Source organism: Neopelma chrysocephalum, unplaced genomic scaffold (assembly GCF_003984885.1).
Source record: "Neopelma chrysocephalum unplaced genomic scaffold, ASM398488v2 Primary Assembly neopelma1_84, whole genome shotgun sequence".
Classification (NCBI taxonomy): Eukaryota; Metazoa; Chordata; class Aves; order Passeriformes; family Pipridae; genus Neopelma; species Neopelma chrysocephalum.
In genome coordinates this window covers 4,320,397-4,459,413 of record NW_020897746.1, presented here as the reverse complement: position 1 = coordinate 4,459,413, position 139,017 = coordinate 4,320,397, and the positions used below count along the sequence as shown (strand labels likewise).

General features: G+C 49.9%; 5 protein-coding genes across 12 annotated transcripts in view; 3 read left to right on the top strand and 2 right to left on the bottom strand.

The window, feature by feature from the left end:
• JMJD6 (jumonji domain containing 6, arginine demethylase and lysine hydroxylase) overlaps positions 1-707 on the bottom strand; it is a 9,315-nt gene extending 8,608 nt beyond the window's left edge. For both annotated transcript variants that reach the window (XM_027691325.1, XM_027691327.1), the window contains exon 1: positions 444-707. In XM_027691325.1, coding sequence (XP_027547126.1) covers positions 444-572 — 129 coding nt within the window. In that variant the 5' untranslated portion in view covers positions 573-707. The remainder of the gene's footprint in view (positions 1-443) is intronic.
• A 276-nt stretch (positions 708-983) lies between these two features.
• Positions 984-2,819, top strand: METTL23 (methyltransferase like 23). Its single transcript, XM_027691328.1, has 5 exons — positions 984-1,242; positions 1,344-1,448; positions 1,524-1,761; positions 2,089-2,173; positions 2,496-2,819. The coding sequence occupies exons 1-5, from the start codon at positions 1,042-1,044 to the stop codon at positions 2,695-2,697; spliced, it is 831 nt and encodes a 276-aa protein (XP_027547129.1). The 5' UTR covers positions 984-1,041; the 3' UTR covers positions 2,698-2,819.
• A 298-nt stretch (positions 2,820-3,117) lies between these two features.
• On the bottom strand, positions 3,118-7,959 carry SRSF2 (serine and arginine rich splicing factor 2). 6 transcript variants are annotated; one of them, XR_003535550.1, is made up of 6 exons: positions 7,174-7,959; positions 6,604-7,012; positions 5,777-6,087; positions 5,321-5,424; positions 4,552-4,661; positions 3,118-4,038 (listed from the first exon to the last, which is right to left on the bottom strand). XR_003535550.1 is itself a non-coding variant. In XM_027691329.1 (4 exons), the coding sequence occupies exons 2-3, from the start codon at positions 6,963-6,965 to the stop codon at positions 5,784-5,786; spliced, it is 666 nt and encodes a 221-aa protein (XP_027547130.1). In that variant the 5' UTR covers positions 6,966-7,012; positions 7,174-7,959; the 3' UTR covers positions 3,118-5,424; positions 5,777-5,783. The 6 variants fall into 6 exon arrangements, 2 of the variants coding, with proteins under 2 accessions (XP_027547130.1, XP_027547131.1); XR_003535548.1 differs by having other exon boundaries at positions 3,118-4,661; XR_003535549.1 differs by lacking the exon at positions 5,321-5,424 and having other exon boundaries at positions 7,174-7,348.
• A 1,977-nt stretch (positions 7,960-9,936) lies between these two features.
• On the top strand, positions 9,937-27,721 carry MFSD11 (major facilitator superfamily domain containing 11). Its single transcript, XM_027691641.1, has 14 exons — positions 9,937-10,174; positions 10,389-10,559; positions 12,067-12,122; positions 13,142-13,249; positions 13,665-13,744; positions 13,843-13,939; positions 14,875-14,933; positions 17,200-17,341; positions 18,160-18,200; positions 19,341-19,406; positions 21,210-21,335; positions 22,269-22,443; positions 23,412-23,547; positions 24,044-27,721. Exons 2-14 carry the CDS (start codon positions 10,464-10,466, stop codon positions 24,209-24,211), a joined length of 1,350 nt encoding a protein of 449 aa, XP_027547442.1. The 5' UTR covers positions 9,937-10,174; positions 10,389-10,463; the 3' UTR covers positions 24,212-27,721.
• Positions 27,722-50,404: 22,683 nt separating this feature from the next.
• MGAT5B (alpha-1,6-mannosylglycoprotein 6-beta-N-acetylglucosaminyltransferase B) lies at positions 50,405-114,509 on the top strand. Of its 2 annotated transcripts, XM_027691670.1 has the most exons (18): positions 50,405-50,567; positions 56,930-57,042; positions 73,621-73,765; positions 85,056-85,168; positions 86,138-86,211; positions 87,683-87,853; positions 88,679-88,843; positions 89,502-89,671; positions 98,713-98,844; positions 99,729-99,862; positions 100,558-100,688; positions 101,303-101,308; positions 102,908-103,063; positions 103,693-103,839; positions 105,394-105,510; positions 111,964-112,038; positions 112,482-112,756; positions 113,896-114,509. In XM_027691670.1, the coding sequence occupies exons 1-18, from the start codon at positions 50,500-50,502 to the stop codon at positions 114,092-114,094; spliced, it is 2,391 nt and encodes a 796-aa protein (XP_027547471.1). In that variant the 5' UTR covers positions 50,405-50,499; the 3' UTR covers positions 114,095-114,509. The 2 variants fall into 2 exon arrangements, with proteins under 2 accessions (XP_027547471.1, XP_027547472.1); XM_027691671.1 differs by lacking the exon at positions 101,303-101,308.
• Positions 114,510-139,017: the final 24,508 nt, after the last annotated feature.

The window sequence follows — 139,017 nt, the reverse complement described above, 5'->3', positions numbered from 1 at the left end:
TGCCCATCCCACCCCGGCGGGCCCGCACCTCTCCGCACCCCTCGCCACGTGGAGGGAGGAAAAAACGCGGGTGCTGCTTGTCCTCCCCCTCCCGAACCTCTCCCTCACAGCGGAGAGCCCCGCCAGCTCCAGGGCAACCCCGGCCTCGGAAAAGGGCCCCTTCCCTTCAGACTCTCCCTTCAGGCAACTCCAACCCCTTCATCCCCTCCTCCCCTCTGACCCTCGTTCTTTTCAGGCCACCCAGTCTCCCCTCAGGAGGGTCATTTCCCCTTCCCGTTCCCTTAGGACCTCCTTATTCCCCTCAGGACTTCCTCCAATTCCCTCACTCATGTCCCCCCCCCCAAGTCTCTTAGGCCCCCTCCGTTCCCTTCAGGACTCCTCCAGTCGCACTCCCCTTCCCATTCTCCCCCATCCTATTCCCACCGCTCTCTCTCCCCTCAGACCTTGCAGGCGGCGGGGTTCAGGGGGAAGGTCTCGCAGTAGTTGTGGCGGGTCCAGTCCAGCGAGTCCTTCAGCTCGGGGCGGGCGCTGCGCTTCGCCTCGCGGATCCGCTTCTTGCTCTTGTGGTTCATGACGACGACGGCGGCGGCGGTGCTGGGGGCCGTCACCGCCCGCCGTCACCTTCCCCGGATCCCGATCCCGGTGCCGGCCCCGCTCCGGCCGCACCTTCCAGAAATTTCACCCGGTGCCGCCGCTGTGACCGCGGCCCCGCCCCCACCGCTCTCCCATTGGCTGGTTGTGCCGCGATTTCCGCCACGCCCCGGCGTTGATTGGCCGGGGCAGCGGCGCCCCCGCGCCGCCATGTTGAGGAAGGGCAGCGCGGAGGGAGCGCGGGCGCCCTTGGCAGCCCCGGGGATCCCCCGCCGCCGCCGCTCCCCGTGCCGCGGCGGGCCCGCGCTCCGCGCTTGCTGCTCTGCTGACAGCGGCGGGCCGGCCGCGCATCACCCGGCTTCCTCCGCTCTCCCGGCCCCGGCCCGCGGAGGCGCCCGCAGCGTCCCGGCGGGGCGGCGGCGCGGGCGGGCGCGGCCCGGTGTGCCAGCGATGCCCGGGGCAGGCGCCGCCATCGGCGCCCGCAGCGGCGCTCCGCGTGACGTCACGGCGAAAGGAGGCGCCGATTGGCCGGCGCGGCCCGGCGCCCTCACGCGTCCGCCCGCCATTGGTTTCATGGCGGAGCCGCGGCGGCGCGCGCGGCGGTACCGCTTCGAGGAGGGTCCGGCGGCGCTGGTCGTGCGTGTGCCCGAGGTACCGGGGACAGCCGGGGCACGCCGGGAATGCCGGAGATTCCCGGGAATAGCGAGGATACCTGGGAACACCGGCCCAGCGCCCCGCCCTGTGTGTTGCAGGTGCTGGACTCGCAGTACGGGCTGTACGCGTGGCCCAGCGCCGTGGTCCTGGCGCAGTACGTGTGGGCGCAGCGGCGGAGCCTGCCCGGCAGGCGAGTGCTGGAGGTACGGCCCTGCCCGCACCCCTGACACCTCGCGGGTGCCCGCGGGCCCGACCCCACGGACGCGCTGTGGTTGCAGATCGGAGCCGGTGTGAGCCTGCCGGGCGTGGTGGCCGCCCGGTGCGGCGCGCAGGTGACCCTGTCGGACAGCGAGGAGCTGCCCCGCTGCCTGCAGAGCTGCCGCCGCAGCTGCCTCAGCAACCGCCTGCCAGACGTGCCCGTCGTCGGGCTCACCTGGGGCCGCGTCTCGCCAGAGCTCCTCTCTCTTGCTCCTGTAGACATTATTTTAGGCTCAGATGTCTTTTTTGACCCCAAAGGTATGTTAATGCTCTCTCAGGTATCTTTGGTTTGTGACAAGCAGCGAGGAGATGGTGGCCAAGTAATGCTGGGATCAGTGTGGAGGGATCAGGTGACACTGTGCTACTGACCTTGTTATTCTAGTCTGAGCTGTCAGAAATACAACCGAGGGGGAATAGAAAATGAAGTAATAACTAAGTGCTTCAGACCCTGTATCTCACTTCTCTCATAGAGATGTAATCTGCCTATTTAGATTTTTAATTCCCATTTCATAGAACCAGACAGATTTCTCTATACCTGGAATCCGGAGACTAACCCAGACTGCTTTATCTCCCCAAACTGCGCAGACTTTGAAGATATTTTAACTACAATTTACTTCTTGCTGGAGAAGAATCCACATGCTCAGTTCTGGACTACTTATCAAGTCCGAAGGTAAAATCTTTTCCATATTTAGGACTCAAACCTTAATTCCTGTCTCAGCTTTTGACGAGTGTTAACTTCTCAGAGGCACCACTGCTCTGACTCAGAAAAGCTCCTTACTGTGCATGAGGCTGCTATTAGCCCAGTAAATCCTGGGGGTAGCAGGCAAAAGCAGCCAAACCTGAAGGTAATCCAAGAACCCTCAATTTGCTGTTGCCTAGAAAACTCTTACAAACCCATCTGTGCTGTACTGAAGTTTGGTAACAGCCTGTTAGTTACTGCAGCAGTTGTAACTTTGGGTTATATTTTCACATGCTTTATATCCTCCCCTCAGTGCTGACTGGTCTATCGAGGCTCTGCTCTGCAAGTGGAACCTGAGGAGCATCCACATTCCCCTACACTCCTTTGGTGCAGACAAGGAGCACTTGGCCAGCTCGTCTCTCCCAGGAAGGCACACAATCGAAATGATGATCATCTCACTGGCACAGTCAGAGGGCACTTCAGTTTATTCCACTTTAGGTTCCAGTACAAGGTGATACTCAGCTGTTCTGATCTGCAGAAAACAGTCCTGTTTACAGCAAACCTCGTGTATATTTCTGGGAAGCAGTTAATTCTTAAAACATGCATTGTAAAAATAAAGCTGTTTGGTTTTTTTCCAGCTATGGCTTATGAGAAATTTGTGCTCTTCCCCAAAGCCCATGAAATAGTTCAGAGACTCAATTCCATGGTGTCAAGCCACTACACAACACAGCTTGACCTGGAAATCCGTAAGATCCAACCTAAATCCACAACTTCAGCAATGGAAAGGTAACTGCACTCTTTCAGATTAAAAAATAGCCCCATAAGATCAGTTTCCCAGGACTGGGAATCCTGGGATCCATATACAAAAGCCAGCCCCCTTGTTTGTAAATGAGCGTGTGTAGACTGTGCTAACCTGGAACATACAAACTCCCCAGTTTGTAGAAAAGTACTTTTAATCCTCAACAAAAGCCATACTGCCAGTGTTCAGATGTTTCCATTCCCATTTAACATACATGCGTAAAATTAACAAGGCATTACAATAACCCTTGACACAGGATGGTTGAAGTTACAATTCATTTGTACCAAATCAAGAAAAATCATCACTGTAAGATCAGCCCCCATCAAGCAGCAGCCTGGGCAAGCACACAGCAATGCAATTAGTACTGCTCAGTGTGGACCTTCCACAACACCCCAGGACCTGGCTGGGTCAGTGTTCACAGCCTGGTTGTGCAACACTTGCCACACAACATTGGGTTAGTCACAATACTAATTGAGTTTGCCCACAGTAATTTAAAAGCAACCCCGGTGGATAAAATTTATAAGCAGTAGAATGCGTTCAGTTACTATATAGAAGTTAAACATAGACAGTATAATTGCAGAAATCTTTTCAAGCTAAAAATAAGCTGACCCAAGACATTAAGTTGAGAAAAGTTAACACAGAAAAATGTTTAATATTAACTACAGAGACAGTGGGTATAGTACAGAATGTCTTAAGCAAAAGATACACCAATCAGTACTTACAAAGGAATGAACCATTTCTGTTCTTAACATTACATTTCTCATATGCAAGTTCATATATGTAGGTTGGTAAGTTTTACCATTCTGGAAATAATAAGGTGTGTATATCATCAGCTAGATGTGCTCACTGTATGCTCCATATTTTTTACGCAAGGCCCGGGTGACTGGAAGTGCAGTTGTCAGGCATTTTAATTAACTGGACAGCCATTTGTTTCTGCACGACAAGGCATCGTTACACAGGAGCAATCAGGAGACAACAGGAAACAGCCAAGCACTCTGCACTGCAACACGCCACCTTAACAGCTAACCAGCATTACTCAACTGCTACACAACTGCGCCTAGTGCACAAAAATACATAAGAGAAGAGATTAGAATTGAGTCTGATAAAACAATCCTTTCAAATATCAACTGTCACCTGAAAAGATTTCTACCAATTTTGAATTTGAAGATGCTATTTTAATGCAAAGTTGTTTTTTCTTTGAGAAAAAAAAGCATTTACAGTTAAGTTTCAAATTGAAGTTCCTGTAGAATTTTAAGGAATGAAAACAAAATTAAGAATACTTTCTGACAGTTAGCTACTCGGCATATAATGGCTGCATGATTCCTCAGTATGAAACTGGAGGCAGCAAGTTACCATCAGTTTTAATTTCCAATAGAAGTCAGCACTATATAAACAAAAATGAAGTTTTACCTCAAATATCCAAGCCAATAATGAAATCGGTAGTCGTTCACTTCACTAAATTACAAGAAATTTGAATAACAGCAACAAAATGGCACATAAAAATGTAAAATCTGCCACTTGAGGCGCAACTTAAACAAGTAAAAAGTTAGACAAAATGTTACAAAATAACCTTTTCAACAGCTGGTTGCTCGGCCAGGGTCTCTCCAATGGGCTGAAGACTCAAGCGATCTTTTCCCCCCAAAGGCGTCCTTTATGTGGGTTCTCATTTAGCTGAAGCATCTAGGTTTGAAGAAAAAAAAGTTCAGCCAGGTTTCTACCTTGTCTGTTTTGGGTGTGGATGACTTCAGGGATACTTCTAGTTGTGTTTCAACTGGCTTTGCCTAAGTTAATTAAGTTTTAGGAATTTCCACAGTGTTCCACCTCCCCCCCCTTGTGTCGCTTTACTTCAGAGGCCAAATGTAAGGTTCTGTCAGAGTATTTAGTTACAAAGGAGAACAAGCACCAGGCTGTAGATCAAGCCACCATTAACTTCAATTCAGCCTGTTCAACAATCGATTATTAAAAGCTATATAAAAGTTAACAAAGCTAATACTTCTTCATGAAGACTTAACTAAACTCTAAGTAGCATTCAAAACAGAAAACGTGACTAGTTTTGCTACAATTATCTAACTCCAGAGCTAGCTTAGGCCCTTTCCTTTTAAAAAACAGGACCAAACAGTTTGAAGGGTTAAAGACACACTATCCTTTCCCCACCCGGTGTATCCTTAGATGCCTCTTCCAAGATGTCGACTTGAGGAAAAACTAGTTTCCGTGGTTTTCTTGTTGCCAAGGAATTTGCCCCTTTTCTAGGACACTTATTACCTCCAGTCAGTACAACGGCCACTGAACCGATCTTCCGTTCTAAAAGGATAGTGTATCTTTAACAGTGTAAGACAAACCTGCTCCAACACACGCCCACAGAAACTGGTCCCTGGAGGATCAGCCAAATCAGTTAAAATCTGCAATACTGGCCAATATTCTTTTAGCAAACAGGAGACCGCAGCTTTAAAGGGGAAAATGCAGATGTTGGATAAATACAGTAAGAAATAGTCATTTGCATCATAGGTTGCGTCTCATACAATATTTTAATAAAACCAAGGCATTAATCTCGCAATAAAACATTTTCTCTGTAGAAAAAAAAAAATTTCTGTAGAAAACCCTTCAGTAATAACTTCCCTAAACCAATAACCAAAAAGCACTGCTCAGGAAAAAAAAAACCAAAACCAACAACTAACAGTGTGCCCCGTTAGGATTCACTTGGTTCAGGCTATTAATGCTCTAAGAACTACCCAACACCCCACCTAAGTGCTCTAATAAAGTAACATGCAACATGTGCCAATCCCGAGGTACATTACCATGTTCCTAGGAGGATACAGCTCCCTCTTCTTCCGGAGACTTGGGAGGGCTCTTAGACCTGGATCTAGAGTTGGATTCCCTCTTTGAAGCAGGGGGAGGGCTTCTAGATCTGGACCGGGATCTTGACCTGGACCGAGATCTGGAGACAGACGAGGACTTTGACTTGGATCTCCTGGCAGACCTGGACTTGGAGGTGGAACGAGACCGAGAGCGTGTACGAGACCGGGATTTGGATCGGCTGTAGCGGGACCGACTGCGGGATCTAGAACGGCTCCTGCTTCTAGATCGGCTGCGACGGCGTCTTCTAGGGCTAAACCAGGAAGGGGGGGGGGGAAAGACGCGTTAGAAGTTGCTCACGGGCGGCGCAGAATCCAGTGAGTGCCGCGGGACAGGGAGGGCGGGACAGGACGCACGTGGGCAAGAAAACGAGCGTTACGAGGGCGCCATTGTTCAGAGCGAGTGGCCGGGGGCTAAATTTACTACAGGGCAAAAACCTTCCACTCCGAGGGGACCACACGTGCCTTCGCTACTAAGCCCCTACTCCCCCGCCCAACCCCGCCGGGAAATTCATTGGGAAAAGGCTACAGAATCACAGAAGCGGTCAGGTTGGCAGGGACCGCAGAGGGTCATCTGGTCTACACCCCCTGCTTAAGCAGGGTCATCCCAGAGCACATGATTATGTCGTGTACTCAGCTGCCCGAGTATCCCCAATGCGGGAGACTCCACCACCTCTCTAGGCAACCAATACACAACCACGCGGCCCCTGGTACGCCCGCCGGGACCTAAGCCTCATCCCCCCATCTACTGCCGTAAGTTCGGTGCTCACCTGCGGCTGCGGCGGCCGTAGCCGCTGCTGCTGTACCGGCGGGGCGGCGGCCCGCGGCGGCTGTGGTGTGAGTCGGGCGGGCGGCCGTACCGGGCCATCTGCACGCGGAGCTCCCGCCCGTCCAGCACCGCCCCGTCCATCGCGTCCATCGCGTCCTCCGCGTCCCGCTTGTCGTGGAAGCGCACGAAGGCGAAGCCGCGGCTCTCCTTGGTGTAGCGGTCCCGCGGGATGTAGACGTCGCCCACCCGGCCGTACTTCTCGAAGACCCTCCGCAGGGTGTCCGGAGAGGTGCGGTAGGTCAGGTTGTCCACCTTGAGGGACGTCATGCCCTCCACGTCGGGCGGCGGGCGGCCGTAACTCATGGCGGGCTGGAGCCCCTGAGGGGCGGCGGCGGCCGACGAGAATAAACCTGAGGGCGATGAGGGGGGTCAGCAGCCGGCGCGGCCCTGAGAGCGACGCGCCTCACGCCGCGGGGCGAGCGCCGAGGCGGCGGCGCGGCAGAGCCCAGAAACGAGGAGAATCGCAGCGCATAGGGAAAAGCCCGCGGGGCCCGCAAGGAGCAGCACCAACCTCAGGGTCCGAGGGGCGGCCCGAGGCCGGAGGGAAGCGCCAGGAGCGGCCGCCCCGTCCCGTCCGCCGCGGCGAGGAAATGAGGGGGAACCGCCCGCGCGCGCGGCTTAACGCCACAAAATGGCCGGCGGGACCCCGGAAGGGAAACGCGGAGCCGCCCCGCCCGCGGCACCGTCGCCCCGACCCCAGAGCCCTTTTTACCCCTTTTCCCCGAGGTGGTCCCGCGGAGAGCGCGGGGAATCCGCCCTTAAATTAACAATTCGCTCCTGCGTTGGAAAGCGGCCGTTAAAACGGGCACCGCTGTGACCCGGAAGAGCTCGGGGGAGGCGGGGAATTTTTTTTTGAACAATGTGTGTTGAAAACCGTAAGAAAAACAATAATAAAAAAAAAAGGAAATAAGAGCAGGGCTGTGCGCGTGTGGTGAGGGGGCAGAGAGGTGGGAAACCGCCGCAACGGGAAAAAAAAAAGCGATGGTGAAGGGAGTCGGTTGTGGCGCGGGCGGGAGGGGACGGTTTAAAATGGCGGACGGGGAGAGCTGTGAGGGCAGACTGATGAGGGGCGACGGCGGGTCGGGGCTCGGCTTCATGACAGGAGTCGGTTCAGGGCGCTTGTCCGGCGCTCTGTGAGGGCAGTTTTCCCGGGACAGCAGCTGTGGGAGCTCCGTGCCCTTCCTGCTCCCGCTCCGCTGTGCTCCGGTGGCCGCCGTGAGGGACCGGGCGGCCCGGTGCGAGCTCTCCGCGGGCTCTTCTTCACCTCCTGCGGGCAGCGGTGCCCGGTGAAGCCTCCTCGGTCCCTCCAGCTCTCGATGTGCCTCGATGGATACGCAGCTTATCGGTGCCTGTGGGAGCGAGCGAGGAAACATTAAAATCCTCCGTACCCCAGCCTGCTCTGCAAACTCGTGCTGTGGCAGCATGTGCTGGAATTGGAGCAAAGGAGAAGACTTGCACACCCCTTGTGTAAGGATGACAAGCAGGTCCCCAGAGTTTTGCCCGGGGAATTCTGTGAAAGCTGTTCCCCTGCCTCAAAAGTTGTTGCTATGTCACTTCAGGCACTGAATAAAATACCCAAATCCCATGTATGAACTGTAATACCTAGTTCTCATCGCACAACAGTGTTAAAAGTTTCTAGCCTTCTGTTTCATGATACTATGTTAAAAAAAGAGTAAAGAAACGACCGTTTCCTTCTGATTTGTTCAGTCACAGTATTGATATGAGAAAGCAATTTCAGTATTAGAATTTAAAGTCTTAGTCTTACTGTAACTGTGTTTAATCTTTTTTTGCACTGAAGAAGTATAAAAGTAAGCAGTGACATTGATAAAAAAACAGAAACAGCTGTTTGTTTCCTGCTCAAATGACTTAAGAAATCAAATAAATTAGTTTTAGTTTCACATTTTGTATTGCTTCATGCTTGTCCCCTTTTTTCCCCCAGAGACTTCTGCTTAAAAACCTTGTGATTCATCTGCTGAAACCCTTTTTCAAATGAGAAATTTGAAATTTACCTTTACAGTAATTGCCTTATAATGACAGCGGAAGTTTCCTGTGTCCCTTTCTCCAAGTTCTTGTACCCCCTCGGCACTGCTGAGGCAGGGACAGCTCGCTGTCCACCAGGACCCCCCACTCCATCTCCACAGAGCTGCTTTTCCAGCCGGTCAGCCCCGGCCTGTGCTGGAGTCTGGGGTTATTCCTTCCCAGGTGCAGGACCCTGCACTTGCCTTTGTTGAACTTCAGACAGTTCTTCTCTGCCCACCTATCCCACCTGTCAAGGCGTCCCCTTTCAAATTTTCAAGTTTAAAGCTCTCCCAATGAGCCCTGCTAACTCCTGGGCTAAGATCCCTTTTCCCTTTCGAGACCCCTGTTTGTTTAAACCTTTTACTGCAGACAGCAGAGGTAAAATGTGGTGATTTGTCATTTGCTTCAGTCAATTCTGCGTTTCCCTCCCTGTCTTTTTGGCCAGCACTAAAGTGGAGCTGATTTAGCTGAATGCTCCAATCCTGACCTGGAGGCCCCACAGAATGGACGGGAGACCTTAAGAGGAAAAAGCAGCCATTCAGTTGGTCTGATCCTCTGCCAGTTTAGCTGATGTGCTAACAGAGGTCGTCACAACCTAAAGATCAATTGATCTTAAATTTATTGTTTAGAAATACTGTGAAGCAAAAGATTAAGGGTATCACTTCCATCCCTGCAATTGTTCAAGGCCAGGTTGGATGGGGGTTGGAACAACCTGATCTAGTGGAAGGTGTTCCTGCCCCATGGCAGGGGGATGGAACAAGATGGGCTTTAAGGTCCCTTTGAACTCAAACCAGTCTGTGATTCCATGATTCTATAATTCTATGTAATTGCTAAACCCAAAAGCTTTTCCTTGAGACAAAACAGGGAAAGATTATGAAGACTCTCTCCTCTCCTGAGTCACTGAGACAAGAAAAGGCAGAAGCAACAGCACCGAGTGCGTGTGTTGGTGGCACTGAAGTCCGTAGTTTCTCCAAGGTGGGATTCATTTGCCCTTTGGAAGTGACTTTGTGTGTTTGAGTTCAGCTAAATAAAGTTTTCTTAGACGACTTTCTAAGCCCTTTTTTTTTTTACTTTCAAATCTTGCCAGATCTTATTTACTGGATAGAGATCACAATTCTTAAAAACGTAGTGCAAATCTTTTTATTTCAAGGAATGGGAGATTTTCACCATTTTAAGTAGGGGGAAAAAAAAGGTGCTTTCATAAAACTGCATTTCCCATAGTGCACAAGGGCTCTCAGGGCCGGGTCAGCTGATCGAGAGGGTGAAATGTGCCTTATTTCCTGTCCAGTGCATGGAAATGACTCGTGTGTGCCAATGGCTCATCTTTCCTTCGTCAGGTGATTGAAGGGCCGTGGACCAGGTTCTGCTTTCAACAATGGCAAGAAGCTGAGCTGATTAACCTGCTCGATATTGGGAAAACTGCTTCGCGTGTGGGAAGATGATGTCATGAAATAACACGGCTGCAGGCAGCTCTGTTAACTTAATGGGAACAGGTAGAGGGAATCTTGGTCTTTACATTTTGTACTAGACCTTTCTATTTTTTTTCCCAAGTCACCAATTTTGCTGTACACTATTGAAGTTACTAGATTTCTTAATTAATTGAAGGTTATTTTCTAGCAGCTAAGAAGTAGTCCTAAGTAATCATAATTTTCAAAGCTTTTTTTTAATTCTTTTTGCCCTTTTTGTTTTGTTTTGTTTTTTTAACAGAGGTTAAGAGGAAACTTTTAAAAGAAAAAAAAGTTTTTCCAGACTGAAGCTGAGGACTTGGCGAGAAAACACAAAATGTCTTCTGAAGGAAAAAAACTTTTCAACATCATTATTTTGGGAGTCTCGTTTATGTTTATATTCACTGCTTTCCAGACATGTGGAAATATTGCGGTAGGTGTGAATTTCTAAATGTGCCATGTTTCTTACAGTTATGTATCTTGTCTTGTCTTTTGTCTACTGTAATGTTGTTTTATTTGTGATTTTCTAACGTGCAAGATACTTTGGCATTTTGTCTTCCTTTGGTTTAGTATTAAGTAGATTAACTTGGTTAACCAAATAATTAAGCAGCTTTTTTCTTTAAGATAGCATAGCTACACATATAACTGTGCCAGAGTGCTTGGAAAACAGAAAATTAATCTTATCAAATGTTTGAACTTTAAAATAGTGTCTGCTTTGACACTTGCAATATTGAACAGTTGAATTACATTGAATCTTCCGTAGTCTATATTCCATATTCTGTATAGTCCCTTTCAAGATATTTGCCCAAGTTATTATTAACCACACAATTATCAACTGTTTTTTCCTAATTTAACATATTTTTCTGTTCTGACAAATTTGATATTGAGGGGGAGTATGGGGATAACACCTGACAAATAGTCAGACTTGCACAATTGCTAAACTGCCGAGTCACCTTCCAGCTCAAGAAGTTATTTACTGCTTTAGTATCGTGTATCTTTGTCTGCAGAAGCAAAATTGAGCGTAACATAATCCAAATTTACTGTTACTACTTACATTTTTAGACTCCTGCTACTAAGAGACATAGCCCTTTAACTTCCTGAGTGTTGACATAGCTTTCAGTTCTGTGCCTGAAGGCAGATAGATTTCAACATCCTTCTTGAGCCTGCAGGTCTTACAGCTCTTTTCTTGAGTGGAAGAAGAATCCTTTCTGGGTTCAGACACATAAATGTCCTTCACTACAATATAAATAACTACTTGGGATAGTTTGGGTAAGTCATAGTGCAGTGTGGTGCTGTATGTGAGCACATAAGTACAGCCCAGTGATCTTAGAAGTTCTGTGATGAATTCAACACCTCACTGAATTGGACTTTGTGATCATGCAATCATGTAGCTTATTGTCCTAAAAGTCTTTAGAAGTTACTCTCAACCAGATCTGCCTGCCAGTCCAGCTAATTACGTGGTCTCATGATCACTAAAGCTGATTCAAGGGGAAAAAAAAGGAACAGAGAAATAACGTGAAGCCAGAAAGAATGGAAACTCTGACTAGAATTCATAGTTAGGTCAAGTTAAGAGTATTTTGAAACTTCTCCTTTTCCCCTCCACTTATTTAAATTAAGATAGTCATACATACCTGCCTAAGAGAGGTCTTTAGTAAAACAACAGTTTTGTGAAGTATTTTAAGGTCTCTGGTGAAATAATGATTTAATAGTAAAGTACTAATTACTGCTTCACACATAGATGTTTCCCTGCCAAATATCTCCTGCATCTTTGTTGTGGAGGTGGTGTGAGTTGTAGTTAACATTTTAAATTATTTTAAGTACTTTTTAGAGTCTGTTAATGGTTAAGTCTGACATTTGTTACTGACTTCAAACTGATGCAAGTGTTCTCAAACTACAAGACAGATTCTGACATATTACAGTGTATGGTTTTCTCCTCACAGCAAACTGTTATCACAAATTTAAACAACACGGACTTCCATGGCAGTGGCTACACAAGGTAATTTACACAGATTGTAAATTATTACTTATTACTTTGCTCCTTGCAGGGTGAAGCTGGTTACAGTTTCATCCAGTAGAGAGACACTCTCGAGAGATTGGAGTGTTCTGCTGACTTCACAATTTATTGACATACTTAAAGCACTTTAAATAAAACAGGCTTCTCACAACCCCACTCTGAATTATTTCTAGCTGAACTACATATCTGGTTTGCATGTTTTCTTTGTAGAGAGAAAAACCACCATCATCTCATTCTCAGCATTTTGTCTTAGGAGACGAAGAAGCTGGAAGTTTAAAAATAGAAAAACCTGCTAACTCAGGCCTTGGTTGTTTGCCCTTGTACACCTCTGTGTGTTTGTGTAGAGCAGGTTGTGTGGATCAGCTCCCAGGAAACACTGCAATGTAAATGTGGAAGGAGCAGTCAGAGAGACAGAAGCAAAGCCACAAAAAGCCATTCTCTTTGTTGCACTGGCACAGCCAAACTTGCCAAGCATGATCAGGAGCCTCTTGTATGCCAAATTAATTCTGTCATGTAGAAAAACCTGACTGCTGCTTTGAAGGGTTTGCTGTCTTAGTTTAAACTGAAAATACAGCTGGCTCAAAATATAGCTGTAGAATTTCTGTGGTGTATTTGGCAGAAAATGAAAACCTCACTCCTGGACAAATGAGGCTCTGGAACATTCTCCTCTAGAAGTACAGGGTACAAAATACAGTAACTGTTGTTAAGGCAGTTTGACAAATGCATGTTTTAAATTACCAGACATGCTTGCCTGCAATAGTTTGGGACTCTACTCAGCAATCCAGGAAACACTGTGCACTCCTGTATTCCCATATGGAGTACAGTGGGTGAAGGGAACAGAGGAAAGGGAGGAAATGTTTGACCATGGAAGTTTTATGGAGTTACTTGAGTTGTGTATGTGCTTAACTGGATATTTTGAAATCCACTGATCACTCTTAAATCAGTTGCAGTGATACCCTATATTTTAAGTACTTAATCATCTTTGTTGTTTATTTATGCAGCATGTCCATTATTTATGGAGTATTATCTGCATCAAATCTTATATCACCTTCAGTGGTTGCAATAGTAGGACCTCAGTTCTGCATGGTTGTTAGTGGCATATTTTATAGGTAAGTATTAATTTTGAATTTTTAGCTGCTTCCTTTGAAATATTTAATTTTTTTCTCACACCTAGGGCTACTGTGCCATACATGAAATTGTACTGGCTAAGAAAAGCATCTCACAGAGATACTGTAGATCTGTAACTGCAGAGTACTTCAGCCTACTGGAAACAGCACATTTTCTTCCACAGCACTTCCAGACTTTGCAGACTGTGGAGTTCAGGTTGTGGTCTCAGATTAATGACTATATAAAAAAACCTCTGTGTGCTTAGTAGGGTAAGATTTTTCACATACAACCTAACCTGTATTCCAGTGTCTCTTAGGAGAGAGTGGTTGATTTAGAAGCAGCTCAGTGAGATGTCTGATTGTTAAAGTGCACTGTCCACTTTGTCTGTATTCAATAAACTGATTTGTTCTATTTTAGCCTATACATTGCAGTCTTTATCCAACCTACTACATGGGCTTTCTACACTGCTTCTGTTTTTATTGGCATTGCAGCTGCTGGTAAGCACTGTTCTTATTCTGCTGACTATTTTTTATTATATTTGAATATACCTCTAAAATATTTTTATTTCCTGAGCAATACATTCTGTCTGTTCCAGTCCTCTGGACAGCACAGGGAAATTGCTTGACTGTAAATTCTGATGAAAACACCATTGGAAGGAACAGTGGAGTGTTTTGGGCACTTCTACAGTTCAGGTAAGGTTTATTTGTTAATCTTATTTTTTTTGGTTGTGTACACATTCTACTTTTTACATCTTTTTGTAAGTGGGAGACTGCATCCAGAAATACTCCAGTGGTACCTTGCAGTCAGTGAACTGAGCACTTCTGTTGCTATTGTGCATTACAGAGCAGTGAATGAAAGCTGGATATTGGAAGTCTCTGCTCTTGAGGTGCTAAAAAGATCCCTTTCTGTTAGGAGAGCATTTGACATCTGTAACAGCAGCCTTGTTGATTGTGGAGAGCTGTGTTAATTTAATTTGTGTCAGGTTCTGGAGTTCACTAATGAGCCCTAATGGCCCTGAGCAGCCTCACCTGGCACCTCCACCACACCCTTCCCATGGGCTCAGGAGCCCTATTTAAACTCAGCCTTGGGGCTTTGGCTCTTCTGGAGCTGGGATGGATGAGTGGGGGTCCAGCTCAGTTGTAATCAAGCCTTGGTCAGACTAAAGAGGATGGGTTTGAAACAGATGAAATGCTTCTTTGTGCAATGGGTGATTAAACTTCTGGAGCTGGCTGCCCCAGGAGGGTGTAGAGTTGGGTGGTGTCAGCAAGATCAAAAAGGAATCAAGCAAATTCATGGGACACAGGTCCACAAGTGGTTCCTGAAGAGGGATCCCTTTTACCAACCCCACTGTGATACAGCAGTTCTGGATATTGGGGAGTAACAAGGGGAATGAATTGCAGGAATGCTTAGGCTGGTGAGCCTGCACTAGGCATTGCTAATGCTGCTGTGGGCACAGAATCCTGGATTGTAAAACATCAGCCTGAACCAGTGGCATGCTGGTTCTGTTCCTCAAGCTTTCTCTTCCAGAGTTAACATATTGGTATGTTATCAGAGTAGCAATTTCCACAAACCCAACCTTAATCTTACTACAGAAAATGCACCTCTTGGTTGTTCTTTTTGTTCACAGCTTGTTTTTTGGAAACCTCTATATATACTTTGCCTGGCAAGGAAAAACTCACATATCAGGTGAGTACTGCTTGTTGATGTGGGAAGCCATCCTTCAAAATATGGTGGCATGAATAAACAGATGAAATGATGATCTAGAAAGTGGCACAAAGCTTATACAATAGCAGACATTTCTTTCCCTCAGTTTATAGTTAGATAGTCTCTTTTTGGAGTATGATTTTGATTCAGTGTTTCTTGGCACTCACAGCCCTTGTGCTACGTATGTTGTTTTCCTGCCTGAAATGCACTTTGAGTATGTTCTTTTAGGGTATTGTGTATGGAATTCTTCAGAAGGCAAGTTGAGAATAAGATTTTGCACAATAGCCATTCTGGGATTTTCCCTGTGCAGGCACACTTAGGCCAAAACACACCTATTTGGGAGGAAAGCTATTCTGGCTGTATGTTTAATATTATACATACTACCATACTATCCTATTCTAAAGGAAGTTCCTTGTGTAGGCTGTCCTTCTAAATCATATTTGAGATAGATTAACCTGTGAAATAAAGGCAAACCATCCCAGTTTGCTTCATTGTGCTGGCACAAAGCAGTGAGGGAAGACAGAGGCTGAGATGTGCAGCCGGGCTGAGAAGGGGCTGCTGCTGTCTAAACTGGCAGCATTGCTGGCAAAGGGAATAAAGAACTCTCTCTTCCTTTCTTGGCTTAGTTTATGAAGACTGACTTCCTAGTGGGATTGTAATTAATACTCTAGTTTTCCCATTTGTTATTGTGCTAGACTGGTAAAGAGCAATAACTGGGGAACAGAGGTCTTAAGTAACACTGTTAAGAAGCTGGACAGTGGTTGAGACTCAGTGTTTTTAAAGCAGAGATCTGGCAACTGTTAAAGCCAGGCAAGGTATGTGTGGGTATTCACTAAGAAAATTGCAGTGGTGAAAAGAGCAAAGGCTAAGATTTTAATTACCAAAGATGAGCACTTCTAGGAAAACAGTGTTCTGTAAACAAAGAAGTTTGATTGTCCTGTTCTATAATGACTGAGAATTTTTCTTATTGTAGTCCTAAAGTAAAATATCTACTAGAATGGTCAATTCTTTTAACCTTTAACAGATGAGGATGCTTCTGCTCTAGTCAATCATCAAAGTATTGGCTTTAAAATTATGTTTATTAGGCTTCAGAAATACCGCCCTGTTGAGATGAACAGTCCACTTCTTTCTTATGTTAGATCCATCTTTTCAGGTTCTCCTGAAAAGTAACACAGTAGCGCAGCAAAGGTTAATTTTACAGGTCATTTTCTGCATTCCTTCACCTTTAGGACAAAGGTTTAAGTGTTATTGAAAGTATTGGAAACACTTTGAACCTGGAGGCCCTGAAATTCTGTGCATTCTAAATTCCATTGCTCTTGCTGACCACAGAATAGGGTAATTAACTACAAGGCAGTTCTGCTGTTACATTTTCCTCCATCTTTAAATGTCTAGAGATTCCTCTTTATTGAAAAAATTGATATCACAAGTTTTAATAGCATTTAAAAATCAATTCTTCCTTTTACTACCTATATACAAATACTACAGACTGTTCAAGGTGTGAAGCACTTCCTCTTTTTGATCTGTAATCACACACAAGTTATTTTTTGATCAATTTTGCATTTGCCCCTAAGGTAAAGGGGAAATAAATACAAGCACAGGCACTACCTTCAGAGCCATATAGTAGTTAAATCACAAGTATTTGCTGTTTCTTGGCTTTTTTGCCCCTGCTTAATATTGGTAAATGGGAGTAGCTTCTGTATTAAATGTATCTGTGCCAAACAAGTTGGTTGGTGCAGCAGAGCTGGTGCACAGGGCAGCAGTTGCCTCCCTGCAGCTGCTGTGGCAGTTACTGAGGTTTTGGTGGCTTTTAGGCCTTTGTAGTTTCCAAGCCCACCAGTCTGTGATGTCACGGTGCTGCTATTTCTGATGCTGGTAAAGAGCTTCTTTTGAGAGATCTGAAGGGCTTTAGGTTGTTTATGTCCACTCTGAATTCTGTAAGTCTTCAAAGATGTGCTTTCTTCTGCTAATAATTGATGCAGTTCCTTTAATTGGCTCCTGCCTGGTCATAGCCTTTGCGTGGCAGAAAATGCGAGGGACACTTTAATATGCTGATGCTTTATTAGCATCATAAAACTGAGACAGGCATTTACCAGCAGCTGGGTACCTTTTGCTGCATGTTGAAGGTAAGTTAGAAAATGGGTGTGTGTTAAACACTGTAGTATGTCTGTATTAGTTGTTTGAAAGTAGTTGAATTGGTTTGATTTGCTTTCTGCACATCTGGTTACGACTCTTGTTTGTTTTCCCACAGAGAGCGATCGCAGAACTGTCTTCATTGCTCTGACTGTTATCAGTCTTGTGGGCACAGTTCTGTTCTTTCTGATTAGGAAACAAGAGGACACAAAAGCTCCAGGGGATGAAGATTCTACTAATGAAATCCTGGGGGAGAGCTCGTAAGTGCTTACGGCAATAACATGTTGTCACATCTCCTTGTTTGTGCTCCTGCTCCTCAGTGGAACGCTGTGCAATGACTTCCCCCTCTGTGCTGGAGACATGAATGTTATCAACAACCTGTAGAATGTACAGATTTATTAGAAAAGTGTCTGTTCTTTAACAAGTGAGAATTATTGTTCTTTAGATGGCATATTCTCAAGGGTGGAGCGCAGTACTGCACATTAAGTTTTTCCTTTAATAAGTAAGTGCCTTGGGAAAGATACCTTTCACTTCTCAACTGATTGTTATTAAACATTTATTTGCCTTTCATAGTTTGTTTTGCCCTCATCAGTCCATTTTAAAGTCTGGAATAAACAGAAATTATTCCTTTTTTTATGGGTTCCTTGACAAACTGGAACATGTTTTTCCTGTCTTCTCTAAATATATGCATGCCAGCCTAATAAATACATTAAAAATGACAAGTACACTGACAGATCCTGTGGAGTTTTGCCTGAGGCATCAGCTTAAATATTTTGCTTTATTTAAAGAACAAGGCAAAAGTTAGAAAACATCAATAAGTCTGCCCATGGAAGAAAATGTTGGAAGCTAAAAATGCTCAGAAGGAAGATTCTGTTAAGCAGGCATTCAGTAGTGCAGAAAGCAAATAAATTTTGTGGTTAGTAGTTTAGATCTCAGACACTTTTAAGGATATATTGGTATATTCCAGTGCTGGGCTAGAAAATGTACAGAAGGTTTAAAAAAATGAAGGTGCCTTCCAGCATAGAAGTACAGTGTGGTTATTCTTTTTCCATTTTGACCAAGTCATTTGTTTACCCAGGTCTGCACGAAACAAAATGATGAGAGCAGTGGCTGCCTTCAGTAAGTACATTTCTGCATAAAATACTGGCATATCCCTCCCAGCTGTCCATGGTTCTGCTGATAATGTGGTCATGGACAAATCACTTGGAACAAAAATTTGTGAACAAGTAACGTTTTGAGAGTGTATTTCAGTTATTCTACTTTGAATATGGACCTTCAGGGATGGTCTGCTTGGAAAAAGGACTCTCGGATGGCAGTGGGTTCCAGCCCAGGGATGACAGGTCACACAGGGACACAGGGCTGAGTTCTGAGCCTGACAGAAATTCAGATGTCTGTGTGAGCATCTTGTGAATTTGAACCTATCCAAAATGGAGGTTGGAAGTGGAAAAGCTTGGGAATCACTGAACTAAAGTGTGGGCAAATTAGTGTGGGCGTGGGGTTGGTGTGAGCTGGCTCCCTGCACTTCATCAAAGCTCCTTTCAGGTGACCATGTGACAAAAAAAGCTTGACTGAAAGCAAAAAAAGTGAGGTGACTTCACTTCAATCATGTACTGGTACAGTCCAGGAAAGATCTGAAGTGTTCCTTTGATGCAGTTTCAGATCCAAGCTACTTTTCAACAGCTTCCCTCTATAGACAAACACAAAAAGAACAGATCACCACGGGGAAAACCACTGTGTGAAAGATTAAAAAATAAAAACCAACAAACATAACAAGATAAAAAGTTACAGGTTGTTTTATTTTGTCACCGATTGAGACCAGTTAACAATTTAGAACTCGAGCATCTGTAGTTTCCTTTGAAGTTTGATGTGTTCTGCCTGTGACTGTTGAGTTTGTTTGGGGAATGTGGGGATGTTCATTGAGGATTTATTTCAGGAGACAGTTGCTGTGAGCTCAGAGAGAATACAAAAATACAATGAGCAGAAAATTGCCTGTTAATTGGAAACTGCCTTCTCTTTAATGTTTCCCCAATTGCATTTCTTACAAAAATGACTTTTGGAGGACACATTTCCTCTAGATGGCATGTCAGGGTTGGCTTATTTAGCACTCTCATTACTGTAATAAACAGTAAATAAAATTATAATGTACAGCTTATATAATTCTAACCTATTTTTGTTTTAAACAAAGAGCAAAAGAAAGTGTAGATTATCTTAGTAGTATTATCAGAAGTTAATCTAATTTCCATTATTGTTTCTTTACAGAGAAATCTATTACACTGAGCTTCACCAAAGAGATGATGCTTCTCAGTGTCACAACAGCCTACACAGGTATGAAGCCATCAGTGTATCATGGTTGGAATTTCAGGGAAAATTTACATAGCTGGCTTTTATGTGATTTGATATTACACTACCAATAGTTCATAGATTGTTTAATACAATTGTATTAAAATAATGTTTGTACATCACACCTTCATTGAGATGTGGGAGATTGCTGATGGCCTTCATTTTAGTCTTGGTTTTATTGGGAACAAGCTTAGCCATTTTCAGCCATTTTTGTCATTAGTATTTGCTGTGGCAAGGGTTTTCCTTCTTTTTAGCAACTTTTAGTTAAACTTGGTCTGCTGTTATTAGACCAAGGTATGAGTTGTAAATGAAAAATGAAGTTATTTTTGCTATAAACTAAAGCAATTCTTCTGCAAAAAAACCATCAAATGTTCCAAAATGTTTCTGAGATCCTTGAATTGATTTTTGTGGGGTTTTTTGCTCCTTATTTAGCTTCAGGTATAGTTTTGTTCACGATAAAATTAAGTTTTTAGAGGAATAAATGCGTTTTCAGAACCTCATCTCTGAGTCACCATTATGAAAAATTGTCAGGTCTTGTAGGTGAAAAGAAAAACTTAGATGTGAACAAACTATAAACAGTGCCCAAACATCTGCTGAAGTTTCCAGTCAGCTCCTGGAGGAGAAATATAAACAGCAGCTCTGGAGTTGGGTTGCTCCAGTCACTGATCTGAGTTACAGGTTACTTCACACAGTTGTGTTAAGCCAGATTAACTCACCTGAATTCCTCTTGGGTGTTTAGTGCAGTGGGAATGTGGAGCAGGATGACAAGGGAAGGGAGTCAGTGAGGTTTTCCTGGAGTATTCTGCAATTCAGTTCTACAGGTGGCATAAAAATAAATCACTCCAGATTGGGGAAAAAATGGCTGCTGCCATCTGGTGGCTCAATATTGCCAATATTGCCACTTTTTTGTAGCAAAATAGAAAATCCCATAAGGCCAACAAAGGCTTTTATTCCAGAATTGATGGTTGGGTTCAGACTGCTGCAAGTCCACCCGAATTTTGAAGCCGTGCAGTTCATCTGCTGCGTTGGGTGGCCTGGAAATGCAGACCAGGAGATGCTGGGCCATCATTTTGCTGTAGCAAAAGGCAAAGGAGATAAATGAGAAACAGTTTTATTTTGAGCAGAACACTTTGCATTGTTTTAAATACACTTCTTTTATTAAGGAGCTGGTATTTTTATACTGATGGTTGCTTATAGTCATGTTGTAGTTGGACTCTGCTATGTCACCTTCCCTCACATTAATAACAGTAGAAAGAAGAAAGGATTTTAAACAAATAGCAGTAGTTCTTTCTCAGTTTAAATTCATTATGTATGTGTAGAAAAGTCAATTTTAAGAATCTTAGCATCTTGTTAGTTTTTGGGGATGCAGGGTCTTTCTTAGAAATGTCATAACTTGGGGGGGGGGAATCTTACACTGAAATTGTGCTTTATCTCTTCAGTTACCTGAAGTGTTATTTCACATGGCACTTCTCATTTGGATGAAATTCCAAAGTTCTTGAAAAATAGAAATATAAACTGTTTATAGGGATTGTGTCAACAGCTCTGGGTACTGAACCTGAGTGACACCAATTAGTGCAACTGTTTTTTCTAATGTGGTTTTTGTGAGCTGACATTGGAGAATATAATAATCACATAGTTTAAAATTCCATGTTTGCTTCTATTACACAGACTTCATTTAAGTTTATTATTTGAAAGATACCTGAGGGGAAAAGAGCCTTTAGACATAAAGAATTTTTTCATGACTTTCATAATAGTTCATCTGTCAATTCTGCTTGGTTTCCTTCAAAGGTTTGGAATTAACATTCTTTTCTGGAGTGTATGGAACATGCATTGGTGCTGTGAATAGGTTTGGCAGTGAAGAGAAAAGCCTAATTGGTCTCTCTGGTATTTTTATCGGTGTTGGAGAAATCTTGGGTGAGTCTAAATTTGCTACCTTTTGACAAAAAAAAGAATTAGAGTGATGTAATTGTTCAAAATGGTTTTTTTTGTATTTAACTGAATAGTGTATTTCAAGCTTCCAGCAATGATTATGTGAACAAAAAATGAAATGTAATTGGCAATGTGGTTCTTTATTGCACTGTGAATTATACCTTGCATTGTGTAAAGTGGGTGTAGACCAGCATGTGAAATACTGCTGCCCATGAATCCTAACATTCTGCATTCTATTTGGATTAGTGTGGAGAAATACACAAGACTCAAAATGCAAGAAACAATAGGCTGCAGTGTTATTAGGGAGTTGACACCATTTTGCTATTTAAATGTTGTTTTTAAATAGTATTATGTTTACATTTTTATTACTTGAGTGATATAGTAACTTCTAATTTTTTTAATAAAAATTTCTTTGTTTTAAAAAAATGAACTTACATTAAATAAGATGCGATATTTAATAAAATTGGATACAGGGAAGGTTCATTAAGTAAATATTTCTCTTTTTTTTCTGTAAACTCAAGAACTATGGTGTTTAATAAAAAACCCACTGTCTGTTCATCAGCAGCTTAGGTCCAGAGAGTTGCAGGCTTTTGCAATTAGGAGCTAAGCACAAGGTTGTCCATTTTCACTTAGTACTGTTGCAGTACTGGAGTAAAGTACTTGTTAAAAGGTGAAGTGTTTTCCTCAGCAACCATCTGATAAATCTCCTGCCCCTGTTTCTCAGACACCTGTAACAACCCTGAGCTCATCTCATGTGGCAAACGGGGCTGGGAGATCCTTGGGGCTGTTTTCATGTTTGATCTTTCAGTTATCCAGTATGGGCATATTTATAATTCAAGCTGCCAGTATTGAAAGTTTTGTTCTGTTCTTTAAATCTTCAGTTCTGATTCAGTTATCCAATCTTTTCTGCTCCTGCAGGTGGAGGAATCTTTGGTTTGCTGAGCAAGAACAGTCGCTTTGGCAGGAACCCAGTGGTGATGCTGGGCATTCTTGTCCACTTCATAGCCTTTTATTTAATTTTTTTCAACATGCCAAATGATGCCCCTATTGCTCCCATGGAAGGAACAGATCAAGTTGCTTATATGATTCCAAGGTATGTGAGCTTTCTCCTTTGGCTGGTTGTATATAAACAGCTTGTTTCTCCACAGAAAATCCCTTGAAGTTGTTTTTCCGTGGAGTGACTAACTCCACAGAAAAAGCTTTCAGGAAATTGGCTTTTATTAAAGATAGGCATTCTACCAGTCTGCACCCTATTTAGGAACTTAAATAGCATAAGAATAAAAAGCCTGAGGATTACTGGCAGCAGTTCTGTCACTCAACAGCTGATGTTTGACATGTAGCACAATAGTGAGACCAGCAACTATTGCAGTAGGTGTTAAGAAGTCAGTCTATCTTGGGCTCAGTTCTACTACATCAGGGAGCCCCAGCCTTGCACTGTTGCATCCATTTCCAAAGTCTTTCAATGCTTATTACCAAATTCTTATTGAACTAACTGAAGCCATGCCATGCCTGTCTGTTATAATAATTGGAGAAGAATATGGGGAACTTTATTATCTCACCATTGTAACTGTCTCTTGGGGTTTATTCTGGCCAATTTGTGTGAAAATATGTTTTCAGTTTGTGCAGACCCAGTGACTAAATTGGAATTCTAAGCATTTGTGCCTGTGCAGGTGACTGGTCTTAACTGGGGTATTTTTCTGCAAAATGAGTTGGTATTTCTCTAATATTCCTGCAGCTCAAGAATTCATGATGTGTCTCAGCTTTTAATCACTGCTGTGTGGGGTTTGTGGCTCCAAGCACCAAAATGAGTTCTTTTCCTGATTCTCATTCAGTGTGAATTGACTGCAGGTAACAGTAACAGAAGTCTTAGCATTCCAGAAAGTAAAAGCTGATGAAACTATTCTTTTTGCCAAGCCAGGCATTCCCAGTTCTTTTCCAGTGAAATTAAAAGTTTGATACCTTTCCATTCTCAAGTTCCAAATAAATCTGCCAAAAATAGTTTTTAGATGTGTGAGCTGTTTGAACAAATGGCTTTTAAACTGGATTCACTTTCTCCTTCAGCAAAGAGGTGGCCATGCTCTGCAGCTTCCTGCTGGGGCTGGGGGACAGCTGCTTCAACACCCAGCTCCTCAGTATTTTAGGATTCCTGTATTCAGAAGACAGTGCTCCTGCCTTTGCCATCTTTAAGTTTGTTCAGGTAATAATTAACAATCTTTCGAAATGTTTCGAACTGTTGGGATGTTACTGAAATGCTGGGTTGGCCTTTTTAATGAGCTGAGAAAAATGATGTCTCTGCAAATTATTTCATCCTGAATTTTGGTGTAAAGCAGTTTGTGATGCTGGAAACAGTTTCCTGGACTGTGATCTTAAAGCTTTGGCTGTGTTGTTTCTAGACAAACTGGTTTGAAATACCAGAGAACTGCACTTGCAATGCTCCAAACACTTTTGAGTTTGGTGTTCATTTTCTACAGTGAACACTGTTTAAATAACAAGTGAAAACTAAATCTGTTGTGTATCACATCAAGGCATATGTTGAGGTATAATGAAGCCTTAAGATTGCCCATCTCCTACAGCAGGATTCTACTGAGAGCTGCATATTAAACTCCTGTCAGTTTGATAATCCTCGTGTAGTAACATCAGCCTGGAAATCTCCACTGATAATCTTTTTTACTTGGTGTTTTTTTTTCTCTCAGTCCATCTGTGCTGCAGTTGCCTATTTCTACAGCAACTACTTCCTTCTGCAGTGGCAGCTCCTGATCATGGTGATCGTGGGATTCTTTGGAACAATTACCTTCTTCACAGTGGAGTGGGAAGCAGCAGCAGCCCTGGCTGCCCGTGGCTCAGACTACAGCAGCATTTGATCCTATCACCATGGCTGGTCTGATTTAAGGAACAGCACAGGCATGTTTTTTGGGAAGTGATGTGAAAAGGTGGAAAAGGTCAAGCTGCTGCAGAGATTGAGATGGAGGAAGCTGCTACTAAATCGCCATCAGTCCAACTGGATGTGAAACAGGAGGAAAAAAATGCCAAATTTGAAAGGCTTTTTTTTTTTTTTTACTTGCTTTACTCAACCAAGCATGGTATAAGTGTTCTTAAAAACCTGATATTAGCATTGGAAGATGTATAGATCTGTGTATTGAACTATTCTGCTCTGAGATGTACCTTTCAGAATGTAATTGCCTGATTTCACTCTACCATGCACTACAGGATTAGTTTTGTTTTTTGCCCCATAAATTATTTTTCCTATACACTAGTTCTGCAGACACATGAGTTCTGGTATTGAATGAGTGATGTTTTTATAAGGTAGATTATATCACAGATTGTCTGCACAACTGAGAAATCAATTTGGCATTGACTTTTTCAACAATTAGATACGCTCAAGTATTTCCGTGGGAAATGTTGCCTTATTTTGTATCACTCAGCTTCTTGTTTCCCAACAAATTGTTTATTAATCTGTTTCATGTGCCTAAGTTTTCAGATCCGTGGGGGTTTTTGTTTGTTTGTTTTTTCTTTTGTTTCATGCTTTTCTGGTTTTTGGGTTTTTTTGGTAAGAAAATGAATCAGGTTATAGTGTGACATGAAAGATTTTTACAAGAATTTAAAGATATTACTTTTAGCCATCTTAAGGATGGGATCCCAAGGCCTGTGAATTATTGATAACTGAAAACAGCCTCGTGGCTCAGTATCTCAGACTTGAACTGTGTTGGGAAAGGTGCTGAAACTTCCTCAGGGCTGTGCAATATGAAGGACCACAATCCATGACTTCCCTCACAGACTCCCAAATAGTTCTTTTGACTTCAGTGGAGTTTTTATCATAAAATGATGAAAATCTGTGATGGGAGCATTGTCTGAGGTAACTTTAAAAAGTACAAATAGACTCAGAATGTGAATGGTCAGAATAATCTTGCAGTGTTTATTCTACTGCATAGGCTGAAAACACCTGAAATGTTTGTCCTAAGTTGCTTTATTCAGTGTATTTTGGGAAGATTGTACTGTAATCTTACTCCACCAAATATGAAAACAAGGTTACTAGCATAGTAACTAAATTTTAATCCAAAACTGTTATAGATGATAAAACAGGCAGTGAATGCAGCTCACCTTGACTTTGCCTGGCTCTGTAGTACTTGCAGTGATGTTTCTGTCTGGTGGGCAACAAGATGCACCTGAGAGCAGGGATGGAACACTGAGAAGGTGTTTTTAGACACTCCACGTAGCTATTTTTAGAAAAGTACCACTCACCAACCCTTTTTTTATGCACAGTCAGGATGTTAATGTCTTTAAAGACAAGTTAAAGTCGACTCATTGTGTGTCATAACTAGGTAGCTCCCGTGTGTCATAACTAGGTAGGTGTACCCAAGGTTAAACTTGGTGAGGGAGGGTGGCATCTCCTGTGACATTTGCTGTCAACTTTTGCTCTCAAAGAGCAGTGACACAACTCCTGTGAAGCACAGAGTTGTGAAGCACAGCAAAACAGCCCAGGGGCATCATTTTACAGGGCTACAGAAAGGGATTTTTAAATTCACTGCAGGTTTTTTGCTGTGAGATCAGTAAGGTGTTAATGGGAGGACGAGAGGGCACCTGAACATCCAGCAAGCAAAAGGAATCTTTGAGGCCAGGCAGGAGAGAAAGCCTTTGTGTATTCCTGGGAGATTTAATGAATGATGTAAAAGAGAATGAGACAGAACACACATTGGAGAGGGGTTGCTGAACCCATTCCAATTTGTCAGGCAAACTGAAAAGGCATTCAGGATTGAATCAATATCTGATTAATGTGACCAGCAGCACGGTGAAGCCTCTCTCTCACCCACTCCTGTTATCCTGTAACTTGAAGTGTGCTATTTTTAATATACTGAGCACTATAAAGGTATAGATGATAGGATGCTGCCAGTGATTAAAATTCTCTTGTTGCTACACATTTATATTTTCTCCAAAGTACCAAACAGGATAAATAGGGTCTTTTTCAGATAGGGAATTACTGACTTTTTTTTTCCCTCCAAATGCTTTCTGGGACCTGTTTTTCCTTGTATATCAATGAGAGCAGAAAGACTTGAAAGTTCACAAGGGGAAGTTTTGTCTTACAGTATATTTGGGGAAAAAATGATTCTTGGGTCTTGTGGTGATGAGTAATTAAATGCTTTTAGAACAATGTCATTTAACTGTAAGTAGGTTATGGCTCTCATGAGGTTGCTTTTCGAATGATTTCTTTTAATTATGAACTTCTGTGATGCTCATTTGCCATATAAATTATATGGACTATTTTATTAGAAATTTAAAAATTGCTAAGTTTATGTGGTTTCAAAAACCATTTTGAAGTCAAAGGGATAGTAATGAACCAGGAATGTGGGTTTTTAGTACTTTTGTGAATCTGATGCTTTACTTTTTTTTCCCCCTATTCTTTTTCTCCTTTCTGGCCTGACTCAGTATCAGGCAATGTTGGAAAGCTGCTCAGAAGTATTTATTGGGTCATTAAAGGGAAGTATTGTTTTGTGACAAGTTTTACAAGAAATCATGAAATTCTCAAAACTGTATCATGGATAACTATTCTTTTTTACTGTTAACTTTATTGCTTTTGACATTTGATCTGAAGAGACAGGTTTCAGTTATTCAAGCTGCTGCTGCTGTGACTGCTTTTCACTTATTCATATTTCTTTGATTTGTCAAGAGGTGAAAAATCCTCTCAGATATACACAGTTGTTAGCTTGGTTGAAATCTTCGGTGCAGCAATATAAAGAACAGGAATGCTGACATCCATTTCTGATTCCATCTCTGAATCTGTTTATCAGCATTTACCAACCATGAGGCTGCACCCCCTTCATTTCACCTCAGTGGCCTTTTAATGTTAATCTGAATTGGGAGCTTACTGTTAAATTAAGTGGGATTTGAAAATAGTTTTTTTTCCTGTATCTGTGGTATTGTGGATTTGTTTTATATTAGTGATTTTATCTTTTTAAGCAAAATGACACATTTGTTTGGGTTTACTAAAAAGACCTCTTTCCTCCCCCCCATTCTTTTGGGTTGTTACTAAGGTTTAATATCTTGACATATATCACACCCACAAGTTTTACAAACAAATGCTAAAGAGGAAATGAAAACTGATATTCTTGACATTGAGTGCCAAAGAAGCTGCTAAAAAATTAGTCTTTCATTAATGTCATATAAACATATCTATATTTTTGTTTTGCCAGTTGAGTTTCATTTTTGATACATGAATGTATGGAAAGAGAATTTCTACAACTGTAGACCTTCTGTGTGTTAATTTCATTAGGTACAATCAATGTTGTCAAGTTGAGATAAGGAAGAGAACAATGTCATTTATAAATAATTCTAGTCTATAATTTTTGTGCAGATTGTGCTAAACTCCACAGGTATATTAAAAAACCCCCAAACCTACAGAACAACCAAAACCCCCCGCAAAACCCCTAAGTTTTACCAAGGTCCCTATCTTAGCAGAAACCCTTCTGTTATTAAAAACTCTTAAAAATCCTTCTGCTGGTAAGTTTGTAGAATTTTTGTGATCATTTTAAAGTATACTGGAGAGAGAACCTCCTGGTGGTGTTTGGTGTAACTTTATGAAAAAATAAGTGTAGAAACCCATAAATCAGTTAACCAGACAGATGAAGTCCCACTAGACTTTCTTTTAATTCCACAAGTTTGCTTCAGATGGGGAATGTGGTTCCCTGGAGTCCATCCTCAGTGACAGAGGTGCCCCAGCAGCTGGCTCCTGAGGAGTAGGGGTGTATAAAGAGAACCCCAAAGTTTGTGTTTTAGGACAAAGATTGTTTGCTGTTAGTATAAACAGGAAACATGATGCTCAACATCATGCCAGGAGACACAATATCCAACTTGGACTCAATTTGTGCAAGTGTGTTAGTTAAGACAGGACTTTACAATCACAACCATTAATTTTTCTAGCAAAACATGTTTTCAGGGACTTTGTCCACAGCACTATTTTCCTTGGAAGTCTTCCAGCCCCACTAATGCAAATTGAATGTCAGCAGCAGTTAGTACCATGTTTTCCTTGATCCCTGGCTAACATGCAGGTAGAAATATTAAAAGATGGGGAAATTTAGATGGAGCTGAAGTTGGGAAGTTTGCTGCTTAACAAGGTCCTTGCCCTTCTGACATGACCCGGCTGGTTCAGAAGGGTTGAGACTCTTGTAGTTTTCATGGATAAATTCAGAAAGGTGCCTTGATAAATTTAACTCCTGAGGTTGTACCACAGAGAAGCACTAATGGGAGAGGGGGGAAAATATCCTTGAAGTGCAGTAGAGAGCAAATCTGGAAGTGAGAATTAGTCTCAGTGGGCACATGAAGAGGGTGCTTTGCTCAACTGAGTTTGGGCAGTGGCTCAATTTCTATTTAGTTCATAGTGTCTCTGTTAAGTTGGTTATTTCAGCTGGTGAGTGTGTTCCCCCAAGCCCTCCTTTTGTTTACATTTTGACACTGGCTAGAAATCCAAAAGATTGAAACTTTTTACCTTAATCAAAGGTGTCTTTGGGTTCGAATTAGTGGTAATGGAGAGCAGGGTCACACAACGATTATCCCTAATGAAAACGCTGTTTTTAGCTGCGTGTACTGACTGTTTCTTTTCATGGTCACAGCCATGCAAATAAAAGTGAATTACGCACATTGTTTTTGTTAATAGGCTTGTTAAGCTGTCGGAATTGCTCCTGTCACTGTTTTAAACAGTTATGCCAGAGGCTTTGGAAAAGGGAGTCAGAGTCTGAACTGATGGCTCTTGTTAGTGCTTTATAAGGGCCTGCTTAGGAAAAGGGAAATGTTCGGTTTAGTGCTAAGTAGCCCTTAGGAACCGCTTAATTCTAGTCGTGGTGTAGACTAATTAAGTGTCTCAGGGAAATCAGAGTGGCTGCTTCAGCCTGTTTTCTTTCTCTGTTTGAAAGCCTATCTTAAGAAAACTGATGCTGCTGTTGAGAATGTTTCTAATCTTAGTTTAGGATTTTTGGGGGGTTTCTTTTCCAGTATCCTTTCCCATGATTTCGGTTATTCTTTTCTTAACTCAAGAGTTTTATGTCTGAAAGACTCCACAATATGAATCAGAGTCGTGGAGAGCTTGGGTCCTGTTTGTCTAAAATTAAATGTAGATGTGGAGGGCCATTGTCCAGGCAGACACTGCGAGGCTAAAAGTCAGGATTCAGTCCAGGCTTTATCCTATGATTGAAGGGCATGGAGGGAGCAGCAGGGAACAGCTTTGCTGCCTCTCCTTTGTCTGGATAATACATGAAAGAATGCGATTGCAGAGGTGAGAATGCTGAGGGAAGGTAACAAGGGGGCCAGTACAGACTAATTCTTCTTGCCGCACTTTTTCCCTCGGGATTCAGTAATTTGCAGATTTGTCAAATTCCACTGTGGTTCTGCTGGTGTGATCTTTGGATGGCCTTGGCATTTTGATTTCTGAGAGAAAGAATCTGTATTCAATACCTGACTGTACAGTCCTTTATGTGAACAAATAGAAAAGAACCTTGCAGGTTAACTTTTGCTGCACACAGCCCTTTAAATCTTGGATAAAAGGACATTTAGGAGTTTGCACTTCAAAGTTATTCATGAAGGGGGAAAAAAATAGAAGGTTTATGCCTTAAATGAAAAAAAAAATTAGTCATTCTGTCATATAAAAGGGAAATTGCTATTTAAGGTCACGTAGTGAAATTAGCTTCAATTAAGCATCTTTAGTAAATGTAGTGGTGACTGCTTATTGTCAGAGCCACTCATCTTGTAATGCCTGACCTGCAGAGTTTATGATTATTAATCTGTGTAAAAAACGCAAAACACCTAAAAGTCAACAGCCAATTACACAGATAATAACCTGTTTAAAAGAGCTTCACCACCATACATCATTATTTGTTTTGTGCTCACAAAAGTGAGCATTTGTTTCACAGCTCCAGAGCTGAGTGATGGTGCTAAGGAAGTATTTCCTCTGCAGCAGGATCTGTGCTGAGCTCCTCTGCCATGGCACTGAGTGTTGGGTGCTGAAGGCAGGGGCAGTGGAAAGAATCAGAAGCTGCTGGAGTGTCTTTGCTCTGTTCCCAAAGCGTGACTGATGGAGGGAAACACAGGTGGAGGACAGCAGGGAGTGCTCAGCCTTTTCCCTTGCTGAGATTTCTATAAATGCTCATCTAAAACTTGCAGGCCAAACTTCTAAAATTGCCTTTCTTTCCCACTGTGTGTATTTCTGTAAGATAGGAAATAAAATATCCCACCTATATAGGGTATAAATGACCACTGTCATGTATTCCTGTGCTCAGCTTGACACAGGGCAAACCCAACACTGTGCTTCCCTTTTGGTGTGTTCTCTGTGTGCAGGTGACCCAGCCATGGAAATATCTCCTCTTCCTCCCCTCAGGGCTGGGATTCAACAGCCACTTGTGCTGTAATTGGAAGTTCTGGCGAAAATAGGGCATGAGTGAGCCTGAAAAATGAGTGTTCCAGCGTTCACATTCATCTGCTGCCCTTACCTCATTGCAGAGTGAAATAGAGCAGCAATCACAGGCACATCTCGATGACATTTATGAATAATTATAATAATTATACTTTGTAAGAGCTTAATTCTGTGAAGTCTCAGATGTGTTGGTAAGACACAAAGTGCTGCCCTTCCGCAGAGGGTGGCAGAGGACAGGGCTCAGCACCCCGTGGGTGTTCATCAGGCTCAGTGTGGGGCAGCACTTTGCCCAGGCTCTGTGCTTTCATCCCAATGCTGCTGTGATTTGATACATTAAAAAAAATTGACTGTAGGGGAAGAAAAAGGGCATTATGCACACCGGCTTTCATTTCACGCAGACAGCAATTGGATTTAGAGTTTGCTAGCGGGTAAAAAAATATTTATGTTGTTCTGCAGCAAACAAACCACCAATTGCAGGGACTGGGAGGGAAGGAGGGTTTGAAATGCTGCTTCATGTCGAAGATTTCATGCTTCTGGGATAAAACACCTTTGTGCTGGGGGAGGTCGTGGCATATTGTGTAATGCTGTTACTAAAGGTCCTTGTCTGGGTACTGTGCCCTTGCTGGGGATGGCACTGCTTTGCCTTGCAGGATTGTCACTTCTGCTGCTCCCGGACATTGAGCAGCTCAGCCTGCCTTGATAACCAGTGGGTCTGCTATGGATGGAGCTCCAGGCTCAGGGGTGCATTCCTGGGGCTGTCACAAGGCCATGGACAACCAGACCTTGATTTTTACCCACTATGAGCATTTTCCTTTCAGCAGGCAGGGGAAGTATTGTTTGGCTTTCATGACTGGGCTGGGGAAAGGGTTCCCAGGGCATAAACTGCTTCTGCTTGGGCAGTTTTAGATACCCCACCCCAAACTCTGGGGAACAAATACGTATTATATGGATCTCACTTTGCTTTCCAACACCAGCTCATCCCCACTGTGGGTCTGGATTCCCTGAAGGATCAAAGCCAAAGATTTCAGCTTGTGAGGGAGCCAAAGGCTGTAGCAACATGTGGCCAGGTGGGAAGCAGAGGTGAGAGATTAAATATGCTGAAGGAAAACAGGGGATTATTTTTCATATTCAAGCAACTGGGAGTTTCAGTATGATGATGTGTTGATAGGCAGCAAGGGACCAGCAAAGCTCAGGTTCTGCTTGTCTGTGAAGATGAACCTGTGAGCCAGCCTTGTGCAGAGCACAGAAGGAGCTCTCTGTGTCTCTTCTCTGGCTTTTGAACTCACAGCATGTCGTGGTGTGGTTTGGTTTTGCTCTGTGTGAACATGTGTCACTTCATTTTAAGGGGAAAGAAAGGTCACGCTGCTCCATTAAAAATTAAACTTCTTTTCAGATGGTGATGAAGCCTTAAGGTGGCAGGTGCTTAGGCTGGGGAATAAAGGAGTGTGAATACCCTGGTTAGTTCTAAACAGCTGAAAGTGCAGTTTCGTGGTCAATATTTTCCTGAGGGGCCATATTTAGCAAGAATGATAATGTTCCTGAGTCACTGACCGAAACCCTCAAGTGTACTTGTTTTGTTTCTGGTGGAATTAAAGGCTTAGGATATCGATAATACTTAGATGTGGAAACTGGTCAATATTTTCTACTGGGAAGTACTGCTGTAGAATATTTGATTTGTTTTTCCCTCTATTAATATATTCTTCCTCTCCAAAAAACTTCATGCAGGAGATAAATATTGCAAAACAGGAGAATTTCAGAAGCGGAAAGCCTAAGGCAGCAGGCAGCCTCAGTGGAGGAGCTGAGATTAGCTGCTGGTTGCTCCCAGCTAATCCAGTTTGCAAATCCCCGGTCGGCACCGCTTTCCTGAGGGAGCTGCTTGTAGCTGTAAACAGCCCCGGGCTCTCCAACCCAAACCCTCTCCACATCCAGGCTCTGGCTGTCCTTGATGTGGCTGCAGAGGGTGCTCTCTGCTCGCCTGGTGCCTGTTCCGTCCTCTTCTGCCTCCCCAAAGTGCCCTTTGGATCTTGTTCCCACCACCAGCAACTGGCTTTCAATTAAATCCAGCTCAGGTCAGCTTTTGACAAGCAGCCTCCCTTGTAACTCGAGGAGGTCACCAGCCAGCAGATTCTTGAAACGCATCTTAAAAAGACAAAGGCTTGGGCTGGGAGCCAAGATCATTTTCTTTCTTTCTTTTTCTTTCTCTGCCTTCCTTCTCTGTAGCAAGTCCTTTGGCAGAGCTGTGGCTCGGCTGGGAGGTCGTGCAGACCAAGAGCATAATGTTAATTAGGTGTTGTACCTGCAGCACTTCCAGCTTGTAAAACGCTGATAGAGACCCAGTTGTCATAATTAATGACCACAGGAATAGCAGAAGGGCTCTCAGACCTTGTGCTGGGGGATTTGAGCCAATTTCTAAGTACTAGAAACCAGGAAAAGACCTGAGTGAAGGCAAGTTGTCCTATGTATTTGCAAAGGGTGTCTTGCATCCACCTGAAGCTGCCAGAACATGATGCTTTGTGGTTCAGGATGTGGGGTAGAGCTGCTCTGATGGTGTTTCTGCATTTACCCCCGTGTCAATAATTATAACTGTTCTTCATTAAGGAGTTGTTTGATGTGCTACAGCACAGATGGGACATGGTTTTAGTTTATAATTGAGTTCTCTGTAGCATCTTTTGTACAGAGCAAACGGAAAGGAATGAAGTGATGCTGTTTGCTTTGAGGCACTAAATGTGAGCAGCCCCATTGCCCTGCTGTCACAGGACATAAACCAGGAATTGCTGATGGGGTGGGACAGGTCCCCTGTGATGAGCAAACCAGCAAGTGTAGCTGCATCAGGTGTAAAGGTAACTCCTTGCTCCAGCCAAGAGTCAGCAGGAGCCACTGTCCCTGCTTGATGGCTGCAGGGTCAGCTCCAGTGGGAAATCAAGGGAGGAACTGGGAGAAGTGTGGGGCTGACCTCCTCTCCACTGGGAAGGGCTGGATTTTGGAGCAAATGCTTGTATCTGTGGAGGAGGGAGTCTTGGAGGGGGGAAGTGTAAGAAGAACACAGGAAAGGAGGGGGAGATGATGTGGCACTGGTGGGAAATTCACAGCCAGCTGGTGGACAGGATACTGGTCTGGTCAGGCATTTGAGGATGAGGCTTATCCTGGGAAATTCCTCTGTTCTTTGTGCTGTGGCAGCTTCATCCTGTTGGTTCAGGAAGGTAAGAGCCTCCAAGTATTATCCTCTGAGGATATTGTGTGGAATGGGAGGCACCCTGTGATGGTTTTGCAGTTAAGGGAATCATCAGAAGCCTCCTGGGGCGGGTGTTGTGTGGGACCTCCACAGCCCCTTCACTCTCCAGTGTGATGGCACAGCCAGCCTTGGAGCAAAGGGGTTACAGGGTCTGTGCTGGGCTTGGATGCAGGAGGTGAGATCCCACCTACCTGCCCTGCTTTGGGGATGTGTCACAGCTGGGAGATGGGAATTAATCCTGTCCCTGTGGCTGCTGGCTGACCACGGACACAGCACCTCTGGGATCTCCTGACCTCTTTTGCAAAGCCCCTGCAGCTGAGTGGGTGGGAATAAACAGCTATAAAGAGCCCGAGGGGAGTGGAGAAGCCTCTTCTCACTGGCTACAGCTGGCAATAAAGTCCTGAGCGTGGCAGCATCTCCTCCCCAAGGCATCGTATTCCACCCACCAGGCAGGACCTGCAGCTGGGGCAGCCCTGGCTGGGGTTTAGCTGAGCACTCAGCACTCATGTCATCCCTGCTGGGCTGGCTTGTAGCAGTTCATTCCTCTGTTGGGCACGTCCAGCTCCTGACCTGCATTTGGTTCCCTCTTATGTGGAGGAGAGGCAATTCCAGCCTCTGTAATTAATGGCTCTGTTCTTCCAGGGTCTTGGGTGAAGCACAGACACAGGAAATTGGACAGGCTAAGTGGTGCCTGTGCTTGAATTCTGGCTGCAAAGGCAGAGCTCAGCCAGCTGAGATGAATTGTGGCTGAGTTGCTGAATTCATTTTTCATCTTTGGGTCTAAAGGCAGACACAACAATAGCTCCTGTGCAGCCTGGGCTGTAACTTACCATAGTCCTCTGGCCGTGGCCTCATTTGTTGCAAATATCCCACGTGCTGATGGACAGCCAAGGCTTGTTGGGCTGTATCCCTGGGGATTATCTGTGCTGGGGTGTTGTAATGGCATTCAGGGACCAGACAGTCCGACACCACTCCCCAGGGAGACAGGGTTACGAGATAAGGGGTTAATTCTCATGGAGCAGCACAACTGCTCTGCTCTGGCACTTGTTTATCCCACAGCTCACCGTGGACATTGGTTCTGAGGTGCTGTCAGGCTCCCAGGCACAGTGATGGTGTGCACTGCATCCATCCTTTTAGAAAAAGGCAATTTATTTCACTTGTAGTGAAGCATAAGATGAACCACGCAGCAGGGAGACTCCTGTTCCTCTACCCCTGTGCTCACTTAGCTCCCTGCTTTCCTCTCTCTCCTTTACTTTCCCTGCTTCTTGTCTGCCTCCCCTTTCGCTGCATCTCATTTCTCCTCACTCCCCCCTTCCCCTGTAGCTCCTGCTTGCTAGGGAGCTGTGGTCACCTCTGTCTCCAAGGTTCAGCAGTGTCATCTCAGGCCACGTCCATGTGTGATACAGGTCAGGCAGTCTAGTGAGCTGAGCTTTGGATTTCTAATCCTGGCTCCTTTGCTGGCCTTAGACAGGTGCCTTAGGGCAGGTCTTGGCTTCCTCACCTGCAGGATGGGATTGTTGCTAAAACAGCCCACATCTGGGGCAGCATGAAGTGTTCTTGGTGGATCAGGTCCAAGGGGAAGCAGGTGAAAATGAATTACTCAGACTTGCTGGCCAGCAACACGTTGCTTCAGTTCGCTCTCCCCTGGGCTGGGAGCCATCCCTGCAGGAACAGCCCTGCTTTGGGCTGTACATGGGCACAATGGGGGCCAGGTAGGGCTTCCAGATGTGACACCTGGCTTTAGGAAGCCCAAATAAGCTGCCTTGCACCCAGGAGGGGAGTGTGTGTCTATGTCCCCTCTGCCTGAAGGACAGCTGGGAGCAGGTGGTGCTGCTGGGAGCACTCAGTTCTTTTTGGAGGCTGTAAGGTAAGCAAGGATCATCCACCTCTTCTGCAGAAGCTGAGCCAAGAGACTGGCCTGCCAGTCAGATCCAGCTCTCCAGTACCTCCCTGCGGGTGTTTAAACCAACCTTTCACCTTACCAGGACAGCTGCCTGTTCCCCAGCCTTGGGAAGAGCTGGGGGCTGTGCCCTGTTGTAAGAGCAACCAAAATGAGTTTGGCCCTGGGGAAAGGCTGTGGTGCTGTGAGGGAAGGAGCAGATCTGCTGGAGTTCCCTGAGGAGGAAGGATGCTGAGTGCTTTCAGACGAGGTGGGTTTAAGCCTGTGCACATGTGAGAGGGAAAGTGCATTTTTCAGGAGTCACTTTTCCTGGCGTTGCAGTTCATCTTGTTAATAAATCTCCTGTAACACCTCCCTGCAGAGCCCCTCAAGGAACTGGCTAAGCAGGAGAAAGTGGAGATCCAAGAAAAGCCTCCTAATCCATTATCAGCAAATGCAATCAGACTCTCCATCTGCTATCACAGGCCCCTGCAGCCCCACAACTGGGAGCCACAGCCGCCCACTGCCTCCTGCACAGATGCTTGGTCACCACGTGCCTTCACTGCCTCTCTCTGGATTCAGCCTGGTGTCATCTCAGATTAGTGGGTTTGTGTTCAGAGTCTGTGTCTGCTCTCGAGAAGAGCCAGGTAAAGCTGACAGGATGAAGCAAGCACACACACCTTGGCTGAAAAGCAAGCACTGAGTGGTTTACAGAGCCACGTTAAATTGAGTGCTGTGTGCTCTGGTATGGAAATAAGAGCCCTGTCATGGCCAGGATTGCTCTGGAGAGTGTCTGCAGGTGGAGGAGAAAGAGAGAAGCTCTTGTGATGAGTATTTATTAATGACATGAGTGGGAGTGCTTTGTTTCCCTCCCCCTCCCTCTGTGTGAATCATGGAATCACAGAATGGTTTGGTTTGGAAAGGACCTTAAAGATCATCTCGTTCCAACCCCCTGCCACAGGCAGGGACACCTTCCTCTAGACCAGGTTGTTCAGGGCCCCATCCAACCTGGCCTTGAACATGTTGACCTCAGACCTGTTCAGAGCTGGAACACTGTCAGTGTCTGGGGAGCCCTGGGATGTGTGGCTCCAGCATGTCAGGTCTGCAGATGGTCCCTAAGGGGACAGTCCTGCCTTGGAAGAACTCACGGCCTAAGCTGAGGACCCTGTTTTGCAGGGAGGGCACAAAGATGTGACCTCACTTCTTGGTGGCACTTGAGATTTGCAGGCAGGGCTGTGCTATGGTCCTACAGGACCACCTTTTCCTACTCTCCTGCTCCTCAGGTTGGTCACCAGAGAATCCCCGAGTGCCTGAGGGTGGAAGGGACCTCTGGATGTCATCTGGTCCAACCCCCTGCTCAAGCAGGACCACCAGGCTGACCAGGTCTATTCCAGTTGGCTTTTGGATATCTCCAAGGGTGAAAACCCACCACCTCCCTCCTCCTCAGGGGATGAGCACACTCCATGAACAGCACAGCTGGCTCAGAGGGCTGACCCATGTTTGTGCCCCAGCTGGTGACCCTCCTTTGCCTTGGTGGCAGTGCTGGAGCAGCAGTGGGATGGTGTGATGGAGACCTGTCAGCACAGCACCAGGTGTGCAGCCACGTGCCCACATCCCAGTCTGTTCCAACCCTGCTGTGTTTTCCCCACCAGCCACACGTTAATGTTTGGGGACCCACTAGCAGTTCCTACTTTTCTTCTTTTCTCCTGTTTCCCTTGAAATACTCATTATCCAGGATAAAAATCTGTCCCAGGTAATTTCAGGATTCAACTGCACAAAAATGAGAAAAAGAGCCAAAGTAACAGCGGGTAAAGAATGGTTTAATTTAGTAACTAATTTTCTATAAAGTAATTATTTCTTTAAAAACCCAGGATTTGCTCAAGGTATCCCAATTACTTTTTTCATTATGAGTACAGAATGAAGTGCTCGTTTAATTAGTAAACATTTGGCATGCCTTTAAATACGTTTTTAATTACATTAAGGGGACACTGTCAAGGTGTCTTTCATCAATTTTAATAGACCTGGATTTCTTTTTTCCCCTCGCAGTCGGATTCAACTCTTTGGGTTTGATTGGCTGCTCTAGACAAAAACTGGAGAAGCCATTTCCATGGAAAAGATTAAAAAGAGAGGCTCATTTGTAGGTTTGGAGCTGAGCTGTGGTGTCCCTGCCTCCTGTTTCTCAACTTGCTGGCAGCAGGGCTTGTAGCCTCCTTTGCAGCTCTCCTGCCCCGAGGGTGACCCTGTGCTACAAACCCAGTGCCAAACCAGCAGCTTTTGCCCCAGAAATCCCCCTGTGTTGCTCCCAAGCCCTCCCTGGTGCAGCAGATTCCTGTCCTACAGCCTTACAGCTCACAGCTGCTCCCAGGAGTAGCTTTCCTAATAAATCACTCCTGCTCTAACTGAGCTTGATGCAAACTCCTGGAGGAAATTTGGTTCTGGGTGAGTCCCCAGGTACCTCCTTGCCTTCGGATCCACAGCGTGCTCCTTCCCTGGGCTGTGGGATGCTGCTGGCAGAGGCCAAACTTGATTAACCTGCCAGTGATGGGGTGCTGCTCGTCCCCTGCCCAGCGAGCTGGACATGCCCGTGGGGTCAGTAGATGATGAATGAGGCTCAGAGCAGCAGCCCAAGCGTGGCAGAGGCTGTTTGTCTGTGTCCCCCCCTTTCTGCCTCGCAGGGGCTGGAGTTTCTGGTCCCTTTTCAGGGAAGATTCTCTAATTGAAATGGATGGACGTTGCTGCAGGCAGAGGCAGCCAGGCTTGAGCAAAAGCTTCCCCGGGGGGTCCCCAAAGGGAAAGAAAACAGCAAAACCCAGAGTGTGGTGGTGTGTGACACAGGGGCCAGTCCGTTCTGCCCCCTCTGAGCCGTGTCTCTGCTCTGCTCCCCAAACCTTTTACAGGCTGAACAAGCAGACTGAGGCACCTCTTGTTTAATTTCTGCTTGCGTTTCAGACATCCTCGCTCTCCTCTGAGGAGAGGGAACTGCAGGGAATGAAAATATCCAGTGTCTTATCTTTAATATCGTTGACTTTCTGCTCTGCTGGGTGCTGGCAGGCTTCCCTGTGGCCACATCCTCCTCCAGTATGCTCTGAGCACCTCTTCTTGGTTTCCTCCAATATTCCCCTTACTCCCATCTTTTCTCCTCCACCCTATCCACCACCTGCCCCTTCCTCCTTCTGCTCTGTTGTCTCCCCACAGTCCTTTGCCTTTCCTGCAGTGACCATCACCCCTTCCCTCTGTGGCTTTGAGTCAAGGCACTGAGTCTTCCTGACCCTAAAACAGATAGAGATGTGGAGCAAGGGGGAGGTGTGGGGGTGGCTCGTGTCCCTCCACAGCCTCGGGGAGCACCAGGAAGGAAGGATCCTGCCTGGCACACCTTGAGCTGTGCAGCAGAGGAGCCATGGTCTTTCATCCAACCCCCTTGCTGGAAGGAATTCCTGCACAGCTTGTCCACCCACCTTCCCTAAAGGGAAGCAATGTCCCTTCCTGCATCCCACCTCTGCTCCAGTTTCCAGGGAGACAGCCACTGGGAAAGCAGTGGAAGTGCTGGAGCTGGCAGGAATGCACAGCCCACCACCAGGTAGTGGGTACCTCAAGCATCCTCTCTGCCCCAGCCTGTATCCCACCCATCAGGGGACAGAGGGACCCCTGGGACCAGCTCCTGCATTCCTGTGGGATAACTTTCTGCGCAGAGGGGATGGTGCTGTGGGAGCTGAGCCTGTCCCAGGTCCCTCCCTGGGGCCATTGACCCTCTTTAAAGGCTTTGCGAGATGAAGGCTGGGCAGTGCTGTGAGGTGCTGGGTGCAGGAGCAGGGTCATGGTGGGAGTCAGTGTCCCCTGGAGGTACTGGGGGGATGGATGCTGAAATGGAGGAGCACAACCCAGCCTTGGGAACGTTGCTGCCCTGATGCAGCTCCACACCCTGTCCCCAGTGCCATGGAGAGCTGAGGCCCCCGAGGTGTAACTTGCCCTCCAGCTTCCCACACCCACCACCGATGGAGATTTCTGGAAGGGAGTGAATTGTGAATAACCACGATCACAGCTTTGCAAGACTTCCATAAAATATGAATGCACGAGAGTATCTGCATAAATTATTCAAGACACTCAGCACGGGGGATATTTCCCCGGCAATTTCATGTGGGCTCCTGGAGCTTGATTGTCCCACCCGCGGGGTGTGTGCAACCCCCCCCGGCAGCAGAAAGGGAAGGTCCTGAGCACCCCAGGTCTCCCAGCTCCTCCCCTCGCTCTCCTCAGATTGCCCACTGCTCTCCCTCCTGCCTCGACGTGCTTTCCCCCAGCTCCCAGCGCTATTAACACCTCTAATTAGAGCTGCTTATTGATGTACTGCTGTTTATCTAAGTGCAGCTGATCAAGGCAGGGAAGCCTCCGAGCCGAAGTGAAATCGCACCTCCCTGCAGCCTGCACGCCCAGCACGGCGCTTCCCGGGTCTGAGGGAACAAGGAGAAAAGCATCCAGATAGGAAAAAACCGTGCAGAACAAGCGTGTGCTGCCTGCCAGGTCTCTGTGCAAGGGACTCCAGGTGCTGGCGTTTTCCTCTCTGGTCCTCACGTGAATGTGCTGTGTGCACAGCACCCCTCGGGAGAAGGGTGTCCCTTGTGTTCTCTGGTCAGTGTTGCCTTATCAGGAATGCCTTGTGTCAGGAAAACCCCAATGGAACAGTGGGTGATCCAAGGAGGAGACGTTTTCTTCTTCTGGAACACCCTCCCAGTGGGGTCACCCAGAGAGTGGACTCAGCATCTGTGGAGGGAGGGAGGGATAAGTGGGTGGGTGGGTTTGTGCTTGCTGCAGGACACCCACAAGCACAGGGAGTGTGTGGGTTCGAGCACTGGGGCAGGACCCAAACCCCTGAAATCAGCTGGACACAAGGTTTTACCCCCAAAACTGGGGTGCTGGGGGCCATGATCCTGCTCTCTCCTCCCAGTGCAGGTACTTGGAGGGGCCTGTGTGTTTGAATTCCATAATGCCACCCCCTCTTTGAAAGCAATTCCTTCTGCCAAGGATGTTGCTGCTACTGGTGTAAGGAGAAAAAGGAAGGATTAACACAGCACTGTGAAAACACATGCTTGGGCTCTGCCTCCTGCCAGCGGCTGGGCAAGAGGCTGTGCAGTGACCTGTGTGTGCTGAGGGGGCTGTCCTGATCTCTTCACCTTGTTTTGAACCCAGCAGCTCCTCCTGGACCACAGGAACTGACACTTGGCTGCAGGACCAAGCACCTGGGGGCTGAAGGAGTCAGGATGTTGGCTCTGCCTAAGCCCCCTGGCACCTCCAACCATCAGAGGTTCCATCCCAGGGACAAGGTAGAGAGGGTGATGTGCTCCAGAAGTGTTTCCCTTCCCCCTTGCCATTGGGTTTTATTAATTCCTCACTTGGTGAAGTCTCTATTAATAATGGCTCTAGGATATGGCTGGGAAGCTGGGTAATGAGATTCTCTACCTGCTGTTCCTGGGCTGCTGTGATTGTGTTTGGAGGACAAAATTCTAGGTGGATTAATTAAAATGGAAAACAAAAGGAAAGAAAAAAAAGAGAGTTGTTTGAATTATTTACTAGTTTCCAGGAGACAAAGCAGTAATTGCAAGTGTCTTATTGCAGGTGTTCGGAGGGGGGATGCTCCCTCCTCCAGGCAAGGAGCAAAGTCTGGTTATTTACTGGTGTTGGAAGAGATTTATCAATCCTCAGGAAGGCCAAGTGCAGCTCTGATTGCTCCTCAGTTTGCTAATTCTGATTTTCTCCTCTTCACTTTGGAAACTCAGAAGAGAAGGGCTCCAAGACAGCTTTGATGTGGGTAAATGTGGGAACAAGCTCTGCCAGCAGTGTGCTCTTCCCTCCTGAGTAAGGAAATGGAGAGATAAAAACATAAACCCTTCTGCCCTGAGGAACTGCCTGTTCTTGTTTGACTTTCCATCCCTGCCAGGGCCCCTCTGGATCACACGAATGCCTTGTGGTGTCACTTCTTGGATGCTTATCATTCCAGGGGGATGCTGAGCCTGAGGCAAGGGCAGGACAGGGACAAGTGCCCTCTGAGGCTGGCTGAGGTCTCGTCCTTAATGGACACATTTGTCCCTAATCCACGGCTGGATCTGACCCCAGGGAAACCCCCCATGTGCTGTGTCACAGCTGTCCCACCTTTTGGGACCCTGTGGTCCAGCCATGCTCTGGGAAGAAGGGTTGGTATAAAATCAGCTGTTAAAAATCCTGTCTTCCTTCACAGACCCTCTTAGCTGATGGATCAGCAGCATTTTAGGGAATTGCTCCGTGCTTTTACTGTTCTTTTACTCAAGTGCTTCTACCCTTGATTGCCTCCGTCTGTCTCCTTTCATCCAAGGGCCTTGGGAGTCACCTAATTGATTTCAAAGGGAACAGGACTTACTTAAAATTGAGTTTTGCATTCCTCTCTTTCTCTGTGACAGAGCACCTGGTGGCTCCATCCCCACCTCCTGCAGCAGTTCACCTTCACTGGCTTGTCTGTGGGAGAAGAACAATAGAAAAAAAAGAAAAATGAAGGAAAAAGGTACAAAAAATTCTGTTCAGCATTATAGGGTGTGATCAATATTCCTTTGTCTCCATACTCAAATCCTATTCAGATCCTGCTGAGGAGAAACAAGCGGAGCTGTCTCATTGGAGATGGGAAATTAATCTCCAAAACCAGTAAAGATTTAGGGCAGCGTAATTGCTTTAAGGTTTGCTACTTAAGACTATTCAGACTTCAAATTTTTAACCCAAGGACCTCAATCCTTGGCAATGGAGACGATGTGAGATGAGGAGCAGTGACACCTTGTCATCCTGGGGATAACCCGTGGTGACAGGGTGTGCCCTGGGATGGGGACCCTCAGGGTCCCTCACGGCCCAGTGGTGGTGGGGGATGTGAGAGAGCTGGATGCTGCCTGTCCCCAGGGGCATCAGCAGCGAGTAGAGCAGGTGAAAAAGGGTAGGATGGGACGAGTAGGTGCTCTCCAGGAGATGGGGACGGGCCCTAATGTTGGCAAACACCTTTGCAAAACCCCTTTCCCTTCCCTGCTGGATGGAGGTCAGAATTAAATCCCAATCTTTTCCACTGTTGTGGTTTTACAGTGTTTATATGGGAAGGGAGCACATTAGTGGTGAGGTAGATCATTATGTGCTTATATTATCAGCAGTAAAGCAAAGTTGCTTTGAATTCCTAATTCCACCATTGTCTGACACATTGCTTTGTGAGTTTCCTATTCATCTGTATTTTTTTTTCCCTGGGTCTCCACTAATAGAAATTGCTTTGTTGTTAAACTCAATTTCACTCTTGACTGGATTGAAATATGCTTATTTCCCTTCTAAAATAATAATAATAAAAATCTAAAATTATTTCCACTCATTGTATGTGAAAAGCAAACATTTTTCTTCATCTGGCCTCTCAGGTCTGAATGTCTGAGGGTTTCAGAGGTTTATTTTTTAACAGTCTAATTGCATGATCTCAACCCATAGCTGGGAGGGTTTCCATTTGTTGTTTCATGAATTTGGATAAGTCAGGACAATATATGATTTCCTGGGTGATTTCTGAAGTCTTTTGGCGGAGGTGGGGCTGCAAAATGAGCCTACAGAGCCCTGGCTGCCAGCTGGTCTGTGCCACCTCTCAGTTATGATGAGGTGGGCTCTGTACCCTCCCTGGCTCCTTCCCTGGGGAAGCCAAGGTGAGAGGAATGGGAGCTGCCATGGGGCATCCCAGCATTGCATTCCCTCAGCCAAGGCAGCGCTGGTGGAGAGCTGGAGCTTTGCTAGACAAGGACCAGGAGAAGGAGTAGGATGGGTTTGTGGAGCGTGAGATGAAGATGTGTGGCTCCCCTCTGCCTGGGGTACGTCAGAGTTTGGGGGGAGCTGAGAGAAATTCTCTCCCCTCTGATGGGATGCAAGGGATGGGGTGGGGAACACACAGACCCTCAGCTCCCCTTGGGCTGTGGCTGCTGGCTCAGGGACACCCTGCACGTGGGGCTGAGGCAGCAAACTCCTTACAGACCCCACCAGGAAGGGCTGTGAGCGCCGTGCAACAGAGGCGACTCTCCTGCAGTAATTAAAAGGCTGGGGAGTTCTTGCTCTTCTGACCCCTGACATGATTTTCTTTAATTACAGCTGAAGCTTGACATGTCTTCTCCCTCTTAATTTGGCTAATGGTGGTGCAAGCCTTCCTCCAGCATCCCACTGCTGACTGTGGTGACTCCCAGCTCTGGTGCTTCCCAGGGGTCATAAATGTCCTGCCAGGCTCACTTTGGGATGCTCATATGAGCCCTGTGCCCCGTGTGCATGTGGGAGCCTGTCAGGGGGGTTATAACCTCTCCCTTCTTCCCAGTCCTGTGGTGCAGCACTTTTCATCTTGAGCTCAAACACGTCTCCACACCGTGCACGGTGATGCCACCAGGTCAGTGAGCTTGTTCAGCTGAGGGACACGGGGGATATAAAACCCATCCAGTGGGGTGGATGGGGGAGCACCTGGACACTCCCGGTCTGGGGAGGCAGCACTTGCTGCAGGAGCTCAGGATAACGTGCTAACAAGCCTGGGAAGCTCCTCCAGCCAGATTTTCTTGCCCTTTCAATGCTAATTCAATGGCTGAGCAACGGAGTGTCCTCCTGGGACTGCGCCAGGCTGGGAACTGCTGCTCAGCTGAGTGTGACAGCGAGGCAGAGAGGGAGGTAAACCTGAACTGGCAGCTCTGAGAAGTCTGCCCGGCAAAGGGACAGATCCAGCCCTTGGAGCTGACTCCTTCCCTGATTTTTTTCCCGCTGCCCTTCCCTGTGGGGGCTCGCTGGGGGCTTAGCCTCAAATAACCTCACCCAGAGGGAGGAAGGATGCTCTCTTCCCTTCGGGAGGAATGGCTCAGCATCTCCCACCCTGCCCTTTACCCCAGGCTTGGTCCCTTCTTTGTTCCCTCTTCCCTGCCTGGATTGAGCTGGGCAGAGCTGCCCACGGAGGGAGCTGTTATCCCCGAGGGGGTCAGGAGTTCCCCCCCTTAATGCACTGCAGCAATACAAGTGCATCTCCATTCTCTGCTGCACAGATCTTCCTCTCTCTTTAATTTTTAATTGCTGCTCTTGTTTCCTCTGAGCATCTCCCTTTGCAGCAGGGCAGCCAGGAGCCCTTTCTGACTGATAAAGCTGGTTCAGGCTCTCCTTTCACCTTTTGTGTTTTCTTCTTGGTGAAGCCAGGGTGGTCAGTGGGTTTAATTAACACGGTAAGAAAAATGCATTAGTTTCTTTAACCAAGAAGAGAAAGGGAAATTCAGCTTCCTCGCTGCTCTCAAAACACATCATCCCATTGGGAGCTGAGGAGTGATCTTCACCTCGATTATTTTCCGTTGCTCTAAGTGAATTAGCAGCTAATGGAAGTGAAGGATTCACAGTGCTGACAGGCTTGCAAGGGCAAGAGCTTCCCAATTCCCCATGAGAGGCTGTGCTGACACAGCCCTGTGCTGACAGGAGCTGTAGAGTCCCATGTTTGACACCTGACCTGGCTGTGCACCTCCTGCAGGTACCTGAGCACTGGAACTGTGTGTCCTGTGCTGTGCTGCAGCACCATGGGCTGCAGCATCTGTGGTGATCCGAGGGCTGGAACACTCCTCCTGCTCCCCAAGTGCCACGGACAATCTGGTGAGCTCAGAGAATCCTGCCTGGCTTCTGAGGGCTGCAACCAGCCTCTAACCCTGTACCCGGGGGATGCTGCTGGCTCTGACCTTCAGGCAGTGCAGAAGTGCTGTACATCACCACTGGCCTCCCAGCTGCTGTCCCAGGGAAGGAGGGGGCAGAGATCTGTTCTGCTTGGGGTTACCTTGCACCCTGCTGACACCTCAGCCATGCAGACAGCCCTGGGGACTAGGGAACAGCCCCAGGGACCAGAAAACAGCCCCAGGGACCAGAGAATTGCCCTGGGGATCCTCACAGTGGGTAAAACACTCCTCAGTGTAGTGCCAAGTGCCCTCTCACCACTGTCTTTTAGCATCTTCTGGAGGCTGCAGTCGCAGGGACTCTCAGCCCATGGATGAGTCTTCACTACCTGCTGGTTCAGTGCTCTGGCAGCAGCAAGGCCATTTGTCTGCTTGCTGCTGGAGATGTCCCATCAGCCACAGTCCCCCTGGTTTCTCTTGGTCCCTTTCTGCAGTCTTGGAGAGCTCCTGATTATCCCGTGCATAGGGGTGCAAAGGTGGCTTCAGGACACTGCCACCCCCTCCCTGCCCTTTGCTCGGTGCTCTCTCCAAACACCAACCTATGAGCAAATTTAGGGCTGGTTTTGCTGCCCCTGGGAACAGGCAGAAAGCAGGGGTGGAGCAGGGCTGCCTGTACCAGCCCTCCAGTGCCTGTGGGAGCCCCCAGCACAGCCAAAAGTGGTTGGTGATGCTCAGCAGTGAGGGAGGTCAGTACCAGGCTTGGAGCTTTTCTGCCTCGTTGCTACAGAGATGGGCAGAGGCGTGAATGCAGTAATTGAGGGACAGCCAGTGACGGAGAGAAGTTGCTCTATATCAATAAAGAGCTCCTTGTCCCCAGCGATGTCGCTCGAGGGGCACGGAGAAGTTGTGGTGACTAAGTGATCTTATGCCCAGAGCATTTGGGCATTGCAGCTCCTGCAATCAAATTATATCTCTTATCTCAAGGGCAAGATTGTGTGCGAGGAGAACTTAAGGAAGTGGCTTGTTGTAGCACATTACAGTTGGTGGTTTGCTGTGATTCTCCCCCTCCGGGATCATTATTTTTCCGTGAAGACCAAGTACCTTGAGGCTTGAGAGGAGGCTCCAAGAAGAAACTTGGGCAGATCCATCCCCCAGGCTTTGGAAAGCACTGAAGAAGGGTCCCAGGCTGGAGTGGGGAGTCTCTGGAAGGTCCTGGGGTGACTTTGGAGCCCTGGTACATTGGCATCGCTCACCAAAAGCCAACATAAATCCTGTCAGTGTGGTTTGTCTGGAGGTGCCCACAGCTGAGCAGTGATGAGTATCTGTCTGTGCCCTTTGCCGGACTATGATATTTTAAGCTGTATTTCTGATGGGTTACAGCCCACCCTGTATTCATAACCTCTTTTCTCCAGCTGTGGTGATCTAAACCTTCGTGTTCTGCCCAGCGATGTCTCCTTAGGGAGCTTTGGGACTCATGGTAACACGGCTACTCAAGATCAGTTGAAAATTTCCCCAGGTCTTCTGCTGGGCCAGTGGTGCAGGATGAGTCCTGGCTGCCAGTGGGTGCTCTGGTGTCAGAGCTGGAACTCTGGCCTGCCCCAGTTACAGGCAGTGTTGTGGAGTGGCTGCCTGGAGCCCGCACTGGAGATGCTCCAGGTCTACCTCTGGCTGGGCAGGGGCTCTAACTGGTGGAACACTGGTTTCTTTTGTACCAGCTGGCTGCTGAGCTGGTTCTCTCCATTCCCTGCTGCTGCTGAATTTGGAATAACAAACATGCGTGTGTGTGTGTTGTGTGTGTGTGTTGTGTGTGTGTATGTGCGTGTAGTATAACTTCAGCATATTGATTTTTGGGGCCATTGCTTCTCAGCTGCTGAAAAAGATAATTCACTGCTTTATTACCAGCCTTGGATTTCAGATTTATCCCTCTAAACAGACAGTGAGCTGGTAGTTAATTAAGCTTTTGTTTCAGGCAGCAGCACAGGGAAAGGACTGTCTGCTGCAGTGCTTCTCCTCAGGGACGAGGGCCCTGGGGGTGCGGTAAATGCCACATTCCCGTCCATGGGTGATGGATCCTGCATGGATGATTCTGGCAGGAGTCGGGAGCAGCAGAGGTAACTCTGCCTGGCTCCCTGGCCAGCATTGCAAGTGCCATTGCTCCCTGCTGGCCCCAGCACTCTGCCAGGATGTGCCTGGAGGTTGCCAAGAGCATATTTCTGTATTTTACTTTTTTTTTTTAATGTTATGTTGTGTTATTTTATTTGATATTGTTTCCTGGCTGATGCTGCAGGAGGCACCTGGAGGAAGCCAAGGTAGCTGACATGCTTTCTGCTGTCCAAGAAACAGCCCTCAGGGGGCCATTTCCAGCCCAGGATCAGCCCTAGAGGGAGGAATGGGGAGACACCATTTCCTCCATGGTCCCTTCTCCCCCTCAATATCACTCACCCCTAAATCTTAAAAAATCTGTGTGTAGTACTTGCCATAGCCCAGCCTTTTCCTGCAATTGGCCTTGGGGAAGAGCTGCTGCTTGGCACAATCCAGAACCTGTGGGATGCACAGAAGGACCTTGGCATTATCCTTAAGGAGGTGAGTGGGGGGATCTCACCCCACAGAATTCATCCTGTGCTGGAACTCTGGTAGCCCCCTGCTCTGCATTCTCTGGGATGGGATGATATCTTTTCCTCCCAGCCTCTTGGGAAGGTGGAGCTGGCTCCTGGCACACTGGAGGAAGCGATTTGGCTGCTCCATTGACCACTCCATGCAGTGTGTTTATGTGCATTTGGAAGGTTTCCAGCCCCATTGAGCTGAGCTGATCTCAGAATGAAGGGCTCTGCCTCCTGCTGCCAGCTGGAGCTGGGCTCTTGAGGGCAGCAAGTAAGGAAACACCAGGTTTTAGGTGATTTACAGCTCAGATGGGAACTAACAGTGTCCTGTCAGAGCAGCAGGAGCTGGAAAGCAGGGAAGCAGTCAAGAGCAAGGAGAGCAGGGGTGGAAGGATACCCACAGCCCTTCATCAGCCTGCTGCTCCTCTCCTTGCCCAATGACCAGGTGAAGAAAACCAGGTGGTTTTTGCAGAGAAGGCCAGATGCTCCCAACTGCACCTAAATTGGCAAGGACTGAGCACACCAGCCGGATCTGTCCATGCAGTGGTCGCATCCATTAGGTCCACACAGGATGGGCTTCAGAGAAGGATGTCCTTGCCTAGATGTTGGGCTGCCTGTATTGAAGCTCAGGGAGAGCTGACCTGAGGGTTTGGATTTGGCTGGCTGCTGTTCCTGAGCCACACTTCCTGCCAGTCCTCAGCCTGTCTGCCTCAGCCCACTATTATCCTGCTCAGACCCAGTGTGGCAATGACTCCTTCCCTGTGGGGGAACACAAAAATCCTTCTGTATTTGTGAAGCCCTAAAGAATACAGTTTTGCTTCTCACTTCTGCTTGAAAAAAATTTGCTGTTTCATGGGGAGAAAGTGCTGTTTCGTGGTAGATTTCCAGCTGTGGCTGATGATGTTGAAGCATACGCTCCCCGGAGCCCTGATGACCGAAGCCCCCCTGGTTTCCATCAGGGAGAAGGAAGCAGTGTGAGTGTCTGGGATCCCTATGGAAATCAGAGCATGATGGCAGCATTTCCTCTTCGTCAGCCTCATGGGAAAACACTGGGATTGTGCACAAGCAAGGGAGACCATGGTTAGTTTACATGGAGGGGATTGTTGGAGATGGGAGGGTGTTGAAACTGCTCAGCACTTGGGGGGTAGATTGCTGAGCCATTCCAGGCAGGTGGGGCTGGAGGAATGTTTCCTGCCCTGGAAAGAATGGATGGAGAAGTGCTGGGAAAGACCATGGGAGGAGAGTGTCCGCAATAGGGAAGGCAAAGGGGCAGCTTTCCCTCAGTGTCAGCCTGTGCTTTGTGGTGGTGGGCAGAGAGGGACAGCCAGCCATGGGGTCAGCATGGCATGAGGGGGCCCTGTTGGCACCACAGCCCCTCCCAGACCACAGCCTTCCCCCCTGTCCTGTCCTGGAGTGTGGCCAGATGAGCACACCAGGAACTGTGTCCTCCTCCCAGCTTTCTGCAATCCTGTGCTCCCCCCAGGGTGCTGCATCCCCTCCCTCACCCCTGGTGAGGGGGATGTCTCTATAGCTCTGGGCACATTCGGCTCCTTTAAGTCCCAAGCTTTGGGAGATTTTTTGTGCCTGTCACCTTTCACAGGAGAGCTGGGAACACCTCTGCTGAGCTCAGCAGCTGCTCCTCCCGCCTCAGCTCTCACGGCCCCTTTGTCTTTCCCAAGGACACCACCCTGGTCCTTTTGGCAGCAGCCAGGAGTGTCTGGGGACTTTGGGAAGCCACATCATGGACTGTGACTGTTGCCCCCCGGAAAGAAAAAGAGGGTGATGGGGCTGCAAAGCCGCAGGCTGATGCTGTCAGAGCCAGAGTCCAGACCACATATTCCTAAGAAAAGCGGTTTGCCCTGCTCTTAAAGCCTACAAAAGCAAACAGGACCCGCGGGAGTGGCATTTCTGGGTTGACTCCCCTACCCCGTTTTGCCAAAAAGGGCCATCCCCACCTCCCGAGGTCCCCACGCCGGGGGTCAGCCGCACCGGGATGCGGCCGCGCTCCCCGCCGAAAACCGGCCATCCTCCCCCCAAAACGCCATCCCCTCTCCTCGGGGGGCTGCCGCACCCCCTCCCCGGGCACCCCCCCGGCCCGGGCACCCCCTCCGCGGGGCCGGGTTGCCGCTAGATGGCACGCGGCGCCCGGCGGAGGCTCCGCGGGGCGGTGCGGGGCGGAGCGGAGCCGCTGCGCGGGGCTGCGCGGAGCGGAGCGGCCCGGCCATGGGCTCGGCCGGCCCCGGGCAGGGGCAGGGGTAGGGGTAGGGGTAGGGGTAGGGCGGGGAGGTGCCCCCCACCCGCACCCCGCCATGCGCCCCCGCGGAGCCCCGCGCTCCGCCCGCTGAGCCCCTCGGAGCGTGTCGGGGGGGTGCGGGGGCCGCCCTCCGCTCCCCGCAACTTTGAACGATGATCACAGTCAACGCGGATGGGAAGATAATGGTCAGAAGATGCCTCGTCACCTTGAGACCCTTTAGGTAAAGTTGGTGTGTTTCCTTCTCTCCCTCGCTCCCGCCTCGCCCGGCTTCCTGCGGGTGGGAAGCGGGTGGCGGAGCGTGGGGGGCTGCGGCTGGACGGGGGGTGTTTGGGTGGGTTGGGCGCAGAGGAGGATGTCAGAGATCCAGGCGGGTTTGCCCGCGGGTCAGCCTGCGGGTCCTGCAGCTCTCGCAGGCTGGCGGCCCCCGGTTCACCCCTCCCGCCGGTGTCTTTGGGGTTATCACCAGGCTGTTCGCCGCTGCCTTCTTTGATACCGTCCTCAGAGATGTTGGCGCTCGGGGGGGTTCGGTTCCTCTGATTTAAACCTGCTGGTGCCGATGAGGACTTTGAAAGCCACCCTGAACGGGCAGCGGGGCTGGGGTCGATATCCAGACCTGAAACCCTCCGGCTCCAGCACACCCGTACCGACCCATTGCTTTTTTCCCCTTGGTGTAACTCCTCGTGTTTGCCGTCATGCATTCGCTTCCCCTCTCCAGTCCTTGCTCTCCAGCTTTCTTGCTTCACTGTAGGTGCTCTTGGGTTACTCCCAGGTTGGAGACACATGGGAGACGGTGGTAGTTGTTTGGTTTTTCTGTGGGGAGAGGCACCAAAAACCCACAGAGGGGCTGGTGCCGTGGGACGAAGCTCAAGGTGGGGTCAGCCCAGCCCATCGGTTGCCGGCGCTCCCCGCTGTGTTTGAAGGTCTGGGATCACCGGAGGGATCTGGTCGCTGCCTTTTTCTTTAGCCCAGGCTACTGCCCGGAGCTGGCAGGGAGGACAGGCTGTGCCTCTCTCTTGCTCTCTGGAGGTGCTGACTGCCTCTCCCCGGGAGCTGCCTGGCTCTGCAGTGCTTGCCTGGAGGGATTCCTGCTGCTGGATCCCGCAGCAGTGCCCTGGGACTGGGGAACTTGGGCAAGGGGATGTCAGAAAGTGATGGCAGAGGCATGAGGGTCCCCACGGCTCAGGTTTGCTCTGAGTGTGGAGTGGGGAGGGATTGTGAGAGAGATGGGAAGGACACGCGTGCCCAGGGCTCTTCACTTGGCTATTTGCTTTCTTAACTGGGTTTGAAGTCCATAATGAAGAAGTGACTGGCCCTAAGCATCCCTGTCCCCTGGACATCACCCCTGGAGCAGGGGAACCCATCTTCAGCAGAGACCTGGAATCAGGATGGGGGAGCACAGGGAGCATGTCGCAGGGTGATCAGAAGGTCCCATTGGAGATGAGGATGTGTGTGGATGAGGGCTCTGTGGTGGCTGGAGGGTCCCTGGTGTCCGTAGCAGTGTGGAGGACCTGCACCATCCTGTCTGTGGGCCCTGGGCCAGCTTCTACTCTCAAACCAGTACAGACCAGTATCGGTTCCATGGGAACCAGCAGGGTTGCCTTTGTTAACAATCAGGCTTTCCCTGTGTAAGAGGAGAAATTCTCAGGACCATCTCTTAGCTGTCCCACAATGTCCAGGACCTCTGCACCTCCTCCACGCTGCTGTCATGCTGAGTGTGACCCCCCCATGCCACAGTCCTGTGTCACCTTGCTCCCAGCCCAGCGTGGGTAAGTGTTGGCACTGCCCCGCTCCAGCAGTAACCTGGCACAAGTCAGCACCCCCTGCCCTAAAATCAGCACCCACATTCTCAGCCGATGTGGATCACCTACAGGAGTGGGAGTAGATTGTGACAATCAGGATGTGAATCGGTTCCTTGTTGCAGGCTGGGCAAAGCCTCGCTGCTCCAGGGAATCCCGGGGTGCGATCCACCTGTGGACTCCTGGCAGCCCTGCTGTCGTCAAACAGCGAACAGGAAACCTGATCCTTTGCACCAAAACATTTCATTAACCACCCTCCAGACATGCTTAGCAAAGCAGTGCAAAGCCCTGAGCTGCTAGAGCTCCTGCAGCAAAGGGGAAGAGAGAGCACATCTCTCCGTGCGTGTTTCGTGGTGCCAGATTTAGTAATGAATGCACTGTGGAGCACTGGTCCAGCTCGCCCAGCTCTTGGTTTTGTAGAACTTGGGGAGTTTAGGCAAGTTTGCCAGCTGGAAACAAAAGCTGGGCTTTCCATGTGATATAACATTGGTCAGTAAGAGAGTTCACTCTGGTCCCCTTTGTAGAAGACGATGCCCATGGCTGAGCGTCAGTTCAGCAGTGCAGTGACGGTGTTGGGCTCTGAGCAAAAAAGGTTTGCAGGAGAAGGATCATCTTTTATTAACTTGACTGCTGCTGCTTGTAGGAATGGTGGCTCAGCCTCTGGGCTTAAGAGACTTGGGTGTTGAAAACTTGTTTAATAAAAGATGTTACCTGTTCTCAGTAGCCCTTTTTTTCCCCTGTGCATCTGTGTAATATTCTTCCTGTGGGTCCCAGCAGGGTGATGCAGCACTGTGGACACAGTCCCAGTGTCACAGCCCCATCCTGCTGGATTCTGCTGGCCTTCCTCCCTCCACTGCCTCCCAACTCAGCACTCAGACCCTCCTGGTCACATCCAGCTTTCAGTTCCATGGGCCAGAATCTACCACGACTGGGCATCACTTCCAATTTTCACTAAAGGCTCAGGGAATTTGGCTTCCTTCTCTTTTGGCACCAAGCCAGAGCCCAGAACTGTGAACATTTCAGTTTGGGGAGGATGTGGAGAGGGACTTGGCACCAGAACTGTGCCTGGGAGATGAATTAAACGTGACGTGGGATGACAGGCAAAGCCAGCATGCAGGATAGATGTTACTTGTTCATTGGAGCTCCATAGTCTTCAGGGAGTCAGACTTGATTTTGGGGCAGAGGACCCAGTATTTTTGGACAATTTGGAATATCTGGGGACTGGTATGTTTTACCTGCTTCATGGTATTTGTTTTCTGCATATAGAGACTGCTCAGATAAGGCTCGGCCAAGCATTTTTAGTCATCTGGAGAAGATCAACAGAAGTAAAAGAGATGGGGTCCTGAGGCTGAGAGCCCATCTCTGCACCCTCCCTGCTCCCTGGAGTGCTGCTGCTGGGCTCGATCCACTTCTCTCCCAAACACAGCAATTCCAGTTAGGCTCTTATCCCTCTTTTTTTCTTTTCTAGGGAGAAAGCATCTTGCATTTCCCCTACTCTCTGTGTAATCCAGTCAAAATGAAAAAGGTTTTGTTTCCTAGTGAGACAGTAGAGCACCTTTATACCTTTTTCCTCCCTTCCCCTTTTTGTTTTCTGCCTCTTTTGCTTCCCTTCCCCTCTTTCTTTCTGCTTGGTGTTTAACCATCACTCCTTGCCAGAGTATAATTACGAAGATTAAAAAGCGTAAACAAGGTCTTGCATAATGATGAAGATATTGTCAGTAGGAGGGGTGAGAGCAAAGAACAAGATCAGATCAGAGCACTTAGTCAGGTGATGCTATGTTAAAATGTCCCTTGGGGGAGGGGGCAGCTGGCAGCAGGACGGGGCCTTGGGTGGGTTTTGTGCCATGATGTGCTCCCAGGGAGGACCCTGGGTCACAGGGCATTGCTGGGCTTTGACCTCCTTCAGCTTGCTGCTTCTCCACTGTGCTGTTGTCCTGTCCTGCCAGGGAAGTGCCATGGCAGACAGTGGCCCCCCTCTGCTTCTCTAAGGACAAATTCAACCCTCCAAAGCCAAGCTGGGTGCTGCAAACCCCTCCACTGTGTTCCTGAGAGCCTTTTCCAGACCCAGCACTGTGCTATGTGGCTGAGAACAGGGTGTGATAACGGGGATGCACTAATGTCCCCAGATCACCCCCTCTCCAAGCTATTTATGGGACACCACGTTGCTTTGCAGCATCAGGGATGCTCTGCTGCCTCCACAATCACCTCCGTGCTGGAGCTGGACCACGGCTCTCTGGAAACCCTGCTCTGAGGTCTGCTTTGGGATCGGGACTGGGGTCCATGGGCATCTCTGTGTGCAGATGCTGCAGCTCGATGGTTTATCAGCATCAGCTGGGGAGGGGATGGCTGTGCTCCACTAGTTACTGCTTGTAGGGCACTCCAGCCATGCCTGTAGCCAGGCCTGTAGGGATGGGAATCAGGATTAGCAGAGACTTAGGTAGCTTGTTTAAACTGCTTTCCACCCTTCCAGGGCAGGCTCATTCAGAAATGAAAGGGACCTGAGCTGCTTCACTCCTTGAGTGTCTGCACAGGGGTGTCAGGCAGTTTTAGTGATGCCCTTGAGCATCCCCTCTCCCAGGTGGGTCAGATCTCCTGGCCTGGCTGTCAGGGAGTGTTTGTGCTGGTGCTGAGTGTGCTGCTGTCAGAGCTTGTTAATGCTGACGAGCCCAGGGTGTTGCTTTTTCTCCTGGTTAGGTGAGAGGTGAGAAGGGGGTGTGGAGCTGCACAGTGCTGCTCCCCCAGAGCCGTGGCCAGGTGCCCCTGATCTGCTGGGGATGGGGCAGGGCTGGTCCATGGGAGCAGGGGGATGGACCAGGGTTAGATGCCTGTCTGCTGTGAGCAAGGCTGATCCTGCTCAGAGCAGGCAGAGGAAACCCTTTGTTCTTGCACTGCAACTTGCAACTGTGTGTGTTGTCTGTGCAACAGCAGCGTCGGAGCTGGTGGGATGGAGGTGGGGAGCTCATGGGGTCCTGTGGGGGTGCCATGTCCTGCCCAGGAGTCTTTCCAGGCAAGGAAAGCCTGGCAATGCTGTGCTGGGACAGTAGGGAGCTGCCCTGGGAGCTCCTCCAGTAGATCTCCCTGAGGAAGCCCAGTCCTTCTTGAGCTGCTTGACCCTGTACTTCAGCTCTTCACAACATCTCCTGTCGCTAACAAGGGCTTTGAAGAAGGTCACTTTATTTGCCAGCCCTTTTCAGCGGCAGATAATTGCCATGCTGGTGCGTTGTAGCTCAGAGTTGGTGGCTGGTTCCTAATCCTCTGCCTTTTAACTATGTAGTAATGCTTAGATGGGGGGCTCCTTTGCAAGCCTTTCTCTGGAAAAGCCTGGTTTGGATGTTGAGTGGCTGTGCTGTGGGTCTGTGTGCACAGCTCCCGAGCCCTGTGGATAATGCTGCGAGCTTGTAAAGGAGAGTTGCTGGTTCCTGTCCTCCGTGGTTTGCTTCCCTTTGGCTCAGGGATGCTGGGAGGAAGCAATGCCAGTAACCACCCCTAAGGTCTTCCTCAGCTCCCTGTTCCACATATCATTTATTTATCAGATGACAAACCTGTTGTTTCACAAGGTTGCCTGGCAGATGTCTTTTTTCCTTCACCTTCTTAAAATTTCCCCTGGGTTTGGTGGGATCCCTGGTACACCATGGCTCTGGAGGCTGTTGTACATGGCACCTGGCAGTGGCTCTGCCAGGGCTTTTCCCGTGTGTCCATTGGAGGATCCTGCACCTCCACGGAGTCTCGGAGATGACGGCAGCATCTCTGAGCAGTGGAAGGAGGTCAGGCATCCATCCCTTGGCACAGTGCGCTCTGCTTTATGCTCCCTGGTGCACAATAACCCTCCTGCTGGCACACAGCTGTTGCCTTCAGCCTTTTCACTCCCCCAAAAAGTTACTGGCCTGAATTTGGCCTGAGCAGGAGTGGTGTTGAGAGCTCCTGCTTCTCGTGCAGCTGGAGGTGACCGCGAGCTCAGATGGGAGTGATGTGCAGGGTGACATCCTGCCTGGTGTGTCCCTGTGGGAGCTGCTTTTCTGGCAGCCTGGATGAACAAAGCAGAGATGGGATGGTCTCAGGCCACGTGTGTGCTGCCAGTGCAGGTCCCTCCTCATCCCCCTGTGCACAGGGCTGCCCGTGCTGCACAGGCCGTGCCAGACACAATGGCAAATGCTGGTGGCCTAGTTACAGGGGAACAAAAGATCTTACTTAAAGAAAAAAAAAAAAGGTTTGTTTTTTTTTTTTTAGATCCTGTGGGAGGAAGGGAAGGTACAAGGCCTTTCTTTACTCTGGACTCTCCCAGGAGGAACATGGGTATTGTTCATTGTAGTGGTTCCTGCGGTCGAGGTTGTTGGGCTGGATCTGGTGGAGCATCTTGGTCTGGAAGTCATGGTCTGGCTCAACTTTCCCACTGAAGATGCAAGTCCTCCACTCTCCCTTCAGGGCCTGCCTGTCAGAGCAGGCTGCAGGGATTTCAGAGAGTGTTCTCAGGCAGAACCTGCCTGCTCAGTGCCAGGGTTTGAGCAGAAGCCCCCTGGGGCTCTTGTGAAGCACGTGTGGGTCTGGCCATGATTGGGGTGAGGTGCTGGTGTGCTCTCCTGGGACTGGGGCTGCAGAGATGCTCCTTGCCTGTGCTGAATGGAGTGACCCATGGGGATGGAGCAGTTGGGAAGTTGGGATGGTCCCATACACCCCAAAACAAAGCAGCTCCTGCAGAGGGGTTACCCCAGGCACAGAGGGTGGTGGAGCTGCCCCAGGAGTGAGCTGGTTCCTCATCACACCTCCAGCTCTACTTTCTCTCCCACAGGATTTTCGTGCTGGGCATTGGATTTTTTACCCTGTGCTTCCTGATGACTTCTCTGGGAGGGCAGTTCTCAGCCAAGCGCCTGGGGGACTCTCCCTTCACCATCCGGACTGAAGGTAAGCGCAGCTCCACGTCCATCCTGTCCCGTGGGATGCTCCATGTGCTCCATGTCCATCCTGCCAAGGATGCAGGAGGATGGTGCTTGGATCCTCCATTCCCACAGGTCCCTCCTGGCCCGTTTCAGGAATGTCAGGATGGCTCAGGGTCCTGTTGGCCCTTCTTGCCACGGTGTGGGGCCCTTTGCAGTCATGTGTCTAAAACCTGGCTGTGTTCACATCCGGAGGTGTGACACAGTGGGGACAAGTGCTGGAGTGTGGGTACTGACCCTGGCTTGCAGCAGAGGGATGGGGAAACAGTGCGATTAGACCTTCAGCTGGCAGCAGTGGGTTGCATGAGCTGCACCTGGTCTGACACGTGGAGGATTTGGCTCAGGTGCTCAGAGGGGTCAGTGGTTTTGAGCAGTTTTCGTCTGCAGGGAGTGGAAATTGTTTCTTAGGGAAGGGAAAATAAAAAGGCCTTTGTGGTTTCGTGGATGTACTGAAACATAGAAAAGAATAATCCGATTTTTAGCAAGTGTGCGTTCTGTTACATTTTTTAAAACACCTCTTTTGGCGAGACGTGAAGTCAGCTCAGCAGACAGCTTCTGTGGTGGGAGGGTCATGTCCTGCCCTTGCTCTGGGAGGACACTGCTGCCAGGAATTGAGCTTCCCCCAACTTTTCCTCTGTGATTCCAGTCGACTGAACTGCACAGAGTGAAATTCCCAGCTCGAACTCTGCTGAGCAGGCTTGGTCAGGCCACTGTGGTCTCCTCTGTACCAAAAGCATGGAGGGATCTGAGCTCCACAGCCTCACGTGGAATGTGATTTTGGGACATTAAATCATTTCCTTTTGGTGCTGGAGGAAGTGCTAGTTGCTTCCTTACAGGAGTAGAAGACCAAAGTGGTGGTTTCCAGAAGTTGGATGGTGCTTGTTGAACTGCTTAGTTGACTTTCAGAGAGATGAATGAATGGGCAGCTGGTTTGTGTTGTCCCTATGGATGGTGGCTGGTGTTCTTCCCCCTCTGCTCCCCTAATCCCATCACCAGCTCCATTAAACCCCTTCTCCAAGGGACTGGTGTTTTCCTGGTGACCTCAGCCTGAGCTGGAGCAGGTTGCAGGATCGGTGCTTTTTTGCTGTTTCTGCATGTCTTGGCACAGTCAAGGTACCTGACCCTCTAAGGAAGGTGGTGCTGTGTTAATGTCTCTGTCCCCATTCCAAGAACAGTCCTGGGATGGCTGGTGAGTGAAACCTGGATTTAGGGGATTTCTTCCTTCTCAGGATGAAAAGCAGCACATGAGGAGGGTGGGCAGAAGCCCCCAGACCACTGCCTCCTCCAGAGCTGGCTTTTGAGGAGATGGGTCCTGAAAAGATTCCTGAGTTTGAAATTAAAGGTTTCAGTGATACAGCTGCTCTCTGTCCCAGGAGAGCTGCAGTGTCCCCAAGGAGTTTGCAGAGAACTAGAAGGCAAAGAGGGACTGATTAACTGTGGGACCAGCAGAGCTGAGGTGACACAGGTTGTGCTGCAATGAGCAGCAAAGGTTTCCAGAAACCTGCAGAAGCACCTGGTGTCATCCCAGAGGACCTTAAAGTTGGGGTGAAATGATGGCAAAAAGGCAATTATTCATCTCTTTATCCCCTCTCTGGATGTTTTGGAGTGGAATAGTTTTCCCATCTTTATTCTTGTCATCAGTTTAACCCAGACCTTTGAGTGCACTGATTCTATCCTTACCTGTTCACTGGGTACAATGTCAGTGCGGTGCTGGAGCTGGATCACAAGAAACCTCCTTTTTCAGGCTCTCACCTTTGAGTTCTCCATGCTTACTGCTTGAGGTGCTTAAATCAAGGTATGGAAATGGGTTCTCCTCCTTGCACTGAGCCCCTTCAGCTGTGCTGAGGGCTGTGAGCACCAGCCTGGCTGGTCAGGGGAGATGCTGCTTTGCTCTGAGGTGCTGCAGGTTGAATGTTGCTTCTGGTAACGCCTGGTTGGTCTCAATTAAAGAAGAAAAGAAATAAATCATGATCTAGGTCCTCTAATTTTTCAGGGTTTTGGTCTCTTAGGTTTCTAACTGGCTAAGGCAAGTCCCGCTTTGTTAGAAAGCTCAAAAATTCAATGTAAAACCAATTTTTTTTCCTTTATTCTGTGGATTTGCCAAGCAAAGTATTGCTTCCAGATAAATTGCTGCACATTTGGCTGTTGCTGTGTTTCTTATTGGGGGAGGTATGGCTCATTCATGGTCTCACACACTGTTTTTGAACACAAAGCATCCTCTCTCCTGTCTCTGGAGGAAGGATGCCAAATTGGAGGAGGGTTATTTTCTTTGTCCTCAGGACTTGGCAGGTGCAACCTGAGAGGTTTTTTTCTGGCTCTTTAACACTGGGTTCATCCTTTCCTGTGACACTGATACATAGGGACTGGCTGTCCCACGGGGTGATGTAGCTGTGCCCAGCAGGGCTCCCTGCAAACAGCTACATGGGGTGAGCAACCCCCAGAGCAGAGCGGGACCGAGGCCCCAGCACATGCACAAGGCAGGAGCTGTCTAATGTCAGTACAGTCCCCTCTCTGTCACCTGTGAAAGGTGGCTGTTGGGGGAGGCTCTGGTGTCTGGAAAAGCCAACTATCACACCCATGGAAAAAGTCAGGAAGGATGATGTGTGCTGGGCAGCCTGACTGGTGCGCTGGGAAATGGGGAGTCAAAGCCCACGGGAAGCTGGGGAAACTCCATCCTTGGGGACTCTGAGAACACTTCTGGCTGACGTGAGGCTGTGGGCAGGTCTGACCCCCTCTGTTTGGAGCAGGAGGTCAGGGAAGCGACTCCAGAGGTCCCTCCTGGCTGGGGGAGTGCGGAGATCACGTGGAGGAGGGTGGGAATGCACGTCGAAGTCAGGGGGATGGGAACAAAAATGGATATGCTGCTTATTAGCACTGTGAAGTCTCAGAAGGTCTGTTTGAATAACAAACTGGCATTTAATTAACATGTGTTGTGGATCCCAAGGAAACCCAAGAAATATTCCTGGTGGTTACTGCTGCTGTTAGATGCACAGTGCTGGGCTGAGGGTGAGCTCAGAGGAGCAGGTTAATTTTGCTGGGCTGATCAGCCCTTGGTGTGAGGAGATCAGGCTGATATTCCCACAAACATAGACAGGTTCAGGTCTCATGGCTTTGGAGGAGTTCTGGGTGTGTGGCCTCACGTTTGCCATGCCCAGGCTTAAGTATCTCTTGGGACTGGGCTGCTGGTGGGGAAGGAGCCTGATCCCTGCTGCTGTTCCCTGCTCCACCTGGACTCATCGAAGCACTGGGTTTAGGGCCCTTCTGAGCATTATTCATTAACTGCTGGATGTTGCAGGGAAGCTGGCAGCATCCTCTCCCAGGCACTCTAAAGTGGGCTGCTCTACCAGCAGAGCTGGTGTCTTTAGCAGGGCTTTTGGCTAGTGACTGTCAGGTCCTGTGGTCCTTCCTGGGGCTGATCCCAGCTTTTGTGGCTGTTTGTGCTGCTTGTTGTTTTCACATGTCCTGGCAAGCTCAGCATTGATGCTGTGCAGGGGAAGCTGCCCCTGTGCTTCAGTCCCTGCAGGGCTGGGGTGGCTGCAGAGTATCAGGAGGTGTCAAAAAATCACTTGCTTAAAAATCATTTGCATCCAAGAGATCCTTTGTGTTGTGGGTAAATGCTAAAGCTCATGGTCCAGTTTAGGCTAGGGCTGTTCCTGTTTCTCCCTGGGTGTCCTGACCAACCCAACCCTGAACCTCAGATATTGCAATCCAAGGGGAAACATGAAGATACCCCCGCCCTGCCAAGGGCTTTCTTGGCTTCTCAGCTGTGCGAGCAGCCGATCGTAACCAAAATAAAGATAGATGTGAGGCAGGAGCATGAAAAGGAGAAATGGATAATGTCACAGTCCAAAAGTTAATCCCATTTAAAATTTGATTTTTGTATGTGAATCCCTTTCTTGGCGGTTGTCTCCAAAAGCTAAGTTTCTCAGTGTGTGCCAGAAATCATTCCTCAGATGGATTCTCTGCTTGGTGATTCGATGCAGCAGAGGCTTTGCATCTTGACAATAAATAAAAAAAGCCTTCTGAAATGCAAGTTATTTTATCCTAATCCACTGCTGTCAAGTAAACACAGACAGAGGTTCCTTTGTTTTGAAATGGCCACCGAGAGAATTTGTTCTGCAAACAAAGATGTAGATAAAAAAGGAACAGATAGGTCTATAAATTCTGAATGTGGGAGATGTTTCGGGAAGGACTCTAGATTCATGAGATTGAGTTGTTTGTGCCCTCTTCTCTCCTGCTCTTTAGAATTTAAGATGTTCGGTGTTTCTTTTTTTTCCCAAGCATCTTTCTTGGGGTTGTTTTACTGCCAGAGTTAAGGGGCAGGGGGCTGATCCTGAAAAAGTACCAGAATCTGCAATCCTGGTGCTGGCAGTGCAGCCAGGAGGGATTTGGCAGTGGTCCCCCAGGCTGGATTTGGTAGGGATGTACATCCTGCTGGTGGAGTTTGCTGCTGCAGGGGATTAGCAGAGGAAAACAGGTTATTAAGTGTTAAAACGCCATTAGATGTGGCTGGAAGATTGCCTGGAACGACTGTAGCTTGTTCAAAAAATCAAAAGCCTCTGGATTCCTCTTGCTGTTGGTTCCTATATGGTTGGGTATGAGGTGCTGGAGGGATTTGCTGCAGACCCAGGGGACGGGTCCTGATATCCTGGATCGGCTGGAGTTGAGCTCTGCCCTCCTGCTGGGCTTCTGATTCTTGCCAGAGGGATCTGGTTTGATTTCAGCTGACCTTGGTGGTGCTTTGGTACAAGGGCTTTGAGTGGTTCATATAGATGGAGGAGAACTGCAGCAGCAGTTCTCATGCTGAGGCCTTTGCATCCTGATGCCTTTGGGAAGTGGTGGTTTGCTGAGCGACTGGAGTTGCGTGTTTACTGTCTTTTTAACCTGTTTTCAAGTGTTTCCTGCTTCTCAGCTTGAGAGCTCAGCACCTGCCCTTTTCCACCCCAAAACAAGCTTCCCAGCAGCATCTCCAGCTGTTTTCCTGTCAGTGACCACAGCTGGGCTCCTGCATTGTGTTTCCTCAACTGCCTTGGAAAGGGATCAGTGGGGATGGGATGAAGGAAGGACAGGGGTAGTGGAGAGCTGATTTTAGAGCAATAAACTGGAAAATACAAGAAAGCAGGAGTGAAGCACATCCTCTCAAGGCTGTTGCACCTTTTCCTAGGTTGCCAAGATGTCTTTTGGGGTTTGTTCTCCTTGGGGCTGCAGGATATGGACCCTGATGGGATAATAAACAGCTTGTGGACTGGGACAGGGGGTTTCCCAGTCCTACATCGCTGGGACTTTCTGCAGCAGGGCAAAGGTAACTTGACCTGGAATCTGTCTGGGGGTGGCCAGTGCAGCAGAGAACAACTTCTGCTGCAAAAACCTCTGAGACTTGATCATTCGTATTCATTTTTTAGGGAACAAAAAAAAGACTGGGAAAGTTGTGGAGAAAACCTACTAGGGAAGCCCCCCCTTACTGGCTTGGGGTGTCTTGTCCTGAATGCAGACCATGGGGGAAACTGAGCACTGCAGCTTCCTTGGGGTGTCAGAGTGGCTCTGGTTTGCCATGTTGGGCTATCAGGAGAGGTCCAGAGACAGCAGCCAAGGCATGTTGTGCTGGAAATGGTGTTTAACATCACCTGGCAGAAATCCTGCCCTGTTCTCCCCAAACCCAGCTTCCTTCCTGTATTCCAACTGCTGGAGTGCTCTGCCTCTCCTGCAGCTGATGCTTGCTCCAGTTCCTGGAATCTCATCTGCTTGAAGCGATTTCTTCCATCAGGGAACACAGAAGAGGTGAGAGGGAGATGGTTCAGGGCTGTGCAGCACAGCTGAGTGCTTTGCTGTTTGTGTCTTTTGTTTCTCTCCAGAGCAGGGATGTTGGTGGAGGGATGGGAACTGTGCTGCAGAAGGTAATGTTGGAAGTTGCTCAGGGTTTTGTAGGGCATCTTCACTATTTCAGAGCTGTAGGACTGTGAAGCAACAGGATCTCATGTTATTTCAATCCCTTGAATTGCTCCCCGAGGAGCAGAGCAAAGAGGCCAAATAGAAACGCGAGAACCTACATGATCTCCTCAGAGGGGTCCTTTGCTCCTGCTCCTGTCTCTGCTGCTTTTCCTTCTGCTCCAGCAGCATCCCAGCTGGGTTAGCATGCCCAGGTAACATTGCCATTTGTTCTCACAGAAGATGCAGAAAGGTCAAGCTTGGATTTGCCAATGCTTGGAGTGAGCTTGAAAAATTCCCTGTCCTCCCTCACAGTCAGCCGTGCTGGGAGAGGAGGAGGAGGAGGAGGAGGAGGAGGTCTGTGTCCATGATCCTGACCTGCTCTGTATCCTCTCATCATGAGGGATGACAGCAGAGGAGGGGACAGCTTGGTTGGGCTCTGTCCTGGCTGCAGTGAGATGCTGCTCAGCCTGAAGGAGCTTTAAAGCAAAACACAGATGTGTTCACGCTCCCATCCCAGTTCCCTCTCTCTTGGGAAAGGTAATTTCAGGACCCATTTGCAAGCTTGGGTCACTGCCACCTGTGACAGATCCCAGTCTGCTTCTCTCCAGAGCACACACTTCTTCTGGCAGGAGCTTGAGTGGGGCAAAATACCCAAAAGTTGCTTTGTGGCTTTGAGAATCCCTTTTCTTACCTGACCTGGCTGGAGAGACCACCCAGGAGCGAGGGCTCTGACTGCTCCTTCCCTGAGACATGGTGCACAGATGTGTAATTCCAGGGATGCTCGTGTTCCCTTTGCTTTCAGAAAGCCATGTGAGTTATAAATTTATCTTGCTGCCTTTAATGCACAGCGAAGATGACAGGAGAACCAGTTGTGAAGACTCGTGTAAGCCAGTGACAGTGACGGGGGGCGCAGGCAGAGGAGGGAGGGCAGACTCTGCTCAGCAAACTCAGTGCTAATTATTCCCAGTTTCTCCCTGAGTGAGTTATAACCCTCTCCTGGGCTGCTTGTGTCGTGTTTTGATGTTGTCTGCTGATCAGCCCTGGGTAACTGCAGCGGCTTGTAAGCAGCTTGTCAGGATCAGTGGAAGCTGGAGCGTGTCTCCCTGGATGGTGCTGGATGCTGGTCCAGGCAGGGGGATGAGGCTTCTCTCAGGATCTGAATCCAGATTTGCTTGTGCAAAACTCTCTCTAAAGGCAGCAGGGGTTTTCCCTCTCTGAACACCTCTTCCTGCAGTGCCTGTGGGGCTGTTATCCAGGCCATTTTCCCAGGTCCCTATGGAGAGGGTGTGGGTCAGTGAGTGCGTGTCACCTCCTTGGCATCAGCTGGGACATGCAGCTGCGTGTCCCCAGTGCTTCATTTTTCTCCTGCTGTATCCAGAGCTGGATTAGAGTCTCCTGTGGGTGCCAGCCAGGGGGAACCCATGGGGAGGAGTGTGCTGGGCAGCTCTTCAGTGCCTGGGGCTCATTTCCAGCCTTGCTGCATCCATCCCTTCCAAAGCCGCTCCAAGCCGCCTTGGAGGCTGGAGCAGCCAGCTGATGCTATGAGAAGTTGGCTGGTTGGTGCCAAGTGGAGGTGGTTGGTTCTGGGAGGAGCTCCTTGGTGAGAAGCTGTGCTGGGGGCTGATGGGCTTTTGATTTTTCCTGGGGAAGTGGGGGTAACTCTCTGGCAGCTCCCATTGCTCGGGACTGTTCTCCCCCTTCCTTGTTGTCCAAGTACTGCTGGGGAGAAGGGGGTTAATGGAGAACCCAGATGCAGGGTGAGTGCTTTCTGCCTCAAGCATTGCCTTTTGCCAGCTCCTGCTGGATGCTTGGTTGCTCCAAGAGCTCTTTTAAGTGTGTAACACAGCACCCATGAGTGCCATTGGCTCCACTGTGCTGGGGTTGCACCCCCATGGCCAACACAGGGATGTCCTTAACCTGCATTTTTTTGGGAGCAGACTGTTGTTTTGTTCGGGTGGAGAAAGTGGGGGTTGATAAAAAGCATGTGTCCTCTCCTGCTTCTGCTGGTGTCCCCCATCAGAACGTGCCCTGTGCTCCCATCCCCAACCCATGCTTGGAAAGGGAGTTCCACATCACACTGGGGGTTGCTGCCCACTTCTGTGGGAATGTGCTGGGGGAGGAAAATGCATATTGAGGGGGGGTAAAAAGAAGTGTCAGGGCTGCTGTTTCAGTGGTTAAGACTGAATCCACTCTGTGAACATTTCTCTTACTGAAGAAGTGGCTATTTGGTAGAATTGCTGCTCAGAATTTGATGCCTGCAGGCTTAAAGAGAAGAAAAAAATTATGCCACCAAACTTACGGGAAGATGGGAGTGTAAATTCCTGAGTCTGGGGGAGCAGAGGTCAAGACCTCGGTGCAGGGATGTGCACTGACCCCTCCCCTGCTGTCCCCACCTCGGAGGAGGCAGGAACAGCATCCTGCTGCCCTGGCACTCTGTTATCTCCGTAAGCAACGACTCCCAGGGAATGATTAAATCAATTAATTGATTTTCTATAGCTCATAAGGAAGTCAAATGGCATTTTCATCAATGCATGATGAGCCAACACCCCACCATGGCCAGGAGGAATGTTAATGGCTCTTTATGCTTTTATTACCCCTTTTCACTCCTAAATCAAAATTCATCTGGAGCCTGGGAGGCAGCAGGTACTTCAGAAAATAAAACTAGCACAGTGGGAACCATAGCAGCCTCTGTAAAAAGCTGGGTTTTCCCATTGATTTATTTGTTTCTCTGGCTGAAATGGGAGTCCAGGGCTCGGTTCAGCTCAAGCAGAGATTAGCTGAGGCTCGTCCTGCGGGCTCTGCTTGGGGCTGCTGCCCCACTCCGCTGCTGCCGGAAGGATCCAGCTGCTGGGCTCCCTGGAGATTGATGGGTTTGGAGGAAGGGGATGATTTATTAGCCCCTGGAAGCAGGGTGGCAGGATGCCCGGCACTGTTTGGCCAATATTTTTGGCTGAAGGAGAAATGGTAATCATTTTGGAAATGTTAAATGAGTGAGTTCTGCTGTTTCTGAAGCAGAAGGTTTTTGGGACAGCTGTAAATGTGGCTGTGGGCTCGAGTGCTGGATGTGCAGAGCTGGAGGAGCAATGCTGGTGCTGAGCTTCCTGAAACCTTCCTCTGGCTGCTTTTGGGGTGTGCAAATGCTGGTTCAAATCCTTCCTTTCGTGCAATTCTTGAGGCACTGGCTCCTGATAATACAGTTTTCTCTGGATCAGCAACGGGGGCTGTTAGGAGAAGAACCAGCTGAGTTAGTGCTGATGCCCTTGTAGAGAAGCCTCTCTCACAAAGACCAAGAACCCAAATGAAAGTTGGTCCCTGTCCTGTGGGACCAGTGTGTGCTGCTCCTCACCTGGAATTGGGAGTCCCAGCTGCAAACCCAGGGTCTGGTTTTGCCTCTGCTGTGCCAACAGCATCCAGTGTGGGGTCCAGCTGTGCCCAGGAGCTCCTGTGTCCCCTGGGATTTGCTCCAGCAGCTGCCCTTGATCCATCCCTGCTCTGGAGCCCTTGTGTTTTAGGAAGCAATTTAAAATCGATGTTAATCTTGTAATTTGGAAGCCTCTCCTGCAGTGTGAGGTGTTTGAAGCACTGCAGAAAAGCTTAAAATGCAATTTAAAATAGTGCTGGCTGGCAATAGAGAAGCAACTAAAAATTCCCTGCTGCTACTTTTTAAAAAGAGAAAGTTAGAGGGGGAATGAAAAGGAGGAAAAAGATGGGCTAAAAAAACCCATTAAATAAAAGCTGAACTGCAGCTTGTGCTGGAGTTGTGTGTATTCATCTCCTTGTCCCCAACTCCCCCAGCCCATCTCCTGGGGCTGCTGGGGAGAGGAGGAGATGGTCCTGTGGACTGTCCCCATGTCCCAGAGGGAACACCAGGTCTCTGATGTGTGTGGGGAGGTAAGAAGTAGTAAAAGCTGGGGGAAACAGCCCTGTGCTCTCCTTTGCAGCAATGAAACGCTCCTGGCTGGGAGTGTAAGTGTCTGTTTGTATTGCTCAGCTTTGTGCCTTTTCTTATTTGTATGGAAATAGGGAGAGAAAGTGTTTGGGTGGAGATAGAGCTGCAGGCTGCTCCTACAGGTGTTTCCATTCAGATGTGGGAACAATGGGAGCTGGTTGGGGTGGAGAAGCATCAGGAACCCCTTCTGCAGGCTCAGCTTGGGGTCCCACAGCTGAAGGGCTGCTCCAAGGGAGGAACGAGACCCCAGACCCAGCAGGGTTGGTACAGGAACACTGGGCTGGCACCCCTCTCCACACTCTGTGCAGGCTTGAAGAAGAGTGGTAGGACCTTGGGTGGAGGCTGAGGTGTGTTCAGGACCTCTCTGTGGTTTCCTCTAACCAACCTCCTCCATGAAACCTTGTGGGGTATCGTCCTCCTGGGTGGCATCACCCTGTGGGGAGAACCTGCAGCGTGCTGGGGTGGGAGAGGCTGAGGCTTTCAAAAGGAGCTAAAACCCCTCAGGAGCATAAAAATAGCGCAGCAGTTTCATGGCAGATGTGAGTGGATTTGCTGGTGGCAGTAACTGGCTGGGAGCCCCTTGAGGGGTACAACCACTCAGTGGGACCTCGCCCATCCCTGGAGCAGCTTCCCCTAAGGGATGGAAATGGAAAGTGGCCATCACTGCCAGCCTGAGCCTGGCCTTGGGCTTTCTTGTTTCCAGTTAGTGCTGGGTCTCTGGGCTGTGATTGTAATGGATTATGTGTCAGGGTTAGCCCTTGGCTAGTTGGCTGTTTGGTCTTTTAATCTGCTTGAATCAAAATCAATAGTGAGAGTAAACAGGGGAATGTGAGAGGGGCAGGGAATTGAAAGGCTGGGGCTTTGCTCCCTGGGAACGTGCTGGGGTGGGTGCCCTCATGGGAGGATGGGCTGGGAACAGCCCTGGGTACCACCACCCGAGGAGCTGGGCAGTGAGGTCTGGGCCTGGCTGCACCACATTGGGGATCCTCCAGTTTCTTCTCCAATAAATCCTTCAAGATAACATTGTCCTTTTGAGGGGTTTAAGTAGCCTGGAGTTGTTCTTTAAAGGAGGAAACCAAAGCAAAGCAAACGATGCTTTAGACTGAAATTAATTCAGCTGGTATTTTCAATGGATGTGAGTAACATCTGACCACCTCTGAGCAAATTCCCTTCTTGGACCAGAGCATTTGGAGATGGCCAGGCAGGGATGTGCCTGATTGTCTGAGAAGGGAGGGAACCAACAGCAAACCAGCCATGATATGGACAGTGGGGATACAGTGTGGAATTGCATTTTAAATGTCACGGAGATGCTTTGGGTGCTATTCACATGCGGGTCAAGGCTGTGCCTTGTTCTCCCTGCAGTACATCAGTGATGGGTAAGGGAGGCTTTTGCTGTCCTTGAAATGACTTGGATCTGGGTGGAAATGTTGTTCTTTCCCATCTCAGCGTGAAGCTGATGCTGAGCATGGTGAGCCTCCCTGGAACAGGGTGGGGCTGAGTGACCCAGGGACAGGGAGCTGCCATCAAGGTCCAGCAGCTCTGCAGGGCGAGGAGGTTTGGATCAGTCCAAGTGGCTAAAGGGAACATGCCCCCAAAGTGCCATTTTTGTTCTTCTGAGGGGTTTTAGCTCCTTTTGAAAACCTCAGCCCAAGCATCCAAGAGCCCCACACAGGTGTGACAGGGTGACATCCTACACGCTCCATCCCTGCTTGTGGAGATGGCTTCCCAGTGTGAGCAGTGGGGGGATGGTGTGGGGAGGATGCTCAGAATCCCAAATCACAGTGTCTCAGACAGGAAACTCCTTCCCATTTGTTCCTTCCTCTGTAGCACAACCTGGACTTTGCCAGCATCACTTCACATCACCCCCGCTGGTCCCAGCCCTGCGCTGGGCTGTCCAGCAGGGAGTCCCCGTGCCAGAGATGCTCCATGAAATGGTGCTTTCTCAGCTGCTCCCTGTTCCTGCAGTCGTAGAATCACTGAGTGATTCTGTGAGTTGGAAGGGACCCACAAGGGTCATTGAATCCTTGAGGCATGTGGCATTGAACTTCACCCTTGCATTCAGGTCGGCACATGCAGCAAAACTCCCCCGCACACTCGTCCTGGCTCCCGTTCCTGGAGGTTCCAGTGGCAGGTAGTGGCGGGGGGGTAACGCTTGCCCACGGCTGTGTTCACTCCAAGAAGGTACTTTAAAGAGAAGTGCATCATTAGTGAATTCCCTTGGGTTTCAACCCATCCAAATTTGAGCATATTGGCTGTTGACTATTCCGCTGGTTTCACACAGATACTATTCGTTTTTCCAGGAGACATCACCCTTAGGGGATGCTTTCCTTTTTTCCCCTGATTTCATCCAATTACTTAGCTGTATGCTCTTCTGAAGCACCATAAATAATTCTCCTCCCTCTGCTGTGTTTACCAGCATGTCTCGTGAAATCCGGTAAGATATGATTGATTGCAATCATTATTTCCTAGTGCTGCTATGAAAACCTCTGTCAGTTCAGTGATTGCCTTGAAAGCGTGGCTGCCACTCAGAAAACTGTCAAAACCCTGTCACACTTTAGCAAACTCCAATTAATCTGTCGATCGGGTTTACTTGTATTTTCTTTCCCATCACTGCTGATTATCAAGGGAAATTAGAATATTTTTCCTTAGTAATTAGCAGCTTGGTTGAAGGAAGTGGTTTGCAGGACTATTTTACTGGGGTTTCATGCTGTTGAGTCAGGTTTGGGTTTATCCTGGCTGCCTGCAGTGCTGTTTGTAACTCTCTTTTGGGCATCTTCATCACTGGCTTCAGGGAGAAGCTGAGGGTCCTGGCTGGGCTTGCTTCCATCCTCTGAATCCCCATCGATAGCTCGGGCAGCTGAGCAGCCCTTTGGCAGATATCTGGCTCTGAGCTGCAGGTTAACAAATTAATCCTGGCTCTTGCATTTTTAAAAGGGTCGCTTCAGCACTTTTCCTCCTTTCTTTAGCTTTTAATGAGACACACTTTCCAAGAGATGTAATAATCATTGCCAAAAATGTCAGGTCGTTGTTAGCCTCCTTGAGCTGCTGGAACAACAACAACAACAACAAAAACCAGGAACAGAAAGAGAGAGGTGTTGATGAGGGAAAGCTTTGACTTCATCTCTGAGTGCCGGGGGAGGGCTGGGGGGAGCTGCGCCCTGCCACAGCTCTGCTTTTCTGGCAGGGTGCCCTGAAAGATAATGCAGGGAAGGCTGGGAATTTTTTTTTTTAATTACTATTTTTACTTAGTAGTTTTTTTTTTTTGTATCTCTTTATTGGAGAAGGAATATCTCGTCTCACTGTTGACAGCAAAGCTCAGAGCTTTGCTGTTGAGAAGCATCCTGGAGTCGCTCGAAACCAGCTGGGAAGCTGGATGGTGGCAGTGACATGAGGGGAAATCTCAGGGAAATCTCAGGGAAGCCAGTGGGAGTGCTGGGGGGGGGCCAGGCTGGTGGTGGGGGCTCAGCTGTGGGGCTGGAGCTTGCGGCTCCACTTGCTGCTGGCTTCTCTGGGATCCGAGGGGAAATGGTTTTCTTCCCCAGTGGGAATATCCTTATTCCTCATTAGTGATTTGGGAGCAGAACTGTCTTCTTAGCTGTGCTTCTGTGGTGAGGACTCTGAGCAGGCATCCTTGCCTGGATTGCCTGGAGTGTGGATGTGACCTGAGCAGAAGGAAATCTCCATCCTCTGGTGATCCCTGGGGAGCTTAGTCTGGGCAGTGGGGACTTGGCACTGAGCACCCTGGGGTGCCTGGCACAGACATCAGTTCACTGTTGCATGCTAGAAACATGAGCTCTGTGCCTCAGTTTCCCTGTCCCCCTGCCCAGGCCAGCATTGGGCTCCCTTGGTGGGGCTGGAGAGGCTCCTGGGACCCGTCCCAAACCCCTCAGGACCACCCAGGTCTCTTCCTGCAGGGACCAGCTCTGCCCGGGCTTTTAGAGCAACCATTTAAAATTCAAATGAGCTGCACCACTAAACAAGCCTCTGTAATTCACGAAATGCAGCCTGGCTATGGATTGGGGTGACAGCTCAGTCTGAGCTGCAAAAGCAGCTCTTGGTCATCTCTATTGCTTGTGTCCTCCAGCAAACCATCACAGCCTGACCCCCCCCAAACAAGCTGGGATCCAAATCCTTGGGCCAGGGGTACTGCTCTGTCCATGGAAACCTGATGTTGTGTTTTCAACCTTTCTGGCCAGCTGTAGGGGCTGTGTCAGGTCCCTTTCCTGACCTCCAGCTTCACCCACCGGCACAGGAGAATCCAAGAAGAATGACCAATCTCCGGCCCACTCAAAAACTGAGTTCAAGGTCTCAGCTCTGGCCTGCTGGCCATGCTGGCATGTCAGAGCAGGAGCAAATCCCGAGTGGAAATCCCCATTTGGGGGGTTGGCAGAGGGTGCTGAACACAGCCTGGCTGTGGGAGGGATGTCACTGGAATAGGTTCGGTCTGTGGGCAAATAAGTAATGTGGATTTTCTGACCTGAGCCTATCTTGGAGCTTTTCTATTTTCCTTGGCTGTGCCTTTGCCTGATTTGCTCAGCTGTGTTTGGGGTGGCTTCTGTCAAAATGGAGCTTCAGGGTCTCCAAGTTTCCACATTTTCCCCCCCATAGCATCTTTTAATTGCAAGTTCATTACTGCTGCTGCTCTTCAGTGGGACAGGCTGTTACTTTTATCTCACCCAGGGGACTGGGAGACCTTCCTGGTGGGATGGTCCAAGGTGGCTCCTGCATTCCCAGACCCACCCAAGGAGATCTGGGCACCCACCAGTTCAAGTAGAAGCCCCCAACTTCTTGCCACAGGACTGCAGGGATGTTTGGGGAAGAGCCCAGTTTTGGTCTCCATGAATGGTTGTTTTTGTTTGTTTGTTTGTTGGTTTTTTTTTCTTTTTTGAGGAATTGCTTTTGCTCTCAATGTTTCTTCCATTTTGTTAAGATAGCGTCAGGAAAAATAATGTGTTGCTGATAATCTCAGCCAAGCGTGGGAGACAGCCTTTGGCGAGGTCTGGCTGGCCCAGTGTCAGCTTCTCGGAGGGGTTGAGGGCTGGCTCGTAGCCCTGTGTTCACGTGCCGTGTGTCCGACAGCGGCACAGCCGTGGTGATCCGACGCTTTCCCAGCGCCTGCCGGGGTGAGAGCCGGGGTGTGCGGGTGCTGGAGCCCCTGGTTCAGCTGCAGTGCCAGTGCAGCCTTCTTCCATCAGAGCTGGAAACCAACCCCTGCCTCCAGCACTGCAGCATCTGGAGCTGGAGTCAGTGGGTGAATTACTGGGGGAGTGGGGATGGAGCCGGGGCTGTGGCTCTGCAGCAGCTCCATCCCACCACAGCCATACACCGCTCTCATCCCAAACCCAGACCATCCAGGCCTTGCATTCAAGCCTTTGTGCTATGTGACGCGCTCAGCACCTTGAGTCCGCTCCCGTGGTGAGGAGAAACCCGTGCCAGGGCACACAATGCCGCTGGAATGCCCATCCCACCACCTGAGCTGGGTGCAGGGGGCTGTGCCAGGGTGGGGGATCCCGGGGATGCGCCAGGCACAGCCACGCTCTGGCTTTGCAAGACTGGTTGTGCCTCTGTTTGGGGATGCAGGAGGTGTTCCTGATAGTCACCCGATAGCCACCCAGGGGGTCCGGCAGGCGCTCGCCTTCCCAGCTCCACCCGCCCGGCTCCTGCTGCTCCCTAAATTAAATATGTGCTGCCTCTTGAAAAGCACATGTGAGTGGCACGGCGGAGATAAGCTAAACGGGAGAGGTTCAGGGGATTATGCACTGATTAAGTTATTACCAACGTGAAATGAGCCGCTCTGAGATGAAACAGGAGGTTTATTTTCTGTTCCCTGGCTCCAGGCTCAGGCTGCCTGTCACTAGATGGCAAAATCAAACTGGGAGCCAGGGGCTCCTGTGTATCCCCAGTGCTTTCAATGCAGCAGCAGGTCAGTGCAGTACAAACCCATAGGACCCAGAGTGTGAAATAGGGCTGGGAATTGGGGGCCTGCTCTGCTGGGGGGGGGTTGCTGAGATGCAGCATTTGAGACAGAGCTATTTCCAGTGCTGGACCACCCACCCCACAGCACATTTGGGTAGGAAATAAATTCTTCTCTGTAACAGGAAAATCCGGTGCTGCTGCGAGGATGTGTTGGGGGATGACCACCTATTTGCTCAGTTTCCCATGTTTTTCCTTAAGCATCCCCTGCAGGCTGCTGTCAAAGGCAGGATGCTGGGCTAGGTGGGTCTTGGAGAGTGAAAAATAGAAGTGAAAAATTAAGGGGTGTTTGGTTAGTGCTTGGGAATAAAGTTAGTTTCTCATAACCCCTTGGGACAGGCTGAATAATTCAGGAGTTCATACCCGGAGAGGCAGGTGAGGAGGCTGGATCCAGGGCTGGTATAACTGCGGGCTCTCAGGAGCTGGAGCAGCCCAGCTGGATTTGGGCACAGACAGGGATTCACCCTGCTTGGGCAGGATGATGGGCTATGGATCTGTTGGCAGAGCCGGGGAGGGGATACTGGGGACAGCAGAGCACTGGTATGGTTCATACACCGCCGAGCCCACCTGTGGGGCTGGGGAGCACAAGACCATGGGCAGCTCTGGGGCTGAAGCCGTGGGGAGGGGGATTTTCTGGGTGGGACACAGCAGAGCTCAGTCGTGACTGTGCCTCACTTGCTCTTTGTGTGCCTGCAGTGATGGGTGCGCTGGAGTCCCGAGGGGTGCTGCGGAGGATGAGCGACATGCTGGAGATGCTGATGAAGAGGATGGACATCCTGGCCAGGCTGGAGAACAGCACTGACTTCCACAAAGGGGATGAAGCACGATTCCCTCTGGACAGGTCAGTTGGCTGATGCCCCGTGCAGACCCTGTGGAGCAAAACACCCCGGTGTGCTGAGCTGTTGTGTGGGAGGGTGGAGCCCGCCAGGACAGGGGGCTTGGACAGATCTTGTGTAGTCTTGTTGTTTGCCACTTCTGGAACCCTTTTCTTTTGGGATTTCTGAATTTACTGTGAATTTTTTTGAGGCTTCTTGAAGCATCTGTCCTGGCTGCTGGTGTTGCAGTGTGGGAGGGTGCTATGCTGTGGTGGAGCTGAAGGTGGGACTCGCTGAGGGCTGGAGCAGCAGCTGGTACATGGGCTGTGTTCCCTCTGTCATTAAATCCGGAGTGAGCTCAGGACACTTTCTTTGTGCCCATACTCCTCAGGCAGCTGTGGAACTGATTGTTACTTGAAGTCCAGGGCTGAGATGTTTAGCCTTGGAGTTGAGCCAGGCTTAAAATGTGCAGAAGGGCTTATAATGGTGCTCTGGCTCCCCGTGATGCACATCTTGGCCGGCAGCTTGAGCAATGCCATCAGACCTTCCCGTCGTGACATGCTGGTTTGCTGAAGAGTCATTTCCCTGTGCTTTGGGAGCCTTTAAACATTTATTGATACTAATTTGAGTGTCATGCCGAGACCTGCAAAGATGGTGACTGGGAGGGCGGTGGAGCAGAAATGAAAAAACTAAGGTGGGCAGCACTGGGGACAAACTGCAGTGTGGAAAAGACACCAGCGTGGGTTTTGTTCAGGTGGAGTCACGGGTGACACATGAGAGGTGGATGGCAGGGATGTGACATGCAATGGTCACTGCTGCCCCCTGTTACGTGCCACCAGTGCAGGAGCTGTGGTGCATCCCGATGGCTCCCACCTGGCATTCCCACCTCCACCTCCTGCCATCTCTGTGCTCCACAGTCCACGGGGCTTCCTGTGCCTCCCTTTTCCCATCACCATTTCCATTTCTCTCCCTCACTTTCCTAACGAGTCTCTTTTGCACCTGTAGTGGAAAATAGAGTAAGTGAGCCTGTAATTAGGGGCTGAGCTCTGCCGTACTGCCTGCACACCTGAGTTAGAGCTGCACAGGCAGCCGTGGAGCGCCTGGTCTTGCCTTTTATGTAGCATCATTTCAGCCACTGAAAAAAACATGATTTACCTTGGTAATGGCAGGCGCTGGGGGTTTTGTTGTTACGAGTCTGGCTGGTACCCAAGTGTACGAGATCACCAGTAATCCTGGAGAGGAATGGCCAGGGCTGTTACAGCCAGCTACTGCGAGGTGCCTGCTCACATTTAATGTTTTTCTTGGCCAATCTTGTGTTAAAAGAAGCAGTAACTTCAGGTGGTGGTAATTTCTGTACATCAGCAGCCAAAAGATAAACTTGAAAGCATTTCTGTGGACGGGCAGCAGTTGCTGGCAATGGGGATTTGGTGTTTCAGGTCTGCCATGTGGCTGGTGACTCCAAGGCCACCACTTGGAGAGACCAGAGAGGGTGGGAGCTTATGGACCCACATCAAAACAGCCTCGAGTTTTGTGTGTGTGCTCAGATGGGCCTGAGCGGTTGAGATTAACACGTCTTAGTTTTCAGGAATAAAAAATCAGTTTATCACCTTTTGCTCTTTATAAATCACCTTTTGCTTCTTATAAATCAATTGAATTCAAGTCCCTTCACTTGATCCTGCATCCGAACAGATCTGTCACCTTTCCTTTTTCTCTCGTGGCCTCTGAAGATCAGGTTCTGGTCATGGGGCAGAGCATCTCCAGGTGAAGCAACAACTGAGGTGGGGTTCCTTGTGGGTGGGTTCTTGCTGTGACAGTCTGTAAAGCACTGGCAGCATTTGCAAACACTTGTGAAGCCTTTCCCAAGAGCTTCCCTCCTTCCCTGCAGCCCTTGGTTGGTCTGTGCTCAGAGGAGATGTGTTGAAAGTGTTACAGCTTTGCTGGGTTTGAGTGGTTCCATCTCTGCTGCTGCTCATGCTCCCTCATCCTTAGTGTCCTTTCTTGGCTTGTCCCAGTCCCTGCTACCCTTTGCAGGGTACATGAGGCAGCTGAAAGGGTGTAGAGCCAATACACCCTGTCTGCCACCCTGCTCTGAGCAGAGCCTGGCTCCATGCTGACCGTGCTGGATGCTCTCCAGAGCTGAGTGGAGCATCCCAGGGGGAATCAAATAGCACCTGGTGCAAAACCTGGCCTGAGACCCTGTGGAATGGTGGTGCTGGGGTCCCTGTTCCTTTGGGGGTAACCTGGAGACCCCTTGTGCTGAGGAGGAATGGGCACCTCCAACCACCCTGGGACTGAGCAGTGCCGACTGAGCAGTGCCTCCTGGGCCCAGATCAGCCCCGCGGGGGTGCCCGGGTGCTGTTCCTCATTAGGACCCCGGGATTCCACCCGGGGCTTCTCTCCCTCCCTCCCTCTCTCTGTCTCTTTGATCACCAGTGACCGACTTGAAGCTGTCAGCAAAAGATAATACAATTAAAGGGTGCTAATTTCAAAGGGATTTTAGTCTTCAAAGCGTCTCTGGTTTGCGCGGGGGCTGCCTTGGTGTCCTTCCCGCTCAGCAAAGCCGCGAGCAGGGGCTTTGTGGTTCCACTTGCCCAAAAGTGGATTAGTTCTTGTTTTTACAAAGCGCTCTCCTGCTTAGTGCTGGATCTCCAACAAAATCAGAAGGGCTTGGTTTAGCAGAGCCCCGGCTGAGAGGAGGGAGGTGAAGGCTTTGGTGGGCTTTGTGGAGTAGTCTGTGAGTGCTGTACCACTCCAGCGGGGGGCTGGGGTGGCTTTACCCCTTGGAAAGTGCAAGGAGGAATTTAAATATACAGGATGGAATTAATGACCTGCCTTGGAAAGCCTGCCAGCTGCCAGGGCAGGCAGCTTCATGTGGCTGAACGTCTCTCCAAGAGCTTTTTTGCTCTGTGGGGGCTGCCTGATTGATACCACACAGGTGCCCACCAGCCTCTTGAAATGCTTCAGGTAAAACTCTTGGAAAACCCAAATGTCCAACATCCTCCTTAGGAGAGCTGCCCTGGGGTTTTGTGGGATGTCACGCTGGGATAAGGACACGGGCTGCACCTGTGAACCCTGGGTGTTGGCTGGATCCCTTCTCCAGCCCTGCCTGTGCTTCCTGCTGCCTGCATCCTGCCTGCACCCTGCCCGTGCTGGGAAGCGATGGATTCCCTAACGAGGGTGAGCAGCCTGCCAGTCAGCTGCAGAAAAATCAATACTGCTGTTAATTGAATACAACCGTCGTCAATCATCAGAGGGGAAGGAAATTAGGAGTACTTATGGAAGCCTCCTGGAGAGCTGTTTGCTGGGCAAGGGAGATATTAGTTTGCAGTGGAAGTGTTGATCTCTCGATGGAAGGTGCTTGGGAGGGAGGAAGGCGAGCAGGGGGTCTGAAGGGGCTGAGCCAAGCTGGAACCTTAACCTGACAGTTTTGGGGCTCAGAGAAGCCCTTTTCCAAGAGCTGGGCTGTGCCTGCCCACCTCATCCCACAAGGATATGGCAGAGGGAGAGGCTGAGGTCTGCAGCGTTGCCATCCCTGGTCATCTCTCTTCCCCACGTAGTGGTTAGCCTGCAAAGGGTGTTATTTGCTAACGACTGATTAATCTTCAAGCTTAATTACTGCCAAGGCTCAGTTAATTTCCACACACTTTAAGTATTTGTTCTTGTAATCATTACATGACTCCATATTCCCCCAGTAATTAAAAGTCTTGCAGTATGACACTAAATGGATGATGTTCCTGCATCCTGCCAGCCTGGCTCTATTAATTCCTGAATTGTTGCCATTGGTAAGGTGGCTGGAGTGAAATCACTGCCAAATGCCATGATCCCTGCCTACCCAGGTGAGCCTGGAGGGTCTGAGACCATCTTCTCCCCATCTTTTCAGTGAGGGCATTGGCAAAGGGAGGTGGTGCTGCAGGGTGTGAAAGCTGTTTGGAGCAGCCCATGGGGAAAGTAAGACCTGTCCTGTGATGAAAGTCCAGCTGTGCTGGGTGTTTGTTCTGCTGGGCAGAGCTTAGCTACAGGGGCAGCATTAGGGGTGCATCAGGAGACAGAAACTATCCACCCTGGCACTTGCTTTCCTCACAGGTTCCACAACCTATTTCATCCTGGCAGAGGCTGTGAGTTGTTTCTTTCCAGCTCTGGGAGTGACTCCAGCCTGGTCCTGGATGGTTTCAGTGTTAGCTTGGAGGGGGTGGGCACAGCTCAGGGGGTTGCTGAGGGTCTGGGGTCCCCATCAGGGTCAGGAGAGGACATACATGGGGAAATTCATGCCTGGGCAGCTGAGATAAATTGCTTTTCTCTCTAAGGCAGAGTGGAGAGGTGGCTGTGTGCCATTAGCATGGGAATCAGGGTTCATGCATGTGCTCCTACCTTTCCCGAGGGGCTGTGGCCTCATGGAAAAGCCCCACAGCCAGAGGGTGATGGGCATCACCACCACAGTGAGGGAATAGGTGCTCAGGTCACTCACACCCTTCCTGCTCCCAGGCTTGTGCCTTCACCAGCACTTCCAGCTCGATTTGCTGATCCTAATTCTGTGATAGGCTTTGCTTGTTGTGCCTTTCCATGCCAAAGCATTGACACATCAGGGGCTGCTTTATCACAGGGCTTGCAAATGAGGCTTCTTGATGCATTAACACCTGGAGGCAAAGAGCAGTTGGTTGTGTGGTCTCAGGTGGCTTGTACAGGGACAGCCCTGGGCCCCAGTCCCATCAGGACAGTGCTGAGGCACTGGTGATGTGGGGTGGGGAGGAGTGTGGCACCAATGTGCCTTTTCCCAGGCTGTGTCTGCTTTACCCTACAAGGAAAACCAGATCCCGTTAACCCTCCACCAGGTGTCCCTGATTTCAGAGCAGCTGGGAGTGAGCAGCCCTCTCCAGAGGGATGGGCTGGGGGGTGTCCCAGCAAGGGGGCATGGACATGATGGAGAGGGGTGTCTGGGGAGGCTGCAGTGCTGGCAGTGGAAACACAGCCTGCCAAAATAACCCTGCTAAAATTAAACAGAGCGTGACCATGAAACAGCAGCAGGAGATGTGAGGCTGAGGGCTGTGTCTTGCCCAGGGGATCTCCTGCCCCAGGGATAGTGATCAAAACTAGTGGGTTTGGTCTAACTTTCGGGCAGGTCCCTTTTGGTCAAGGCTGTGAGGCTGGCAATGCCTTCCCAGCTCACTGGAGGTGGTTTCTCACAGCCTGCATCAGGCTACTCAAGCCTGTAGATAAATACGTCTGATTTATGCCCCAACAAAGTGACAATCCCATAACCCTCCTTTTCATGATCCCTTGTATTCCCATCAATAAACCCGCTGCTGTCCAGGCATGTGGCTCAGTTTGGTTCTGCTCTGGGAGCCAGGAGGAAAATGAAGATTTGGGCTTGTGGCTTCAGCTTCATGTTCTACTTGGGAAGGATCTGTGATCACTTTGTAACATTCATAAAATATTTTAGCTAATTGTGTCGATTATGCTTTGCTGGCAATTTCTCCCTGTGTTGGTGAGCTACAGGGTTTGCTTGGAAAGTTGGTTTTCATCGTTTTTTTTCATGGAATTTATTGCCAGCTCGCTGAAATGTCAGTGTCCTCCCCTGGGGTGTGCAGCTGTGGGCTTTGGGTTAGCTCTGGTCTGGTTCTCTATGAAAGTATTTGTGTGAGAAACATCACCCACCACAATCAACTGAAATGAAAATAAATGGAAGTACTTCAGTGAGTTAAACGCTCTGGTATTTATTAAGTGATTTATTATGGAACTTGGTGTTGGAGCAGTTCAGGCAGGGCTCTGCCTATGCATCATCTGGTATTTGCTTTAAATGAGTTTCCAAGGAACGCTCCCATCCCAAATCATGTTCTCTGGGATATTTTCCCTGTGAGCACAAACATGGACAGAACGAACTCAGGTCTTTTTTCAGATGTTTGTAGAGGGGAAATTGAGCTGTTTGACTCAACCCTTGAGCTGGAAAACATTGCATTATACAGAGACCCCAGAAATTACACTGGAAGCAAACTCTGTTCTCTGACTTTTTACAAATATTTTAATTTCACTTTTAATTTTTCATCCAGTTGACTGGCTGGAGCTGCCTGTGAAGAATAAACCCAGTTCTCAGTGATACAGGCATGTGGCTCTTGGGGAGGTTGCAAAGCCAGGTGCTGCATCCCTGTCCTTGTTTGATGTCAGGAAAGGCACCGAGGGTCTGAGCAACCTGGCAGAACCCACTCCAGTGAGGGGGAAAGCAGCGAGTCCTGTGCCTCAGCCCCACCACTTTTCTTCCCCTTATGTTACTATAAATTTCTACCAGGCTGATGGCAACCATGGCTTTGGGCTTTTGCTCTGCTCCCTTGGGGTCTGAGCCTTTCCCAAGCAGAGCAGGGAAGCAGGTGCTGCCCTCTCCACATGGACCACCAGCTCAAACCAAGGCAGGGCTGTTTATCCAAGCTTAGGGAAATAGCTCCAGCACTGGAGTGATGAGGATTAAAACCAGGATTATGAGTCCAAAAGACTCAGAACACACAGCAGAGCCTCCTGAGCAGGGCACCTGCCCAGCCACTGCTGCCCTTCCTTGGGTCATTGGTGTCAGGGGACTGTGACCCAAATTTTCAGGCATCAGCCACCCAGTAACCCCCCGTGTCTGTGTCCTGCTCTCTCTCCAGTGTCCTCTCTCTCTTTCTCTCTCCAGTGGGCAGTCCTGGCCCCTGGGCTTTAGGATGCAAACTACCTCAGAGAAGATGGGGAGATGTACACAAGGGCATGAATCTACCCAAAAAGTTTTACTTCCTGCATTGATGAGATTTACTCGGATTCTCTTAGTTCAGGGGAACAAAGCTCTTAGTTTCTCCATCTTCTTGGAGCTTTAAATCACTTTTTTTTAGTTATCCAGCACTTGTGTGAGGGCTTTTCCCCACATATCTGTGACCTTTCCTCGGCTTGTCCCCCACAGGCTGTTGGATGAGTCTGAGCTCATCCCATCTGCATGGATGAATGGATGGGCAGAGGAGCCTGAGCCCTCAGGGCTGGAGATGCCCTTGGGGTTCATTTCTCTGGGAGGTATCCCAGCTATTTTAACGGGCAATGCCTCAAAAGCTAAAGGAGCTAGGAAGATGGGAAAGGCCCTTTTTCCACAGCTGGGAGGGGTTTTCCATCAGTGCTGCCTCTGGGATTTCAACTCCCTCTCCTGAACAGCGGGGTTGGATATCAGTGGGTGATTTGTGTCCTCAGAGCGGGGAAGCAGTGAGAGCTCAGCACCAGCCCTGGGCATCCTCCCCTGCCACTTTCTGCTCTGCTTTGGGTCTCTGGGCAAAAAACTTTAATGCATTTAGAGAGGCAAATGGCAGTGCAGACCTTGTAATGAGCAAGTTGAAATCCTTTGGTAAACTACTCTGTGTGAATGTTGAATTTGTCGACGTATTATCTTCAGAACATCTGCTTTTCTCCATCTGTATTGGTCTCCCCAAAGCCATGGTTTTCACCAGTTAATAGCAAGAAATATCGGATGAGCAAGCAAATATGTTTAGGGCTTGTATTATGAAGACAACACACAAATAGAAAGAGATTCATCTTTTCATAATGCCACTTTTATAAAAGGCAATAAAAATACAGTGGCTTGTAAAGGGATAAACAGGCTCAATCCGAGCTGGTGCTGTGGGGTTGGGGACAAGAGACAAAGTGAAGGCAACCAAATTAATGCATAAAAAAGTGGAGGAAAACTCAACCTCCGGCTATATTATATGGCAAATGATCTGCCAGTGGGGAAAGATACATCTTAATAGCAGTTTTTGAAACGAGATGAATACTGTATACAGAGCATTATAAGGCGCAGCGTGATCTGAATCTTAATCAACACGGGGAAATATAAATCTGAAAATAATAGAGACGAAATCAATATTGATGGTTAGGAGTAAAAGTACTGTATTTGCTGTGGTAAACGGTTTTAAGGTCCCAGGTTAAAAATTGTTCTAGAAAAGCCGTGGTAATTTAGTGTAGTTTGAACAGCTGGCACAGTGCCAGCGCGTTTTGGTGGCATTTAAAGTGTCACTGTGGAAAAATTTAAAGAGCAGGAGGGGGGGAAAAAAGCAAAAAAATCTGCTCCCTGGGCAGTGGTGGTGCTGGGAGTGAGGAGTTCTTTCCGCTGGCCATTGTTGGATGGAACCACCTGCTGGGATATTCCCCCTCTGCTTAGCTATGACTGAGCAGAATAAACCACTCTTCTTGTCCTTCCCAGTGTCTCCAGTTACTAAGAACAAGGCATCAAATTCCTACGAGGCACAGGAAAACCTTTTTACGTTTGAGATTTTGCTTTAAATGTCTCATTTCCTTGTCCTTGTGACAGATCACTGTGCTCATGGGTGATGTAACTTATGCTTAACCTGCTTGTCACCTCCTCACTACGTTACACAAAATTTGTTGCTCGAGTGATGGCCTTGTTACCCAGCAGGTACAAAGACGAGGCCTGTCAGTGCTCCTGACGTGGGAGCTCTTCACCCCAACCATGAAATCCCTCGCTCCAAGTCACGGGGATTTGGAGAGAGCAAGTTTGGCAAGTAGGGGTGATGAGTGTGCAAGTGCTGGGAGATTTTGAAGGGACATTTTCTACCTTCTGCCTTTTTCCATCTTCTTTAATTACATGCCAGGAGCCATGGTGGACTTTTTTAGAGTCACTGTGCAGTAACCCTCCGTGTTTTTTGGGGAAAGCCCTGCAGAGCCCATGCAAAGCAACCGTCTTGTTTGGGAGAACTGGAGGTGCCAGCTGTGATGCTCAGACATACATTTTACATCTAAGGGCTCTGAGGTGGAATCTTTGTGTTTGGGCAGCAGCTGTGGCTTTACAAGAGCTGGGCAAGCTGTCATAGCTGCTGGGCCAGATCCATCACCCGGTGGAAACTGGCACCGGAGCTCTGTGAGGCTGAGCCTGGAAGGAAAACATTTATTTAGGATAACGATCCTGAATTTTATTTGAGCGTGTTTGTGGGTGCCCAGTGCTCAGCCCTGGCTGAGCTGAGGTCTGGAGGTCATCAGAGAGGAGGGAAGGACCGAGGTTGCTATTGACTTTTGAGATTCACCTAATTACTTGGGTGTTGGGGAGCAGGTTTGGACACAAGTTAGAATTGGGATAGCTTCTGGGAAGAGGCAGAAGCTGGACTGTGGGCTAATCTGGATGCTCTGAAGTGTGGGAGCAGCGCTGCCGTGCCCGTGGTCATGCCCTCTTGTTGCCATGAGTGTTGGAGAAACCTGGGGAGCATTTTCTTCACCAAGCCAACATCCCTCTCCTCTTGGAAGCAGGAATTTGGGCTCACTGGCTCTAAATTCACTGCATCCATGCAACATTTGCTCCTAAATTGCCCTTCCCAGCTGTTTACCGAGTGCCTTTGCATCACTTGCAGGGTCTGACAGCGGCTTGCTGGTGGGAAAAGGGTTGCAGAAATGGGGGTTTGCAAGCTTTCAGGCCTGGCTGAACCACACTGCCCTCAGAGCCAGATAATTTTGTCTCCTGAGAACCGTGCTGACAAGCACAGCTTATCACAGGTTATTTTTGTGCCCATATTTTCCCAGGGCCTCAGGAGCAACCTCCCTGCTGCAGTGGTTACGGTGGGATACCTGGGGTTTATTCTCTGCAAAGGTTGGAAGTGACTCGGGGGCAATGGTGTCCTCTGCATTTAATTATTATTTCTTAAAAGCCCGAGATGGGTGGCTCCCAGTGGAGTTGTGCAGCCTGAATATTGATGGTCGTAAACCACGCCAGAAGGAAAAATGTGGGCTGCTCACTGCTGGCAAATGGACTTTAAATCAACAACCGAAGCAGTGTCGGTTCATAAAACCAGGATTTTTTTAGCCTTGAGGACAGAGGTACTTTAAATCCCAGCCTTCGGGTTCACTGATCTGCTGGAGAACAAACATAAAACTCCACCACGGAGGACCTGACATCAGCACATATTTTTTGTGCCACGAGCATTCGAGGTAGCCCTTTTGGTTTTTGCTCACTGCATATGACATTTCCTTGTATTATAATGATCTCGGCAGCAGCAGGAGGGAAAACTTACGACCCAAATGCTGCAGGAGGGGAAATTATTTACTGTGATAACCACGCTTGTTGAGACGTGGTGGCTGTTTGTGATGGAAGTGGCAGGAGAGCTCATTCCTTGTCTAGCCTGGCAGGACACCACTGCTGATGGTTTGAGTTCTCTTTGCCCTTTCACATGTTGCACCAGGTTTTAATTGACACCCAGCCTCTTTACAGAGCTCTGTCAGTTCAGTCTGCACGGTGTGTTATGTAGATGTGTCTAATGGGGCTGTTTACCCAAGACAGTATTGACTGCCAGGTTTAATTCCATAGAGGCATGTGCAGCTGTTCAGACTGGTGGAATCTGATCACAAGCCTTGGTGGGAAGGTGTCTGTGGGCTTTGCTTGGGCTGTGATCCCCAGCTCAGCCCCAGTTCTTGCAGTGCTGCCCTGGCACCCTGTCCCTGCCCTTGCCGTTGCTCCTTGATGGGCTCCTGGAAATCCACTCACCTCAGTCATGGAATCATTAAGGTTGGAAAAGACCTCTAATACTATCAAGTTCAACCATTAACCCAGCACTACCAAGCTCACCATTAAACTGTGTCCCTAAGAACATCTGCATGTTTTTGGGACACTTCCATGGATGGTGATTCCACCACTTCCCTCAGCAACCTGTTCCAATGCCTGACCACGCTTTCAGTGAAGAGATTTTTCCTGATATCCATTCTAAACCTCCCTTGGTGCAACTTGAGGCTGCTTCCTCCTGTCCTAGTTCTTGTAACCTGGAGAAAAAACTGACCCCCACCTTTGGTGGATGGGCTGGCTCAGGACATCCATGTGTCCCCTGTGTTTTGCATCAGTTTGCTCCAAGCCCACGAGCTTCCTCAGCCCTCCTCGGTTTTACCTTCTCTTCTCTATACTTTCATTCTTTTTCTCCTTTCTTTTTTTCCCAGCACGGCTTCCTACGTGCACTGCAAAGCCAATAATCTCAGCAGAGGGTTTTCAAACACAGCGCATCTGAAATATGAAAAACAATTCTTTTTTTTCCCAGTCTGTTTAATATTTCCCCACATAAAATGCACGGGCACATCCGTGTTTATCAGCACGCTGTGAAGAATGGCACAATTTATATATAAATGCTGATTTACATACATTTTAAATCAAACCTCTTGGAAGGCAGAGTGACTTCTTTGCCTGTTATATGCTGGACCAGCAGTTCCCATGTTGCATCCTGGAGCTAAGTTCATCCTGCTGGCAGCTTCCAAGGGCTTGAATTTTGCTCTGAGTGTCACCACTGTGAGACCTTAAGTTTTTCAGGGTCAGTTTGGTTTCCTCCCCAGGTTCCAGCCAGCAGCAGGGTTGATGGAGAGGATCCAGGCTATAGCTCAGAACGTCTCAGACATCGCAATAAAAGTCGATCAGATTCTCCGGAACAGCCTCCTCAACGGGAAAGGTGAGTGTCCCTGGGGCTCCCCATGCTCCAGATCTCTTACATGTTTTGCTGCTGCAACAGGAAGATCCAGCCAAGCCTACCATGAAAAATTTGGTAAAGATGCCAGGAATGGATGCAGATATCTGAGGTTTACCTTCCTTGGGAAACTCGTGCCTGCAGAGGGGAGGAGTGGTGACAAATCTGAATGGCTGTCAGGTGGAAATGCCAGGGAATTAAATGCAAAATTAAAGGTGAGGAGCGGTGCCAGCACAAACACCTGGGCAGAAAAATGTGGTGGTTTGGATCCAAACTCCCAGGGACTGATGGAATTCGGCACCAGAAGAGACATTCCCATCCCACTCTGGCACTGCTGGGAGGGCAGCTGGGTTCTCCAGGTGTTTCTCCATGTGGCTACATGGTTCCTGGGGTTTAGGTGGAAGATTTTTCCATTGCCTCTTCCACCTCAAGCCTTTTCAGTTATGAGCAAAGGAGGGGCTTGTAGGAGGGGTGGGGGCTTTTATTAACCCAACCACAGAGGGAGGAAAGATCCTATTACCTTTTTAACCACTTTATGCCTTTCTCTAGAGCTGACTCTGGGATCTGAGTTTTCTTTCAACAGCTCAGCAGGACAATTTTTGTTGCAAGTTTACAGCATAAAGGCTGTTGAATGCATTCTTAGATCCTGCTTACAGGATAGGTGGGACCTGGGGTCTGGACCAGGCTGAGGGCAGCAGGGAGGTGCTGTAAATGGACCTACTGAGATTTAGGAAAGGGGAACACACTCTCAGCATGGAAGCAGAGTGGATTTCCTCTGTTTCATTCCTATATCTTAGTGTCCTGCTCCACTCAGTGGGATGGGGCTGGCAGCTGTGGTGCTGATTAACATGCTTGGGGGCTGCCAGACACATCTCCTTCCCTCCCCTCACAGCATTTCTCTCTGCCCCACTGGCACATCCCAGCTCTCCCCATGCCCACTTTTTCTCTCTGCAGTGATGGAAGCCAGGAGGGACCAGTGTGAGGTGCCCAGGGACCCCAAGTACCCTGACTGTGCTGGGAAGGTGGAGGTGAGTCAGGGTTCTGTGTCTGGGAGAGGGTCTCGATCTGTGATGGAAACTGCTGGGAGGGGCACAAAGCAACAACCCCTGGGGTTAAACTGGGAAGGACAGTGGGAAGGGGTTAGGGTTTTCAGAATAAAACTGGCTACTTTAATGTGGGAAAGGTGCAGGAGGAGGAGCAGAGCCAAAGGTGCAGAAAGCAAAGTAGGGCTGTGGTGTAAAGGAGAAGACACAAGGAAGGTGTCCAGTCTTCTCTGGGAGCCTTTGATACAGAAATGTAACTATTTTCCCCCAGTAATAAGGCTTGTTCCTTTAGTTTGAGTCATACAAACCACTGAGTACCCAGAGGTGTTCAGGCAGCAGCAGAATCAGCTCTGTGAGACCACCTCTACCTGCAGCCCTCCCTGCCTGGAGTTTCTGTGTTTAAGGCCAGAAGCACAGCGAGGAGGAAGCGCTGTCACATCGTCTCTAAATACCTGGAACGTTCCCTGATGTCTGGGGAATAACCTCAGCACTGCACAGAGCAGCATCTCGTTCAGGTGGCCAGGACCTCCATCTCAAGTAGGATGTCCTGCCTGACCCAACCTGCTCTTTACACCTGAATGCAACCTGGCATTTGGCCCAGACCATGATGGCTTTGTCATAGAGCATATTTACATGAACTAATTAAAAGCATCTCCCTTTTCCCTCCACTTCCCAACCTCCTGCTTCAAGCTCAGCCTTCTGCAGGGCTGAGTTTCGCTGAAAAGATGTTGAAGGGTATATGAAAATTATATGGGAGGGGGCTGTATTTTTCTCTTCCCCTGGTGCTAGGCATCCTCTCCTTCCACAATTTGAGTAAATTCAGAATGTAATGTAATTGTGGAAGGCTGTAGTCCCATCTCCTCTCCTGGTGATTGCTGTGCTTTACATATTGGGCGCAGCGACCTGTCTCTGAGTAGATTTGTTTTGTAGTTGAATTAGGAAAGGGCTCTAAGAGCCGTTGTGGGGAATGATAAATCGCTGCTCTGGTCTCTGGTTCTTCTCCTCCATGTGAAATCATCCTTGGGGACTGCAGCAGATCTGTCTCTGTGCCCCGCTGTGCCCGGGGCAATGAAATCAGCAGCTCCCCTTGCTCCCCAGCCAAGCTAGCGGGAAGAAATCCCTGTGGTGTATTATTTCTTGGGGATTAATGGCTGTGCCCCCAGGGAAGGCGTGTGTTGGTGCTGGAATCAGTGCTAGAAATCCAGGGAGCCCCCAGCAAACCTCTCTGGCTTTTCCTCTGCCCTGTGTGCCTTGGAGGCACCGGGCGGGTCAATATTGACACTGAGACACAAGTGCTGGGTTTGCAGCCCTTTGTCCACCCTCTACCCTTCGTTTCCATCTCCCAGGTAAAGGGGATGGAGAACACTGGTTTCCCATAGCAGGGGCAGCAGGCAGGGCTGCCACGTCCCCTCCTGGCCGGAGCACGAGCCCCATGTGTTTCTTTGCTCCCTTGCAGTGGATGAGGGCCAGGTGGACCTCTGACCCCTGCTATGCGTTTTTTGGCGTGGACGGCACCGAGTGCTCGTTCCTCATCTACCTCAGCGAGGTCGAGTGGTTCTGCCCTCCCCTGCCCTGGAGAAACCGGACGGCGGCTGCGCCTTCGCCCCCACCACGGCCCCCGGTGCAGGTAAGGTGGGGACAGCCTGTGTTCTGCCACTCTGGGAGGGTCTGGGGGGAGACATCAGCTGGAAATAGGTGTTCCCAGAGCAGCAGTGTCAGCAGGGCTGTGATGCCTTTTGTGGATTTTCACATGATCACAGGATGGTTTGGGTTGGATGGGACCTTTAAAGGTCATCTAGTCCAACCCCCTGCCATGGACAGGGACACTTTCCACTAGGCCAGGTTGCTCCAAGTTCTGTCCAGCTTGGCCTTGAATGTTTCCAGGGATGGGACATCTACCACCTCTCTGGGAAACTCGTGCCAGTGTTTTATCACCTTCATTGTAAAAAATTTCTTCCTTAAATCTAGTCTGAATTGACCCTCATTTAGTTTAAAGCCACCACCCCTTGTCCTGTCACAGTAGGCCCTGCTAAAAAGTCTGTCCCCATCTTTCTTATAAGCCCCCTTTAAGTATTGAAAAGGCTCAAGAAGATCTTCCTGGACCCTTCTCTTCTCCAGGCTGAACAACCCCAACTCTCTCAGCTTGTCCTCATAGCAGAGATGCTTCATCCCTCTGATCAATTTTGTGTCCTCTACACCCACCCCAACATGTCCATGTCTTTACTGAGGAATCTGGGATATTATGAGGTGCTCTGGGTGCAATGAGACCTTTGGGTTTTGGTGCATGAAGTGGAGGAGCTGTGGTGGCTCTGGGGAATGCTGTCCATGCAGGAAGGACCCACAGCACCTGAGCTGTGATGGACAAACCTCCCACAGCCCCTGGGGCAGCCCAGGGGCTCCTCTCGTGGCCACTTTCCCTACACTCACAGTGCAGAGCGTGTTCCTTTCCTAGGCAGCTCTCCGGAGCGACCTGGCTCACCTCCTGGAGCTGATTGGCACGGGCAAGGAGTCCCTCAGCTTCATGAAGAAGAGGATCCGGCACTTGGCCCAGCAGTGGCTGCGGGCGGCCCGGCGCCTCGAGCAGAAGCTGAAGGGGCGGCAAAAGGACCAGAAACACGTACGAGCAAATTGCACAGCGGGGGCTCGTGGTGTGGAGATGGGAAAGCTGGGCCCTTGGGAGCATGGAGAAGTGGAGACAGCTGGGGTGTGAATGAGCTGGAAGGAAAATTCATTTATGGAAGCATGTGGGCCTGCGGGGTCGGTCTGTTGCCCGTGGACGCGGCTCCACATGAATTCGGGATGTGGCAGGACTGGTGTTGCTGAACAATGGGGTGGGTTTTGGAGTTGGGTCCTGGTGGATGGGAGAAAATGTCCAGCTGGCAGCCAGCCATCAGCAGGGGGCAGGAGTCTGGCACGTCTCCTCTGAGGACATGCTGAGGTTGCTGACCCTGCCCTTGGTGTATTTGTGGTGCCCTTCCCTTCAGTCCCTGTGTGCTGGGTGATCTCCCTCTGCTCTGTGGTTCAGACTGTGAAGTAATCAGGAATGTGAGCCTGGTCCCAGGACACAGAGCACCAGACCAGGGGAGCTGGCAAATTCTGAACATTTGGTCTTTGCTAATTGGACACAGATCACTTGCCTTCATCCCTCTCTGATTTCCCTGCGTAATTACAGTGTGCGAAGGACCTGGAGGGACTCAGGGACCATAAGTCATTTTGGACTGGAAAACCCAAATTGTCCCTTTCCCTGGTGCTGACCTCTCTCCTTGTCTCTCCAGATCTTGATCCATATTGGCTTCCTGACAGAGGAGTCAGGGGATGTTTTCAGCCCACGGGTGCTGAAGGGGGGCCCACTGGGCGAGATGGTGCAGTGGGCTGACATCCTGGCTGCCCTCTTCCTCCTGGGACACAGCCTGAGGGTCACAGTCTCCCTGAAGGAGCTGCAGAGGTGGGTGCTGGGTTCTGTGGGTGTTTGGGCCTCCCCAAGAGGGTCTGCCCCCTGCATGTGTGTGGGTTGCATCGAGGTCTGGTGTGAAAGCACAAGTTCAGAACAGGTTGCATGTGGCTTTTCCCTGACCTGCATCTCAGGCCAGGCTGGTGCTGTACTGGTGCAGGTGTTGGGTGGGTGCAGACCAGCAGCATCATGGAATTGATCCCATCCTTTCTGCATCCCGGGAAAGTGGGAAGGACTGGTGTAAAGTGATGCTTTGCACGGGGCTGCTGTGGACATGCCTCGGGCAGGCACTGTGGTCCTGGCACTGGATCTGAGTGGAATGATCCCCTGCTGCCAGCACACAGCATCCTGTGTGCTGCCTTCCTGGCATCCTGTCCCCTGACACCTGCCTAGAGCTGGGAATGGGAAAGGCTCCCTCTCGCCCGTCATTCCCCAGGGATGCTCTCTGTGGGGCTGGTGGCCCTGTGGCTGCAGGATGCAGATGTCCTGCAGTCACTGGCTATTCCCACTTTACATGGCTGCACTCAACCCCCATGGCTTTGCTGGTGTTGTTTGAGCAGTGACTGTGCTCTCTTCCTTCCTTCCTTTCTTTCTTTTTTCCCCTCCCTCCCTTCCTGCTCTGCCACAAGGCAAGCAGCTGACGTGGCTGCCAAATAGAACCTGCGTCCCTTGCAGGTGGGTGGCAGTGCCCGGGGAGTCCCTCCTCAGGAGGTGCTGGGGGAGGCTTGGGGACCTGCAGGGGAATTTGCTACTTCTGGGGGCACTTCCCACAGAGGGATGGGCTTTTTGTGACATGGGATATGGGGCGATGCAGGGTGAGAGTTTCCAAGAGGGACCAATGTTAGATGGAAAAAGTAAGAGGGCGAAGCAAACCACGTGCCACCTTCCTCTCTGCTAATGCAGTTTTGTTATTATCAGGCTGACACTGCTGCCTCTTGTAGCCTCACAAGGTTTCCTTGCCATCCTGAGTGGAGGGCAAGTGCCAGAGAAAATGCAAATTAGATGGGTTATAAATCAAGAGGAGCCTGAAGCTGCCTCAGGGACTGGCCAGGCTCTGGGACACGCTAAGCCAGCACCGGCTACATAATGAGCCGTGCTGAAAAGGGAGTGAAAAAAACCAACAATCCTGGAGAAAAAACAGCACAAAAAAACCCCCAACCCAGCCCCTGTGGCATTCAGAATTAATGAACGGAATTAGCTCCCGACTAATTAACTCAAAAAATAATCCTGGTCCTAATGCAAGAGGCAGCAGCTCCTCAAAGAGGCGTGCACGTGTCACAGCAATCCGCGAGGTGTGCTGAGCTCAGCTGATGTGCTAAATAATACCCGACCACTCAGGGATGAAAGAAGTTAATGGCTGGGAGGGTTGTGTTGTTGTTGTGTGTTTTTTAATGAAGAGCCTCATGGTGGTTGTTGAAGGAGGGGAAGGAGCTGGTGAGTCTTACAGGGGGTTTTGCAGCGTCTGTTTCCCTCTGAGTGACTGGGGAGCTGCGTTGCTGCCTGTAGTATTTTCTCAGAAGCGTGGGAGCTTCAACGTCAGTTGGCAGTGATGAGATCTCTTCTGACGTGGGTTTGGATGTGTCCCCTGGGATGCCTGGGAACGGCAGCTCTGTCTCTTCGCCTTTTTAGCTGAGATGGGAAGTGAGTGAGCTGGGCTGGGACTGCACATTTTGCCCTTCTCTCTGTCCCAGTGATAGATGCTGTCCCCACCTCCCCAAGAGTGTGTCCTGTGCCTGCCTTTGATGACGTTTTAAATGCTGGACACCCATGTCAAGTGCCCACTTTCATATTGATGGGGCTGGGGCCAGTGGAGGCAGGATCTGGGGCTGTAGCTAGGTCCCCTCTGTCCCAGACTGGGCCCAGCACTCACTGGGACCCTCCTGCAGCCCACCAAGAGATGGGTTAATATGGGCGTCAGAGGTTCTGCCCAAGGGGGGACTGAGTGGTGCCAGCAATCCTGCTCAGTGCCTGCAGATCTCTCAGCAATGTCCTTGCTCTTGGGCTGGTGGCTCTGAGGAGTGTTGGGAAAAGCTTTTGCCTGACCAGGAGTGAGTGGGAGGCTTAGCAGAACAAGTGTAATTAATCCTGAGTCATGCTAATAGTTAATCTTGGGCTCTTTGTTAAAGCCTGGAGGGTACTTTACCTGTAGCCACAGCTTTTGGCAGGGGTTGTTTGATGCTCAAGTGGCTGGAGTTTTGCCTTGCTGTAGACTGAGTCTGAATTTGTCCTCTCTCATCCCAGGTGTCTCTTGCTGAGCTTGTAGCAGCACAGGCACCAGTGTTGGGATGGGTTCAGGGATATTTTTCTCCAGAAATGTGCAGTGTTGAATCCACTTTCTGTGTGTTTTTTCTTTGGCAACTCCTGCTCCTTTCATGCCTGGGAGCTGTAGCTGCTCCGGCCCAGCACAGCCTTCGCTGGCACTCATAAATTATTCAGCATGGATTAACCTCTCTGCTGGTTTGTTTTTTCATCTGTTCAAATTTCTGAGCTGATTTTTCTGTGAGTATTGATCATTGGCAAGGGATCGCTGGAAGGTTTTGCCTGCATACACTTCAGTGGTTATCTGAGAGCTGTTCATTATTAGCATCTGTATTGATTGCAATGCAGCAGTGCCTGGAGGGGGTGGTCAGGATTGGGTCTGGAATGCTTGGGATTGGGCAAATGAGGAGGAAAAATAAGGCCCTGGTCAAAAAAACTGGTGATGGAGGGCTGGGGATGAAAACAGGCTGTGAGTGTGACTGGACCTTAAAGATCTGTGAATTCTGCTGCTATGTCCTACTAGGGCCTAATTTTTCTCCTGTAGTTAACTAAGTTCAGGTATTTGTCCTCTTTTGCATTTCTCAGTAAATTTATGAGGTGCTTCTGATGCGTCTTGAGAGGCAAGGGGTGAAACACAGGCTTATCTGGTCCCTTCCAACCCAAACCACTCTGTGACTCCACGTGCAGCTCCCTGGGAGGAAAGCAAACTGTTGAGCTGGAACAGGGAGCCAGGAGCTGTTTTCCATCTGAGATTTGTGCTGGGTTGGGAGCCAGCAGCATTTTGAGCCCTGTCTGGAAGCAGGGAGGGAAGAAACATCTGAAATCTGAATGCAGACACTTTATTCTTGCTGAAGACACCTTGTCTTGTGTTGGTAGCTCAGAAGTGCTTTCAGGGAGGTGAGAATCCAGGCCAGCATTCGTGTGTGCTGCTTGGTAGGGGAGGAGTGGGAAGTGCCTGAAAGCCCTGAGCTGGGTTGATAATGAGGCAGCTCATGAGTAGATGTTGGAAAATTACAAGCAGCACTTTGGAGCAATGGCTGTGCCGGCACAAAAGCTGCAATAAGTTGAGGCTTTTCCTCTGGAGCACTCATGCCATGGGGTCAGGCATGAAGGATGTGCTCAGCCTTTGCCCCCAGGAGAGGGGGCACTACAGGCAGTGCTGGGACCTCCAGCTCCTACCCCCACCCTCAGGTCATGGCAATGGACATCTTGGCATCTCCAGCTGCTTTCGTAGGGATAAAGGAGAGGCTTGGGGAGACAGGGCTGTGGTACTGCTGGAACCACAGGAGTGCTGATCTCAATGATGCTGAAAGGTGCTTTTTGCAATGATCCCCTTGAAATTAACTGCTCATAAGGCAGGACAGAAAGTCGAAGAAAATGGGATTTGATGCCTCGTGGGGTCAGGGCTTTACAAAGTGTTCCCGGAGCTTAATTGCTCCTGTCTCTAGTTCTGAACTCCTAATACCTTCCCTGGCAAGGCACCTGGTTTTCAGCACGTGCTTGTATCCTGTGCTGGCAGCCTTTTCCCTGCCCAGCAGTAGCTGTGGCCAGTGTGTGACTTGGGTGACAAGCCACACACCCTCCCTGTGCTGGGGTGGTGCGTGTGGGCTGCATTAGGACTGGCACCATGGTGGTGCAAGGCTCAGCTCCTGCTGCCACCACTCTGCCTGGCACACAGCTAGAGCTCCCATTTTCCTGTGCTCTCCACGCTCACCGAGGTGTGTTCATGCTGCGGAAAGAGCCATTCAGATGGAAACACGATGTCCAGACAAATACATTTCTAATTATTTCCTGGCAGATAAAAGCCATCTTTCTGTCTTGCATCTGTTCACATGAAAACCTGCGCCGTGCCCGGGCTCCCGGCCTCACCTCCCCTCGCCAGCTGGCAAACACAGTCCTGCCGTTGTGTGGGAGAGACAGGAATTGCTTGTGAAAACAGCCAGAAGTGACCAGTTGCATGTGATCCTGATGGAGCTGCATGGCATGGCTGTGGGATTCATCAGCTCTGCACCAGTGGGCAGGAACCTTCAGCCTTTAGTGTAGCATCAGGTGCTTCTGGTACTTGAGAGCGAGTGTTTCTGGAAGCTGATGGGGCTACTGGGTTGTTCTTTTTCTGGCCAGGCATTGATGTTCTTGCTGGGATATGGCTGTGTAAGGGCTGTTGTGAGCTTTGGAAAGGCTGGATTTTTGATTACAGGGCTCAGGGGGAGCTGAAATGATGCTCATGATTTTGGGTACTTGACAGCTGCAACCCCTTGCAAAGACAGAGATGATGAAGACTGAACCGAGAGGTTACACGGGCGCTGGACACAACACTGTGTGTCTGAGCTGCCTTGGCTTCTCCAGTCTGCAATTTAATCAGGACAGATATATCTGGTGGGCTGGAAGGGACCTTGAAGCTCATCTTGTTCCACCCTCCTGCCATGGGCAGGGACACCTTCCTCTAGACCAGGTTGCCCCCAGACCAATCCAACCCGTCCTTGACGCTTGCAGGGATGGGGGAGCCACAACTTCTCTGGAAAACTTGTGCCAGTGCCTCACCACCCTCACAGGGAAGAATTTCTTCCTTTTTTTTAGCTCTGGAGCAGCTGGGACAGCAGGAGATAGCCTGTCTGTCACAGGATCTGCCCAGGCACCACGAGCATCTGTGTTCAGTTTCTGCTGCACTCTGAAGGAGCACATGTATTTATTTCTCCTTTCCTGGGAAGTCACTTCATTATTTGCTGAATCTCTGACCAGGAAAAAAAAGAAAAAGTTTGCTCTGGCACCCTCCTGTGCATCTCCAGGCCTTGGAAATAAAGGAATGGATTGCTGAACTTCCCCCCCGGGATGGGTAGGGCTGTGTCATACAAGATCAATGATGGGCCAGAGAAACAGTCCAGATACACCTTGCAAAAGTGAAACCATTGCAGGTGCCTTAAAAATCATGCTGAAATTGCTTAAAAATCCTTGCTTCTAGCAAGTGTTCATTCTAGCAGGGGGAAGAGCTGGGAGCAGAGGGCAGGCAGCAGGATGTTCATCTTGTGGGCTTAGATTTGCGCTTTAAATTGGTTGTGATGGGATTGTCACAGACCCCCATGAGCTGCACAGGCTCAGCTCTGGCACCTTTCACCCCTGGATAACAGCCCTGTGCCTGCTGGGCTCTTGCAGACATGGAGAAGGTGAGTGAGCAGCGAGGACAGGAGCTCTCCTCCATTCCCCCCTCTGTCTTGCTGATGGCAGCAGATGTGGGCAGAGGAGATGCAATTAAATATAATACAGGATATTGGCCCAGGCTGCCAGGAGATGCCCACGAGATCCATTTAGTGCTGGACTTTGCAGCACCAGGAGTGATAAAGCGTGAAAGAAATGTTGGGTTAATTTGAAAATAGGTCAATGGGATGTAAAGATAACCCCGCAGTCATCTGATTTCTGAGCGCCTGCACCGCGCCCGGGGAGGGAACGGTCCCCTGGTTTGATTAAAGTACCTATAAGAGGAAAATAGCAGGACAAGAAGCTGCTGTAGATTTATTCTGGAGTAGGCACAGCTGGTGGAGGCAGCTGGCAGAGAGGCGAGCTCGGCTCTTGCATCCAGTGGATTGAAGCTGCTTCGGCTGCGCCCTCCCAAAGAGGAGTGATGCGCTAATCCGGGATGTCGGGATGGGACAAGCCACTGGATCACCATCTGGGGCTGTGGAGGTGCTGAGCCCGGGCATGAGCTGGTCACCTCCCTTGGCTGGTCTGGAAGGGGAGGTTTCTCCAGGAGCTGGGATCAAGTGACTTCCAGAACAGGTCTCTGGGCTGCGCCGGCTGAGGAAGCGGCATTTGCGCTCATCAATTTTATTTGCGTAATTTCAAGCGCCATTAATAGTACATGGCACGAGGAAAAATCAGGGAAATTGCACTCCAACCATGAGTGAAATTGGGTTTAGTAGAAAATTAGTTGACTTAACTGGCAAATGATGAAAGCTTGAATAAAAAATGTTTAAATAAGGAGGAAGGAAAAAAAAAATCCCCCCCCCGCCATCTCAGAGGTGCAGCCTGGATTTGCATGACTGGAATATTAAAATCAGTGGTTATAAAGTGTTTAGGGAGGATAAGGGGCGTAAATGGAGAGATGCTCTGCTCAGAGGCACTGGTCCTGCTATTAGAGCTATTCTTGCCACGCAGTCATGGTGCTGGGAGTATAAATGGATGTGCCAAGTCCCAAGCACCTGGAGAGGGGATGTGTGGCAGATTGCAGTGAGGAAAGGAGCTGGGGGAGCCAGACCTGCTCCACCTAATTGGTGGAAAGTTTTTTGGAGGCTTCGGAATTAATTACGCTAATTGCTGTCTCCCACAGCCCCTCATGAAGCTTGGTTAGGGCTTTCTTAAATTAGAGATTATTTTGTAATGCAGTGGCTCGTGTGACACGTACCAGCTGGAGGATGGGGTGTGCTGCAAGGAAAATGTAATGGTTTGGGGATTTTCACTTAAATACAAGGTTTAGAGATTGGCTGAGTTGCTTCGCCACAGTTGCCATGATGGTGTAAATCACTGTTTGGCTGATGACTGAGGAAAAAGCAGCATGTGTGTGAGCAAATCTGGTGTGTAGAATTGCATCTCTATAAAATCTTGGGGGGTTTTTACTGGCTTAAAAATTCCCCTTCAGCCTCCCCAGGAGGGTGTCTCCTCATTGCCCTATTTATTGTAGCGAGGTGGCTGTGGGAGGTGAGAGCCTTTCTATTCCTGCCATCTTCCCAATCAGTCCTGTCGTGTAAAATTGTGCATAAAAGTGACAAAACTGTGACCTGTTCCCCCTGCGGCCGCCCCGGCTGGGCTGCCCTGAGCTGACGCTGATATTCCTTGTGACAAGAGCAATGAAGCAGCTGCAAAAGCAGCTCTTCGCCTTAAATTGAAATGCTGGGTTTTTCCTGGCTTTGTTATTCCACATTTACACACTTTCTGGGTGTCATGGTCAGAAGTTTGGGATGACCCTTCACTGGTTGGGATGGGGCTGGAAGAAGGATCTTGGTGCTCAGCGCTCAAGGGCTTGCAAGCCGTGTAGAATCATGGAATAGTTTGAGTCGGAAGGGACTTTTTAAAGGTCTTCTGGTCCAATCCTCTGCAATGAACAGGGGCATTTCCACTAGATCAGGTTCAGAAGAAGAGGGAGGTACAGCCAGGACCAGACCAAGAGCCCTTCATTAGTATCTCTTATGGCCAACCCACTTCTGGCTCCCTGTGATATTGGCCTTCTGATATTGGTGAAGAGTATGAGAGACTGGAGAGCAAATGCTTGTGATAACTGTGTGCCTTGGCTGTTCCCCAGGTGGAAGAGCCATTGGTTTCCTCTGGAAGCAGCCATGGGATTGATAGGTTAAATGCTGTAGGGCTAGGGAAGGGATGAGGACTTTATGGAACCCCCTTGGGCTGTGGGTTCATTTGAGCTTCAGCTGAGCAACAAATAAAACCCAGGTAGGCTGGAAAGAGGATTCTCATGTTCAGAAGGGAAAATGCAGAGAAATTACAAGAAACAGTAAGAGAGCTCACATAAGAGGGAAGGATTCAAAGCCTGGGAGTTTAAGACGTGGCCAGAACTTTTATTCCTAAAAGAAGTAAAAATACTTACAGGCATGGCTGGGATAAATTTCCATCTCCAAATAGGTGCTAGGAGTAAATGAAGAGCCCAGAAGAAAACAAAGACAGACGTCTTGGCAGGCAGGAGTGAAGGGTGAGATTTCACAGTGTCTGAGCTCAGACTTGCAAAATAAAACAGGAATTCCTCAGCCCTGCTGGAAGGACTGAGAACAAAATGGGACAACTGCGTGGTGAGAGTGAGACAGCCTGGGTGGACCAGACCAGCTCAGTGGTTCGGTTTTCCATGAGGATGTTGCTGTTGCTTTTTGGGTGTTTGTGGGGTTATGAGGGTGAGGAATTATGATCTTTAGGAGGAAAAAATTATAGAGCTTTAGAACTGAGGAGCAAAGCATTTGTATTTCTGAACAAACTGGCACTTGGAAATCACAAGTACATGTAACTAGGATTTTTCAGAAACCTGCTGAAGCTGGAAGGTGTCACAGGTTTTTTTCTGAGAAGGAGGAAACATGGTCCAGACAAGCAGATGGGCTGCCAGTCTGACATCAGTGGTAGACTTAGTGGAACAGCTTTGGAGAGAGGGATTCATCAGTTCAGAGGTAATTGAAAATGGAAGGAGACACACCACAGGTTTACCAGCCTTGTATCTTGCTGGATTAATCACATCTCACCCTGGCAGCGAGGTAACTGATGGTCTTGATAAAGAGATTGCAGTCGAGTTTATCTGGGTTTTCATCCACTGGAGGAGGGGAGAGGGGCTGAGTATGGCTGTTGTAAGGAACTGTTAGGGAATTTTAGGCTAAGCTGGGAGCCTTGCAGGAAGAGAGGAGAGGAAATATGTGGTTTTACAAGTCTGTCACTGATGTGATTGCAATGAAACCAAATGAAATCTGGTGTCTTCAACAAGAGACATCCAAGGGAGTGTGTGTGGTGACTGAGATGGTGGTGAGCCCTGTCTGGGATTGCTGTGCAGAAGCCTCTCAGTCTGTGTGGGAGGAGCAGGAACTCAGCTGGAGCAGGTGCAAAGATGGGGAGGGACCAGGACTCCCCAGATCTTTGGCCCAGGAAATAAAAACTGGGGAGAGGAGAACCATCTGCATCCCCCTCCATCAAAGAGGGAGCTGGTTGGTGGCTCCTGTTCAATACCTGGCAGGGAAATGAGTGTTTGTGTTTCAGGGCTTTCATGGTGCTGGGCCCTGATCCCTCCTGCTTCTCCCCAGTCACTTAGGGGTGCCTCCAGGACGGGGAAACTGCCCCTTGACCAGTCCTTTGCCTTTCGACCTGATTTACACCGACTACCATGGACTCCAACAGATGAAGCAGCACATGGGGCTCTCCTTTAAGAAATACAGGTAAGCAAAGCCTTTGCCTGCTCTTATTCTCCATTTCATTAATTAGCAAGCAAAGACTAATGGTAATGACCTCGAGGGATAGTCCTCCCCATCCAAGGAGCCAGACCCTTTGATTTTACCTTTGATTTTTGCCTGGCTGGTGCCTTGCTGTGTCCCCTGCTGCTGTGGCACGAGGCATTCTGCTCATTCTGGAGCCTCATGTGTTTAAGATAAAACCTCATTAAAAGAGACTGAATTGGGAAGAGACCAGACCCTGCATGTGCCTGGGGGGGTTGTGTGCTTCCAGTTCCGTGCCTGCAGCCAGGGGTGGGCACACCTCAGAGGGAAGTGTAAGCCTTGTGGATTTGTAAGGAGCCCTGTCCATGGCTCCTTCAGCATCAAGACAAATGTCATCATCCCCTGGTACATCACCAGCCAGGAAAATATGTGATTTAATTTAGTGCTGATAGTCCTGCTATTTATTATGTTTTTTTCCCATCTCTTCCACTATCCTACACAATTTTATTAGAGAGAAAAATGACAAGCTGCGTTATTGCTTTTATAATAAATGCATTTGCTCTCGCATTCAGCTTGTTTTGCTCTTCCCTTGCTTGTTGTTTCCCTTCTCTCCTCAGTCTTGTGCTGGTAATGCCTGCCTCAGCATTCCCAGGATATTGGGAAAAGCATTAATAAGTCTTCAGGAGATTCATCGTTCTCACAACTGCCGGGGAGTTGAGAGTCCTGCAAGGCGAAATTGCTCCTCGCAGGGAGGAGCAGTGGGTTGGGGAGGGCTCTTCGTGATGCTCTGGGGTGCAGACATGGGACAAGCTGCCTGGGGGCACCGGCTGTCCCTGGAAGTGGGACTCTCTCACGGTGAGGTCCCGGGGTCCTGTTTGCTCTCCCAGGTGCCGCGTCCGGGTCATCGACACCTTCGGGACGGAGCCGGCGTACAACCACGAGGAGTACGCGACGCTGCGCGGGTACCGCACCAACTGGGGCTACTGGAACCTCCAGCCCTCCCAGTTCATGACCATGTTCCGTGAGTGGGGGCAGGGGCACGGCGGGGTGGTTTGGGGGTCTCACAGGTACTACAGAGGCAGGTCTGACCTCCTCCAGCAGGTGATGCACGGGCGGTGCCGTCCCCCCAGCTCTGCTCCTGCTTCCTCCTGTCTGCAAGGAGCTCCCAAGTCTGCTTGGCAATCTCTTGGGCTGCAGAAATGATTCAAGGAGACCAGGCTCCTTCCACCATGATGGGTTGCTGGCTCCAGCACAGTCAGGGCACAGCCAGCAGCTTCCAGCTCCAGGGAAGGGAAGCGTGGGGTGGGTTTGGTTGCAAAGCCTGGTTTGATTTCAGCTGGGATGCTAAAGGTGAGAGGCAGCTCAGTGATCTGGATTTGCCTGTGGCATAGTCAGGAGATGTGCTTGTCTGAAAGGAGCCCAGTGACCCGTTGGCTGCTGGATGAATCAAGTGTTGCTTTTTCCTGGCTGGATAAAGCCCCTTTGGCAGCCTTAAAAATGCCTCACTTTGTAAAGAGCCACTTGAGTGGCTTCTGAAGCCTGGATTTCATGAGCTACTTGGATGGGGATTCATGCCATTTTTCCTCCAAGCTCCAGCAAGGCTCTGGAGCCGGGCTCATCCCAGTCCCTGTGCTGCAATGTGGCTGCATCCTCAACCCCAGGAGGTGCCAAAAAGCATCTCTCCAGCCACGTGTCTTCTCCCCTTGGTGCCCACAGCTCACACCCCCGACAACTCCTTCATGGGCTTCGTGTCAGAGGAGCTCAACCAGACAGAGAAGCAGCTCATCAAGTCCAACAAAGTGAGCAGCATGGCAGTGGTGTACGGGAAGGAGGCCAGCATCTGGAAGGTGGGTGTCCTTGGGATGGTGGGGAGAGCCCAGGCAGGCAGGGGTAGCCGTAGGCACAACTCGGAGGCAGCAGCAGCCTCTGGCTTTTCTCAGTGTGTTTGTAGAGGACCATCCTTGTCCCGTTCCTAGAGGAGTGATATGACACATCCAATGCCTCTGAGCAAACAGGGAGAGGCTGGTGAGACGCCATTCCCTGCTCTTTGCTCTGGGTGATGTTTGCTTCCAGCAGGCTGCTGGGGCTGAGGATTTCAAATCAATGATTTTATGTAATTAATTACAATGATTGCCGTTAATTAATTGCAATGATTGCTGCGCTATGATGGGGATGGTTTGTCTCTGCTTTCAAGTACCCCGTGAAAAGGGATTGTGCTCCCTCCGTCTGCCTGTGCCTGTTACACCTGGGGGATAGGGTGGGTGACTGTATGGGGACAGCACCCACAGCACCCCCAAAACATTCCACTTGCATCTCCTACAGGGGCTGTGTGTGCTCCCCCCGTCTTACCCAGAGCTAGCAAGCTTCTTTTCCTTCCAGAGTTTTAAAAAGGAGCTCATTCTCACTGTCTCTTGATTTATTTCTATTTTTCCCCTTCATGCACCGCCTGGGGCTGCTGCAGTTGCAGGTACTGTACCTCACCAGCTGCTGCTGGGCTTTACCTCTGTGCGTCTTCTCGGGAGAGAAAAGGTTTTACCGGAGTCGACTTTGCCTTGACGTGGGCTTGGTCCTCTGGAGCTGCCAGGATTGATGTGGGTTGATGCAGTGGGGGCTGTATCTCCTCCCTTTCCCCATCTTTCCTGATCAGCAGCCACTAATTAGCAGGGATGCCTGTGGTGGGCCAGGATCCAGCCACACCGTCTCCTCTTTGCTGTTTCCCTAAAAGACCTGCTGAAACCCACTAAATCTCATTTTAGGGAAACTGTAATATCTTGTCTTATTTTTCTACCATTCCTCCGCATTTTCCTATCCAGAAGTTGCATTTGAGCGTAGTTAGGTTAATTTAGGAAGGCACTAAAGAGAGTTAAAACCTCAGAACAGACATTTCCCTCCACCCTGGGTGCTACAAGCATTTGCTCCTTTTAGTCAGAATTCACAAACAACATCAGTTTCCACAAAACTGCATATTTGGAGTCATTTATTACTGTGTGAAGGGGCTGAGGCTGGTCCTTGCTGGTGGCTGTTCCTTGAGGCCAGGCTGCCTGGGCTTTGCTTCACATCTTGTGCCGCCCCATGGAATAAAATAAGGAGATGGAGGGATTTTTCCTTATTTTGAGTGGTCTAGGAAGGCAAAGAACACCTTCATCTTCTGGAGCCATTTACCAGCCTTGGACCAAATGCTGTCTTCCAGAGCAGAATGTTTTTGACATTTAGAAACATTTAATTAAACCTGCTTTTCCTATATTTCTCATTTCCTACCCCTCTGAACTTCTCACCTCCGGCTTGCAATAGAAGCTGAAGTTTTAATAAGGTGAGAAAGGCTTGGTTTTAGCCTTGGAGAGGTCCAGGGATGCATGGCTGAGGGCAGAAATACGGCGTTCAGGGAGGCTTTAAGGCAACATACCCAGTTTTCCCAAATTCCCCATTTATAACTCTTCATTCCCTCCCGGTCTCTGCTCTTTCGGGGCCCATTGCAGCACTGGAACAAGCTGAAAATGCAGTGTCCAAAGGCTGGTCCCTTTGTGGTTTTTTTCAAGCAGAAAAAGTTCTGCAGTAGAGAAATTGCTAAAAGGAAAGGTTGCTTTGCAGAGCAAAAGCAGGAAAGCCTCCAAAAGAAGAGAATTGATGATCCCCTTCATTTTCCAGGTGGTGAAACAGGATTAAACCTGAGCAAGAAAATCCTGGGTACTTGTTACTTGGAATAAGAGGCTATTAGCAAGGCCTGGTCTTTGCAAACTTCCCTCTGAATCTGCTGAAGTCTTTAATTCAGCAGCTGCAGAGTGGAAGTTGCCCTTGGAGGTGGCAGGGAAGGCAGGAACTCGAGGTGCCGATGGTCAGGGTGATGGATCCTGCAGTCATCCTGGCTCTCTGGAAGTGTAGGGGGGGAAGCGTGTGTTTGCAAGGAATGAGGAGGGGAGGGTGTGGATTTTGCACTGCTGTGGGTTTACCTGAAGCATCGCAGGTGCTCTGGAACAGCAGTGTGAGAGCTAGATCTCCCCCCACAACCCCGGTGGAATAGGTCAGGCCCATCTTCTGGTGCAGTTCATACCTCTGCCTTCCTCCCCAGGGCAAGGAGAAGTTCCTGGCCATTCTCAACAAGTACATGGAGATCCATGGCACCGTTTATTACGAGACACAGCGGCCACCCGAGGTCCCGGCGTTTGTGAAGAACCACGGGCTGCTCCCACAGCACGAGTTCCAGCAGCTGCTGAGGAAGGCCAAGGTGGGGGAGAGTCATCCCAGGACCCTGCCCCCCATTACCTGCCTTCCAGCCTTGTAGCTGGGATAATTAGCTGTGAGCCTCTCAGCCAGGATAATTAGCCAGGAACCGAGCAGAACACATCCTTCCAGATCAAGATGTGTCTGATGAGTTTCTCCTTGCAGACTGTCCGCAGGCGGAGCACAAAGTTTCCCGATTAATTCATTTATTGCTAAATGGGGTGTTGGTTTTTTTTTTCCCCCCACTGTGATAAAAATAAATGGGATTCTCAGCGGGAATGTGTGGGTGCGGGCACATCCTGGTCGCCTTCAGCTGGTGCCTGGGGGAAATATTCTTGATTTAGCAGCCCAAACAGCTTTGGCAAAGGAATATTGCTCCATACAGAGGCAGTGTGGTGGTTGTGACCACCATGGGGGAACTTGCAGCTCCTGGACACCCCATGGCCCGTGTACAGCTAAGCTGTAGAGCAGGGGGAGTTTTGAGCACATTTAAGCTGTGGGGTGTTGAACTCCCTTAGAGGCTTGGTGTGCAGGAGCAGAGCAGCAGAGAGGGATGCTGGTGGGTTATTTGGGAGACTTCCCTATGGGCCTGGCCACGTCCACTCACCAGCACGTGGTTTTTCTCCCTTGCAGCTCTTCATTGGCTTTGGGTTCCCCTACGAGGGTCCTGCCCCGCTGGAGGCCATCGCCAATGGCTGCGTTTTCCTGCAGGCGCGGTTCAACCCCCCGCACAGCTCCCTCAACCACGAGTTCTTCCGCGGGAAGCCGACGTCCAGAGAGGCAAGTGTGGCAGCAGGAGAGTGGATGGGATGGGAGGGGAGGGAGGGAGGGATGGATAGAGCCACCCCATTTGCACCAGGGTTTGGGCCAGCCTGGGGAAGAGCAGTTGCTAAACTGAGATTCTTTTTTTTGTTGTTTTTTTTTGGTGAGATTTTCTCCACACGCACACATGTGGATACCTGGAGGTTGGGTCCCCTCTCCTGTCATCACATCGTCTCCATCCAGAGTGCTTGGATGCAAGGGGCTGTGCTGTGGGTTTGGGGTTTCCAAGGAGAAGGTGGCGCAGGAGCCTTCTGCACACCACAAACCCCAGCTCCTTCCCCACCAGCCCAGATCCACACACATTCCACACCCTGCTCCCAAACCAGGGCGATGCTCCCCTGTTCATCCCTTTGTCCACGTGGAGGGACAGCAAGACCTCCATGTTTTTGCAGGGGTATAAAATCCCTCCCAGGCTTGCTCGTCTCTGGGAATTCAATCTAAGCAGAGCAGGAACTCTTTAAAAGTTAAAGGCTTGAGAAAATTGCCTCTTTTATTATTAATAAAGTGGATAAAGCAGTGCAGTGCTCAGGGAGTGAGCTGGGGGACCAGGCAGCTCAGCCCTGCCACAGCCCTGCTTGGCAGCACCATCCTGGGGTGGGGGGCACTGGGCTGTCCTGGCCCCCTGTGTCTGCCCCGTGAACCCCCCGAATTAGCTGCTGGTGTTATCACCCATCCCAGTGGGTGCTGTGGTTGTGCTTCAGCCTGGAGCTGGGATGGCAGCCGGGGGTGAGGGCTGTGAAATGCCTCAGGGTGTTTGTGTGCCAGAGGGGAAGGAGGAGTTCAATCTGTCGGGAAGGAAATGAGAAAGGACGGCAAGCTGGAGAATAAAACACAGAGCATGGCCTGCTCTCCTCCTCCAGCTGCCAGGGGTTCAGGCCCCTCTGCCATATTTCATGGTGTCCCCAAAATACCTCCTCTGATCAGCAACCTCTCTCTTCCCTTCCCAGAGGAGATCAGGGCTCTGGCTGCCTCACAGCCATGTGGGGCTGAAACAAAAGAGGTAGATCCCCAAAAGTTGCCTGAGTGGGTGGCTGTGGGGTACCAGTGTGGGGGCTGCCTGTGGCATCAGGGCGATGCAGCTTCCAGCACTGCTTTCTCCCAGTGCCAGACTTTCCCAGCCTTCAGTGGTGATGGATTTTCTCTCTGGCTTGTTTCTGGAGCTGGCAAACCTGGGAGACATGGTGCCTTCACACACCTTTCCTGCTTTGGTCTGTTTTTGCCATCCAGACCCACAAATGGCTCAGATCAAAGTTAAATTTTGCTTGTATTATGGAGATATTCAGGGCTGTGGAGGGATTTCAGTGTTGTTGGGAATCTTAGCACATCAGCCTGAGGACAGGGGGAGCTAGGTTCAGAGGAAACCTTTTTCCAGCACCTCCCTGTGTACAAGGAGTTAAAACTCATTGTGTCCATGCCTGAGCCTGCTGCTCCTCTGCCATCACGGCTGTGAATGGGACGGAGCAGCTGTTCCAGTAGGGATTGCAAAATCCTGCTGACACTGCTGTGTTTTAGGTGTCCTCCCAACACCCATACGCTGAAGACTTCATTGGGAAGCCACATGTGTGGACTGTTGACTATAATAACTCTGAGGAGTTTGAAGCTGCTGTCAAAACCATCATGAGGACCCAGGTATGGCTCGGGGTGGGTGTTGGGGTGATCTCCCTGCTGCTGGGGTTGGACAGCAGCAGCAGTTGCTGCTGCCTGGCTCTCCCTCTCAGGCATTAATTGCTTTTCCTTCCTTGCTTCTCCTTTGGAATTATTTGCACGTGCAAGGCAGAAATCCTCCTCTCCTGCAGCCTCGGAGGGACATGTGCTCCCACTTTGCTTTGGTACCGAGTATCGTAGGCAATTCCCTGGGGCAGAGCTGTGCCTTTGAGGGATCCTCTGGGCAGAGCTGGAGCAAGGGGAAGCTGAAATAAGGCAGATGAGGTCTGGGAGCAGGAGGCTGAGATTACTGGAGATGTGCAGCAGTGCTTGGATCTGGTGTGATTCAAAGAAAAACCCAGAAAGCATCTCCCTGCAAGTATCCAGAGAGCTGCAGACCCCTGTGCCTGCCATTCCCCCATTTCACTGTTGATCATTGGCGTTCAGATGGAGCAAATCAGTAGGAATAACTTCAGGAGTTGCCTCTGTGAAGGATGAAGGGATGTAGGGAAGGGGGGGACGTGAGGACCCTCGGGGAAGGCAGCACTCCCGCTGCGCCCGCTCTGGAAACGCTCCCTCATGAATATTTACCTCCTGCCCTGTGGCAGGAGCCTTTCAAGTTGTCCAAATTATTAAAGTCAATTTTCCTGCAGGGGAGAAAAGTGCTGATAGCCATTTTGCTTGCAATTTGCTTTGCCTGGGATGAGCCCTCCCCTCGTGAGGACAGTGATGTGCTGTGAAACCAGGGCTCTGCGTGGGGCTGTGGGGGCTCAGGATTCACAGTGCTGGGTGGGCTGTGGGGGGGACAGGGGCGATGCTGGTCAGAGAGGTGACATCCAAGCTTTTCCCTGCACTGGAGGCTGCAGAGGTGGGTGTCTGTGACAGTTTGGGGGCTACAATCAGCTGCTGTGGCCATGCCATCAGCCCGGGTCTCTCACCTTATCACAGGCGGTTGCCGCAGCTCTTCACCTCGCGCTCGTTTTCTCTGTGAATTTGCAAAGACAGAACAAACCTTACTCAGGAAAACAGTTGTTGTTTTGCGCATTCATCCCCGTATCTCGATTAGAATTTAAATAATTAGAATTAATTATTTAAAATAATTACATCCCTGCTGCTGGGCTGCTGGGCCAGCTGTCGGCGCTTGACCCTCCACCATCTGGGCTGGAGACGGCCCCGAAGCAAAGGCAGCGCTGTGGGCGAGCGGCCGAGAGCTGTTTCGGGAAGAGGGAAGGAGATTTTCAGCCTTTCCAGAAAAGAAGAAAGAAAATAGCAAAGCCTGGTGCTGCCATGCTATTAAAATAATTAAAGAATGATTGGAGCATTAAGGAGAGGGGGGGAAAAGGGCTGTGCTGGCTCCTGAGCAGCTGCGCTGCGATGTCGACTGGATGTGCGCCAGGTCATTTAGGTGCCTAATGATAATGTCTGGTTAAAAATAAAGGAACTAGAAAGGATTTTAGGGAAGGACTTGGTGGTGTGATGGGAAGAGCTGGTGTGGGGACCCACTGTGTCCATCACCAGGCACTCGCCATGCCCATCCCTCTTTAGCCCAAAGACAAGCTCCTGTCTCAGCTCTTCTCCCTATTCCCACTCTTGGACCAAGGACCCCCACCTCTCAGTCCCTTCCCACAAAGCATCCCAGATCCTGGAATTACCATCAACAGCTGAAGGTTGAAGCCCTAAATTTACCTCAAACGAATAAATCCAGTTGCTGACATCCCCCTTGCATTGTGACACACAGTCACTGTGGAGAGGAGTGATTCCTTCCCTCCAAGAAGTTAATCCCACAACTCACCTCTCTGGGGTTTTTAAAGGCGTTGTATAAATCCTCCCAAAGCAGAGCAGGGAGTGAGTGTGAATAACTTACAGCAACCTCTTTCCCCCCCCCTTCCTTTTTATCTCTTAAATAGAAAGGTCTGCTTTATTAGAGATGCTGTCAAGGCAATTAAGCCTAAAAATTGACCTACCTTACAGGTTTAAAAGCCTTATTATGGGCTTTGGCTCCAGGAATCCCTGGGTATTTTGTCTTTAAAATACTGTTTGCTACAGCAGGAATTGAAAACAAGGGCATTAGCAGGAGGAACAGCAGAAAGCTGGTGGCTGGACAGTTTAGTGTTGTTGTTCCCAGCCAGGTACTGGAACTTGGAGAAATTATTTTACTGATTCCTTTTTTTCCCCCCGAAGCTTTTGTTCCCCTGGGGTTTTGTTATTGGAATATCTAACAAATTTGTCTGTGTTTCAGAATAACTACCATCAATTTATTTTTTTTTTCTGTCAAAACATTTCATTTCAAAATTACTGGAATGAAATACTATGGTTTTGTTTCCCATCTGCCTGCCTTTGTTTGGAAATATGCTGCCAATTTATTGAAAGAAATGCTTTTTTCCAAAATGATGCATTTCCCTTTGCTTCACCAGCTCAGACAGATTGAACCTGAAACACAACATTTTTCCCCTCCTTGATGGGTGGAAACATTGGAAACTGAAAACTGACCTGAAATTGATTTTATTTAGTATTTTTTTGTAGTTGCATGACTGAAAAATCACTTATCCCACAGCTGTGGTTTTGCATCTTCCAGGCCAAAACTCAGCAAAACATTTTTGGGGGTATAGGGTGTTGTGGGAAGCTGTGAGATGCTTTGCCATCAGCTTTTCCTGGTGGCAGTCATGCTGGGTGCTGGGAACCAGAGTGCCAGGGACTGGGAACCAGGATGCTGAGTGCTGGGAACCAGTTTGGGAGCTGATTTCATGAACCTGGCGGTAATTCTGAGACAGTCAAGCTGACAACAAGCTCCTGCTTTGGTTCTGGGGGGGATTTGCTGATGCTCAGCAATATTTTAGTGTTACCTGAGGCTGCCCCAGGCTGCCTGTGCCTTTGCAGCCAGGTCACTGCTGGCAGGGCTGTACATCACCCCACTTTATACTGCTGACACCCAGGGCTGCAGCTCGGGGTGGGATGTGCCATCCCACAGCTCCAGCCCTGCCCCAGCTCCTGCCAGGTTAGCAGAGCTTCCCGTGGTGTGTTTGTGCAAACAGAGCAGTTGGGATGCAGCTGGAATCCTTCACCAACCTAGTTTTGCCTGAAAAAAACTTCTTCCTTCTGGAGAGGGAGCTGAATCACGGCTTGGACGTGGCTTGGGTTCGCAATATGTGTTTTTTTCCCCCCAGAAAAGCCCTTGTGCTCCCCTCTCTTGTCCTTTTGGAGGTGGCACCTGCTCAGGGTCACCCTGCAATTGCTGGGGAAGGCTTTTGGCAAGCTGTGCCTCTGCCTTTCATCCCACTTGGAGCAGTTCTGGATTTCCCTGGTGGCTTGCATCCCTGACCTATTTATAAGGAAAATTAAAACCGTGGAAGCACCAAACCCCTCTATGTCAGAGATCAAATCCCGGCACAGTGACATGGGGCAAAGAGACAAATTGTGTCCCTATGGGGAAGGTGATGCTGGGAGGTTGTCCCAGTGATAGATCAGGGCCGTTATCCAGGGGTTACAGGCTGGAGAAAGAGAGAGGTTTGCAAGCACCACCATTTTCTGGGCCTTCAGCTTTTTCCATTGTCAAAAACAGTCCTCGCACAAGCAATTTAATAGACCCAATATTCTGGTGTAGTGAAGGGAGAAGGCTTCATTATATTAAAGTCAAACATACAGGACTATAATGGAAAATTATACATTTCAGACTATGCCTGAAAGAGCAGTGCATTAAACATCACAGCGAAAATAGCTGGTTAAAATGTTCCAGCCTGCTGTTACGTGCCAGCAGAGAATTGCATTATTTTTCTACTTATTTGTCTGATGACGTTTGGATTTTTTTCCCCCTTTTCCTTTTGAGTGAGAGAGACTTACTGCTCTCTTCCTGCTGGGGACTAGAAAACCAGGGCTCTCGTGGTGGATCCCCATGGGACACCAGTAGCTCCCTGTTTGGCTGATGGAGAGTGCTGGGGCTGGAAAGTTCTGGCTCTGTGTTCCTCACCTGGGGGAAAGGGTGGCAAAGTCCATCTTCACCAACCCCTCCACTCTCTCCCATGGGTCCTGTGCATCGTTCTGCCAGGCAGTGGTCTCCACCTCAGAATCCCTCTCTTCCCCCCTCCCAGGGCTCTGGGGACATCCTGAGCTTGCAACACAGGGAATGCCATTAAGGATGTGGCTGTCAAGAGGAGGCCAAGCCCGTCAGATTTTAATTAAACAATTATCTTCTCAAAATTGGCATTTTCTATCAGCCCTGGATGCACGAGCTGAATCCTAACGAGACCGGGAGAGGGGAGTAGGGGGGAGCAAGAGGCTTTGGGGGACCCCCTGAGGGGGAGAGAGGCTGGAGGAGCAGGGGCTGCAGAGGGCTCTGCCCACAGCCTCCTGATGCCCTTGGACCCCACAGGGCCATGGGGGTCTATGGGCAGATGGGATTGCACGTGGAGCATCACCTCTGCAGGCGCAAGGAGGTTTTCTGCCTCCATCCTGCAGTCATGTTCTGCATCCCACTGGGTACCACAGCGGTGTTTTGGGGGAATTAGGCTGATTTTTGGAGTTCTATCAGCTCTATGCCTGGCAAAACAGGGTCCTGGGAAAAGCCCCCCAGTATTGCAGCCATGAAGGCAGTGCTGAGATGAGACTGAGCACTGGTGATGCTGAGCAAGGGGTGGTTTGTCTCCCCCAAGTTGGTGCCAGGCAGCATCGAGCCCCCAGCCTGGTTCTGTGAACTGAGATGGGCAGTTCTGCTTTGTTTCTTTTTTTTTTTTCAGCACTCTGCCCCAGTTAACTGAGAGCCCATCAGGAATTCAGAGGCAGGATTGGTGCCTGTCACTGTGTCAGCTCTGATTAGCATGCACATCTGTAATTAGGCAGAGCAGCTGTGATTTCCAGCATGGCTGAGATCTCAGGTGGGATATTTATGGCAGGGAGATGCTTAGAGGGTTCTCAGCAGACTGAGCCTTTGAGCTTGGGTTTGACAGGTACTTCAAAAGGAAGTAGCTATTTTGGAGGTGCAGAGCTCAGAAAACAGAAGCAGCAGTGTTTTCTGGATTAATTATCTTTGGGGTGGTTTTGCTTATAATCCTTTTGCATGAATCCTTTTGCAGAGATAGCAGAGGAAAGGGGGTCACAGGACCAGCTCCTTCCATGCCCCAACATCCTCCGGCTCTTGTAACACCTCTGGAAAAATAAGGGAGTGTGGCAAAATACGTCTTCCCAGGGCAGAAAGTTTCTTAAAAATTAATTTGTTCCAGAGGGAAGTGGGGCATCAGTGACACAGCCCTTGTGGCAATGCTCTTCCCGTGGAGAAAATCACTCTGGACCTTGGGACAATGGCCACGTACCAGCCCTGCTGAGGGCAGTGAGCACGGCTGCCTGCTCCTGCCTGCTCCTGCCTGCTCCTGCCTGCTCCTGCCTGCTCCCCCTGGAGCCTGTGCCACTGCAGTGCCAGGGACATGCTCGTTTGGGGGATGAGAAGGGCCTTTGCCATGCCAGGATCCAAGGGTGACTCTCAGGACAGGGACATGTCAGGAGGTGCGTGCGGGCAGAGTCTCCTGAAGACCAGCAGCGTTTCGTAACCCACACTAAAAATACTCCATGGTTTAAGTGCTGGTGACTCTGTAAATAGCATTTATCAACGTGGAGGTGCAGCGACAGCACCGACATCCACGTGGGCATCAATGTTTGCTCCATCCCAGTGTGCAGCCAGCTGCTGCCTCCCTGCCCCGTCCCAGCCCATGCCAGCAGGGACTGGCAGAGATCTGGCTTCCACCCATCACAGCCACTGGTGCTGGGCAGCAAACCCTCAGCAGCGTGGCAGTGGGAAAAGAGAGATGTTTTTCCAGGTATTGTTCACAGCCAGTCCCAGCCCTGGGCTTTTCCCTGGCCAGTTTTGTGGGTTGGAGTGCCAGGGCAGCGAAGCCCTGGACTTTTCTCTCTGAGCAGGCCGAGCCGTGTTGAGGTCAGAGGAACAGAGGATGCTAAACCAGACCTGAGGCATCACTGGGATCACTGTTGCTCTGGATTAACTTGGCATCTTTACCAGTCCTACCTACTCCCAGTATTTTAAAATTCCTCCCCTCTTGCCCCCAGTGCTGAGTGTTTCTTGGGCTGAAACAGTTCATGCATAAGTTCAGCGTGACCTATAGCATGGAAACTGATTTGATTTGATATGATTTTATAACTTACCTAAAATGGAGAAAAGGGAGACTAAAATGGAACAGAGGGATTTCATTTTCACCACTACACAGGCTGAACCCAAAGTACTCCTTCTGCCTCTTTCTCTAGCACTTTATGGCTTGTGAGGTTTTTTCCAGCCCTAGGACTCTTCCCTGCTTGCTTTGGTGGACAGACATGAGCCGTGGGCTTCAGTGGGTGGGAGAGCCATGCCCAGGGCACTGGTATGCTGGGCCACGGGGCTCAGGGGCAGGGCAAGGCTGTCCCTGCTTGCTGCCTGTGCTGTGCTCTTCCCTTTCATAGGTGGACCCTTACCTGCCTTACGAGTACACCTGCGAGGGGATGCTGGAGCGGATCCACGCCTACATTCAGCACCAGGTTGGGGGAGAATCCCTGTCCTTGCTGGGGAACCCTCTCTGTTCTCCTGGCCAACCTTCTCTCTTCTCCCTGGGGAACATCCCTGCCCTCCCATGGGCATTGTGCAACCAGTGCCCTAATTGCAGAAAGCACCCAGGAGATGGGGCTGGGGGAGGTTTGTTGTGAACCAAAGATGCTGGGGGTTGGTGGAGGATACCTGGGGGTGCTAGGGCTGGATCAAGGCCTTTCTGCTGCAGAGAATAAGGCAGCACTGGGAGAAGACGTGACCAATGTGTTTATCCCCCACAGCAGGAGATGCCATCTCTGCACGCAAGTGACCTCAACCTGATGAGCAAACTCATCATCCCAAGTTTCCTCCTGTCCTGCCAGAAGGCCCCTGTCCCCTTCCTTAACATCTCTCCCTGTCCCTCAGCTCGCTGACCCATTGTCTTCTCTCCCACTAGGATTTCTGCACCACGTCGTCTCCTCCTCTGCCTCCCAAGACCAAGAGTCCTGCTATGCAAAGCCCTCCGAGCCCGCTGGTGCTGTCCCCCAACGCCACTCACCTGGTGTGGTCGCCCAGGGCCAGCCAGGACCCCCAGGCCTGGCCCCCCGTGGGCTCCCTGCAGGTGTGGGTGTCAGAGACCCGGCACACGTGCACCGAGACGTGCCGGCAACATGGGCTGGTCTGCGAGCCCACCTTCTTCAGGTTCCTCAACAAGGAGGAGGTGTTTCTCCAGTGAGTTGTGACCTTCTCAGTGAATTTGGGGAGGGGGCTAACAGCAAGACAATGTTTCCTTTGCTCCCTCCATCCCCACCACCCATTTTCCTCACGTTCCCTCTAATGAAATCCCACCGAGGTGCCTTCGTGCCCAAGGCAATGCAGGCAGGGAATTGCCCGTCCAGCTTCATGCAATGACAGCCTTTCCAGGCACGGTTCCGCCTCTGTCCCACCCTGTTCCTCTCCCCCTCCTCTGTGCTCTCTGCTGTGCTCTGTGCCTTTCTCTCATTTTTAACGTGTCTCTCTGTAAAGCTGCATTTTGAACACACAGCGGTAAAGTTTTAATAGAGTATAAATCTGCCACCGGGCCCCGTGCTGCTCTGTGGGCAATTAAAATGCGAGCCTTGCCGGGGCTGTCACACTGGTCAGGCAGGCACTGCACGTCCCACTGACAGTTTTATATGATAAATTAGAGCTGGGGCTTGGGTTTCACTCTCTCCCCTCCTTGTCCTCCTCCAGAACTTAAAATGAGCTGGCTCAGGGACTGATCACTTGAGAGGGGTTGGTGGGAGGGTGATGCCAGCGCTGCTGCTCCATCTGCATCTGGGAGGGGAGGAATGTTGAGGTCTGCACTGGGCATTTTTGCTGCTCCTTGGGGCATTTGCTGACGCCCAGCCCAGTTTTCTGGCTAATCCCAGCTAGCAGGGCACATGTGGGCATCCATTGAGCTCTTGCCCATTCCAGGGAATGTTAGCTGCTCTAGGAGGTGTCCATGGAGAGTGGACTGACCTCTTGGTCAGCCAGGGGCTATAAAAGAATTGCAGAATATCCCGAGTTGGAGGGGACCCACAAAGATCAGTGAGTCCAACTCCTAAGATTTCTGTGGGTTTTTATGGGTGATCCTGAGGCACCCATTGCCCATGCAAGGGTTGGGGTGATGTCTGGGCTACAAGGTTGAGCTGCAAGGCTCATCCCTTCCTGTGTGGTGTGTTGGGCTGGTGACAAGCACTGAGTTTAGCCAAGGGGTGCCAAGCATAGATCAGCAAGATCTGCCCCAACGCTTTGCCAAGGAACCTCCCTGGGAAGGACAAAACCCCTTCAGTGAACCCCCAGGCAGGCTCCTCACTGAACTGACCCTCCTTTGTCCTCACTCCCAGGCTCAGCATCACCTGTGACAGCACTGAGTACGAGATGAACCATCTGTACCCCGCGGTGGCCGAGAACGTCCACGAGTGCTACCTCCAGAAGGAGCCTCTGCTCTTCAGCTGCGCCGGCTACAACACCAAGTACCGGCGCCTCTGCCCCTGCCGTGACTTCCAGCAAGGACAAGTGGCTCTGTGCAGGGACTGCTTGTGATGGGGGGTGTCCCCACCGCGTTTGTGACGTGCGACGAGTGGCTTTTTCTCAAAGCTCTGCAGCGGCCGAGGAGGTGGGACAGGTCCCTCCCGGGGCTGTCTGACTCTGGGGGTTGTTTCATCCACCAGCCAACTGTGAATGACCATGTCCTGAACTTCTGTTTCATTTTTCTTCCCGAGGAGCATCGTCCGACCGCATCCGAACCCACCTGGACCTGGTGGTGCTGGGATGGGGTGGTGGGAAGAGAGAGGGGCTGGGGACACCCTTCCCCTCCCTCTGGCAATGGGACAAGCCACCAGCAGACTGCAGTTTCAGGGTTTTCATCCTCTTCAAGCATCCTGAGTTGTTTTATTTATTGATTTTTTTTTTTAACCCTCCCCCTGACAAGTGGTAAATTAAAGGGGAAGCAACACCCGGCCCTTCTGTGGGAGTTCTTGAGCAGAGCTGTGTTGGGGGGGCATGGGGGGGCTGCTGGTGCCTGCCGTGGATGTGGAGCTGGGGAAGGACAAAGCCCGAGGAGAGCAGCTGGGTTGGATGGACATGGTATCCCCAGGAGGAACCAGGGGGGACTGAGTGGCTCCCAGGCTGTCCCTGGGGAGCGAGGGGTGGGATGGGCTCCTGGGAAGGATGCTGATTCCTGAGGTAGTGTTCCCAGTGGGGCAGAGGTGCCCAAAGTGAGTCCCCCAGCCCCTCAGGCTGCTCTTCACCCACGCACAGAGCTGTACATCCCTCCAGGGACGATTGGAGGTGGGGGGGGACTCGAGGTTTGAATGACAGGCAGGGAGGAGGATGTGCTGCAGCAGCCAAAAGGAATTACCAGTGGGCAGCAACCAAGGGGAGAGGGAGCAGCTCAGCAGCTGCAAAAGCAACATCATGACTGTGTGCTCCAGATGTTGCCACCACGGGAGGCTCCAAGAAACCATCTTCCATGCGTTGTCTTCACTTCTTCAGCTTTCCTTACTGCCATTCATCTCACTCTGGGGGAGTTTTCCCTGCTACCAGCTTTTCCCCTCCCAGCACATCCCCTGCCTGGGTTGGTGCTGGCTGGGGTGACCTGGTTTGTTTTTGTAGGGTTGCTCAACAGAGCAGGGTGTTGCTGTTAAGGTTGGTGCTCAGCCCTCCTGTTGTGTGGAAGTGTTCCATGGTGAGACTTCTGCATCCTGTAAAACATGTGGCACAAAAGTCATGGGCTGGAAACTCCCTCCCAGCCCTTCCCTGCATGGGAGAGCTCCTGGCCCAGCTGGGGAGGGAGGCTGGTGGGGTGGCATCGTGTCCTGGCACTGTCACTGCAGGGTCCCAGGCCCTGGCAGGCTTGTCCCCCATGGCTCGTGGTGGCTGATGGAGAGCAGTGGCACAGATGAGTGCACGAGGTCTTCCCCTGTGACCCAGCTGCTCTCTGGAGCTGGGCCAGGCAGCCCTGGCCCCTCCAGCCTGTCCTCTCCGTGGCAGGTTTTGGGAGAAAGTCCCATTCCTTCAGCTGTGCTACAGCATCGGGCAGAGCCCCACTCCCCTCACCATCTCCCTGCTCTGTCCCCGGGAAGGGTGACACCACAGGGTGCTCCTGTCCTCTGGGCATCCCGCCATCTGAGCCTGCAAGCCTGGCCCAAATCCTGTGCTGGGTGAGGCAGGAGGTGGAGACACTGCCATTATCCCAGAGCAGTTTATCATCCTCAGCTCCAAACTGCGTGGGCAGCCTCCATCCTGCCTGTGACGCCAGCCAGGGGGAAGGATTGATTAAGTAATTTCTGTGTCTTGCAGCCAGCGTGTGTCTAAATAAAAGCAGCGCAAACCTCTCTTAGCAGAGCTGAGCAACAGCACCTTTCTAGGCACCTTTCATCTCAGCCTCAAAGCATCCCCTGGCACAGAGTCCTGCAGCACCCACCCCGCCTGCTGCGAGTGCTGGGTGGGCAGGAGCCGGCCTGGGGGGCTTTGCCAGCAGGAGCCACCAGCAATTTGCCTCCCAGGGTTGTAAAGACCAAATAAAACCTGGTTTTATAGGGGATCTGAGCAAGTTTTAAAGACCAAGAGGCTCGGGATGCCTCTGGAGGCAGCGCCTGTTACACGTGAGCTCCCCTGGCAGATTTTTCCACCGTTTCTGCTCAGCTGCCTTTAAAATAGCCTTCACCTTTCGGCAGCCCAGCACTGCCTCCCACCGCAGAGAGTCCCAATTATCCCCTGGCAGGAGCATTTTTCTCCAAGCTGAAATAAAAGGCGGCTGGTTCACCTTCGCCGCTGCCATGGGAAATAATGATCTGTCTGGAACCTTGTTGGATCTCAAGTCAGCCTGTAAATTTGGGTGATGGGGCTCAGTAAAGCTTTGGGATTGCGTGTCATGTCTCTGCCCCATCAGTGGGCACCCAGTCCTGGGCACCTTTTCCTAGGGAAAAGCCTCTCTTGTTGGTCTGTCAGTGATGGCTCATGGATTCTGGATGCCACAGGGACTGGAGGGTGGGTGCTGGGAGCAGCCCCTCCTACCTCATCCCACATGGAGCCCCAGCTGGGAGCAGGGGAATGCCTTGGTCTGTAAAATCCCATGTAGGGGCAAGGTGGAGGCTGGGCTGTTTTGGGAATGCCAGTGCTGGGTGATAACATCAGCTTTGGGTGCAGAATTGCCACCAATATGTTACCTGGGGGTAGGTGTGTCGGGGCTGTGGGGCATTATTGGGTAATTATTGTTGTAAAAGAGAAGGGACTTTGTCACCTGGAAATACTTTTCTCTGCCTGTTTCTGGCCCTGGCTGTGCCTGAGCAATCACTGGAGCATCCCACTGCCTTCCCAAGCTCTTGCCCAAGCAGGTCTCCAGCACTTGCCCTGATCTCTGTGGCCAGGACACATTTCCATTTGGGAGGGAGACCTGAAGATACAAACATTAAATTCACAATTTATTAAGTAGGAGCATGAAAGAAACTTAAAGGGAAGCAGAGTAACTGCCATTCGAAAGCAATTCTAATTCCCACAGCTAATTGCAAGGAACTAATCCCCAGCTGGGAGGGGAGGAAAAAGGGGGAAACGGTGTCAAAGCTACAAATAAACAAATAAAAATCAAATGAGGGGCTGTCAGCTGCACCCTCCAGTGCTGGTGGATGGGACAGTTTGTTGAACAGCCAGTGCGTGGGGAGCCCCTGGGGTCTCCTTGGGGTGTGGGTTGGACCTTTTGATGGCATCTCTGGTGGCATCTCAGGCAGCAGAGCCTCCTAAAGATTTGCAGGGTTTTTTTCCTAACCTGTTTTCTGGCAGCTGTGAAACCAGGACAGGCGTGTCAAAAGAATGATATTGTTCTGGAAATCCATTTTCCTTACCTAGAAATGGAGCCAGGGGCAATTTTTGTTTCTGAGCCTCGCTCTTCTTAGTAATTCCACTCAGAACTTTCTTTCTGGAGTTGGTTGGGGTGTTTTTTTTTTCTCTCCTGTTTTTAACGTTGATGGCATCAAAACCTTCCCTTGCCAGTGGAGCAGGGGGGTCTGGTGGGAGGGTGGGTGTCCTCTCACAGCATCCTGCTGCCAGGTGAGCACCTCTCTCTGCACCGGCATCCTCCCCTGTGGAGTCAGCCCGGAGCAGCAATCTGGGCTGTAAATCACAGCCGGGGGAGGTAATAGCGCTGCTCGGCTCTTATCTGGGGCTTTATTAGGAAATCGTTAAAGTGGCTTTTCCCTCCTGATCCTCTGCTTATCAGCAGCCGGGTGAAATGGCGAATCGCATCCCCGGTGTGGACAGTCCAGGCAGGAGAAACCCATTTATTTCCCCTAACGGGTTTATCGGTAGATCAAGGAGCTGCTGAAGATGTAAGCACCGGCGGTTATTTCCCCAGGTGATGGATCTAGCTGCCACACAGCCTCCCGGAGCCAAAGCCTGCTGCCTGACAGGAAAGTCTGATGGACCCGTGGTCGGGACTGCTGGCTCATGTATTTCAAGGTCTTGCTTTAATTGAGTCCTGTCTCCCTGGTGTCACACTTTTTTCCTTTCTTTTTTTTTTTTTTAATATTATTTTTCCCCCTTTAGAAAGACTTCCCAAAATAAACTAATGCATTTAATCTCCTGTCCCTTTCCCTCGTCTCTTCCTCCCTTTGGTGAAGCCAGAATTGAAAATCTGTCCTCAGACTTATTGAGTGAAAAGAGCAGTAAAATCTTTTGCCTTTTTTCTTTCCTTTTTTTTTTTTTGTTTGTTTTGTCTCGTAACAGAGACTTGGATTGGGGGTGAAACTGCCTGTCAGAGCTGTGGGGCTGAGCCTTCCTTCTTTATCAGTGGTGCCCAGTGACACTCATTGTGGCTCGTTAGTGGAAAACCATTAAAACTCCGGGTCGATATTTTCTCGGGAGAGATAAGGCCCATTCAATATTATTCCTCAGGCAGGCAGGGAGATACCAACGAGCCATCCACAAACCAGAGCAGAACTGCTGAGGGTGCAGCTTCTCCCACTAGTGCCTGGGGTGGGGGGATGGGATGGGACATCCCCCAGGCCAGGGAGTGTGGAAGCTGAACCAGGATCCAGCCCTTGGCATCCAGGTCTTCTGGAAAGGAGGGGAAATTAAAACTTGGGAGGATGGGGAGAGGGCACAGTGTTCTGGGGGGATTAGGTGCCTCTGTGGGGCTTGGCCTCTACCCAGGACCCCTTGGCACAGGTGCCACTTGCGAAGGACCTCAGGAGGGCAAAAATAGATGAAGTGCCCATTCCCAACACCTGGGTGCTGGCTATGGAATGCTGGAGGAAGGGGGCTGCTGGGGTGTTCAGCCCACCTCCTCACCATCTCTCAGGGGGCTCCCATCACTTCTCACCCTCTGGAACTTGGATCCCTGTAGAGAGACCAGTTAGAAGCAGGACAGAGGTTTGATTTCAGTGTTAGTGCGATCTGCCAGAGGTATCAGCTTTTCCTCTAAATATAAACCAGAAAACAGGAAATAATGATCTGTCCTAATTTAGTTCCTTTCATCTAAGGATTCAAAGCATCTCACAGCATCACTAAGAAACAAGGGAAGGCTTCGCAACCTGCGTGGAAATGCAGCAACTTCAGAGGTTTGTGTGCAGCTTTTTGCTGAAGGTTGCATTGCAACCCCTCACTCACCAGCCCCAATTCCTTCCCAAATTCCCCCAATTTCCTGTCACTGAGACCAGGACCTGGGAAGTCAGCCTGGGAATGGGTGATGTTCTTGCAGCCTGACACCGTGCACAGCTGGCTCAGTGCCGCCGAGCGTGGAGGAGTGTTTATTTAATCAATTAATTGAATTAATTAATTTTCAGGAGAGTGTTGAGAAAAATAATAGGAAGTGCCAGCAGCTCTGCCAGCTGCCTGGCTGTGCAGCAGTGGGAGCAGGGGTATGATCCATACACGTGGCTCAGGGGAACACAGCGAGCCTGGCCATGCAGTGCTGAGGCAAATGTGAATCAGAGAATCATGGAATAGTTTGGGTTGGATGGGATCCTTAAAGCTCATCTAGCCATGGGCAGGGACACCTTCCAGTAGACCAGGCTGCTCCAAGCCCTGTCCAACCTGGCCTTGAATGTTTCCAGGGATGGAGCAGCCACAGCTTCTCTCCATCACCAGCCCCTTGGTGCATCAGCTCCAGTGCAGCTGCGAGGAAGATGTTCTTTGGCTGTCCCCAAGCTCTTGCAACATTTCTGTCCCTCTTGCAAAGATTCATTCAGGTTTGGCCTTGAGGTCTAAGCCCCCTTGGTTCCTGTCCCCACACTTTGCCATCTCTGCATCTGGGTCAAACCAGGAGTGGTGACTGGGTGCTGAAGTGGAACCCAGCTGGCTGTCACTGGCAGTGCCACTGCAATCTTTGTGTCATCACACAGCAGTGACAGTCCTCTGCCCTTCCAGCTGTGCCCCAGTGTGGCCAGGCAGGAACTGGGCTTGGGAGCAAGAAGTTCATAAAAGAAATGTGGGAGGCAACGAATTTCCACACTTAATTAACTCAACAAATTAATCCCAATTAGAAGCCGTAATTGGGATTATAATGGTTAATCATCTTTCCCTCCAAGCCATAACTGCACTATCTGTCTTAACTGTGTTATAGAAGGGGAGGACGTGGAGTGACGTGTCCCTGACATTGGAGCTGCCACCGCTGCCACCCGGACACAGCCTGGGGGGGTTTGGAGTGGGTCTGGTGCCCCAGCATGCTGCTCCCCAGGATGGGGGACAGGTGAGGGGACACCACTGTGTGACCCAGTGACCCCCTGTGCCTGGAATGTATCACCACTTTGCCAAGAACACTGCAAATTCGGCTGCTTGTGCTCCTGTTTGAGGGGTCTCCTACCAGAAAATTAAACTGCAGGGAAATTTCACGGACTTCTCCACTGCTGTTTTATGCTAAAAAGAGCCTGACTGAAAACATCTGCTTGTTCTTCTTTTTCTGAGCACATTAACTAAGCAGCGTCCTCCTGTGACAGGTTGGTGTCAGCAGGAATATGGAGCAGCCCTTTCCTCTTGCTCCACCCTTGATCACATTTGTTGTCCTACTGGTGCCACTGGGCTCTGAACCCCGTGGGTTCCAGTGGCAGCTCAGGACTATGTCCAGCCCTGGCTCCAAATTGTCCCTGCTTCCTCTCCTGCTCCCTAAAGCCCACCCAGCAAAACCCCAACACCTCTTTCCTGCACCCCTCTTCTGCTCCTGGAAGCTTCTATTGAAGCTTTTACCTTGGGGAATTTGCTTCTGGAGCCATGGCATGAGAATCATGCCCAGAAGCTGTGACTCCCCCACCTGGGCACTGGGAAAGGTGCTGCCAGTGCCAGTTTGTCTGTGGGTCCTTTCCTGCCCTACAGAGGACTTGCCAGGGGGCTGAAAGATGAACTCTTGGACAGGCTTTGCTCCAAGAGCTGGCTCCCAGCATGGCCCCAGAGGGAATATTGGATTCCCAGTGTCCAGGATGCATCAAAGCAGTCGGGCAAAGCTCTATTAAACACCCCAGAGAGGACAAACTCACTGGCAAAATCACTCCTGCCAATATTTAGCAGTGCAGAAAATACGGGATTATGCTTCTTACATTTGGCTCAGCATTATCCAAAGCCACAGAGAAGTTGTGCTCCGCAGATCCCGGGGTTATCTTCCATGAAAGCCTGTTCTGCTGCAGAGGGAGGGCGATGCTGTTGGCATCCTCCTCCTCCGGCCGCCCCGGCACAGCCGGTGCCTTCACACCTGCCCACCTCCCGCTTCTCCACCTCCCACGAGGGGCTCCACGGGCTTTGTGGCTGCTATTTCCGTTGGGTGTTTTTGTTATGAGTGTTGTCGAACACGAGAAATAAAAACCCGAGGCCCCGGTTGTATTTTTAGTCCCGTATCGGTGACGAGCTCAGAACCGTCGACAGGACGGTAAATTAAAATTAATCTGCATCTGCCCTGCGTCATTTTTTTTGCAGAGCTTGTCTCCCTCTGCTACCAGGGGGATGGTTTTGCAACCCTCGGTTTGGGAGAGCGCCAAGTACCTGCCAGGCAGCCCCAGCACAGCAGTGGGAAACCGGCAGGGGTGGGGTGAGGGCGGGCAGAGGGAAGAAAGTGGGATTCTGGTTGAGTTTGCAGAGAGCTGGTGCCTCATCTGGCTGCTCACCCACGGGTGCTGTCTGTGCAGGGGGAGCCAGCTGCACTGGTTGTACTGGTTTGCTGGCAGAACTGCTTGGGGAAACTGGGCAAGCTGCTGGGGACTGGGGCGATGCCCTCAAACGGGGGAGCTGCTGTGGAACCCCTGAGCAGCACCCCACCACCATGGATGGGGAGGGAGAAGACTTATTGCCATGGAGACTGATGAGAGAGTTGGAAACTGGCTGCCATAGAAACCAGTTTGGGAGTCTATGGGGGCATCCCACCAGGCTGGTACCCGGGTTGTGGGGTTGGTGATCCACGTGGCATGGGATGGCTGGGACAGTTGGATGCTCCAGAGCAGGGTTGAGCCCCACTGCATCCCCCAAATGGGCTATGAGGGGCCAAACTGGAGTAACACATCCCCAAACTGAGCAGCCCAAGCTGGAGTAGTGTGGGCAGGTGGGGGAAGAGCTGATGGATGTTTCTGGCTCTCGGCCACACAGCCTGCCAACACTCAGGGCTGTGAATTGAGCAGAAACACGAACACTAAAGCAGCTGAGGGTGGAATTGCAGCACGAGACACATTTCCCAAGAGAAGTTATACAGAGGCAGACAGGGAAAAACAGGACTGGGATGAGGGGCCAGCAGGAGCAGCAGGAGGGATGGGGGATGCTCTTGGCTTGGCGGCAGTGAGATGATGTGAATAGCACTGATCAGTTCTTCCTCCCCACCCAGTAAAGCATCTTCTGTTTGGGTTTTGTGTTTGTTTTGCTTCCTAAATCACAACTTTGGGAAAACGGGAGAGGCCTCATCACCTCTGGGCTGAGCCTCTCCTTTGCAAGAGGGAGGTGTCCTCAGTGGGGACCGAGGTGGCTTTTGTCACCCTTCCCACGAGCCATGTTCACTGTGCCTTACAGCAGTTTTAAACACCCCAGGATGCTTCTGGCCCTTCCACCTTTGGCACGGGCCTGACTGGCATATGTGGGCTGGCAGGGTCTGAAGGTGACCTGCCCAACACCCACATCACAGGAGAAGCAGCTCTGTGTCCCCTCCAGACCTTTCCCCCACATTCAGCAGCATCTCCCCACCAGCAGCTGGCAGAGGGATCCTCCGTGTGCGGGTGACGAGCACCTCGAACAAGCTGGTAATTCTCCAACCACCCACCTGCCTATTTTATGAGCACAAAAACACTCACTGACATTTCCAGTCATTATTTTCTGCTCTGAAGCTGCCAGAGCTGCTGCAGCCAGGTCAGATGTGACACTGGTCGTGTCCCCTTGCTCCAGGGAAGGAAAAGCTGCCCCAAAGTAGGACATCCACCCCAGACATGCTCTGCTGGGCCAGAGAATGCTCTGGCTGTGAATTCCAACACTGACTACCTCCACCTGTGATGGGGTGAATTGATGGCAAAGGGATGGGAGCACCTGAGACCTGGGAGAGAAGATGAGGGTTCCTCACAGCTGTGATCCTAAAAGTATTTTCTGCCCTTGTTCCCTATTCCCAGCAGTCTGGACACAGTAGCCTGGGGCCAACCTGGTCTCTAGTGAGCCCACCCCATGGAGCAGGGAGGGTGGGAGCACTTGAAGCCTACGAAGGGTTGTTAGAGGTTAGATTTGGACTGTGCTGCTGCAGGGGGGGGTCAGGGATGTCCTGGAGCTTGGCTGCAGGAGGAGGGACTGTTGGGGGCCCGGAGACTCCTCAGTGAGTTGATATCCCCACCCCTGTGCCCTGTGGGGAGGCGTGGGGTGGTGTTGGCAGCAACATGGGTGATGGTTTGGGGGCTCTCAGGGGTCTCCTGGGTCTCAGGAGCCAGGCTGAGCTGGGCAGGGCTTGTGGCCAGGACCCAAAGGTTTGGGGGGTAGTTCCTTCTGTAGATTGAAGGGCTGGGCCCCCCAAGTGCTGGGCTGGTGCCCAAGAGCTCAGTTTCCCCTTGCTGGGGCCGAACTTGCTCTCATGCTAACTGCAACCTCAGGATGCCCTTTAATTTTTAATGCTTCAATAAAACAGTAATTACAAACACTGGAATTGGTGTTTTTTAAGCAGAAAATATTAACTTCATGGGGTTTAATTATTCAACAGAAATTAATGGAAGTGGGGCTGGATCCTGCTGGCTGTCTTGGCTTTTCCTAGCAGGGCTGGTACCCATCTGCTTTGCAGGGAGGAGGGGTGGGGGTAGGATGAAAACCATCACTGGTGCCTCAGGGCTATCCAGGGATGACTGGGCGCTTTAGAAACCAGGGCAGAGGTGTGTGTGTGTGTGACCAATAAATTGGGCTGGGTCAGGGAGAGGAGAGGTCTGGGGGGCATGAGGACTGCCCCCCTAAATGGCTTTTTCACTAATCCCTGCAGGATTTCCAGCCTGGACAATGCAGGATCCCAGCTGTGGAACAGCTCTCTGGGAGGTCAGTGACTGCTGGGGTCTGAGTGATGCCGCTGGAGCCTGTGCATTAACCACAGAGGGGAAGCTGAGACAGGAGGTAACTCAGGAGGTGGTGTGACCCTGTGGTTGCCCCGTTGTACCCCCCACCCAGCACCTGCACCCAGCACCTGGCTGGGAGGGGACTCCAGAGCTCCAAGTCTGTGTTTTCAGCAGTTCTCTTCAGCCTGAATTGTGTTCCCTGGGAAGGTTTCAGGCTTTTAATTACTCTGCTCAGGCACAGTGTAGTTCTAAAGCACCTTTGGTGGGCAATGGTCTGTTGAGACCCAGGGAGCTCCCAGGGCTGCTTAAATAGAGCAAAACTGTTGGTGTGTTGGAAAAGCTTGTGGATTTGGGCTGCTGATGTTGGACCCCCTCCCTGTACAGGGTAGCAGTGGGGCTGGGAAAGCCTTGATGGAGGAGAGCAAGGGATGGGGAAACAGGGGGATAAAATACTCCCTGCAAGGAGGGAATGGGGGCTCAGTGGACTGTCATGCTTAGATGGAACCTGTTGGGGTTCTCCAGTTCCTTGCACCCACATATGAGACCTAAGTTCTTTTCCCACATCCACAAAGCCCCTTCTCCTCATAGGCACCAGCCTGTCCCCTCATCCTGTCCTGAGCAGCATATCCATAGGGTGATGGACTTCAGGGGCTGGCATCAGATGAGGTCTCAGGGAACCATGTTTGCTAGAAAAGCAGGTCATTCTTGTTAATATTAATAGTCCGCTGTCATAGCTTCATCAGTAAATAAACACGTGGGATGGTAAGAAGACAGTGAGAGCTCCTGGCGAGATGGAAGTGAAATGGCTGTTTGTCAGGGCTGGGGGAGTGAGCTGAAGTGAGTGGAGGAGGTGAGGGCTGATGGGGGGAGTAGGGTGGGGATGATGGCTCTGCTGATGAGGTGCTGGGGGTGGGGAAGGAACGTGGAGTCATTTGCAAGGGAAATGAAATTATCATCTGCTGTCCTTGCACCGCAGAGCCTGATGAGCTGTGCGGGGAGGGGACCGGGGTGGGTGGCCCTGGGAGCCCCCCAGCACCCTGGTGTGGGAGCAGGTCCTCATGCAGAAGGGGCTGCTGTAGCCCTCGAGGGGTCTGGGGTGATCTGCTGCCCATGAGATGGGGTTCTTATCTCCTTTGCCACCCCTCTCCTCATCAGAGTCTCATCTTGCTCCGTCCAGGCTGTATTTGGGGAAGGTCACAGCAGTGGAGGTTGGTCAGTCACTCTTGGAATAGGAGTGGTGGGATAAGGGGAGGAGATGATGCTGATCAAGACGAGATCTCTGCTGAAGCAGATGAATCCTGGTGTGGTGATGCCCAGGGCACTTGTGCTGTGACATTGCTCTCACACAGACTCGTGTCCCCAGGTGGGTCTCCCCTGCATGTGCTGGTAATGTGGGGGACTTCAGCCTGTGGTGGGGCAGCAGGAACATCCCTTGGGGTGCAGGGCAGTGCCCCCAGCCTGTGCTAAGGGCGGGTTATAACCAGCTTCAGCCCCATGCTGGGGGTGTTCCTCTTCTGTAACACAAATATTTTCTCATTCCCATCCCATAAATAAGGCATCAGTGGTTCCTGGATAGGAACACAACTCCCTAGTCTCTGTTTCTCAGGGTGATGTTTGCTGGACTGGGAATAGAAGGGAATTTGGCTTAAAGGGGCATTGGTGAAGGAAGGGGTGATTTAACTGCCTCAGTTAATAAGTTGTGACAGGGCTGGTCTGGGTGAGAGACCCGCCGGCTCCACAGAGAGAGTTCACAGCTCTGTCACCAATCATTTGGGGCGTTTTATTTAGGTCTAACTTTGATTTAACTCCAGTAGATTATAAAGACAAAAAGTCATTCCAAGGCACTTTACTCAGAGGGGGAAAAAAAAGGCCGAAACAGAGTAGTTTGATGTTGTCAAAATGATTTTCCACTCCTTCAAAATAATCTCACAAAACTAACGCAGATTTTACAAGGCACTGAGGCTTTCAAAGAGCTGCCTGTCAGTGCAGGAGATGGGTCTGTAAAATATATATTATTTTTTTCCCCTTATTAGTTTCACAGAATCTGTGCCTTGCCTCACTCCTGTGGGATGTGTATGGGCGTGATGCTTTGTGGGAAAACGGGATCCAGCCTCACAGCTCATCCCAGAGCTGTAAAGCTGCTGTGATGCTCCCAGGAATGAAGTAAGGTACTCTGAGGAGAGGCTGCAGCATGTCCTCATGTGCTTGAAGAATGCAAAACCCCAGGTCTGACAGCAGCACCCTGTCCCAGCCACCTTGCAGAACAGCCTGTCCTTTGTTTTTTGGGAAGCTCAGGGTGATGTGGGGTATGGGTGGAAGAGAGTAGAGGGTGAAAAATCATTGGTGATCTTGTGCCCTGGAGCTGCCTGGAGTGGCGGGGAAAGCTGTAAGCTTTCATTTAAGAGAGGATTGTTAGCAGGGTGATGGAGAGGCCAGTGCCAGGTTAATTGCTGCTTCCTTGTTTATTTAGTTAATTAGTTGGGTTCTAGAGAAGAAGGAAAAGGCAACCCTGTGCTGTGTTTCTGGAGAACAAGCAGGGCTGGCTGGCACTGTGCTCCCAGCTGATGGACCCATGCTGGCTACTTGCTTGGCTCACCACAGTTGTCCCTGTTTTCAAGAGTCAATGATGATTGTGAATTAATCTGGCTGCTCATCCCAGAGTCCTACAGCTGCACGGGCTGGATGGAGGTGGGGAGAGCTCTGGGAGCAATTCCTACAGCTCCCAGCTAAACAGCCCAGCTTGACCTGGAGACATGAAGTCTGTAGGTGCATGGGAAAAAAGCACAGCTGTAGGAACATGTTAAAGAAGGGTGGTGATGGCTTTGGGTGCACCCCTGTCTGCCAGGGCTCTGTGTGTTGCTCGTCCACCTTGGCCATGCCCTGGTCATGAGAATCTGAGTTTCTTGGCAGGAGATGGAGCCCAGGAGCACCAAGGGGACTTCTGATAAGAACATGGAGTGGCAGGACAAGAGGTGATGGCTTCACACTAACAGAGCACAGGGTTAGATGGAATATTAGGAACAAATTCTCAGTGAGGATGATGAGCCACTGGCACAGGTTGCCCAGAGAAGCTGTGGCTGCCTCATCCCTGGAAGTGTTCAAGGCCAGGCTGGATGGGGCTTGGAGCAACTTGGGATAGTGAAGGGTGTCCCTGCCCCTGGCAGGGAACAAGATGATCTCTAAAGTCCCTTCCAACCCAAACCATTCTGTGATTCTATGATATGATTCTGCCTTTAGCAAATGAAGATGCATGGATGTTTCCAAAGGAGGCTGCTGTAGGCAGGTGCAAAGTGGGCAGCTACCTTCAAAAAATGGAGAGGTGAGGAGAGAGAAAGGGAAAAATAAGCCAGATGAAAGCAGGGACTTTGCTGAAAGTGCCTTCTATTTATGATCGCACAAGGTCAACAATAATCCCCACAGCTACGAGCACATAAAAATTGATTCTTTCCTGAAGAGATTGATGGATTCGTGGTCAAGGCATATTCCCTGATCCTGCTGCCTTTGACATGGCTGGAATTTATGGAAACTGTCTTGTTTCTCTGTGGAGGACTAAATAGCTTCTCAAAAAGCGACCACTTTCATTTCAGACCTGAGGTCCTGGGAAGTTGCTGTAAATAAGGGAAATGCTTCCTCCAGCTGCTGGGCTGTATTTCCAGAGGCCAGCAGCTGCCTGCTGTGGGTCGAGGCTCTTCATCCTGCCCCAAAACGTGGTGTGAGGTGAGCAGGGTGATGCTCACCCCACAGTACACACACCTCTGCTCCTGCACAAAATGTCCCCTCATCACCTCGGGGAGGTGAGGTTTATGGAGGTCATGTCCCACCCAAGCCCAGTGCAGGGGTATGAGAGGCAGACCCCGTGAGGATAAAGGCTCTTTCAGTTTGTCACAAGGGCAGAGAAGAAGGGACAAGCATTTCTAAAGCCTCTGGCTCCTTCCCCATCAATTCCCAAACAATCTCATCTCGCCACTCAGATGTCAGTTGGAAATCTCCTTCACTTTTTTATTTTAAAAATACCCAGCTTCAAAGCCACAGTGTTTGAAAACACTTTGTTTTCCACAAGTGGCAGGAAGCTCCCAAACAAAGCCCATTTATTTTTCACAGCTTCATCCCCTCAGCTATTAAATCCTGGGCACTACTGAATTCCTGAGAAGTTTGCTGGGGCCTGTGCACACACAGCACACGCAGCTCTAACATCCCCGTGAGTAGTTTGTGCTCTGCACCTCTTGTGTGGTGAACAAGCAGCTTTAGGTGTGCTCAGAAGGCGTTTCTGTGAGTCCTTCTGCACAACTTCATTGTGTTGAGTGCGTTACATAAACTGCTGCCACACAAAGGGATCCAGGCACTGGAGAAGCAGCAGGTTTGGGAGGTCAGGCAGGGATGGGCTGGTGGGGATGTGCAAGGAGAATCGATGCCAGGCTTTTTAACAACCACGTGTGTATCGAACAAAGCTTTTTAAAAGCTTTCCAGGCAGCAGTGGGCACCCCCTGTGTAATGTGATGGGGTTTGTCATGCCCGAAATAGGGATACGTGGAAGTGCTGACTGCCGTGCTCAGAGAGTGCTTGGTGTGTGTGTGGGTTCTCCAAACTGAGGTGTGAGGTTGGACTGTGGCTCCTGGCCACAGTGCAGTGGTCCTGCACTGCCTCCCCTGCTGAGGGCTCTGCCATGGCCATGGAGGCAGGAGGGTCCCAGTGGGATTCCTTCCTCTCTGGTGTCCACGCTGCCTCCGGACATCCCCTTGTGTTGCTGAAGAGAGATGTATCCCACTGCTCTGCCACCACAGGATGAGACAGGCAGCAAATAGGGTCAGCTGGAAAGGAGCAGAGGAGCTCGTGACCAGGAGAGGTGAAAATGAAGTAGCCCGAGCATGGGCAGAAAAGTTGTGTTCAGAAGTGTTGCTGGGGAATGTCACATTGCTTTGTGTTGCTGACAGTGCTGGAGCAGTGCCACTCACCTGCCAGCTCAGGGTGGGATCCCTGGGTCTGTGCATCTGGAGCTCCACGTGCTGGGTGGGAGCAGTCTCCGTGATGTCCCCCAAGCTGCCCTGGAGCAAGGGTCCCTCCCCGTGCCCAAGGACCCTGCAAACACGTTTTCAGGTGGAGGAAAGGCAGGCAGTTGTCTTGATTCCCTCCTTGACCCAAATTTCTGCCTCTTTGGAGCACTGCTGAGCTTCCTCTGCGAGGGCTGTGCAGGCACTTGCTCTCCACTCGCACGCAAACACTTGCTTGGAGGCTGTTGCCTTTTTGCAAGCTTTCCCAGCTGGAACACGCTGCTGTGGGGTTTGTTATTGCCTCCTCCTTGCAGTGGTGCTGAGCAGTCCCTGTAGAACATCCCCCACAGAGGGATCACCTCCTCCACACAGCCGGCTGCCCTTTGGCTCCGTGCTCTTGGGACCCGCTGGGAGGGTGGGAAGCACAAACCAGGATTACAAAGCAGCAGTGAGAGGGAAATGCCAGGGAGCCCTGGCCAGCCTTGGGCATTAAAATGCCATGGTTTTTCATCCCCTGGTATCCCCCCGCAGCGCCTCAGCTCATAACAAACCCTTCCGCTGCTGAGCAGCAATCCCACACAAATCCTTTGGTATAAAGCTGCTTCCCAGAGGGGTTTTAATAAACATTGGATGAAGTCTGGTGATGTCTGCTCTAGTTCCCTGTGCATCCCAGCACCAAAGAACCCTGTATTTTCACCTGCCCTCAGGGAGCAGCTCTGGCAGCGGTGAGCAGAGGTCACCAGCGTGGTTCTGTGCCCCCTGCCAGGCTGACGAACCAGCACGTGGTCCCAATTTAACCCTCATCCTCCTTCCTACAGGCGAGTAAACAGGAAAACTATTTTCCTCTTCACCTCCAGCCCCGGTTCCCTGGGCTCCTGCTGCCAGATGGCAGCGAGCAAAGGCTTCTCTGCCCATCCCTCCTGCCAGCGTGTCACGGCCGCGCCGCCGACGACGGAGGAAAACCTCCTTCCCAACCATCTCTCCAGTGCTTTGCACCATCTGCAGCAGGAGCCCACGGGGCTCAAGGCACTGCCTGAATGAGCAGCCTCCTTCCTAAGTGTAAAACTGGAAGCGAGGGGAGCTGGATCAGAGGCGACGGGTGCGTTTGAACTTGCTGCCTTCCCTGCGTGCAGCCAGGGTGGATCTCCACAGTATTGCTTCTTTTCTCCATCTCCCTTTGCTTTTTTCCAGTGTCTTTTGGCGGGTGTTAAAAGCAGCCTGGCCTCGGAAGACACGCTGCACGTAGCTTTTATAGGTGGCTGTGAGTTACCTGCTGGAGGAGCCCCAACACGGATGTTTGCTGCCTGCAAATGCTCTTTTGCTCATTTTTTTTGAGGCTGTTGCAGCTCCACAGTATTTTGATTGACCAGGGAAAGCTCAGCCTTGGCCAAAGAACAGCCATGAGCCCTTCTGGGGAAGGGAAGGGGGCACAGGGGGGTCCTGCCCATCCCCTTCCCCTCAGGGCTGAGCCCCACGACCATTCCCAGCTGTGGGAATGCTCATGTGCACTGTCACCCTGAGCCACATCAGGCCAGGAACACCCAGGCTGGGGGAATCTGTATCCCCCTGGGCTTATTTCCAGAAGGAAATAATCCAATTTCCCTCCTGTTTTTTTCTGTTTGCTTTGGTTCTGAACAGTTTTTTTTCCAATTGGGAAATGGGGGAAAGCATCCTGCTGTGTGAGAGGGCAACTAATGGACTGCAGAGCAGGGAACGCTCAGAAAATACACTGTATAATGTGTGACAACTGAGGGCTTCCATTCCTGGAGCTCAGCTCTTGCTCTGTGAGCAGCAATGGGACCAGTCCCTGCGCTGCAGAGAGGATGGGGGGCTCTTCCCTGCTGTTCTCCCAGTTTTAAACAAAAGCTGGGATGCTACAGGAGGCAGTGATGGTGCCCATGGCTCTGTGCAAAGTGCTGGTTAGGCAGCTCCCACAGGATCCCCAGCTTGAGGGCTGGGACACATCACAGGAAGAAAAACAAAATCGTGTCTGTGTCAAAAGCAAGAGCTGAATCTGCTCCTCTGATTTCCCAGGTGAGATCCCTGCCAGTGTTTAAAAAGGATAAATGAGACGACCTGGATAATTACAGGCTTGTCAGCTCCACTTCGATCCCGGGCAAACTGATGGAGTGGCTGATGTGGGAATTGATTAATAAAGAATTAGAAGAGAATAACATCAGTAAATGAAAGGGAAGGCATGAGTGTCTATCAACAGGTTAAAGGCAGGAGGTTTTGCAGAAGAAGATTTTTGGGGCAAAGCTGGCTGGTTTGGAGAGTGGGTTTGTGTGAGGTGTTTCACTTGGAAGACAAACAGAGTTGAAACCAGAGTGACCAGCCCAGCAGGGCATAGGATTTTGTGCCACCCAGCTGGATGTCACTGCAGGGGACTAGTTTCCTGTGCCTGCTGTCCCCGTCCCACCCCAGCTTCAAGCTGTGCCCCTCTGGACAAACAAAGTCCCATCCAGCCTCCCATTGGAGTCACATTCTCCTGGCCATGCATAGACCCAGCACAGAGCTGCTGTGAGGTAACCAGAGGACAGAAAACACCAGGAAAACGTGTTCCTGCCCTGCTCATTCCAGCATTCTGTGTCCCCCCACGTTCTTTTGGCCTCCTTGCTGCCAGGAAGGGATGTCAGCATCCGTGCAGGATCCATCCCAGTGCTGGCTGCAGTGCTTGCCTCCTTTTCCAGTTGCCATAGCAACAGACAAAGGCCTCTAAAGCATCGCAGTGGGGTGCGTGTCTAGGTCATGCTGGGGAGCAGGCAACCATTTTATAGTGATAATAAATTCAGGGAATTGGGAATTTGGCCGAAGTAGCACGCAAGGAAAGGACTTGAAAAGGCAGAATGGAGATAAATGAATGAAAATAATTTTATGATAAATGGCCATACGCTGTGCCCAACCTGACTGAAATCCTTCTCCAGAGTTCAGGCAAAAGGGTCCGGGAACACAGATTGTAAGGAATTATTTGTCCCCGAAGCCTGGAGACAGAAAGGCAAAGGCAGCACCTGAAAGTGTTTAGGGACTATTGGGTTTCAAAAAACCTTCATTATCTTCAGTCCCTGCGCTGTCTGGCTGTGAATTGCTGCTGGTCAAAGATTTGCCATCTCTCCATTTGCATGACAGGAACCGGAGAGGAACCAAATCATCGGAGACGAGAGCTGGCCAAGCAGAGCCAGCCCTCTGAAGGTCATTGAGCATCTGCTGGAAATGTCTGCACAGGGCATGGAGGTGGATGGCTCAGTGGAACTCTACAGATCCCTGAAGGTCTCCCAAAGCAGCACAGGGCTGGGGGGTCTGGGAGGTCCCCTGGGATCTTGGGGAGCTCCTGGGTCAGCTGCTGTTGGCAGAAGGTTGATTTCTGGAGCTCTCACCCACGTGTTCATACTTGGCTGATCCTCCTCTGCATTGCGGGGTGGAGATGCTCTCCTGCTCCAACCTGGGATGCTGCTTGGGTGCTCCCCACCACCCTGGCACACTTCCTCCATTTCCTGCCAGACCTATGTGCTATGCAGCATCTTTCTTGCTTGTTTTCCCCTGCCTGGTGAAGCAAAAGCAAACTCTTTGCCAAGTCCCTCTTTGCTAACAGAGCCCATCCCCTCGGTGTTCGCAGCAGCTTAAACACATCCAGATCCTACAGCAACACTGTGGCAGCAGGAAAACGTGGGCAGTTGGTTTGGGAGATGGTGGCAGGTCACTGACTAGAGCTGGCACCCAGGGCAGCAGCATCCTTGCACGCTCCAGTGAGGATGAGGGGGCTGAAAAATGGGAGGAATCAGGTGTAGTAGGCAATCTCTGTGTTTTCCCAGCCCTCAGAGCACTAAGGAAGGAGGCTGTTGGGTGATGCAGCCCTCTGTTCTCCCCCAGCCCCACACTGCTGGCATGGCACAGCAAGGTCCATGAAGCCCAAGCAGGCATCCCCCTCCCAAAACCCTTCTCCATCCTTCCCCTAATTGAGACTTGAAATGCATTTTATCTCACCGTGTCCTCTTGGCTTCTAGAAGCAGAATTTCTCATGCTGATTTAATCACCTCATTATGTCAAACAAGTTCAGGTTATTGTGAGGATGGCTAATAGGTGCCAATTTATACCTCCTGGCAGCACAAGGCCTGTGCTTTGCCTCAGCACTTGTTTCTTGGCAAGACAAAGAAAGACTTGAGCTTGTGCTTCATGCTGCAAACAAGGTTCAGCTGGGACCTGGGATATCTGGTGCTGGTGTTTTTGCTTTCAGCTGCTGCTCAGTTTGGTTTAACAAGGTAATGGTAAGAACGGGGAAATTACTGAGCTGGGATGTGGCCGGAGCTCAAGCCAGGCAGGCACCAAAATCTGCAGCAGCTCTTCCCTGCTGCCACCTCCTTGAGCAGGGAACCAGCTGTGGGGTGGGGGCTGCTCCCTCCTGGGACTGAGCCCTTTCCAAGGCTCTCACCACTCCCAGAAACCAGATTTCCACTTGTGTGTTCCAGCAGAAGGGATTAGACTTTCCCTGTCCTTCTGTAGTCCCATCCACAGCCCTGGCCACAGGGCACCTTTCCCTGTGCTGGCTTGAGACATCTCCTCTCTTTTCTAGGTGCAGGAGGATGATGGGGAGAAGGGTTGGAAAAGACCTCTAAGATCACTGAGTCCAACTGTTAACCCAGCAGATGCTCAGCTCCTGGAGCCAACGTGGCTGTTGGCATGTGGGTGCTTCTCCCAGAGGAGGCAGTGGCATATTTAGCATCTCTTTCTCTGGGAGGGCTCAGAGGGAGCCCTGGGTGACAATCTCACTCTGCCAATGCTCTTCTTGGGTGGAGCAATTGATGCCAAGACACAAGGATGGGTAAGATATGGGTAGGGGAGCTGGAGGGACCCCAGCTTCTGAAGCAGACGTGACCAGGGAGGCCCAGCCCTGGGGTCCCACTGCTAGCTGATGGTGGTAGATGCCCCTCTGAAGCTTCCTACCTCTTCCAAGCAGATGCTGGTAGCTATTCCCAACCAAGCCAAAACATAGGGCATCTCATGCTGCTCACACCCAAGCCCTTTCCTCGGAATGGGATTAGGGAAGGGGAATGTTTGCTCTATTTCAGGTTATGCTTTGTTCCGGAAAGCTTCTCCAACTGCACAGAGTGTCTGACGCTATTTTGAGGTCCCTTTCCTTCCCTGCCATCCCCAGAGGCTCCTCGCTGAGCACTGGAATAGAAAAAAACAGATTATTGCTACATCTTGCTGAGCTTCTCTCTTTCATACTAAAGAAAGATACTCTGGCTTGCTCGGGAGTGGGGGTGTGCTTTGGAAGAGAGTCAAAGCCAGACATGCCAGGAAAGAATTGGATTTTTTCCTCAATGTCTTCCCAGGATGCTGCCATAGCCAGTGGGAAGGTGTCCCACCATGTCCCTGCATGCCCTCTGGGCTGCCCCAGGTCCTGCTAAAATCCAAAAGCCTCTCTTGAGACGTCTCTCCATCTGCTCCAAAAGGACGACGCTTCCCCAAGAGCAGTGGGAAGGACCACGGGAGCCTGGTATGGAGGAGTGTGGAGCCCTCGCTGCTCCACAGTGGTGGGAAACCCACAGGTGGTGGGTTCCTGTGAAACTTGCATGTCCTACCCATAAAAAACTTGGGAAGGGACGGATTTGCTGGCTGCAGGGAGTCAGGATCCCGTGTCTCCACTCTGTCGCTCTGTGTCATCCATCGTTTCCTGAACGTTGTGGGTTGTGCATCAAAATGGAGCATCAACCATCCCTCTGCTTCTTTCCTAGTACCCTTGACTCTCCTCAAATCCCAGTTTTCTTTCTTTGACATGTACAGTCAGGAACAGCTGTGGGATAAGTGTCTTTCCAAGCGTGTGGCATTGGATGGAGCCAGGACTGAGAAGGACTGAATGACCCTGGGCAGCTCTTGGAACTTGTAATTTACATTTTTTTAACCCACTCTTGGCACTTGTAATTTAGGGTTTTTAATCCATGGGAGCTCAGCACCATCCTGAGAGCCACAGGGTGGGTAACACCTGGCAGGTCCCCTGCCACTGTCCCACCATGTCCCACCACTTCCCACTGCATCCCTTGGAGTGCCAGAGCTGCCTCCCACCTTTCCCTGACCCTTCCCAAGGGAGGGAAGGAGTTTAAAGCTGAAGACTTCAGAGATGATTTATTTCAGCCACTTATTTTAATGATAATTTAAATTAGCAGAGCAGAAAGCTTGGGTTGAATGATCCACTTTAATCTTGTTTCTCACTTGTAGGTTTTATTTACCTTCTTAACTTGATTCTTCTTTGTTGGTAACCTGCAACCTTCAGGTTTTATTCTTCTACAACTCTTCTATTTCGCTAAACAGAAGAAAACACTTTATGTGTCTGAGGTTACTTAGGCAATTATGTAGCTTAATGCACATTTATAGCAATTCTTTGTGTTTGCATTTTATTATGTTATAATATAGGGAATGATGCATTTCTTTTTTATGAGATGATTATTAATTTTGGACTCACAATGTGTGCCATGGTCTATTTGGATGGAAATTGGTTTTCAATTTAAGATGCCCAAAAACAGCATCAAAAATGGGTTTTATTAGTTAAATAGAACTACTTAAAATGTGCTAGCTACAGATGGAAAAATTAGCTTATCTGAGCATGCATTTAAAACTGATTTCCTAAACAAGATAAGCACGATCTGCTAGGAGGGAGCTGAGTTCTTTGGTCCCAATTTTCATATTCTTTATGGGCTTAAAATTAATATATTACTTTGGTTTTATTCACAGGCAGGAAAGGGCAAATGAGCTTTTCCATTTTTCCTCATCCCAAGTTCCCTGGGTTTGCAATGACTAAATTAGTGGGAAATGTTGATGCAGAAGGTATTTATTTTGCAGAGAGGCTTTTATTTTGCCTGCAGTTTCGGAGGGTGATAATGCTGGTTGGTGCTGAATCCATGCCTTGATCCACTAAAACTTCAGTGGTTTTAGAGCTTCTTTATAGAGCTGGCAGCAACCATGTGCTGCTTCGTGTTTTTATACAAGCTACTAAAATTACTGTAGGTTACATCTCAACAATAAACTTGATTTTTAATAAAGAAGTGTGCTTAAGGTAAAGAGAAACTGCTCTAAAACTAGAAACACTCTAAAAATAAAGGTGGAAACCCAATGTGGCAGAGCAGGCAGGGAGCACTTCAGCCCCTAATCTTTCCAGATACAGAAATTATTACTATTATTTGCCTTGCCACAGCACAGAGTCCAGTCCATAACTTCTCTTTCTCCTTCCCAGGAAGGGGAATTTTTCCCCATTTGCAGGTCAGAGCCGACAGTAATTGCCCACCACTGCCTGGCTGGGGTTTTCACTTTAACAATCCCACACAAAATAAATGGCCTCGTGTTGTTATCAGCAGTTTTCTGCACACCAGGTCTGGTGGGTTATATTATCTCACAGAAAAGAATCCAGTGTGTTGAACACAAAGAGGGGCAGGGCCACCTTAATAAAGATAATGGATTATTTGCATCATGCTAATAAAAATCCCCCCTCAGTGGGTAAAATCTCTCCTTTTGGAGAGGCTGGAGCTGTTTTCAGGGCACATCCTGCAGCTTTGCCCCTAAAGACAGCGATGCTGGAAGGGAGCTCCCAGGGCTGTGGCTCCTTCTGGCACCCTGGGTGTGGGGGAATTATTTGATATTTCCAGGGATGCGACTCCTGTGAACTCAGGGATGCCAGAGGACCAGCCCCCGTCCCCATCACAACCTGGGGATGTTCTGGGACCTCCTTGTGGATCTGGCTGCAGATGCACCATCTGCCTCCATCCCTGGGCATCGCTCCCACTGCAAAAAAATTTAATAATGAAAAAAAAAGGCAGAAGAAGGAAAACAGGAAAACAAGGCACTTCTGTGCTCTCGGTTCTGCGGCAACTGGCAGCAGTTTAATGTGTATATATCACTAGTGCTGTTTTATGAGCTCCAGTCCTACTGGCATAATTTTTTTAAAATCCCTTTTCCAGTGTAATTGCTGTTTGTTTTGTCATTTCTCAGTGGACAATTACAGTTCAAAAACAAGAGTGCCTTTGAAGATTGCAGGCGGCGTGCTCGGGCTTCATTAACACACTATTAATACTCCATCGAAACACACTTGAACTCCACCTGCCTGGGGCCTGGGACATGAAAATCTGGCTTTGCAAAGCGATGATTATTTGATCTATTTAAAATACTCACAGTATCACTCTGGTCTCCTGGATACATCTCAACGTCAGCAGTTTGGGAGGCTGAAATATCTCCTGCAGGTTTGTTCCGTTACTCGATCATTCAGAAAAACCCACTGCAAAGGATAAGCCTTATTTATTTCTTTTTCTGCAGAAGAGAAGGGGAGAGACAAAACCTGACTCAGGCTTGACACAGGATGGGGCGCTTTACCTGTGCCAATATTGGGATTAAAGTAATAGGAAGAATAGAAAGAGATTTTGATTCAAACAAACATTTCTCCAGCCAAAAGCAGCTGGGGTCACCCCACTGAGCCTGTCAGACAATGCCTTTAGGAGTGTATTGGAAGACTTTCCAAGCCCTGAAGCTGCAGTGATGTCAAGAATGGGAAGATCCGTTAAAAAAAAAAACAAACACAGAGAGAAAATAAGAAAGTTTCCTGACTAGCTCAGTTTTAAATTCTTACCGTAAGGAAACATTTGCCCTGGCAAATCAGGTTAATTGTTCATCAGGAATGTTCTTCCTAATTAATATTATTCCTTGCTCATGAATAAACCTGTTTGCTGGAAACTGGTGCTCGGGGCTGTTGCCAGATCCATGCCCTGCCCCTGATGCAGCTCCCAGCAGGGCTGGGGAAGCATCCACCACACCGAGCTCTGGCCTCAACTGGGAGCTCGGAGCTCAACAATCAGTTGTCAGAAAGATGCAAATGTGGCTCTGGACTTGTGTCCCAGGACAAAGAGCTTTTCCCAAAGGGAAGGAAAGGCTTTTCTTGCTGCTGTGCAAATAGGGTAAATGTCCCTGTAGCAGGAAGGTGTCTGCTCGAGGCTGTTGGAGCTGGTAGTGGTGCAGGGACCAAACCCTCCAGTGGGAGCAGGGTAGCGATGGGCTGCGTTCCTGGGAGATGCTGGGCTGGGATAAACAGCTGTGCCAGACCTCCAGGAGAGCTTGGGCATAATGGAGTGGTTCAGTGCATGTGTAGGTACAAGATTCTGGCCACTTTTCTGCGATTTCCAACATGCTCCTATTGCAAAGTGCAACCCTGGAGCCCCAGCCCTGCCCTCCTTCACCGCTCAGCATCGCTGGGCAGGGCGAGGAGGTGATAAAGAGGCTGGATGGAAAAGGAGAAGGGAAAAGGGAGCTGCTTGAAACAGCTGCCATTAAGCCATTCTTTAAAACCTAAAAAAGCTTCCTCCAGTCAACCTGACGAGGCTTAAGAGACTGTGTCTAGCAGGGAGGCGAGCAGCCCTGGAATTACAGCACAGTAATTGCTTGGTACTTACAGTCCAGGTCTAGAAGATCTCCAAGTAATAACTCATTGGAAGGATATTGAGCTCGCATCACAAAGAGGAAATATGGTCTCCAAACAGGCAGCTAATGGCATGCAATTTATCTGATGGCAAATCACCCACGTTCATTACTCTCTGCAGCACAGCCAGAAAGAGAAATACAAAATTAGCTGAAGGAGAGAGGGAAGGAGGGAAGGACACATTTCCTTCCAGCATTTCTGCAAGGTGGCTCCTGAAATCTGTGCAGCAGCTATTTGCACCCAGGGCTGCTGCCAACACAACCCAGCCAGGAAACATCACTTTATGTGCATCTTCCTCCCTGGAGACAAGAAAAATATTTTTGGCTATATTTTCACACTATTCAGAGTTCTTGTTGAGAAAAGCCTTAGCATTCATCAAGGAAAACCTAGGACTGGTGGAAGTTGTATTGTTCTTGCTCATCTCTGCCAGTGCCATGGCTCCAGGGGTGAACAAAGACCAGATACTCTTTTATGCCCTTCCAGCTCCTGAGCGTCACCGTGCTGAGGCTGGGAATGCCTTATAGCTTCCTCTGCTTTATAGTTTCCTTC

Coding starts and splice junctions, on each gene's coding strand:
- METTL23 (XM_027691328.1), top strand. CDS start 1,042: ATGCCCGGGGCAGGCGCCGCCATCGGCGCCCGCAGCGGCGCTCCGCGT. Junction 1,449..1,523: donor CCGGCAGGCGAGTGCTGGAG/GTACGGCCCTGC, acceptor CTGTGGTTGCAG/ATCGGAGCCGGTGTGAGCCT. Junction 1,762..2,088: donor TGTCTTTTTTGACCCCAAAG/GTATGTTAATGC, acceptor CAAACTGCGCAG/ACTTTGAAGATATTTTAACT.
- MFSD11 (XM_027691641.1), top strand. CDS start 10,464: ATGTCTTCTGAAGGAAAAAAACTTTTCAACATCATTATTTTGGGAGTC. Junction 13,250..13,664: donor GTTAGTGGCATATTTTATAG/GTAAGTATTAAT, acceptor GTTCTATTTTAG/CCTATACATTGCAGTCTTTA. Junction 19,407..21,209: donor TGTCACAACAGCCTACACAG/GTATGAAGCCAT, acceptor TTTCCTTCAAAG/GTTTGGAATTAACATTCTTT.
- MGAT5B (XM_027691670.1), top strand. CDS start 50,500: ATGATCACAGTCAACGCGGATGGGAAGATAATGGTCAGAAGATGCCTC. Junction 87,854..88,678: donor CACCACGGCCCCCGGTGCAG/GTAAGGTGGGGA, acceptor TTCCTTTCCTAG/GCAGCTCTCCGGAGCGACCT. Junction 112,039..112,481: donor ACGCCTACATTCAGCACCAG/GTTGGGGGAGAA, acceptor CTCTCCCACTAG/GATTTCTGCACCACGTCGTC.
- SRSF2 (XM_027691329.1), bottom strand. CDS start 6,965: ATGAGTTACGGCCGCCCGCCGCCCGACGTGGAGGGCATGACGTCCCTC. Junction 6,088..6,603: donor TACGGCCGCCGCAGCCGCAG/GTGAGCACCGAA, acceptor TTCCTGGTTTAG/CCCTAGAAGACGCCGTCGCA.